Source organism: Oculina patagonica, chromosome 5 (assembly GCF_052425735.1).
Source record: "Oculina patagonica isolate OP01 chromosome 5, crgOcupat, whole genome shotgun sequence".
NCBI lineage: Eukaryota > Metazoa > Cnidaria > Anthozoa > Scleractinia > Oculinidae > Oculina > Oculina patagonica.
Window position 1 is genome coordinate 32,313,081 of NC_135762.1, and position 129,680 is coordinate 32,442,760.

The 129,680-nt window shown below is 37.9% G+C and overlaps 7 protein-coding genes and 2 long non-coding RNA genes across 15 annotated transcripts in view; 4 read left to right on the top strand and 5 right to left on the bottom strand.

Annotated features, from left to right (window-relative positions):
- The first annotated feature begins 1,275 nt into the window (after positions 1 to 1,275).
- Positions 1,276 to 21,311, top strand: LOC144653711 (ERC protein 2-like). Its single transcript, XM_078513772.1, is given in 17 exon segments — positions 1,276 to 2,121; positions 4,119 to 4,322; positions 4,324 to 4,563; positions 5,046 to 5,114; positions 5,588 to 5,638; positions 5,835 to 5,939; positions 6,546 to 6,713; positions 7,412 to 7,579; positions 8,006 to 8,296; positions 8,753 to 8,872; positions 9,733 to 9,950; positions 10,453 to 10,588; positions 11,076 to 11,368; positions 12,400 to 12,541; positions 12,692 to 12,778; positions 17,565 to 17,738; positions 19,494 to 21,311. Coding segments are annotated over 17 exon segments (2,907 nt in total). The 5' UTR covers positions 1,276 to 1,779; the 3' UTR covers positions 19,593 to 21,311.
- Positions 21,312 to 21,649: 338 nt separating this feature from the next.
- On the top strand, positions 21,650 to 62,924 carry LOC144653715 (protein Wnt-5a-like). 6 transcript variants are annotated; one of them, XR_013570812.1, is made up of 7 exons: positions 21,652 to 21,811; positions 33,133 to 33,208; positions 48,231 to 48,337; positions 48,740 to 48,981; positions 51,198 to 51,490; positions 56,401 to 58,192; positions 58,543 to 58,974. XR_013570812.1 is itself a non-coding variant. In XM_078513779.1 (6 exons), exons 1-6 carry the CDS (start codon positions 21,801 to 21,803, stop codon positions 60,371 to 60,373), a joined length of 1,254 nt encoding a protein of 417 aa, XP_078369905.1. In that variant the 5' UTR covers positions 21,650 to 21,800; the 3' UTR covers positions 60,374 to 62,924. The 6 variants fall into 6 exon arrangements, 5 of the variants coding, with proteins under 5 accessions (XP_078369905.1, XP_078369908.1, XP_078369909.1 ...); XM_078513779.1 differs by lacking the exons at positions 56,401 to 58,192; positions 58,543 to 58,974 and adding an exon at positions 59,849 to 62,924 and having other exon boundaries at positions 21,650 to 21,811; XM_078513782.1 differs by lacking the exons at positions 21,652 to 21,811; positions 56,401 to 58,192; positions 58,543 to 58,974 and adding exons at positions 23,424 to 23,575; positions 59,849 to 62,924.
- On the bottom strand, positions 38,704 to 40,181 carry LOC144653698 (F-box/LRR-repeat protein 14-like). The gene has a single exon (XM_078513757.1). It carries the CDS (start codon positions 40,133 to 40,135, stop codon positions 38,942 to 38,944), a length of 1,194 nt encoding a protein of 397 aa, XP_078369883.1. The 5' UTR covers positions 40,136 to 40,181; the 3' UTR covers positions 38,704 to 38,941.
- A 2,989-nt stretch (positions 62,925 to 65,913) lies between the features above and the next one.
- LOC144654928 (uncharacterized) lies at positions 65,914 to 67,101 on the top strand. The gene has a single exon (XM_078515165.1). It carries the CDS (start codon positions 65,925 to 65,927, stop codon positions 66,426 to 66,428), a length of 504 nt encoding a protein of 167 aa, XP_078371291.1. The 5' UTR covers positions 65,914 to 65,924; the 3' UTR covers positions 66,429 to 67,101.
- A 1,172-nt stretch (positions 67,102 to 68,273) lies between these two features.
- Positions 68,274 to 80,211, bottom strand: LOC144653716 (protein Wnt-7b-like). 2 transcript variants are annotated; one of them, XM_078513785.1, is made up of 4 exons: positions 80,093 to 80,211; positions 79,784 to 80,007; positions 77,729 to 78,000; positions 68,274 to 71,042 (listed from the first exon to the last, which is right to left on the bottom strand). In XM_078513785.1, the coding sequence occupies exons 1-4, from the start codon at positions 80,179 to 80,181 to the stop codon at positions 70,563 to 70,565; spliced, it is 1,065 nt and encodes a 354-aa protein (XP_078369911.1). In that variant the 5' UTR covers positions 80,182 to 80,211; the 3' UTR covers positions 68,274 to 70,562. The 2 variants fall into 2 exon arrangements, with proteins under 2 accessions (XP_078369911.1, XP_078369910.1); XM_078513784.1 differs by lacking the exon at positions 68,274 to 71,042 and adding an exon at positions 73,228 to 74,167.
- An 8,701-nt stretch (positions 80,212 to 88,912) lies between these two features.
- On the bottom strand, positions 88,913 to 92,223 carry LOC144654929 (uncharacterized). Its single transcript, XR_013571021.1, has 2 exons — positions 92,064 to 92,223; positions 88,913 to 89,317 (listed from the first exon to the last, which is right to left on the bottom strand). It is a non-coding gene; the product is annotated as an uncharacterized LOC144654929 (long non-coding RNA).
- A 9,480-nt stretch (positions 92,224 to 101,703) lies between these two features.
- Positions 101,704 to 129,680, bottom strand: part of LOC144653721 (uncharacterized) — a 35,271-nt gene continuing 7,294 nt past the window's right edge. Inside the window, exons 2-3 of the long non-coding RNA XR_013570814.1 lie at positions 103,974 to 104,056; positions 101,704 to 102,030 (exon numbers count right to left, since the gene is read on the bottom strand). This is a non-coding gene — a long non-coding RNA (uncharacterized LOC144653721). The remainder of the gene's footprint in view (positions 102,031 to 103,973; positions 104,057 to 129,680) is intronic.
- LOC144653699 (mitochondrial ornithine transporter 1-like) lies at positions 117,929 to 125,031 on the top strand. Its single transcript, XM_078513758.1, has 5 exons — positions 117,929 to 118,873; positions 119,698 to 119,870; positions 121,983 to 122,074; positions 122,467 to 122,536; positions 123,398 to 125,031. Exons 1-5 carry the CDS (start codon positions 118,398 to 118,400, stop codon positions 123,508 to 123,510), a joined length of 924 nt encoding a protein of 307 aa, XP_078369884.1. The 5' UTR covers positions 117,929 to 118,397; the 3' UTR covers positions 123,511 to 125,031.
- LOC144653700 (pyrroline-5-carboxylate reductase 1, mitochondrial-like) lies at positions 127,281 to 128,201 on the bottom strand. Its single transcript, XM_078513759.1, has one exon. It carries the CDS (start codon positions 128,103 to 128,105, stop codon positions 127,284 to 127,286), a length of 822 nt encoding a protein of 273 aa, XP_078369885.1. The 5' UTR covers positions 128,106 to 128,201; the 3' UTR covers positions 127,281 to 127,283.

Below are 129,680 nucleotides of genomic sequence, written 5' to 3' on the forward strand. Positions count from 1 at the left end.
ATTGCCAGCAGTGGTTTCCTTGGGCAAACTTGGGGGGAAACAGATAAGAGGGGCCTGAAGGGGTAAAATGGGAACTGGGATTTGGGCAAATTTTCAATGAGAAAATGAGATTTGGGTCACTGGGACTGGGAATCACAAATAATAACATAAATAACAATGGAACTTGGACTGGGATTTGGGAATTTGAGGGAACAATGGGCTGGGAAATGGGATTTGGGTGAAATTTGAGCTGGGAAAATAGGATTGCAGTCCGTAGCCACGCAAAACTTGACGACTCCCGGGAGACTGAAATACTCTATTATGTTTCATACGGAGCCTCAGAGATTCCCCGAGAGATTCTACCCCGTACGCTTTCAAATGCCAACTTTCCTTCATGGTATCCCTTTCACATGATAGTATAAAACAAAAAAGTGTGCCTAAAATACCCCCTAGGCAGGGTTAACTATGTGTTATTGACACAGCAAGACAATTCCTTCAGAAGCTACCCTCTCGGTTCAAAGTCTAGTTTTGCGAACCTTTAAACACTATAATTTAGACAGTCGCTATCCTTTAAGAGAACGAAATTGGATCATCTTACGGCCTGCTGTTGCCTTTCCGATTCAAAAATAGCAGCTGACCTTTTTTTCGTACAATAAGGCCATCCCCTTTTTTTTTTCGTTTATCGTCGTATGTGTTTTTGATTTGGGTCGTCGGTCGGAATTAAAAAAAAAAATTAAAAAAAAAAAGGGATAAGGAGTCTGGAACAAGAGGCCCGGACCTCAGCATAATGTCCGTGTAGCGGAAACAAGAAGAATGGTACAAAGTAAAATGGCGGCAAGAGGAAGGAAATCGACGTCGTGGTTAAACCAAACAAGAACGCGTAAAGGATGAAACATTTTAAAATATGTGTCATTGCCTCACACCCTGTTTTTTTTTTTTTTTGAAAACGCGAAAATCTGGGCCGGTCGGACGACGCTAAACAGAGAAAAAAAGGGGATGGCCTAATCCCGAATCGACAACGTGACAATTTTATGTCTCCGATAAACAGGCACTATATTTGGCCAGTGGTAGATCAGTCCCAAGTGCCGAAAGTTCGAGGTGATATTTCACTAAAGAAAACTTCAGTTTTCGTGATACTTATTCTATCTAATATCTGCGGCGATAAAAGGATTGAGTAACACGAGAAAACACGAATCGCGCGTTACGTGCATTGGCGTGACGGTAACAAAATACGCAATCCATATATGGGCATAAGTACTCCGCTGGAAATTGTTTGCGTTTATGGATCCGTGGGCACTTATCGCGGTGACGAAAACTCTGTTCTCGGTTACGAACCTGACATATTTGCCATTGATTTCCGTTCCTTGTGAAAGCCAGCACGATTTATCGACACTTTCACTGGAAAAGCCACTTGTTGGGAAGGCACCGGACTTGGTTTATCGAACTGATGCGGTTATGGTCGATTACGGCAGTGAAATGAACCGTCGAAATTGATGGTGGGCTTATATTGGAAGCGATAGTCACGTCTTATTTTAATTTGACAATTGCTTGCTCTAATCGCTGCCTCGGCCCCCTGGATCAGTGGTAAAGCATTAGACACAGGGTGGAAAACTGAGTGGAAACGATTTGTCTTTAATGTTGAAGGCCCGTGCTACATTGTCTGACTTCAACGACCCATGTATGCGGCAGATTTTATAGATATGATTTCACTTGCATGAGATTGCGTTTGTACAGATCTAGAACTGAAGCAGACGAGTATTGACCGGTCAAAAAGGGTTATATATCATCGAATACGCCAAGATGTATTCATTTAACGCCGACTTGAACCATTCTCCGAAGCTAAGTCCTGCCTCAAGCGAGTCTTCAATCGGAGCGTCTTCATCGCCCACTGCAAATTCACCTCGCGAAATCAATCGCGAACCATTGAATGTCGGCGAGAAAACGATGGCTGAAATACAACAAGAAAACGCTCGGCTGAGAAAGGAAATTGATGCCAAAGAAACGAAGTTAAATTCCAGTATGAGAAGCATTAAAATGTTTTGGAGTCCTGAATTGAAGAAAGAGAGAGCTGCGAGGAAATCTGAAGAAGAAAAATACGCAAGGTTAAGAGAGCAATTTAGTGTTGTGTCCGAAGAATCACAGGTGAGGTCGTGTTTATGGCTACGTTGTTATTTTTGTTGTGGGATTCCTGTTTTAGGTACGCAACTAAATTGATTGCTTGTGATAGGATAAAGTGTCAAAATGAGCAAACGGACGTGTGGCTTTGTGATAAACGGAAGTGACTAGCGGTGAAATCAAGTGAAAAATTTAAAGCAGTGGTTGATTATAATAATGAAGCGTCCTGTATAATAAATACATGTAAGCTCATATTATCATCTTGCCGAGTTTTGATCGTATATTGCACCGGAAAACTGATTGATTTATTGGCACTTCAATCCTTTCCCGAATAACATTTATGCAAGAGTGCCGAAATGACAGAGAATAGGCCATTGCTGTGCATTATTTATACATTCAACGGAAAACAATAAAAGTCTTTGAAAACACCGTGTGCAAGGCAATTGTTTCAGTCTTATTCCAGCTGTAGGCATCGACCGTGTCGGACATTGTTGTTCTAAGAGTAGGGAATTGTGTTGAGAACAATGCAAAGTTTTAAAGGTCATTATACGTGTAGTTTATTATTCGGGAGCTTTCTTTTGAAAGATGTACGCTGTTCGTTTGGCGGAGAAACTGATCCGCTATGTTGCAAAACGAGCTCGGCACACGAATCTTCAAAAGAGACATTTTATATTCAACTGTGCTTAATTTTGTCACTTAATTTATAATAATTACCAGTTAGACTGCTCATTGAGTTGCAAACATGGCAATTTAATTGTTCTAATACATAGTGTGACCAATACTGGAAGAGGCAAGTACAAAACAATGGCCTTTTGTCTTCAAATGCTTATTAATTAATTTAATCGAGCAAGAGTGTTTAACTTGCAACTGGATCTATAAGAGAATCACTTTAAGAATCCTTAAAAATTGGCTTATTTTGAGGTGGTAAAGGGATGTTCTAGATCAAGTTTCAGGGAAAACAGGAGAAGTTTTATTCATAAAATAGTAATAGTTAACAATAATATTATTTTGTTTTATTGAACACTGCTCTAAACTGTTCGATTTCCTTATACTGGAGTATTATACCCACCCACTCACCAATTGATCAGCTGCAAAAGGAAAAACTAGTTGTTCTTGTTTAGTGGGCCCAGCAGTTGGATAGTTGTATATGAGCTTATTAATATGCTACAAGTTTTGGTCAACTCTATCAATATGCATACATGTATATTTTTTAACCGAATTCTGCTTAGGCCATCCCAATAAAATGTTTTCGTTTCCCATCGCCCCGTCTATCGTGATGGTGGGTCGGTCGGTCGGGCGAAAAAAAAAAGAATGAACACTTTAAGGGGTCTGGGTTCATTTAAGAAGTCAGGAGATGCAAAACCAGAAGATTTTGTTTTAGTTGATCTCACTGAGAATGTTGGAACAAGCGTTATAATGCCCTTGACACGAAACAGTTTTTGAAAAACTTAGTATACAAGGACATCACATCATACCAATTATTGTTAATAAAACAAGATCTTGTGCTTGTAAATTAAAGTACTTGCTTCTTTGGCTGGTGAATTTGGATTTTTTTTTACATTTCGAAAACAGTGGGTCGGTCGGGCGATGGGAAACGAAACATTTTATTGGGATGGCCTTATCTTTTCTACCTTAATTATACTTACTGGGATCTGTAAAACTCCCAACAAGCAAAATCCAAAATCCAGTCCAAAAATATGGATTAATCTGCAATCTACTGCATTTGTAGGATTAGCAAATAAGTAGAAATTATCAGTAAAACTGTAAATCGTAACAGATTTTTCAGCCAATGCTGCCAATACACAAAGTTAATGTTTTCATCCCCACATGTTCTACCTTGCACCCCAGACTCATCGTCAAACACGCCATCGTCATATTTATTCAGAGAACTATTGGCTTTTTGAACTTTCAGTATGTCACCTTTGCATCAATTGTAATTCCCACCCCCCCCCCCCTGTATATTCCTGCAAACTCACAAGTATTGAGCAAAAATTCACTTGATTGTGTGCTTTCTTTTCTTGTAGCAACGAGCAGAAACAATACGAGATCTACAAGAACGGTTGCGACAACAGCAAGATTCAACAGATCGTCTCTCAACTGGTCGGCCATCCCTCTCATCCTCTGGTTCACTGTCTGGGCATTCACAAGATGGACTTCAGCGAGAGTTAGAAGTCTTAAGAGGAGAAAAAGATCGACAGGACAATGAAACATTTATTCTTCAGAGATCATCTGGAGGAATTAAGTTCAAGACTTGAAGCCCAGCAGCAGGCCATACAGGCCAAAGATGAAACAATAGCGCAGTTAATGGAAATGATACAAAGTAATAAAGGACTTGAATCTAAACAACTTGAGATGCATAAAGAGCAACATAGCACTGACAAAAAGAAGCTGGCAGAGGCTCTGAATCAACTAGCAAAACTACGAGAAGACATTGATGAAAGGGACAGGGCAATTGCATCCCTACAAGAGGTAAAGTATTCAGAGAATTTGCTTAAATAATCAGACAAAACTTGATTTTAAATAGCGTGCTTGATTAACGTAAAGCAGTCAAACTGTTCCCATTGGTTACCATAACAACAAAAATACATATCCAAGATAAGCACCCTCTACCCTTTAAGTGCCCCCACATTGAGTCTTGTTAAATTGTATAAGTTCCCAGTTTTGCAAATAAAGCACCCCAGCGTATTCCAGTAAGTGTCTCCTGTTTCTGTTAGTCCTTTATTGTAGAATTGCAACATTGAAGACAATTTAACATTAATTTTGACATTAATAAGTTATTGTAGACTGATTAGACAAGTAGATTCTAGTCTGTCTATCACATCTTACTGCCTTATCAACGACGTTCAGCACACAGATGAAGGTGCCACTGTTTCAGCATTTTTTAGTCCAACCATAATAACTAAAGGTCGACGTGTTGAGTTTGGTTCTTTACTTTTTATCATTTTTTGTAGGAAATTGACCATGTTAAAATCAACAATGTTAATGACGAATTAAAACAATCTGCCAACCTTCTGGCCAAGGTAAACATGTTATTTATTATTCCTTATGTTGCAAGCATGATTTTGCTGTTGTAGAATGGAACAATTCCCTCTTTATGTGTTAAGATGTTATTTTGAATTACAGTCAAAAGTTGTGCAGGCTATTTAGGCAGAATTTTTGTATGAAGGAAAATGCCTATTCTATGTAGTTCTGCACTTATTTCAGACAGTCTTACATGTAATTTGAAGGAGGATTAGGAATGTTAGTCAAGTTTTTAGGTTTATTTTGTCATTTTTAAAGATTGACACTGAGAGGTACCTGGACAAAATTAGCAATTTCCAAGATTTGGATTTTTTTAGGTTGGCATCTCTGATATGTGCATGTAGTTTCAGGTATATTTACTTAAAAATAAGCAATGTTTTTTGTTGTGGCATTTTTTAACAGCGTGAAGAAACACTGTACATTTGTAGCAATTATTTCTAAAATATTAAGGGGCATCTTTTTGTTTCTAAAGGATAGCCATATAGCAGCATTGGAGACGCAAATTCAACAGCTCGAAGGAGAGGTTTGTACAAATGAGTTTCTAAAAAGATTAGAAAGAAGCAACTTAATTAACGGATGATTTCAGTATTAAGTTCTGAAAGAATACACGCATTGCAAATCTTTGAAAGATCAATCATGTCCTTGGTATTTGATTTTAAGAACATGCAAAGATCTATACAGCACTTAAAATTTATTTGCTCATCACGTTTCACCTTCAGATAGAAAATCTGAAAAAGACATCATCAGAAGATGACAAGAAGAGACTAGAGGACAGAAAACAAGCTGAGGTGTATGAGAGTCACTCAAAATTCATGAAATCCAAGGTAAGAAGGTGCATCTTTGGAGAGGATGATTGGGCAGTCTTGCAAATTTAAACATGTGTCATTTTCATGCCCTTTTTGGTATTCTTTATGTAAACTTGTATCCCATATAATGTAATTTGATTGGGAGATAGATCACATGACCCCCAGCCGCAAGGTCCTTGAGCACAGTGGCCCAGTGGTTAGTGTTTAGAACTCTGAGTGGAACAGTCTGGGTTTGAGCGCTAACTGTAGTCTTTGTGTTGTGTTCTTTGGCAAGACACTTAACTCCCGCCTTGCCCGTCTCCATCCAGGAACTCATGCAATCAGGTACTGGTAATTTTAATGGTAGGGGCTACCATTCAGCCTGGGGGGGGGGGGAGTTGCTTGATGTTACTAAAAACAAACAGTATTGTAGCAGAAATAGTAAGATTATAATTATTTTACTGGTCCTTTTATGTAGCAGTTACTGTCTTGGGGACAGGATCATTGTTCCTGTTATTTGTTGTATCGTTCTCTCAAAGGGTAGTATGCCATTCTTGAGCCGTTAACCGATCCAAACCAAGATACATACTGGCCTGGTGAACTGTTAAGCTTGAATGCAAACGTTACTTTTTCCTTTGTGTTTAGATTGAATCACTTAAAGTGGATCTTGGTAAGAAAGATGCAGCTCTTGCAGCTGCAGATACCAAACTTGAAACTTTACAAGCTCATCAGGCAAACCAACAGGAGCACATTGCTGTCCTTCAAACATCTCTATCAGCTAAGGAACACCACATCAAGAATCTACAGAGTGAGGTAAGTCTGCCTCGTATGTACACTGTTGTAACATTGAACTACTAGTGAGCACAAGACAGCGCTTTTTTACTTAGTCTGTTCCAGGTGCTCGGTTAATGGGGATTGGGACAAAAAATGCTGAGTGGGAAAAAATGCAAGGGGTTTTCTGCTCTTACCTAACTGAATGCCTGGAACAAGGCTATATTTTACCAAAATCAGAGGTAACATAGAGTCGCAAGAATTACAAGCTGCGAAAAGATTTAGGTGTACATTTGAATTATTTGTATATCTTAAACTTGTCCAGTCTGCGAGATTTTGGTTCTTGTTACTATAAATGATATATTTTTAGTTAATTTTAAAGTTCAAATAATTCACATGCAGACATTTCATTTCCAAAATGTTTCACAAGAAATATCTTGCTTAATCTGGAGAACTTGAAGAGAAAATTACCTCTCAATCACAATGGGAAATTAAAATACCGTAATTTAAAGTTAAGAAAATCATGTGATTCTCTTCATTTATTTTAATTGTGAAATTTCACTTCTGACAATTTATAGGAGGCAAAAAGACCAGTTTTACTGTAACTGCGGTTGAAGCTATGTAATTTTCCATATCTGCCAAGTATTTAAATTTCTATTTTACTCCAAGCCTTAGAGGAATTCAAAAGTTTATTCTTTATGGTGCCTTAACCTGTTGAATCTGTTTTTGTTTTATGGCAGCTGGGATCTTTGCGCAGTCGACTAGATGAGAGAGAAGATCTTTTAAAACAGAAGGAGAAGAAACTACTCTCGGTATCTTCAGAACACTCCGAGAATTCATTCGCTGTGGAGAACCTACAGAGTGTACTTAGTACCAAAGAAAGGCAGATTACCAGTCTTAAACAAAAGGTAAGGCAAGGTTAGAAGATAGCAGCAGACTACCATTCTCAGATTCAAGTACCAGACCAGACCAACACTCAGGGTCTTAAAACAACTGAGGAGAATATCTGCAAATGGTAAGATATTCTAGTTTTCTCAGATAAGGACGATAAACCGTAGGCCCCGTCTCCTGCATCTCCCATGTCACAGTCAGCAGGGGAGGTAATCGTAAAGAGTAGGGCACGGAGTTCCTGGTGTTGATGTCTGGTCTTTGCCCATTGTACTGTGCGTAGTGTTGAAATGGTCAAAAATAAAATTATTAACTATAGAGCTTCTCTTCAATTCCGAGGGTAAATAAAGTGATAATGATGATGATGACGGTCATATACTTGCCTATGTGTCTTCTCTAGCTCTGTTACTTAGTGTTTTGCCTTTCTTTTTTTCTTTTTTAACCAGTGTGAATGTCTTGAGAGAGATCTGCAAGAGAAAGATTCCTCCATTTCAACCATCAAAGCTCAACTGATTTCTCTAAAGGCTGAATATGCTGGCTCATCTAGTACCATCTCCAATCTGGAGGCGACAGTCCGAGACAAGGACAGACATATAGAGATGTTACAGGGTCGAAGGCAGCGTGATGGAGCAGAGAGTGAAGAGGAGGTCAACAGGGTCAAACGAGCTCATGACAAGCTGGAAGCGAGGGTGGCCTCTCTGTCCCTGTCTCTGAGAGAGCAACTTGCTGACAAAGATGTATGTGTGGTTACCTCTGCTAGTCCTAAACTTTAAACTTTTCACTCCTGATACAGTCAAACCTCTTGTAAGCAGACACCCTTAGGAGCTGAAAAAGTGTCTGCTTAGAAGAGGTATCTGCTTATGGGAGATTAAAATAACCTTTACCTTAAATTTTTGGCGTGTCGTTTTATTGTATTTTTATTAGGCTTTTTAAATGTAAATAGTTCATGAAAATTCTTTAATGTAATTTAATTAAGATGCAGGGTCCCTATGGAGACCAGCCTTAGAGCTAAATGGGCCACCCAGTGTAAATAAAGTTTTACTTTACTTTATTTTACTTTACTTTATGTCGACATACATGTACTAGCCTAGAAACCAATTCAAAATATTTCCTGATTCTACACAGAAGAGAGAAATAACGTTTATATCGGGTACTAATATCAGTGCGTTATTTTACTTATTTTCCCCCTATAGGAAGATATTGCTAGCCTAGAGCAACAGATTACGTCGTTGAAGACATCGTTACAAGACAAAACCGTTAAACTGGCTTCCTCTCAAGAAACAGTGAAACGGCTCGAGGAACAAATAGAACAGGTTTGTTTGTTATTTGAAAACTGTAGTGTCTGATGTGTAGCTGTGCGAAACATCCTGCACTCAAGAATCACGTTGCAACTCAAACATGTAGTATACAGCCAGAACTGCTGGCCTGCCTCCTATCTCCTTTGCCTGAACTGTCAGGTGCCCCACTCCCTCAACCCAACTCCCGGGCGAGAGTTAAATGACGGGGATGATCGAAGGATTTTTTGGGGGTTGAATTTTTTTTGGGTTTTTTTTTGGGTTGGAATTTTTGGTTTTTTTTTTTGGGTTTTTTTTTTTTTGGTTGGTTTTTTTTTTTAAATAAAAAAAAAAAATTGGCCGGGGGGGGTTTTTTTTTTATATTAATAAAAAAAAAAAATTTTTTTTTTTTTTTTTTTTTTTTTTTGGTTTTTTGGATATTGATTTTTTTTTTTTTTTTTTTTTTTTTTTTTTTTTTGTGTTTGTGGTGGTTTTTTTTTTTTTTTTTTTCTCCCCCCCCCCCCCCGCCCCCCCGGCTACTATTGCCTTTGGTTTACGCAAAAAGCAAAAACAAAATAGGAGATTCGGCACGCAGATTAAACGACTCCCTTCGTCGGAGCAAAAAGGGCTAAAGAAGGGTTTCCGCTGTCAAATTAAGCAAAGAAAATGTATGGAAGGCTTGTGTTAGCGTAAAATGTTGAATGATTCAACACGCGAGTCTTTCAAAGAAAAAGCCATTAAAATGTGTGCCCGTTCAGCTTTCCAAATTAGCCAGGGCGGTTAATTTGAAAACTTTAATCGGCTTCAAATTGATAATAAATAGCTAGTTCAGTACAAACAAAACACAATAAAAAACAAACTAATAAGAAACTTGCCTATTACGTTTTTTGAATCTTCAGAAGAGTAGCAAGGAGGAACATGTGTCATCTGATCTGACCAGTAAAAGACTTGAAATCTCCAAGCTGGAAAAGGACATCAGAAAGCAACAAACAGAGCTTAGAAGCAAAGAGGGCGAGGTGAAGAAACTACAAGAAGAGCTGAAAGAACAGAATTGGAAACTCCAACAGATGGCAGATGATTGTGAAGTTAAAGATCATAAAATTGATGAGCTTGAAAAGTGAGTTAAACCGTTTGTTAGTTTGTTTGTTCGCTAGTTTTTTTTGTTCGTTCGGTTCTCTGTTTGCCCTTTCGGGCGCTCAGTCGCTCGCTCGTTCGTTTATTATTCCTTCGTTCGTTCGTTCGTCTGCCCATTCGGTTGGTAGGTCGTTCGTTCGTTTGTCCATTCGTTTGTTCGTATGTCCTTCGGTCGCTCGCTCGTTCGTATGTTCGTTCGTTCGTTCGTCTGTCCATTCGGTCGGTCGGTCGGTCGGTCGGTCGTTTGTTCATTCGTTCGTTCGTTCGTCCGTCTATCCATTCGGTCGGTCGGTCGGTCACTCGTTCGTTTGTTCATTCATTCGTTCGTCTGTCCATTCGGTCATTCGCTTCAACGGTCGTTATTTGTTTTAGTAAAACCGAGTTGAAACGAAAAGTGAGGAAATTTGAAAATGCCACTTATGTGCATAAAATCTCTTTTGTGAAATTATTTGCCATTTCTCACAGTGTTGATGATTTGTTTTCAGGCAGCTTAGAGAGCAGAGCAAGAAGTTGGTTGGTGTTAAGAGAAATCAACAACTAGAGAGAGAAAGACAAGCGCAGCTATTGAATGAAGTCAAGAAATCGGAGGATCAGAATGATGAGACAACCGAATATTTCCAGGTAATAAGATAACCTGTATAAACTTTTTCGGAAACAATTCGATTTGTAGCCATTTGCCTAAACTGTGCATCTTTCAGACTGACCGTGCGTGACTCCCCCTCCCCCCCCCCATTGATATTCAACAACGATAGAAGGCTAATAAATGAAAGGAACCTGGGAACACAGTGATCAGTTTAAACCAACCGACATTTCACTCTATCACCCCAGAAGCGCAGTGGCCTAATGGTTAGTGCGCCGGACCGGATCGAGCGGTCCGGGTTCGAGCCCTGGCCGGGGTCACTGTGTTGTGTTCTTGGGCAAAACATTTTACTCTCATAGTGCCGGCGAATCAATGCTGGGGGCAATCCTGCAATGGACTAGCATCCCATCCAGGAAGGAGTAGAAATACTCCTAGTTGCTTAATGCTACAGAAACTGGGATAAGCTCCGGCGGTATGGGCCACTTGACTCGACGCACATTTTACCTTTTGCCTTTTATTGTTCAACAGAGTGAGTTACAAAAAAAGGACGAGCGCATTGCAGTCTTGGAAGAGGCCCTCACTGAAAGCGTATCCATCGCCGCTGAACGGGAGGAACTGCTGGCTCAACAGGCTCACAACGCCGAGACAGCGACACATCGTGTGGAGGACATGGAGGCGGAAATTGAAAGAGTCCGAATAGAGACCGCTGTCACTAACACCAAGAACGCGTCATTGGTCCTCGCTTTAAACGAAAACGATATTATCATGTCGTACTACAAGTCTGAAAGACACGGAATGATAGAACAGTTACTAGAAATGAGGTAGCGATTGTTTTTGTTTACTTGCCGCTTGTAAATTTTCTTTGTGTCTAGTTTTAAGCTACAATTTCGTTAATTAAAGGAGCTACATCACGGTGGTTTCGCAGATTTTTGGTGTAAACTGTTCTGACATTAGTGGTAGGCAACTTAACCCGCTGAAAAACATCATCTTTGAGCATCTAAAGGAAGATATAACATAAATTTGTGGATAGAAATCAAGCTACGGCTATAAATATCGATTTTTTTTTTTAAGAACGTGCGGAAACAACTTGAAAAGTTAAGCCTTAACTTTTCAAGTTGCAATCCACTTCCATCCTAGCCATTCGAGCCATCCGCAGCCAAAGACGCTTGTTAACAGTTTCAGGGCTCTAATATAGCAATTTTTAATAAAAATGGACCATTATTTTTAGGTTTCTTACGACACAAATATATATTTTGGCTGTTCAAAAATCTGTGTTAAAATCCGTGACAAAGCCTCTTTAATACATCAATTAACGAACCTGAAACTATTAGTTCAAAGTGTTTCTTCCGACGAGGACACTTTGGGGTGGATTATATGATGTAAATTATCCCAAACTTAGGATTACTGCGCCCTCTTGCGTTACCGTTTGGTGTGGGCTTAAGTTCAATGTTTGTAGATTTCCTGTCTAGCGCTCTTTGAACCAACGCTTATTTACACGATAGTAGGCTTCTAGTACCATAATTATCTATGTTGAACTTGTTGAAACGGTGCTTTATTTTACAGAAGTGCTCTAATCGTGTAATTCACCGTTGTTCAAGGGGCAAGTTCAACAAACGTTAACTCATGTGGACGTAAGTAGTCAGAAGTTCATCTTGCTGTACAGACTCAGCGTTGGGTAGTGAAACGGAACGCTAGACTGAAATCTCAAACTTTTACTCAGACGTTCTCAAAGTCCGATTTATTTTTGGTCAGTTTGCAAGTTTACGTTGCTATAACTAACAGTGCACCTCTTGTTTAGATGTGAAATCTTAAAACCACGTTGATGTATTTTTATTTTATTTATTTTTTTCAGGCAAAATGCGCTACTTGCCACGATATCTGAGAAAGACGCAAACATCGCTTTACTCGAGTTATCCCCCACAGCTGGCAGTGACGCCGAGGTGCGAAAGTTCAAAGCAGAGAAAGACAAGCTTGTTAACGAGCTCAAAGAACAGGTAATTTAACTGAACATTAATGCATCAGGCAGACTACAGAGAGTATAGCCTGGTACAGCCGTCCCCCCGCTCAAAAAAAGCGCGGAGCGGACGGCTGTACACAGGCCAAGAGATTTATTGAAACAAACTTAGTTTGTGTTTTTCTTGCAGACGCAGAAGCGAATGACGCTACTATCAAATGAAGAAAACAAAGAAATTTCTCTCTCGTCGGAACTCTCGCAAGCTTCTACAGAAAAGGTAAATGAATTAACAGCGCGCAGAGAAGAGTATTTTGGTTTTTATTTTGTCTCTGTGCGTGTAATGTTGAGGCGATATCGTGTGGGAAATCGTTGTTTCCCGAGCACGAGCTAACGAACATACTTTTTCGCGTGTTTGGCCGTTGTATTTTGTCACCTTTATTAACGACCTTTGTGTTCGAAAGAAGATTGCGGTTTACTTTCAGATTCTATAAGCGCCGCTTTATGCTTCTTACGAAAGCTATTAATAAGTTTTTTGCACAAATCTGTCTTCTAGCAAATGGCTGGGCTTAAACTGACCTTGTTCTGAACTTATGTATGGACTTGTTCTCTTGCAATTGCTTATCTTAAGAGCATACTTTCTCTTTTTTTATACTGGAACGTTAAATTTTGCTTGGTTAGAAAATACCTCATGTTAACAACAAACAAGAAATAGCTACAAAAGTTTCTTTAGAAAGAAAAGACGGTTTTGATGCGCTCACTGAATCATCTCTTGAGACCGTTTAAAAGGATTAAAAAATCCTAATGAACACGTGACAGCTTGTTATCGTAAAATAATTTTCTCACGCTCTTGCCCAATCAGACCAATCAGAAAGCCTCTGATAAAACCTAGATAGTGTAATCCGGTTTTACACAGCGGTTAGTTCTGGAGATTAGGTCCAGCATGTAGCCGCTTAACCTTGGAAGGATTCTGGCGTAAAGGTCACGCAATGATTGATCTTGTCAAAGTTTTCAATTCTTTCGTACAAGTGACCTGACTGGGGCTTTAGAACTCAACTTAAATCGATGTCAAGAATATTGCCCTTTTTTTTTCTAAATGCACTTCAAAAACGGCGAGATGAAAGATGAATTACGAACGTGCTGACTTGCATTCTTGTAAGTCACTCAAGGTTAAAGGAGCTACATCACGGAGATTTCACAGATTTTTGGTCAAAACTGTTGGGAAATTAGTGGTAGGCAACTAATTCCATAAAAAACATTATCTTTGCAAGCTACGGCTATAAATATCGATTTTTTTAAAGACGCATGGAAACAACTTGAAAACGTTAGCCTAACTTTTTCAAGTTGCAATCCATTTCCATCCGAGCCATCTGCAGCCAAAGATGTTCGTTAATAATTTCAGTACTCTAATATAGCAATTTTTAATAAAAATAGACTATTATTTTTAGGTTTCCTGCGACACAAATGTGAATTTTGGCTGTTCAAAAATCTGGTTAAATCCGTGTTTCGAAAAATTAAAGGTTCGAGGAATCGGAATTTCGCTACAGTAAAAACCCGCGTGTAAGAACCCACTTTTTTCAGAGTTTAGCAAAACAGGTTCTTGTATTATGGGGTACTTATTGACAGTTTAGGCTAAGCAAGTTCTTAATCAGGTTCTTAATTTCTACAGAGTAGACATTGTTGTTGATTATCAGAAAATAGTATAAAATCTGGTCTGTTCTTCATTATAAATATTTATTAATGCACCCATGTTGCCAAAAGTCCAACAACATACTGTATATACCCCAGTAACATCACCTTTCTGGTTTTTGGTAAAAAAATATACAAATTAAATTTATAGTTAAACCCTACATATAAGAACCTGTAGGAATTTGTTTGGCTAAACAGGTTCTTATATTTTGGGGTATTATAAAAGCAAATTTCTGCCAGAAGGTTCTTAAATTCCTAGGTTCTTACACGCGGGTTTTTACTGTATACTAAAGAGAAAGTGATGCTACTGACAGCCTGGGATAGTGTCTTTAAATACTCTCTGACCATTGTATGGGGTTTATTTGTCCAGATTGTGGCGCATTTCCAATAAGAAAACAAGCTAAAGGCATCGGCGCCACTACTTATATTTGATAACAGCTCCGCGCTTACAGCGACGTGTGTGGGAAAACTACACGTCAGTTTTAAATCTGGTGCACTTGGAAGTCATTTAGCACCTATTGTATTGCCGGGATTTTTGTGCTAATCCTGTCTGTTGATAGACTCAGCTCAAATGTTATCACAGTTCTTTTGTTTAAAATGACGAGCGAACTAGGTATCAAGGTCGTTGTACTCACACAGTGACGCAGGTGCCTCGCTTGCATGTCACTTTCCACATAATCCGATTACAGTTGTGATTTCTTATAAGCGCTATTGGTCAGATAAAACTTGCGCTATACATAGGTCAACAACAAACATTAGCGTCGTCTTGATTGTCACTCAGGATACCGCAGTATAGCCCCTTTAATTAATTAGTGAAATTTTCGTTAACAACTGTTTGTTAATGTTTCAGTTATACGTAAAAAGCTCCGCTTACATTACAAGCCCGGTTTCACGTAACAAACAAACGTGGTAACGGCTATTTTTCAGGAAGTTGACCGGACATTTCCTCGTAAATAACGAATTGGGGTATAACGAATTCCCGCTTGTAATTCACGGGCTAAAAGGGATTGAGTGTCTCCGAGAGTTGACGAAAATTGAACTCTTATTAACTGTGATTTGTTCGTGGCTAAACAAGGATGATAGTTGACAAAAATTACTCAATGCGCAAACGAAACCCTCGTGGTCTCTCACTAAAATTTGAATTGATTCATATTCGATAAGCCTTAACTGAGAGTTGACAAAAATCCACGAGAGTTTGCGAGAGCTTCAGGCCGAACGAGACAGAGAGGTCAAACTCTCGGCTACTATTAACCTACTTTGGCTCAGGCTTATCAAACATAGTTTCAATCCAACAGCGGCGTTTATAGTGAAACTCAATCAAAATAAGTCATTTTGTGCGTTGCCACCGATAGCGAAGTACATGTAGACACAGCGGCGATAGACCACCTTACATTTGGTTTGTGGTCAATTGTGGAGATTAGCGATGTTGGTGAAAGAGTGTACTGTTTACCGTGATTATTTATAGTCGTTTTGCTGAAACACGTCCTTGTTTCGAAAGAGAATAGTGTATTTGTCTAATGTTATGAGTTTTATTTTTAATCAGAACCTAAACCGCTTAATCCTTCTTTTAACACGTTCTTTATATCAGGAATTTTCCGTGATATCTGCGTTAAAACTTTTGTACTCTGGGGCTTGTTTATGAAATCTTTATTGCTGAACTGAGCGTGTTTTTCAAATGGCACAAAAAATTCTGAAAAAATACTGCAAAACCAAGTACCGACTTGCGTTGGAAGGTAGAGTAAATCTGATCTCTGGCAAGTTCTTGGATAGTTTGCTTTATTTGTAGAACTTTTGAGGTACAAGTGTACAGTATACGTCAACATGGCGGAGGCATATAATTTGATTTCTTTCCCAAGAAAACATAATTCTGTAGAGTAATCTGGGCGTCGACTATCTGACGGGCTGTTTATAATCCGTCTTCGTTGGTTTTCAGTGTATTTGATACATGTAAAACGTTTTCAACATGGGTGGGAATGTTCTATGACCTGGTTTGAGGGACCAAAACCTTAAATGAACAAAACTCATCCAAACTCTCATGATTTTATGCGAGACTTTTCTGTCGCGAGGTTTGTTCAAGACTGACAATAAATCACAAACGCAGATAGGGAATCTTCGCGAATAGGGGATTTGTCAAGGATTTTACTCCGATTTTAAAAGATTTATCCTTAAATAGTAGAGAAATTGGAACAATAGGTTGTCCTTGAGATCCGGAGAATTAGCATTGACGAAGATTTGGACGGGATATCAAGTTCTCAGTTTCGAGCTGAGAAGAATCACGGAAAACTCGCCCTTTGCAAAGATTGATTCGTTACTCTTTCTCAGGCATCTACGTTCGTTGTGTTGCGTAGAGGTTATGATTGCTTCATTTCAAGCGTCCAAATGTTTGTGTCAAGAGCCTTAATCATTTATCCGTGATGTCAACATTAAAATCTCCTTACGCGTCTCTTGATCTTTATTGCCGTAGCTGTTGGGAGAATTTGAGAATTTGTCAGACTATTTGCTTTTGGAGATAGGCTACTATTTAAATAAAGACCGATTTAGAGTCCATTATGCATTCATCAGTGTTCAACAGGTCGGTTTCTTTGTGAAATCAAACTGATCGGATGAAATCTATGTTGAAGCAGATTTTCGTCAGCCGATAGATTTTAGTCGTGGGGTATATAGTTCGATCTATCTAAGCTCTAACTGCGCGTTTTTGAAGACTATGACTGTTCTTTTTAATGGAGTACATTAACAGAGTGTTAGAAGATTAGTGTGACCATTTAAATAAAAGCTATTAAGTACTACTTTCACGTGGTACTGTTCATGGTTGTGAACAAGGTGGTTTTAACTTTTAGTCTGTGGATGCGACCCTAGTGTGAAACCATCAGAAAGCTATTTAGCAGTTCTCATAACATTGCGCTGTTTATTACGCTGTACAAGATAGTTCTGATGTTTTAGTCGGTGGATTAAACCTTGGGGACCTCGAGAAAGCTATTGAGCAGGACGTTCATGTGGTACTGGTTATTGTGCTGTACAAGGTGGTTCTAACTTTTAAGTCTGGATGAAACTCTAGTGTGAGACCATTCCAATGAAAGCTATTGAGTAGTACTTCCATGTGGTACCGTTTTGTATGCTGTACATGGTGGTTCTAACTTTTAAGTCTGGATGAACCCAAGTGCGTTACTATTCAAATGAAAGCTGTTGAGCAGGTCGTTCATGTGCTACTGTTTGTTATGTTGTGTCATGTAGTTTTAACTTAAACGTTTGTGGATGAAACCCTAACGTGTTACCATTCAAATGAAAGCTTCTGAACAGTACTTTCAGGTTGTACTGTTTATTAAGCTGTACATTCTTCATGTGTTTTAATTTTTGTCTTTGTTATTATTTCTATGTAGATAACAGAGGCTGTAACGCTAATAGAGGACAGTATGGATAAACTACAACATTACGGAGAAGAACTGACGGAGATTTGTGACAAACACTTCCCTGATGTGAAGAAAAGAATTCCCAAGCTTAAACGGCGAGAAATAAACAGCATAGAGAAGCTAAAAAATGCCAGTCAAAAACAGGTGAGGGTTTTCCTTGTGATTGGTCATATTCATGTTAGCTGCATGAGCTGTCCATAGTATGTGACGAGCAAAATGTTAATATTTCTTAGAAATCCATCCAAAACTCAACTCAAATTTATATTGTCCTTAGTTTAGTTAATTTTTTTATGAAGTTAAGCACAAGTTCGTGTTTGCATATTTCACGGTAAGAGGAGTTTGTTGTCTTTTTGTCACGTTGTTTCTGATAAGAAAAGATATAAATTGCCATTCACACGCATGTACGCATTACGGACCTTGCTTTGGTTAGATATCAGTCATGTTACGTCATGAGAATCTCGATGACCAAGTAACCGACCACCGTGGGCTCAGTTAATTATTGGAAATGGCACTTTGACCGAAAATGGTGATTTTTCTCGACTTCTTATCCTTATTTTCTTCTTATCAAGTTCAGAAGTAATTCGCGTTTTGCTTTGCCAGATACATTGTTTAAACTCGAATGTCCACAAAAACACAAACACAAATCAGATTGTAACTAGGTCAAATTAACAGTGCCAAAAACTGAAAAAAGATTTTCTTATCTGTATATAAACAAGCTTACTTTGGTGCGGTAAGCTGTCGTTCTTAGGGTCATATCACTAACAGGCTAGAGCGAGTATCATACTCACCAAGTCTCCAAAAAAAAAAAAGCAGAAGAATCTAACTTCTGGCTACTTCTAGAATAAATCCTTGAAAGATGCCACAGCCATCAAGTTTGTTGTTCGTAATCTCTCTTAATCTTCGTCAGTCGAAACCATCCTTGATTTTTTTGCTATTTTATTTCTCCCGTGTTGTTTTTCTATGTTATAAAATTTTATTTTGAGGTTTAGTTCAATTTAGAAGTCATCAGAAATATGGCTTAAAATATCGTGACAATGCTTCTTTAATTCAACTGAACAGCGATAAGGTGGTGAGGTTCTGAGGGGTTATGTGTGTGCAGTGTATATAACAGAAAACAAAGAGGCTTTCTAGAACCTCTAAATAACTAATTGCCTCTAGCCTTATAACTGCCAGCTAAAAACGCATAAACAACGAAACTCTATCCAAACGAGTTTGGGCACGTAATACGTCAATTTTGTTGCTGTGTTTTTGAACAACGTTAATGCTCTTTGAAAGTAATAAAGAGTCTTTATAAAAGTTAATTGTTTGAAAAGGCCGGAAGAGCTCGGATAGAGCCGCAGACATTTTGCTTGTAACAGATAACGAAGATCGAATGTAAAGAATACACGTTCATTAATTATATCGTGGATTCACACCACGTCAGATTATTTTGTCTTCGAACGTGGTGCAATTTTATCAGTAGTTACATTTTACGGTGTGAACTGTGAAATCGACTTTCAAACTCATTAATAATTCATCAAGTTAAAACAAAGAAAATTTCCGTGGTGTTTGAAACCCTTTTTTTTTTTTTTTCTTTCTTTTTTTTTACCCAAACCCCCCCCCCTTTTCCTCTTACCCCCCCCCTTAAACACGTTTCTACTCAAAAATGTCGTAAAGCCCTTTCCGTTCTTCAGAGCTGATATTCTGCATGATTCTTGGCTTTACTGGATAATTTTTTAGCTCCATTATCTCCCGTACACACATGTTGTTATAATCCTGGCCATTTACAGCCCCTTAACCTTAACCGCGCTGTTTCTCGCAATGTAGCTAATTTTAGCTGCGTGCGCAGTATGCCGAAAGAAAAAGGCTCGTTTGTTGGTGGTATGGCATTAACACTGGGTTATATTTGTTCTCTTGCAGTTGTTATCCGTGTTACAGACTTTGGAAAGCGACATGCAGGTCTTACAGGACAATGTGCACAAGCTACTAGAAGTGATCGAGGATTTCAGCTATACGTGACCTCTGAGCGTAATCTTCTTAGGCTAAGCTTAAGGGAGCCATGATTTCGCTACATGCTGTTAAACGCGTCTCCCAAGATGAACTCAACTTCCACTTGACCACTGTTAACTGATAATTAGTGCTTTTGGAAAAGTCCAGGACTTTCTGTAGTTGTTTCCTCTCAAGGAGGGTCCGTTTACTTTCTCGTGGTGTAAACACCGAGGATTTCTTTTTTAATCCCCTCAAGTCTATTGCCAGTGAAAAAAATCGCCTTCGATCAAAACCTACGATTAGGAAAACTTTGAAAGATAAAGGCTTTGTAAAATATCCCCCAAGGTGATCGATCCTTCCGGTAGATTCTACTCCTTGCCTCTACCCGCGAAATCTACCACACTAAGCTATCCCTCTTCCACCCCTTTCAATTAGCGTTAACGGACCGATAACGTTTTATAGCTGAGCTTTGGCAAAAAGAAGGCTGAATTATGCCAAACCTTTCATTTTGAGTAGATATGAGCAAAAAAAGGAACTTCGTGAAAAAAAGGGCGAGGAATGGTTCAGAATGCCGCACGTTGATTGGTTGAGCGAACTGGACAAAAAAGGTTAACTTGAGGGTTTCCAGAAATTTCTCGAGAACGACTGAAGACATGAGTTTTTTTTCTCTTTTCTTTTCGTGCTGAGAATCATAACTTTATTTTCTGTTCGTATGCTGTCCAATAGTCATAAATTCTAATCTCGGTCTAGACAAGTCCATTTTTAGGAACAGCTAATATTAACTACGATAAGCTTAACACTCTTTTCATTGAGACTGGACGGGACGAAAAGGCTTTTAAAGAGCTGACACCACAGTCTGCAATAGCTAAAAGGTGTTGCTTAGTCCTGGCGCTTCCGTCCTTGAAAACAATCTAATTTGTTGGAAGAACTAGTAGTTAGTGAAACTTCAGCCTTAACAGCAAACGAGTTTGTCGACTTGTGAGAAAAAAAAATAGCCATAACAACGCCATCAGATGCTGTTTTGCTTGTAACGTGAAACTTATGTTTGTTTCAAGAACGAATACCTTTGTTTTTTTGCTATGTTCATAATAATATTAGACATACATTCCTTATTGTGACTAATGTACAGCTAATTTAAACTTCTAAATGTCTGTACAGATTTCTCTTTATCGGAACTAATTTGGCCGCGGAGAAACTTTTCAATTTGGAGTATTACCGCTTGTTTTCAAGACCACTTTTCAAGGACAAGCAGCCAGGGCTGTCACGAAGAATTTTTCATGAAGGAATCTTGTCTTGACATCAACCAATCAAATTACAGTGTCGCCAGCTCGTCAAACCAGCTAATCCTGTTTTGGTTGGCGCGCACACCAAGTATTACCACGTCAAGTTTTTACGTCAAACGACTATCAATTAACTAAGTTTTAGCTGTTATTGACCTGCGGGGTAAAGATTAACTCTCCAATACGGTGTAGCTGAAGAGAAAACAAACATTCAAAGCTTTGGAAACTTATTCTAGAAACAAAGTATTATATAATATATTTTGTAATATAAATATTTCTAAAATTAGTATTTTGATAACTATTATTGGTCGAGAGTTATTTCCATTACCAAGTAATGGTGTAGGAAACTCTCTTTTGAGTGAAACAGAGAACGAACAGGTCTTTTACAAGATGGGCTATTTTAGACTTTTTTAAAGTGACAGTTCTTGGGCATTAATAAATATAATAAAGATTAACCGTTTTAATTTTAGCCTTTTGGGATATGTTATTCGATAGTGTGTCGGATGCTTTGATTTAATGAAGTTAAATTAAATTTGCCATGTCTTAGACAAAATCTCGCGTGGTTTTCTTCCCACAAAACGCTCTCTCGGATGGTTGAGGTTATTTACTTATGCTTCTTAGAGACAGGATTTCTGTTCAAACCTGACCGTTTCTTGTGCAATAAGTGATTTTTGCAAGGTTAAAACAACACAAGCCACCCATCTTGAACACAAACTCGGTTTTATCTTGTCTGTTAAGATCTCAATTACTTAGGGACGAAAATTGAGAAGCTTCGACTGTTGGGGATTAATCCTCAATGGGAGCGATTAACAGAAAACAGGCATAGCGCTGCTGAAATAAGTTTCCTTTGCGCGCACTCGACCCAGTCTGGCTTCGTATTGTTGCTGGTGCAGAGAGCTCGCGGACCACAAATAAGCGGCTAGAGAAACGGGGAACTATTTCACCACAGGTGTACAAAATGGAGAATCGGTAAGGTCCATTGCTTCATAGCTAAGTGTTTTGCAAATAGCGCAGTCTTTATCGCTTGCGTTCGCGGTATAGTTTCATGGCCACCTTCAGTTTCGTTCAATTACTGTAATTATCCTTGTCACATAGCCATTACAATCTGTCTGGGAAAGATACCAGTTTAGTTAAGGTATAGAATGAGTTGTTTCGTGCATGTAGTGAACAACGGTGAAACTGCGAGTTCATTAGCTGGCGGATCTGTTTATATCTTCAAAGTGTGTTTCCGTTGTTGAAAAGACTCACCAAAATCGCTCTCTTTCATTTCAACTTAGATACTTGCAATGTCGTAGGATTTTCTTAAACCAGACTCACTAAGTAACAACATAACCCTGTAACATATAGGCGCTGATTATTGGCTCAACTTGGACTGATCTGCGCCGAGTGCCGAAGGCACGTAAATACCAAACCTTTGGCCTGTACGTTACTGGCTGTAAACTCGATACAAGTAGGGCAAGGTTCACCCAAAACTCGGACTAGACTCAAGCGCCTACATCAACTCGACAATTACACAAAAACGATTTTTAAACACCTAATTTCGAAAATCATTGATTGCATGATGTCTATCGCCAATTGCTTGCTAATCTGTGCATGTGTTAAATAGATGTTAACGTTTTAATAGCAGACGTGAGATCTTTAAAAAGTTGTTATGAACTTCGAGGCGTTGCCTTATGACTAAGAGAGACAACTTTCTGTGGAATGCTGCCGTAAAATGCTTTTCCAAACCTTCTAATCCGATAGCTGTTGGATATGAGATTTCGTAGGCGGTAGTTTGGTGAACTGCTTCTAGTTTTCGAAGCTGAACCAGCTCATACCGTATCAGACTTTTGTGACAGAGATTTTTGTGATTTTGTGAAAAAAGTCCCAACAGATAAACACAGCGCTGACCAATATCCAAGTGGAACAAAAGATCTAAAGTACAGAAATCTCGACGTGACGCATGAAAGCATTTACTAAATGTTTATGTGGTATAATCCTCTTCCTTTGAATAACAGTTTGTTTTCGTTGTTGTTTTAATAGCATAGAAACGACTAGACATGAACCGCGATGTCGGCGCCATGCTAGCAATGTTTACAGTGCGGAAAAATACAGGCTAAATATAGGACCCATCTTGTTGAATCAGTTCTAATTTTGCCTGAACGTTGCAAGGAGATACTACAAGGTAAAAATCTTGATTTTGCAGATTTTGGGAACGAAAAATTTCAAAACTATGATAACAATTTCACTTTGAACTCTTAAAGAGTCGTCACCCTCTTAATATGTAGCCTTATGTCTCTCAAGAGAAAGTGCATATATCCCGGATATCTAGGAAGAGAAAAAATAGCCAACACTTGGATAAGTTCCATAAACTGTCTTCGTTGTTTAGTCTATAAGAAATCAAAAGGGAACTCTCGTTGGCGTCTCAAGATGACTAACATTATTGTAAAGCCACGAAAGCTAATAACACTCGAAAAGATCATTAGTTAATGGCCCTGCAATAAAAACAAATTATAATTAAATAAAACTATTTAGTCTAGAACACTGGCGCAGTGTTAGTAACACATGAGAAAAACCGGGAACGATCTGGCAACACAACGAAACTCAGTGGCAACGTAACATAGATTTGTTCGTGAGATAGTTTGGGATAAGATTTGATTGTCGTGTTGAGGTATCGTGACTTTTTGAGTCTTGAAACGCGCTGAGTTACCCCTGTGTCGACCTCAGCTGGAGGAAAATAAGATCTCGTCCAAGGTATGCTATTTGATAACACCAGTACTTACTACAAGCAAAGGTCTACATGATGATATATAATATACGCACGACAAATTCATCGTTTGTGGCTCGTGCTTTTGTCTGATTTGACCTTTCTTGTCGAAGGATTTATACACGTGTAGTGCTTCCAAACCTAGCACATCAATATAACTTTATTACTGATCGTTCGTAAGCTAATGGAACCTATCGTGATCAAAAGTTATTATCGAGAGATTCTCTTCTAACACTTAACTGTATTTCTTTCAACTCGTGTCGAATTTCAGTCACTTGAAATACTTTAAATATAAAGTGTTTCAGTGTCCTTTTCCGGCCTTCAATTATGACTCGATAGCCTGTTGAATGACTGAACGGAAAACCCTTATAAAGGTCGATAGGGTACATTCCTGTCATGTTACAAGCTTGTGTCTTGCTATGGTGGTACGAGTCAGCTATAACAAGATTCATTTCTATGCATGCCTGCAGAAAATCATCGATTGTTTGCGAAAATAACGCGATTATACCAGGGCCACTGACACGAAATCGAAATACACAAATTATGGCTGCCTCATCGTGCCCATCGCCTATCTCAGCCCAATTTTCCGTTACAAAGATAGCTAAGCGAATTTGTATAAAAGGAATTTAAAATTTTGGAAATCCGACAAATTCTATTGGGGTTATGTAATGTCAAAAATCTCAGTCTTAAATGATAAAGTTCCTGCTATGTTTCACCGTTTCGTGTTTGTCCGACCCCCAACCAAGGTGCTCAGGTCAGAAATCGATCTGTGCACTGTCCAGGGTTTCTGATATATGCCACAGCACCGCAGCTTACAACAGCATCTCTGAAAGGTGCAGACAGAGCATTACGTCAACTCGCACACTACCGTATATCCAATTGTTTTAATCTAATATTGCGGATAAAAAGAAAAATTTATAAAGTGGGCAGATTAAACAGTGCTTTATATGAATGAGTGTTTATAGCCCTTTAAATTCCCACTGTGGGTTAATCCTTAACAAGGAAATCTTTTATACATGTTCGTTGCCGCAAAATACCATGTGTCGTTCCCACGACTTTCTTTCCGACAAGGTCAAATATTTTGTCTTAGCCACGTATGGTTTTAAGCTATTAACGGGATTAACACCCTAAACAAATCGTGTGCGAGGCGTGGCGGCCTAATGTTTCGCACACTGGACAATGGACCTAGCTGTCCGGGTTCGAGCACTGGCTGGGGTCACTGTGTGGTGTTCTTTACTAAGACATTTAATTTTCACAGTGCCTCTCACCAAGGAACATTTAACAAATCAACCGCATTTTTCCATGGTCTGCACTTTGTAGACCATAGAAATGACGTCATGAAATGTTCAAAACCCCAGTGGAACCACGAGCCGTTAGGGGAGTGGTTTCACTGCAAGGTTTTGGGAATTTATGGCGGTATTTCTATGGTCTGTAGGGGTGTAGACTATGGGAAAATGTGTCCGGTTTGTTTCATACAATAACAAATGGAAAATTTACATTAAAAAATCAGTGCGAAATCACGCGGGCATGTGACAGCTCGTATGATGGCATTTTTTTCTACTTGAGGCCCACGAATGTGTGGAAAATTTCGTCCAAAATGTCCCAGCTGACTTTTCACAATTCGTGGGATTCTGTTGTTTGGTAAAGTTGTGACAATTTTTCAATGTGTATGACAGATATTTATTTTAGTATGACAAATATTTTGTATGTTTTTATATCTTGATTCTGATTATGTTGGGGATGCCACGGGCACTTTTTGGATGCTCCCTTCTCGACTCTGTTTCTAATTTCTTATGTAATTTTTCCCTGTGGAGTAAACCGTAATAAAGGAAATTTGCCTTACGTTGCGTTACAAGCTACGTCATTTTCATGGTTTATACTCTTATCGACCATAACTTTTGACCAATTAGCGTGCGAGAATTTTCTCGGTCATTGTATAAAATAAATTGGTACCGGCGAACTGTAGGCAGGGATGTCCATACATAGTCGACAACGTTTTGGCAACTTTTCATATTTCGAGCATTTTTTTTTTTCATTCGAGCAACTTTTCGCATTCTGAGCAATTTCTAGACCGAAGACTTCCAAAGATTACCCGAGTGTTGTTCGAAGGCATACGAACGTATCCGAGCATTTCGAAGATTAACGAAGTTTGCCGAAGACTTCCGAGGAAGATCCGATGATGTTTTAACTTTCGGCTCATTCAGCATTAAACATTGCAACTCGTCAGCAAACATGACATCGTTAATATCTTCGCGATTATTCTCAGTGAAAGAATCCTTGTAATTCAACAAATTTTGGCTTTAGAATGTTATTTAGATACCTTTGTTGCAGTGAAATTGCATGACAATGCTTATATATTTGGAGAAATTTTCTTAATAAAAAATAACGTTTTGGATTTTTTGGAGCAACTTTTGAGCAACATTTTGGGAAATTTCGAGCAACTTTTCGACAGCTCTAGCCAACTAACTGCTCACTGTAATTGTAACTGCTTACTGCTAACCAAAATACTTGGTAGCCTGCAATGGACTAGCATCCTCTGGGAAAGAAGCAATACCTCTAGCGTGGCTTCATTCTATGGATACATTACAAACCAATTGACATAGTTTTTAGTCAGTTTTAACCTTTTTTACCCTGAAACATGTACATCTACAGCCCTAACGGTCATTTTGCAATGCACGCAACAATACCGGGCCCAACGGAAATTTTTCCACCTTAAATTTTCGATAATTTTAGATGGTTCTGAACCCTTCCTACTTGAAAGTGCTGGAAACCGTTATAAGCCGTTATTTCCAATTTATTGCAAAATAAATCACTAAGGTTATCTCCTTGTTTGCTTGTCAATTCCACTTCAGAACACCGTTCTTAGTTTTCACATTTTACAGCAATGACCGTTGCCATGGTTACTGCATGCACTTCTCAAGTGCGTTCGCCGGATTCTCTTGCATAACTAAACGAAGTAGTCCATTTGCTCCCGTTTTCTGCTGGTGATATCGGGCATGTTGAATCGCACCACACATCATTGGTAGTTTTACAGAAACTGTTTGTTTGTATGAAAAACATCGGAACACTATCAGATTATAGAGCAGGCATAAATAAATGGTGATTTGTCAAAACAATGCCGCTGTAGCGTTTTTCACAACCCAGATAGTTATAATTTTGAGAAAATTACATACGCCATGTTTGTTTTCCTATTTGGAGCACAACTCGGCCACAGAACTGTACAATCAGTAAGCAGATTCTACGATCGATATTATTCGCTTTAACTTAAATCCATTTTTGGAATTTCTTTTAAATTATTCAGGTCTGAAAATTGAAAAATGCAATAAAAATATCTGATTTGTGAAAGTAAAGAAACATGTTCATCTGGGACATCATAAATTTCAAAATCCTTAATCTCCTAAACGAAGCACTGAATTGATACCAAAATTTACATATGGGTTTTTGTTCTTTATGTCTGGGATAGAGCAGTTTTCAATTGAGTGTCGTAAAACCAAAACCAAAGTAATTACTTTGGCCAATCACAAAGGACACAGACAATCCAGTAAACCAATCAAAACTCGAAGCAAATACATGTAGCTGGCACAAAGCGCCGGAAAACGTGCGCGAGCGAGTCACGATTGGTTTTGGTTTTACTCCTGATTGGCTGAGAAAGTGGCGCGAGATTTTTAAGCCAATCACTAAGCGTAGTAATGCAAAACCAAAGCAAACGCAATTAACTTTCGACACTCAAGTGAAAACCGCTCTATGTAAAAAGAATAGCTTTGTAGGATAAGTTATTTTTTAACAGTTTAGTTTTTTAATTTTGATGACGTCAGATAAAAACTACCAACACTTGTTGAAATTTTCTTTTTCATGGAATTGTTTATAACACTGAAATGGTTTGAATCTTGCTTGCCTGTATCACCCAGGCGTCCGGCCCGTTATAGGGAGGGGAGGGGGTCAAGGGTTTATACTGGTTTATTTGCTAGATATGTTGTAGTTTCTCAGCTGGAACAGTTATCCGCTGCAAATTCTTGGCAAGTTTAGAAATTTTGTATTTTTTAAGACACAAAATGAATGAATTACCACCTGGACGCAAAAAAACGGGTTCAGCTATTCAAAACACGATTAAATTAATCCAAGGTTAGCATGAATTTTGATTTCAGTTTTGACTTTTCAGTTAGATTTTCTGTTAAAATTATATGTCCTTCAGTTGTCCCATTAACAGATCGCAAACCCATCAAAATAAAAGCCGTGGTACACACTTTTATACAAGAGAAATTAAAATCTTAAATTACTTTATCCTAGATTACGTAACGACATTCGGCTTTAATTCGAACAACTATGGCCTGGTTATTCAGTTATCTCCCAGATTAAACAAATTAATGACTGTCAGATTTTTTCTGGCTGTCCCTGATAGTTGTCGCTATATATCCAGTTTCAATCCTACAACATCTTTCTGCCACAACTGATGCACGCCGACCAAAAATAAATGTTTAACTTTCTGGAAAGCGGCTTAAGTTTTTAAAATAAGTGATTAAGCAAATATGATTGACCCTTGCATTGTCGGTAAAATATCTTTAATCATATAGCAATTACACAAGACTTCTGCAATTAACTTTTTCTAGAACGTTGTGTTTCTATTGTGCTTATCTATTACAGCAATCTTAAGTTAGATTGAAAGTCTTTTTATAGGAGTAAAGAGCAAATATTTAATTTAATTAAGTCCCTGAGGGTCTTTATTCATTGTGTATTTATTTTCAGCATTGTAGCCTTTATATCTTAGGACACCCCTTGGAGAAAACGTAAAACTAAAACTTTAGTGATAAAAAAAAAGATCAAATATTTGCCGTCCCTAATTTACTCAGATAGTTCTCATAGTTTTGTTCCGCTTTCAATATACTAAGGTCCTGTCTATTCTCTCGCTAAGAATAAAAATAAATTCCCACTTACAACTCAAACCACAAGATATTTTTGTCTATAAAAATAGAAATGAAATCAATCTGAAAGACCCCTTGTTAAGTAATGCTACTTTGTGACAAACCAAGCACTCTGTAACAAGCACCAGGAGACATGATCAAGATAAGAATTTCTGCAGGTGGACGTGGATAAAAACTTAGACATTTGTTGCCTCCTTTGTAAGGATGTCGTAATCAATTTAGTCGATCTTTCATCTTTTTAAATTACTGCTTAATTTAAATACATTTGGCCAAAATGGCCGCTCGCCCAACAATAAGTTTAAGTGCTGTAATACGATTTATTTTACATGTTGTAAAGCGATGGTGCATGCAAGTGGAGTACCATTTAACGCTTCAACGATCAAAACGTTTATTTCACTCAGGTAAATTAAACGACAATTGCTTTGTTCTTTGATAACTCCAATTGCACTTTTCCACTAGCATACACAATTAGCAGAAAACTGACCTAGCTGCTGTCAGAAAGATCAAGGTCTGCATATCTATCATTTTTGTTAAATTTTTAATTTTTTAGTTTAGCTTGCCTTTGACGTAAACTTTTGTTTTGACTTCTTTAGAATTATTTTCTTTCGGTATTTCACCGGTATTTGCTCCTTTCATTTCATGATGTCCCGCTGATTTAACTTAACTAAAAATACCAACTTGAATTGAATTGTATCTTAAAATCTTAAATGGTGTCACAAGATCAAATACTTTCCCGGCGCCAGTTCACTAACATTGTTCATCTATCATATTTTTCCGCTTTTTATACACAAAAGGACACTTCTATTCTATTCCAAGTAATATATACAAATGCCATAAATTCCTTACTCATAAATTCCTTCGTCAGTTTATTAGAAAAGGGAAAGCCTTCCAAACTTCAGTTGCAATGCTAACTGTCTCAGTTGTGCATGCGACAAAACAACCCTCCGCATGTACTGGACAAAATAGGCTTAACTTTAATGAAGCTTGATGCCATCAACCTGTAGCCTTTAAGGTAAGGATTGTGCCAATGCTTGATAAAGTTTATCTCATCTTAAATTTATGAAGTATCAAGAATCAAACATAACAACGTCTTTTCGTATTGCTGTCATTTTTCAACAAGACCTGAAGAACTCCTTTCTTGATCATTCCGTGCCTCCACTTACTTTCAGTCATTGAACATTATTTCACTACCTCAAAGGGAACAAAAAATTTCCCTACGTTTTACATGAGTTGTATATTTTCTTCCAACACTGAGTTCTTTAGCTTGCGAATATCACTGATGTTCTTTAAATTTTGGAATACTGTCTCGCAAATGATAACAATGAGTTCTGGTAATTCTTGACAATTTTTTCGCCCTCGCAGTTCAAAGTTCCACATCAACTTTCGACCGAAGCTCGATATCCGACAAAATCATGGAAATACGAGGAGAGTGTCAATGAAGAGTGATAGACTTTCCGAAAAAGTGGTTGCCCTAACTTGACTCTTAAATTGTTTTGGAAATCCGATGGAATAATTGGAATATGATTGTTTTAAAAGAAGTTTCATGCTTTGAAGGTTATCGGGTATCTAACAAAAATACCTTCTGTGACTGATTCAATACATTAAATATTTGTAGTGTTTTCCAGGTTTATATTTCAGGGAAAAATCATTTTCGCCGTGTCGTCACATGCAGTTACCATTTTTCTGTCGATTTCTGGAAGCCCAAACAGTAACCTGCGATGGACTAGCATTCCACCTAGGGGACTAACATTCCATCTAGTTGCTTTTTTTACAGTTCTTTGGGATTGAAAAGGACTTAGCTTTTACTGTACTGATAACAGAAAGTCCAAACATTCAGATAAAACGAGAAAACGAAAATTCCGGCAATGCATAAGACATATAACATAACTTTAGTAAGGTGGTCGTTCACTTAGCAACTTGTGGATTTAACGGTGCATTTTAATAAGCTAAATCGCAGGCATGCCATTAAAATAAATCAAAGTTAAAATATTGTTTAAAAAAGTGATTTAAAAGTTTATAAGTATTACTAAATAAAAACACACATTGAAAGTTTTTTTGCGATTGACGCTGTGTGCTTTTTAGGCTTTTGCACAGCCATGCTTTTATGCCTTCACTAAAATGCTCTTTGCTAAATTCTCCAAATTCTTCATTGAATGTATTCTTTACTCAAAATTAAATGCAAGAAACAGTTCTAGCTTTAATAATTTTATTAAGACATTTCTTACGTTCCTACTCAACGGTTTTCTTCAAGTCGTCGAGGAAATTGACTCATGATAGGCAAGGAAACTTTATATGTCTGAGTACTGTTCGAGGTTACCCCGCCAGTCCAACGATGTCTCCAAAAGCCTTCGTGAACCAGTATAGCGTTCAAATTAAGAGGCTCTGTGTCATATTGCTTAAAAACCAGTGTTCGGGGTAAAAGACTAGTGAAGGTTTTGAAATCATTCTACAGGGATATGATTTTTTCTGCTATACGTACTAGTAGTTCAGCAGGATTTTCGTTCACAGCTTTTACTGTTAATCATATTCCCCTGTTTGCAGTTTATACTAATTCCCAGAGGCTTTTTTTCAAAACCCAACATTTTTGTATGCCCTTGACACCCTTGTTTTTAGTACGTTGGATCAAACTTGTAATAGTAAATTACTAAAATGTAGTTGTGTAATGGACAAAATTTAATTCATTGATTTTTCCAAAGTGTGGACTTTACATAACACTGGTCACATAACACTCGGTTAGCATCTTTTTGTATGATATGAAGTATTTGGGGGGAATTGAAAGAATCTGTGGGTTTTTTTTTTTCCTTTGAGTAACAGCCTACAATCATCGACAAAAGTCGTTGGCCCACCCACCCCCGTCCCCCCCGTTTCAGTGTTGGACAGCACAATGTGCCCTAACACATCGTGCAGTGCATTTCAGTTTGTGAGCAAAAGTAGGCAGCAATTAAAGGCATATGTTTTTTGCATGCTACGCAACATTGCAAAGGGGGAGAGGGGAAGTTACTTAACTTTTTCATTTTTCAAGTAAGAAAAATAGCAACTGCGCCAAGGTTTTGTCAATGATTGTAGCTTTTCGCTACCCCCTTGGGCTGTCAAGAGAGTGGTTCAATTAATGTACATGCACGTTTTAACAACGCACATTCGTGCACTATTAAACTACGTTATCAGTCACAATTGACCGCCAAGTATATAAATTTTTATCATTTTTACCGAATGGTAATGAGGTTATTTATGGTTTTTTTTTTTTCTCACTGACTATGCAATCACCTACATATGTTAAAGTATCACTTTAATTGATAACTAGCGATAAGTGGTCTTCAAGATGACGTCAAGCACCCATTAAAAACCGCGGGAATTTTTATGTGCTGCACGCGTCGCTAGTCACGTCTTTAAACGGTAACGAGTTGGCGCCAAGCCCCATTTGTCGCCCTCTCATTACCGAGTGCCGTCGTTTGATTCCCGCTGTGACGGAAAAGTCGGTAAAAACCGCGATTAAAACGCAATTAATTTCTCGCTTTTTTCAACCACTTAGCTGGTCAGCCACGCGTTTGTAACACTGGCCGAGAAGTTCTTTATCTGATTACTGAAAAACAAATTTACAAATGAAGGTTTAAACTTGTACGAGCTTGTTACGTGAAGTACATCGGTCGGCCTTCTTTGTGGTTTTGACCTCCGACCTCTAGAATTGAGTAAACGAAAGCCGACTAAATGAAAGTAAACTCCTTTTTTTTTGTTTTTTTTTTTTTTTTTTTTTTTTTTTTTTTTTTTTTTTTTTTTTTTTTTTTTTTTTTTTTTTTCCCCCACACCAACAGCCCAAATACAAAGTGATACACACTTAAGATACATCCATTTTTTAAAAGCAATGAAAGGCGTTTAAGACGCATTAGATAGACGTAAATCCGGTGAGCGAGGATAGTGAAAACCGACACAAAAGGACGAAACCATCTGAGTCAAGTTTGTAAAACTTATACAGCTCGTTGTGCCCCTCGCCTTGGAAACGGTTTGTTTGTCAATCGTGTCAATGAACTGGAAAGGCAAACAAAACAAAACAAAACCCTTAACCCTGATCCCGTAATGATCGTCGACTGTTTGTTTTATGTCAGTTGAGCTGGTTGTGTACTTTTCAGTCATCTGAAAAAACAGAAAATTAAACAACTATTTAGTCCTACATAAGGAGGGCACGAGTGCTTCTTTAGCGGATAAAAAAGGTTTCTGGGTGTTACCTTTAAATTGTATGCCCCATTTTTTTCATATCCTGTATCAAAAAATAAATAATAACTACAATAACAGAGGGAAAATGTTTCCTGTACATGTTGTTTTACCAAAGAATTTCAGGAAACCAGTGCAAACTGACATATCTTGAACGGATGTTTTTGGGGGAGCATACGTTAGTTCAAAGCCGACTTCGGAATTCCTGAGAATGAAGCTGTATTTTATTTATATTTCAATCACAAGTGTTGCGGTTAATTTTAATTTAAGATTTGTTTAAATATTTGCGTGTTAGTATAGAGTCCACCAATAACCCGCCATACGCCGGAGGCTATTCAATATAATTTACGTTCAATTAACACAAGGTTTTGAATTGAATCCTGTGCCGTGACGCCTTATAAACACCGATTTCTTTACAGATACGATCAGCCACAGACTTCCGAGAGCAAACACAGCGAGCTCCACACAGGATCAATCCCTCGAAACCATTCAAAGGTAAGTCATATAAGTGATGAGTAGTTTGTGTTTTGTATTGGTGAAGAAGACAGTGAGTTGTCGATCGATAACAGCTTTAACGTCAACGTTTGTTTACCTTTAAGACATAAACAGACAGAAAAATTAAGAATTACGTGTTAGTTTGGAAGATGTAAGAGGCAGGAAAAGTTGTGGTTGATTCAGAGCATTTGTGTATTGAACTGTATTGACTTTGACTCAACTGACATGAAGGTACTAAACTAGCAGCATACACCTTATACTTTCAGTTAAACCAAAACGTCTTGGACGGCTCGAAGTTTATTATGTAATTTTCGATTTGCCTCAGAATGAAAGCCACTGAGATAGAAGGCAACGTTTGGTTTTATTACCTCTGTCGACTGAAACTATGGGCACTCTGAAATAGCCCAATTTATTATCAGGTTTATATATCATATATGACAGGTCAGGAACCATTTGAGCAATGCGTTTGAAGCAATTCCCGCCATTTTGTCGATCTGACACTTAAGAACTTCAGCATAGAAACAGTTCAGTTCACCTTTAAGCTGTCAACTGGTGCAATGCCGTGTGTTCGATTATTACAATGAGTTTCCTTTCTTAAATAAATCGTTTATCACTTATTTTGCAACTGAAGCTCCTCGCGATCAGTCAGGTCTGAATCGATCAGGTGTTCATTTGAGCTGACAAAGCCTGACTCAGTTCGCAGCAAATTCCTTCAGTTCTAAGAACTAAAAATAAATTATTTCACAATTTCCTTTCATTAAAACAATTGCTATCATGATCTTTATAATTCTTTATTCCCCACAGTGGTTAATATAAAATTAAGACTCCCAGCAACATCGGCCAATATTGTGTTCACCAGACAGGCTCACAGAATCATAGAAACTCGTCAACTAGGTGTTTTATTGTTTGAGTTTACCATCAGTTTTCCAGAACTATTATGAAAAGAACTGTACAACAATCGAAATCGAGAATTTATACTTCAAGTCTAGAAATGAAGAATGGAAATATTAAATTCTTTTATTTGTGTGCAGGATTGCAGAGTCTATCATGTGTTAACGTGTATTGTCAACTGATGAATCACTTCACTTGATTGATCTAACGGAAAATTAATCGGCAACTGTTTACGTGTGAGCTGGAAAACATTCCCTTGCAGCCTTTTGTGTAGTGGATGATAAGGGTTTAGCAAAAAGTATGACTTTCCATTGCCCTAAATTTCTTAGTCGTACTCAGAAAGCACTAAACTCAGTAAATTATCTTAAAGACACTGGTTCACAAAGCCCATTTTCCAAGTGATGTACTTGTATAATTAATTAAGGGTCGTTATTCAAATATTCTTTCGAGGAACACTAAAGCAGTATTTTCAGTGATTATTGCTTGTTGATTAGTAGTATATCAGTATTAACGAGCTGTTTTTTGTGAATTGCTCAGATTTTATGAAGCTTAAAATAGCTTCAGTATAGTGCAACGGGCGGAATTGTTAAGTAAAAACCCACGTAATCTGTAATGCCTAAAATAGTTGATATTGTTTCTTAGACAGCTAGGATCTAGACTGAAAAACTTTATATTATTCCTAAAAGTTGATCTAATTAGTAAACGATTACACATTAGACAAACAAAACATTTTAAATCAGCGCCGATAAAAAAAGGTTATTCAGGTCAACTTTTCTAGACTTTCTAGCACCTATATTTGTTTCAATCGATTCTGGTTGAATCAAAATACAAACACGCATTTTTGAAATACTATTCGAAAGAACTTGACTAGTATATTTGGTCCGTTTCCCCTTGGTTATCAGTGACTCTATTTTTATCATCATAGTCAGTTGTTTCTACATATTGGTTTCGATAGTTTAAAAACAAAATTAGCTTATCGTAATTTTTTTCAGGTTTTGGAAAACGTTTATTTCCAACTCAACTGTGTAGATAAGCTCAAGTATTTTATAAGAGTTTGTTCGCATTGATTGTCCGCCAGGCACATAACTCCGTATTTTTTCCTTTGCTCGACACAAATAAAAGCAGTTTAATGCTAGGCCACTGTGTTTTACAGAGAAGGAATATCAGTATTTGTTTGAATGCTCGTTTGATTCTTATGATATGATAATAATATAATGATGATATAATTAAGTACTGCATGACTTCATATTGAAGTTCCAAAGTCTACAATCTTGAATTGTTCAGTAGACTAAATTTAAGTCATGGATTATGTGACAGGCTATTTCTTTCATTTCCTTGGTTTTTCTAGCCGGGGTTCATTGTTATAGCTGTATAAACAAGTCCTGGTCATTTAAGATGGATTAGCTCATTAGTTAGATCACTTATTCGTGCCAATATACTTTTTTGAATGCATTCTAGATGATTCTGTTAAATTAATTGAACCATTATTTCAATTAACAAATTCATCAATCATGGGTTAAGTTGACAGACCCAAATCTTAAAAAAAATGAAAAAGCAAACAAATGTTTCTTAACAACAAAGTGTTGTTTGGTTTCGCGCCAGTTCTTTCATTCTGATGTTACTGTCACTCCTGGGATACTTGTGCGTGACGTGACATATGACGTCGTCACGCTAGAAAACTACCCTGGGATTTCTACGCATGAACAATCCACAACAATTTCTCTTTTTGCACATATATACTCCTTATTTTCTTTGTTGTTTGTTTGTTTTTGTATTTTAAAAGAAAAGCAACGGTTTTGCTCTTTCTACATAACAGAACGTGAACTTGTCAATCAGTTCTGCGAGTGGCCTGATCACAAATTATTTTGGTTTTTCTGTTATTCTTTAAATACAGATTTCGACAGATCGGTTAACAAACACGTAGTTAATGTTTTTGTAGTTTACAGTTATTATTGTCTTGGTTTTGGTAAGTTACACTACGTGATATTTACCTGGGAAAACGATGTTCACAGCACTAAACGTGGCATAATATTGATTTGTGGGCTTCTCGCAAACAACACTGTTATCTCTCGCTGATGGTATTGGAATCGATTTTAAAAAAATCTTCTAAAGTCGAATACTTACATGAAGTGTTTGTAAGTCAAAAACTGGTTTGGCAAGTTACAGAATTAACTGGTCATTGTAGGTGGCTAGCGTAGCCTTTGTAAACTTGGAGGTTTTTACAAGAATAACAAATGTATGGATCGGTACACGTTCGGGATGAAAATCCTGGTTGTTATTAAGAGGAGATCGTAAGTGCAGGTTCAACTGTTGGAAAATAGGACAGAAAAATCTTCAAAGCCCATCCTACAGACTTTCCTCTGCACAATCTTATGCCGAAAAAGAATGCTACAAACTACAGACAAAACTCGCTTAGTCACCGCCCTTAAGTCAAAACGGAACACTATAAGAACTCATCTAAAAATACTGAGGCTTATTTTTAAGTATAATTTAGCTATCTATGTTTTACTGAGTTTATCGGTTTTACCCTTTATATGTATAGTAGCATAAAACATGTATTTTTATCTTTTGAGCAATTTAAGAGATTTACTATTGCTAGATTTACTGGAGAAGGCATTTTGCATAAAAGAAACTCGGAATCTCCTCATGAAAAAAAATTTCCGCAACCTATAAAAAGTGCAGAACTGACAGCCAACATCTCCTTGTTAATAACAACTCTTTCGCACAAAAACTCCACTAAACTTCATTTTAATGCTTTCTTTATTAGATAAACCGTTTTTCCCAATATGGACAACATATATGTCGTTTCGCTAAATCATTGTTGCTGGTCAAGTTTTGGAAGTTTTTTGGAATGCAAGTTAATATTGAAGCATGTACTCTGACAACATCACGAGTACAGCGTCAATTGGATAGTATCTATTACGTAACACTATGACGTAACCAATCTATATCGATGCTATGGAAACAGTCAAACAAAAACGATATTAGGGGAAGGGATATTGATATCCAGTTTGTTGGAGCTTTGTCACGTGTTGCGGACACAAAAATACCTTTGATCTTTAAAGTAAAACTTCCAACCTTGGTACTGTGGGCAAGTTACACCATATGTCTTTTTCGAAACGAGGATTATAGACCAAGCTTTCACATAAAACTGACTAAAATTAACACATGTCGTCCAACAGAGATCACTTTCTGATGGTTTAGCATTTCGATCTCTTTGTGTTTTAAGCATATGTTTAGCAGAATCCAACGACGTTATTAGCAGTTTCGTAAACTTGGAAGGTGCTATTTGCGTACATTTTGGCTATGTGCGATAAGAACATCAATGTAGATGCCTTATATGTTGGGTATACTTCAATTACACTACATTTCTCTTGTTCAACAAGGAGTTAGCTAGCTATTTTACCTCTGTTACTGTTGTGATAGTTGAACTATCTGAGTTAAACTATTTAGAAAAAGTTTCTTTTCTATATTTGTGTTGTAGCAAAACTAAAATCTTCTTTATTTTTGTCGTAGCAAAATTAAAATCTTCTTATTTGTGTTGTGGTACAACTGAAATCTTCAAGTTTGAGATAAGTCAATACACTCTACAGTCAGTGGCAATGTTATAATTGTCATTTTTTCATTCTTGGTTTTATTCAATTTCTAAGATCGTAACTGAATTACCTAAAAATGTTTGATCAACCAAGCTAGAGCCAAAGCTATAAGCTATTTATCTCCGTGTTAAAATGCAGCATATCAACTGTACAATGTCAATGCCTGTTGATCTCATAAAAAAATTCTGCCAAAAGCTTGAGTCTGTCAAAGCTCCATAGTCAGAGAGAGCTTCAATCCTCATAACAAGGATTTTTGAAAAGGTTTTGAAATTGCAAGCTAAATTCACACGCTGGGTCTAAACCTCAGGATCCAGTGAAGCAGTATGAAGGATGAAATTTGATAGAAAGAAATTCGATCTTCAATGTAGAAAGAATTTTTGGCATACAAGGATCTTTTGGATTGTTTGTTGAGAAAAAAACATCGTTTCAATCAATCAAGCACTTTTGTTTCGTGTCATAGTAGAAAGCACATGTTACACTGACCAAATAAATACCTTGCCATTTTAAATTAATCAAAAAACTCTCCAATGCTGTTCAAGAAAACTGATTATCAGATTGTGGGAATTTGATAAGGGATGTGAGTGAACCACTTATACTCAACCGTGGATTATCGAGACCCTCGCATAGGCATCTCCTAGTTCAAAAAGTCACGCCATAATTTCAATAATCGATTTGACTACAATTTCGACTTTAAATTTGTAAATTACAAATATAAGGTGTTAGAATTCACTTTTACTGCAGCGAGATTATGTTAGAATTTAGCCAGCAGAGAAGCTTGGTCAAGCTTGGCTCGTTGATGTTGAAATGAAAGGTTCACTGGCGACAGCTGACGGGGATAACACAGTTGTAAATATATTATTCACAATGGCTAATTATAGAATCGTGAGTTGAAATAAAATTACTTAAGACAATATATTACGATAAATGACTGTAAAAATGTGTTTTTATTCTGGTACTGTGTGTGAAATTCAAATAATTTCGGTCCTAAAGAGAAACTGCCTCCGAATATCGTACTTCCAAAAATTTATTCACAAATTCAGTTCTATGTATGAATGACAGCGGGTATTGTGATATTGAATTTACAAAATACACCAAGAAATCGACTTCAAAAATATTCAATTTCTTTAGCAAAAGGCCTGTGTATTCCGCAAATCTTTGTCAGATATGAATTGCATTTACTCGAATTTACAAACGACATGCGGTGTATAACATTACTGGCAACTGTGTCACAGCTGCGTAGAGTGGGTCACCTTTGCCATAAACCAAGATTGAGTACCTGTAGATGGGGAAGATGCATTAATTTCTCCAAACCAGTCTTTGTAACTCTTGTACAGCCATACAGATCAATGTTCGTTATACTAGTCAAGTTTTCGGCGATAGAAGCTAAGCTTATGTCTGTGATTTGTGTACATTGGCCAATATTCAAGACTCGAAGGTCGTGAAGACTCCTCGCTGCTTTGCAAAGACCATCGTCTGTGATATGACAAGAATTCAAACCCAGATTTTTTAAATGATGTAGTCCATTAGATATATGATTCAACGCAGCATCGCCGACTTTGTCGCAAAAACTTACGTCCAAATAAGTCAAATTAAGGCCTCCTACGGCTAAATGTGCTATGCCTTCGTCGCCAATACCTTCACAAGATCGAAGGTTCAATTCACGCAGGCTCCGAAGAGTGGCCAAGTGAGAGAGCCCACTCTCTGTAACGCCACAGCAAAAGCTTAAATTGATCGACTGTAAGTGGACTAGTCCCTTGGCAATGTTGCTTAGCGCGTTATCAGTGATCTTTTGACAGTCTTGTAAACATAAAGTAGTTAAATTCTTGTTACCGCGAGCGGAACTCGCGTTCAGTCCAGCGAGATGCGCGATGCCGGTGTCTGAAATGTGTCGGCAACTGCGAAGATTCAAGTACTTTAACTTCGGCAGGCCCCAGGCACAAAGTAGAAGTCCAGTGTTCGTTATATTACAACATCCAGCGAGATCCAGCACGTCTAAATTGCTCAAAAACCGAGCGATCCTTCCCAGACTTGTGTCCGTAATTTGTTTACACAAACTTAGATTTAATACTGTCAAAGACGAAAGGTCTTTCACGAACGCATGTCCAATTCCAATGTCCGTCACATTGTAACATCCTTTGAGGTTTAAACTCTCTATGTTCGGTAGATTTTGTATAACGTAGCTCAAGCTCTTTTTGAGACTCAGGATACGAATTTTTCGAATACCACGTTTCGCCAGTGAAGGAAATAGGTATGGATTTGACCTCCTCAAATGTAGCCTTGCTTGAACGCCGCGCCACACCAATCGACTGTAAGCCGCATCCCTCCATTTTGAACAAACTTGTGACACTCTTCCTTTATCCCTTATGTCTAAATAACTAAATATAATGGCCAAAATCTCGGGGAAAAGGCAGTGGATTGTGGCATCGCTCTTCCCTTTCATGTCGTTCGCCCGCGTTCAACAAAGCACCATTGGAAATCGATCAGGCATTTCAATACTCTTGGGACCCTTTGTTTAATTTGACCACGTGATCGCTTCCGCACTCACTGAGTGGCTTTTGTAAACAATAGTTTCAAGACCGCTCGCGGTTTGATCGAAAGTACGGACAAATTTATTTTAGATTCGGAAACAAAAAGGTCTTCGCTTGAATAAACTTTGTTACAAATAAACACAAAACCCTCTCTGGCTAATAAAGTAGCTTTTCTTTTCTTTATTTAACTTTCCCGGCGATAAAAATACATTTTAAAGAGAGTGTTTATGTTATCTTTTTCTTTCCATAGTTTTGTAAAAAAGTTCTAATAATCTTTTGTTTACATCGTTTTGTTCTATTTTACTTGATGACTATTGTAAGGCGATAATTACATTTTTATTTCCTTGCAGAAGACATCGCAAATTCCTTCGGTTTCAATGCCGAAACTTGAAATCGAACTAAACAGTTGCAGTTTATCAAAGAATGAACTATTATTTTTAACGTTTCACAAGAAACGCTCTCGAAACGAACAAAAGCGAATAGCATAATTACCTTCATTAAAGTTATAAATAGACTGTATAATTCTTTTTTACTTGTGGCGGCAGAATTATAAATTCCATAAACTTTGTCTGTGTTTTGAGATTGGTAGGCTCAGTGCTGTCAGCACTTTCGAACAAACAAAACTAAAGATAGTTTTTGTTTTTGTAGGTCGCTGTTTTACATGTAAGAAAATCCGTAACAAATTTATTCCCTTTTAGATTTTTTTAGTCTAGATTCGGGGTTAGAATTAGTCGAGTTAATCAGCTTATATTGTTCTTGTAGGATATTGAAATTGTCCACACATTGATTTTCTTTTCTTCTGTTGCTTCCCAGAGTCAGTCCTAGCCACTAACTTTTCAGTGCGATGACTTACATCAGAATTGGGCAGTCATGTTAATTTAAAAACACGTTTTCTACAAAGATCTTTAGCTAGCACTGTTGAATATTTTTCACTAAAAAACATTAATCTTAACATTATATTTAAGGAATGCCTTAATATTGTTTTAAAACCCAGAGAATTGTTTTATATTGTTACTGTTTCCCTTGAGTCATCAATATCTTTTACGGGGAATAGCACGACATCTTTTATTTCTGAACGCCATTCGCCAACCAAGCTTAAAACCTGTGCGACATTCCCGCAAAACTTAATTCCTCCATTGACCTCTAGCACCTTCTACTGCTTCTAGACAGACCACCTAGAATGAAAAGGCAAAATGCAATTAAAGCAAAGGAAATACTAAAGGGGGGGGGGGGGAATTCGGGTCGTCTTAGTAAATATTTTTGGCTGTAGAATGGAGGCTTATGCCCAATTATAATGCTCTTACTTCTAACAAAAAAATATTCAGCAGACAAGACCATTGTTATGCTGTCCAAATTTCTGTTTTCTTGGATAATGGACAGATTACGTTCATATATATATAAGAACGTCTAATTTTCGAGCTGACGATGTACCGACAAGAATGATCATCTTATTTTTTCAAGATATGAGCTTAACATGTTCTTAATTTAAGTTCTAAAAATTGTACAGTTGTTTATACATGCTTGCACTTTCTTAAACAAGAAAATGTGTATAATTCGATAGAAATTCAATGTCGTTTCTATGTAAGTATGTAAGTAAGCCTTTATTTGAATAGGGTAACTCTATCAGCTTGACAAAATTACATCCAAGTATTCTGACCTATTTAAACTGTATATTTCCTCATTATATTTCAAGTGTTATACATTTTGTTTTGATTTAACTAAAAGGAACAGTTGCGTGGTAACGTAGTTTTGGTTTTCATATCTTGTATGCACCAAAAATTTCAGTCACAGTATCCTGTCCAAATAGAACCCAAAGAGTTTTTAAAAGCAAATTTCCTCCCAGAAAATAAGCCCACCTGAAAGATTCGTTAACCAAATATAAGCCCAAGACTTTTTTCTGATTTTTACAGTATATAAATTATGTCTCATAGCACTTTAATTCGACTGGGTTGAACCCTCGTGCTTTAACTTGTAAAGGGCGCAACTTATCGCCTTATTCGCCGTTTTGAGACAACTTGTCCAAAGAATTAGGCTTGCAGAATTAAACACTCAATTAAACACTCGATATATTTAAATTCAGCTTGGTAGCGAGACCTAGAGGACACAAACGAAATAAATTCTACAAGCATCTTTATCAGGGGGGGGAAAGCAACTTCCCATACATTCTCTTATATGAAATCTGAGCGATGCTCTCACAACTTGCAAAGCAATCATCGGGGTGGTAGTCAGCGGATGTCTCTAAGGCGCATGAGCAGCTCCTTTCTTTGTGAACTTGCCAAAACAATAACAACATGGGACCAGTGAGAGAGTTCGATTTTTTTATATATGTAGTAATAAAAAAGACTTTCTAAGTTTTGTCTTTAAAGCAGCGAAAATTTCCCCGGAAAGGTTTTTGGTGTCAATATGTGGTGTTTGTTATGAAATAAAACCATCACGGGAATGGTAATGAAAACGTGGCGATCGAATATTCCCGCGCTGGTCGGAGCTATTGTTCTTGCTCTATTGTTTCGAGGTTGTTTGTTGACTTGGTCTTTCTTTGTTTTACTTCATTTACAATTCCCATGTGGGCCAGTTGAAAATCGTGGTACAAACATTTGCATTTCAGCACTGAAAAGTAGCACGGCATCACAAAATTCTGCGTTCTTAAAACTACACGACGATGACGAAATTTTCGGATTAACACGCTGCTTTTAGATTTTTAGTTAAGAGAATTGAACCCCTTTATAATAAGTGATTCCACGGCATAGCAGCTTCCACTTCGCGGGAAAAGATTGCCTGTTGCATCATCGTCCAAAAACCGCTGACTACATCGTGAATTGATCGCTTTGCAAGTTGTGAGAGCATCGCTACTCGGTCCCAGACCTCGTTTCTTCCCCCCCCCCCCCCCTGATCTTTATTCTTTCTTTTGTTTGTGTCTTCTAGGCCTCGCTACCAAGCTGAATTTTAATATATCGAAAGAAGCCTATTCCAAACCACTTCAGTTGTGATTATCATATGTTTTGAATTTATAGCACTTAGCATTCATTCAACTCTTCCTGCCCCAGACCGAAAATGAAAACGAAAGATTTTCAAATAATGAGAGGCAGATTTGAGCTTGTTTGTTTAGACAGTATAAATTGTATGTTTTTGTTTTTTTTTTCTGAGTAAGAAATCGAAATCATCTTTCAGTCTATATAAACGAAACAAAGATTTGAGTTTTGTTTATTTTTTGTCTGTTAAGTTTTGATTTGTTTCCGTTTTAAAAAAATGACTACCGTATATAAATAACATGTTTTTTCTGTCTGAGTAATTCGTCGAAGTCTATCAATTGGTAAATTTGCAAATTTTATCATGGCACACGTTCTTGGAATTTCATTTTAAATCGAAAACCAAAAAGGTTTACTTCAATTAAACGAGCTTTAACATTCAGAAAAAGTTTGACATTTTCCTGCTATGATGTAACCTCGACTCTTGAAAAGAATTTCCGTGTAGTAAAGGGAGTACATTCATACTGATCTGCAACAGATGTTCGGCTAATAATTCGTGCTGTTTCAGGCAGCTACAATGTGTAACATTTCTCGGCATGATGTCGGTGCACGATCTATCCTGTATACAATGTGTTTCCAATAACAAATTAGCTATCAGACTATGTACCTTCATTCTTGACATTGGGTGGATTTAAATAATATAATAATATTAAATTATCGTCACAAGGTCTCAAATTTAAAGCAAACAAAGCTTTTGCATGACAATATCCTACAGAACGGTCTTCTTCAGCAAAAAAAGACTGTGTGTTGAAGAAGACCATGATATACGGTCGAAAGCTTTGTCTTGCTTTAATTTCAGGCGTTGTAACGAAATGAGCTATCGTTTTCCTAGGGCGGTTTCGTTTAATTAGGTATATTTTATAAGTAACGTTGTACTTTAATCGTACTCTGTGTTGGTACTAAATGCCATACGACAAAATACACTTTTTTGCCTTTTTGTTAAAAATTGTAGTTCAGAAAACAACGGCCTTGTTGAGTAAAGAAATTATGCAAATGCAATTAAGCATAACCCCTCACCACTATTTTGTACCCGGCGATTTGCGGTTTCACTATGGGTTTGTCGTAATTAAGGGTTTAACGATTAGCTCAGGCTGGCCACACCCTCGGGTGTATTGCCATAGACAATCGTGCAGTCCCGTAGCTTCATTTTTCCCTAATATGAAGTAGGCGAACGTGCAATAAGAAGAACAATGTCTACAGACAAGAGAGAATGTAGTATTTCTAGGAACCGTAAAATATCTAGGCGTCTTACGGTGGTACATTGTGATAGGCGACTCAAAATTTGTTTTTGCTATTTGGTATTCAAAATTTGTTTTTGCTTTATTTATCTGGGCTGCTTACAAGAACGACTGAGAAATTTCAAGCTATCAGCTTTAGATCTTCAGTATAAGATGGCAGTTTTAAGGTCATCTTAAAGAGGCTAAAAAGCAATGCCGGAATAAGATTACTATCACTCAGTTTTGAAAACCACTGCCCACTATTTGACAGTCTCCATGAATAATCGCAAAGGGCATCATCTCCAAGCCTGTAAACAATGAAAACAAATCTAATTTATTGACTGCAGACTTTGAACTTAACAAAACAAGAACCTGATGGAATGTATTGTTTACTTGTTTTCACGAACATCTGACAATAAACATGTCTGATTCGTAAGATGAACAAGTATGACTGGCAATCAATTTTTGTATGACAATCGAGGATAATCAATTGCCTCTGCAGAACGAAACCAGTTTCGATCGGAAACATCTATGCATACAGCCTACGTGATGCCGGAGATAAATGACACACCTGTAAAAGACTACAACCATTTTGCAACCGCTGTGCGCACACAGTTTCAATATATCGCACTTAAATTATATTCGCCTGTTATCCGACCAAGTGCAATGAATCACATTTTCACCTAACGTAGTTAAAACCCTTCTAAAAACAAACCAACAAACCTTTAAATCTTGTTCAGATAATTTTCGCTCGAAATGTGTCACAAATTTCAGGAATGTAAGATATCCTCTTGCCACTTGGTCAAATGGTACTTTAATCCCAGCATTCCATTATGATATGAAATCTTGATGAAATTGTGCTCGCCCAAATAGTCTGCCATTTATTTATCTGGGCTGTCTATGTAATTAATTGAACGCTTCCTAATTGTTGACAGAGTCATATGTTTATAACCTGAAGTGCTTCAATACGGTTCTTCCCTGGTTTTGCCTTAACCTACTTTTTTCTAACGGTCCCTTCACTATTCATCTAGCTTTAAATTCCTGTAACTAAATGCCACTCACCAAGGAATTGGGCAAAATAACGGTTTTGATTGAGAAACAGGCCCTGGTATTTGTCTTCGTCATTTGGTTTCTCTAAGCTTCAAGGAATTCCAAACTTTCATCGATCTATTGTGATAAACTATGAAGGACAGAACTTTCCTTTCAGTTTGTTATTCACCAATTATCTCTTGACCTTTGGGCTAAATTGCGACCTGAACGAAACTGGAGGCGGTTAGCTTGGCAGATGCAAAAGACAACTTTTGTACTGTTTGCGTTCAAAATGACTTGGCAGTCCAGTGTAGTTACGTTTTTTTGCCCTAAAATGCTAAAATGTTATCATAACAATCCTCTCCAAGCCTAAACATCAATATTCAAATAAACAGTGAAACTAAAGTTTATTTTAGCTTTTCTGTGCAAGAGACTATCCACTGACGGTTCCTTGACCCACTAATATTTCAAGTCTCAAACGTTTTCGTATGACGGATTCGATAACGATTGTAAATGTCAAGATAAAAAATACCTCACACATGCTTTTCGTAAGTGAACTGTCATGTCAACTAGACCAGCTAGTACCCTTTAAATAGGCTGACAACTGCAAAGTTGCTGGCTAAATCCGACATCAAAGACTAGGGAAATCGAAAGGAAAGACATTCCAGTGTTTCTGACTACAGGAAGTGAGAGAGGCTAAAAGGAAACCATTTTCGGTAAATGAGTTACTCTTGTAATTGACTACCTGTTAACATTTCAATTGATCGCTTTCTTGATGTCAAAGAAACGTTATATTTTGTAGGATTATCTTGTTATACTTCGGAAAACCCTTCGGCATGCCTATGTTTATCAGAGACAACAAAATGTCTAGAAGCCAGTCAAAAATTCAAGCACATATATGTTTTTTGTTACTGTTGCTTTTTAAAATGTTGGTGATACATGTATTTGGAATTTGATGATGATACTCCCCTGAGAGAACACTTAAACAAGTACCTGCAGGCAGACCGAATAAGGCTAGTCGTCATAAGGATTGCAACTGATCAATGAGGGTGGTCATTGCCTAAAGGCTAGGCGGTTCAGTTAGGGTATTTACCGCGGTATGAAACCGTTATTTGTGAAACGGTATTTAGCCCCCATGCAGTGCGTTATCCATATTAGCATTGACTAGACCGACGCTTGGGATAAAAGTACAAAATTGGTTGAATTTTTTTAAAAAAAATGTCGATTTTCTGACTCTACTTTCTCTCAGTTTCCTCTGATTTATTCCATTTTTGCGCATTGCTAGTCGCGCCAGTCAGCTATTGCGTCAGTGATCCATTTGTTGCTCCACTTGACCTTGATGTTATAAACTTGATTGAGATGAGTTGGCAGTCTTCAAAACATTGCACATTATCCAGAAAAAAGAGGATTTATTTACAAGTAGTGTCAAAAGCGTCCTATCTTCTTAATTCATTAAATGACATTTCGTCTAAAAGAAGTGATCTAGTGTGGAATCTGAGAACTCTTAATTTTATGCTGCGCGCACAAACGAGTGCTGTTTTCCTAGTTAACCATACTCAAGATAACAGTTTGTTTTTCAGCTTATTTTGTATCGTATTACGACCAAATTTGGACGAAAGACAATTAAAAATCAAAACAGACTTAACAAATGTTGAATGAAATAGATTTGGAGTTGCGTGCCCGCACGATCGTTAATTTCTCGGATGCCAAGCAACAATAAGTGAAAAATGTTTCAGCTGTGATTGGCGTTCGATGCATGAGAACCCTTAAAGGCAGCCAACAGAAGATTTAAGCTTTCAACGGTCCCTCTCATCTGACAACAGCCTCAAACTCTCAAAGAATGTCAGACAGTGCGACGGATCTCGACAGTAAGGTCACAAGCGTGGTAGGATATCCTTATTTCTCGTGCACGATACGAAATTTATAGACCATAGTAACCTATAAATCCTATTAGATGAATCACCTCATATTGGAGCGCTAATCTTTTCCTCTCGAGAGTTTTAATCAACATCCACTCGAAGTCAGATGAAAGCCGCTCTTATTTTAGTAGTAATACATGTTCGTGACAAACCGGCTCGTGGAATTAAATAGCAGTATTTGCTTTCACACTGGGCCATTTAGGCGTATTTCCAAAACCATTAAACAAACTATGATACAAGGTTAAGTTTGAAAATTAAGGATTCAGACCTTGCTGTTCAGAGCAGCATGTGTTTCTAAGCCTTGATTATCTTTTCAAAGAATGCTAAACTGAATGTATTTGAGTTATTTGTTAGTTAGAGTGGCATGTGTCGAGTCCATGTTTGCTCAATATTACACTGCATTATCAGAAAGTCAAACAAGCTATTGGTCATTCATTGAAATCCAACTCTTCTCTGTGGTGACATATACGTCGGCTGACGAGGTCACCCTTAAACTGGAAATATTTCCGGTAAAAAAGCCCTCTGGGTTCTAGACGCCAATTTTATTTGAGAACCTCAAAGGAAGAGTCGCAAGAAGCCGTGTCGTGCTCGGTTAATTCCGTACATCTGTAACCAATAACTTCGACGAATTTCTAAATTCAAACAGGGTTGGATTCGGTGGCTTTCAACCAATCAGGATACGCAAAATGGTATTATAAGCAGCTAGTCGGCTTATTTGAGCGCTAACTGCATGTGCTAAAGAGATTAGTTTAAATCAGCAAGCGTGAAGTAATCAAAGTGAGGAACGAATCTTGAGTTAGCTTTTGTCTTTTCTAGACCTTCATCGACTTCGTAATGAGGGTACGGCGAAGAGTCCGCCAAGTGCCCCTTGTGTTCTGCTTAATGATACTCACGTCGTTCTTCCAAGCTGGACAAAGTGTATGGTGAGTAGTAAGCCTCTTGTCACCTCAGTAGCACCTATTTTGTTTTTGTTCAGGATGTCGTTTTCCTTCCTTGAGGGTTTTAAGCTTGCCTTTTGGTTTTCACAAACGCATCTGGAAGAAATCCCAAGAAATGGCTCAGTTCCGTTAAAGTGAGGTGTTAGCTCACTGTTTACTTGATAGTTACGCGGACGTGTCAAGAGCTACACTTCAGCAACGATGGCTAGCCAACCGCATGCTATTGAAATTTCTACTAGATTTTCTCTAAGTTGGCGAATTTTTCCGTTGTCCTGTTGACTGGCGCATCGTTTTCTCGGCGGATCGTTAATGGTTTTATAATTCCTTCAATGGCGATTACTTGCAAATTACTTAACCAAACATATACCTTATTTTGTATCCAAATAGGTCGCTCAGTATTCCACACCAAGTGTACATCGTATCCACGGTGTCCCAGTTTTGCAGGGGGATGGACTTGACTCCAGCACAGACGGAATTTTGCTTTAGAAACCGAGAGCTTATGGCCAGCATAAGAGACGGTGCAAGCCTTGCCATTAAGCAATGTCACTACCAGTTTCAGTATCGACGGTGGAACTGCTCTGTGCCAGAAAGAGACAGTAATACACTGTTTCGTCGTATCACAGGCAAAGGCGAGTATCAGTTAGTAACTCCTTAAAAGCCTTCTCTGGGCCTTACTTGATTATTTAAGCTTCTTAACGCTGGCATTTGCTATCTTTCCTTGAAAACATCTGCTATCGTGATTACTACATTGCATGTTTGTTTTGTGCAAGAAACCTTAATTAAAGCCGTGCCCTTGTTGCTCAGCATAACACACATTAGAGGTAGAACTTAGCACCTTAGCAGGCATTTTCCTGTGCTATTATCCATGATTGTACGGCGATAGCTCTCGTTTCTTCGAAAGGTAAAAACTCGAGTTGGACACAGTGAAATTCTTTGCCGGAACGCGGCGAGGGAGGACAGTAAAGGGAAGCCTTTGGTGGATATCCGGTCGTTTTCATTTAACAGCAAAGGCGATATGTTTTTTTAGTTACTTATTTTCACTCTTTGAGAGGAATTTTACCACTGAAGCAAAATGGTGATAAATTATGACACATTTCATCAATCAGTGTCTTCTTCGAGATCACGCACTCTGTGGCTTTATGGAGCTTAGTATTGTTTTGGTTCTATTTGTTTGTCATAATAATCTCTCCTTGCGATATCGCTTCCCCAGATGCCCATTTTTGGCTCCTCAAGTGGCACACAGGAAAAATTGGCTTAGTTGCATCTTAAAACTAGAAGTTTCTTTGGTTGGTTTCAGAAATAGCACTTCAAAGAATTTCATCTATTTTCTCGAGCGTGCACGAGTCTTGACTGTAAGGGAACCCATTACGAATTATTGAATTATGGCCTTTCATCAATGTGCCTTAGGCACATGACTGAAACGTTTTTCCCTTCAACCAAATATTGCACTGTCTTCTTCTTACAGATCAGTTACTCTTAAAAATCAGGCTGACGTGCATAATTTAAGTCAGAAGTGTTGGAGAATAAGTACATCTGGTTCAATTTTATCAAGAGGGCCAGAACAGCCTTCAATTGATGTCCTATGTCAAGGGTATCACTCGAATCTGTCCACTACACTCCTCCTTGTTATCGTGTTTGAGAGCCTTTTATTGCGATAACTTCTGAAAATTGCTTATTTCCTAAGACATAAAAACGGAAGCAGTGGAGATGACTGAAGTTCCTGAAAACCTACGTCTTCCAAAGTCCTCAGTCTGCCGCCCAGCATGTTCCTCCCAGTCTTTAGTGTTTCCATGTGTGAAGTGTCACTTGGTCATTTCCATTTTTAAGGGGTTACTTCTTTTTTGTGTAATCTGCAGAATAAACCGCAGCGATGAAAATAAAAATAAAGATCTACGTCCAATAATGGTAATTGTTAGACGTAATGTGATGCAAAATGATCTGCGAAATCGGAAACACTTGGACATTGATCGAGCTTTCCTCTAACAAAATTATTAATTTAATGACTCATTTTATAGATGTTTCGGTTAACCTCTTCTGAATTTATTACATTAACGTCAACCATTTTCTATATTAAATTAGCAGAGCTATTTGTTGTTATATTAGGCTACGACGTCTCAAGAAAGGACAAAAAGTTGGCTTCGGAAATTTTTAATTATCTTTTAAATGTTGGTAATTTTTCAACAATGAACAGAAATTTAATTAAATTTACCCTGATGCCTGGAGGGGGGCAGTTTTTAAAATTAATTTACTGATTCACTTTTTTTCCTTGGTTGCCTTGTTTTCTCTCTTTGATGATAAAGAATGTTTAAGAATGTTTATGGAAATTAGTATTTATAGAGACATTAGACGTTTGCAAATGCAAGGCAGGTTAAGGTTATTTGCCCCCATTCTTAAAAATTGACAGTCTTTGCACATCGAATGCTTTGGCAAATATCACATAGAAACGTTAATGTTTCTGAACAACATGACCTAATTGCACACTGGCTTTAATTGCCATATTTCATTGTTTTGCTAACTTTCTGTTTCATACTCTTTTTGTAAAATTCATGGTCTTTTAATGTGCCATAAATTAGGCTGTATAATACTGAAATTCTCCTATATGACTTGAGATTATTCTCTCTGGGATCATGAATTTTGTAAGCCGAGGTCCTTTCTGTTCACCAATCTGTTTGCTTTTAACCAGTGTTTGTTAAATAATGTTATCTCCAGTTTGTATTCGGAGTACTTTGATGTTAACCACAAATGGTAATTTTGTCCCCAGGACCTTTTCAGTCATGAACAAGCTTACTGGAAGTCAATGTCAATAATATCATGACTTTATTATAATACTGTCCACTGATTGCAGGAACCCGAGAGGCGGCTTTTACTTACGCGATAGCATCAGCTGGAGTTGCCCATTCCATAGCCCGAGCATGTGTAGGAGGCAACCTCAGTTTGTGTGGCTGTAGCCGTGAAAGAAGACCAGAAGGCTTAGAGAAAGAATATCAATGGGGTGGATGCGGAGATAATATTGAAGCTGGCGCCAAATACGCTAAGGAATTTTTAAACGCTGGTGAAGAAAGTGTCAGTAAAGAAAAAGACACGAGTAAACTGGAGAGAACTCTGATGAATTTGCACAACAATGAAGTTGGAATACAGGTAAGAAACCGCGATATGGTATTACTTATTAAAGGGACTATGTCAGGATTTTTAGCCAAATTTAGGCATTGGAAATGACCATCAAATTCGGTGAAATACAAAAATAACCTCTTAAAACAGTGAAGGAACATTTCAATAACACAGCAAATACAAAAGAAGGTACGGATGGCCAAAAGTGACGAAAATTGAAACGGATTGCGATTTGGGTTTTGAAATATTTTTGAGCGCAACAGTTTTCAAAGTTAGTCTTGTTTGCTTGTAACTTAACATTATAACGCCCAGGAGACACAATTGGTTGCAATGAAGCCATGGTTTAACTCCTTTGCAAACATTAAGTATTATAGTAAGTATTTGGTAAAACGTAAAAAAAAACTCAACACAGCCGTGACACAGTCCCTTTAACTCGGCTGAACACTATATTTATCCTTGGTGTTGGGACGTTTTAAAGGGTGCCCTTTGTTTTAACTGAGTGAATAAGAAGAATCCTAAACAATTCACACCAACAATTTGTCACACACCATATCATCAATTAATAACATAAAAGTTCTTCAAACGATTCTGCAGAAACTAAAAACGCTGAAATCCTAGAGTCAACGTCACCGCAAAATTGCATGTCCTTTGCATGCTGTCTCCATGGCAAGTCAGTTAAAATAATGATAAATTATTATTATTTAAGGTCGCCTTTATTATATATTGGGGAGGATGATGTCTTGTTTGGATCTCAGGCAGTCGGGTTCTCTGTCACAACAACTTCTTTAAACAGCTGAAAGCAATTGAACTGGGGAATATTATTATTTGTACAATGATTCAATATAGTTTATATTGAAGACCTACTAGAGAAGTTTAAAATCTTAGTTTATTTCTCGCGTGCTAAACAATTTAGCATAAAGAAAACCTGTCACTGCAGCTGAACCCGTGTAATACTAGAGAACACTAAAGCTTTCCAGATTGTGTGATGAACCTTTTAATCCTTTGCATTAATACGACAAAATCTGTTTACCTCCATAAACAACTCCAGGAAAGTCACGGATTATAAAGTGACGAGAAAGAAACCGTAAATGTGCCCAGATTTTCGCCGGGTTCATAGTGTGGCACTTAACTAAGTTGAATTGGCAATGAAGAACTTTCTCGTAAAATTGCACAATGCCACTCGCAGGTACACCAGTTTACGTAAAACAGATTGTGCAATTGATACAATGATTGTCAGTTTCTTCTTCGCAACTCTTTAGATACCGCTTTCAAATTTTTATCATATTTAAAAATTTCAAAAATAGCGGCGGAACTTTTGAACGGACATCTTTTTAGGTAGCCATGATTTCCGCCGCTCTCTTGTGTCTCTATGGATGCGCTGTTGGCGATCTATCCGGAGGCCAAGAAAGGGGGAATGCCAAACGTTTATCTCTTAAACAGTAATTTTTTGACATAAAAACTGGTATAAAGATTAAAACCACTGTTTGAAATGTTCAAAATATAAGAAAAAAGTAGTTGTGTATAAGGAGTGTTCCTACTGCTAACAATATTCACATAAATTTGATAGAGATCACGTCCTACTGGTGAAGTCACGCCCTATTCGACTTTCCCTCTTGAACAAATATTTACTTTATTCCTCTAATTGACAACAAACACTTTCACACTTCGCTAGCCAAATAAAGCCAAATAAACCAACAATACCTTAATTTTATTACGGCACACTTGTTTACACTATGAAAGAACTCATAGCAATTTTAACAGGCAACGTAAATCTTGCAACAAGAGATGATTTTTTACAGCAATTTCTAGTTTTTGCTTTTTCCTTTTCGACACTGGATTCTTCCTTGTACTCGAATTGTCTACATCCTCAAGTGGACTTTCTATGGTAAATGTTTTGATAGCAGCTTAGGTGAAGAATTTCTGCTTGGAGGCTGTTTTGCTTTGGGTTGTTCACATGCAACAGGCTGCCAGTATCATGCAAAAGCGAGGCCGTTTATAATCCAAGTGCAAACATTTACCATTCTTAATGCACCGTACGTGGACGTTTTTTGGAATATTTTTTTCAGTTACTATCTTAAAGACAAACTTGTATACCCCTTGGTAAGCAGAGCAGGGGAAGTATTAGTTATTTTAAGTTTGGTGGTTTGGTGGGCTTTTACTATCTTTAGCTAGAACTTTCACTTCCTTTGTCGATTTTTCCAAGACCTACCCACGATGTCTATGACTAGACGTTCTTCGAGGAGGAAATGCGGTTATTTCTAAAATAAGGAGAGAATTCATAGCAAACGGCAATATTAATGAGGGCAAAATTTCGGCGACGTTAATTAAAGGTTTAGAAACACCTTGGCAAGTGCCTTTGCTGTTAATTCCATTACAATTCATGGAAACATATTTGGTAAAATTGCTCATTTAACCCTTCTCGTCCACCCTATTTAAACTGTCGGCAACACAGTGTGCACATAAATACCGTTTTTGCGGCCTTTTTGTGTCCCACCCGGGCCATTGATAAGTATCTTATTACTCGAGTAGATAAATATCACAGACTATATTATTTGCTTTGAGGGGTTGTCTGTCGTCGGGACAGAATTCTCTCGAGTTAACTGATTTCCGTGACCGGTTTCCATGTATCAAACGTTTAGCGGCCACAGAAAAAAAAAGATTGCGGCTTTTGTTTCCTAAATTATAAAAATATTTGTTTTATCTTACCGACAAAATTACCTTTATGATCGTATGATGTTTTTTTGTAGACGCCGGCATCAAACAATTGGGGTGGAACTCACAAACTCAATGAACACATTATGAACTTTAAAAACCTGCCAATATTTGTATGAACTGGTGTTGCATTGACTCAAAGTAATGTTTAAAATAGTTTATATCAGACAGACTAGGAATATCAAGTTCTAAACGATGGAATATGCATTCAATTTATATCTAAACAAACCTGACTTTTTTACCATCAAGTGTTACGCAATCTTAGGTTTTGCTCTGCTGGTCCTTCAGTCTTACTGAAAATTGGAATCTAGGTTATTAATAGACACTGTATTCAATTTTTTACATGATATATTGAATGGAAAAACATACCAATACCCAAATAGTATGATCGTGCACAACAGAATTCTAGAAGACAGGAACTCATTACTTATAAACGTAGATCACTAACAGAAAGGGGAATGGAAATAGATAAAAAGATGAAAACACACGGCTTGCGACGCCAAGTTCCGTTTCCTTGGAGTTTTAGAAAAAAAATGCTTGGTTGTGGAATCCCTTGAAAACCCAGCCCATTTTCAGTATCTATACATACATTGCACGCCGAGTACATTTTACATTCACGAGAAATATTCTGTTGATACCGCCATTAGCTTGACCACTGTTTTTGAATATGCAAGTTATCTCGCGTGCGCAAAGACACATATAAAGATCACTGGGAAGATAATCGAACCTATCTGAGGTCACGTCTAACTAGAAGTGTACAGGTTGATAATATGATCTTAAACTTTTTTTCGTTATCTTGTTGGTATGTTTAAATAAGCAGTTATTACGTTACTGAGCTTATAAAGTGAGCTATACACATATACATTTCCATTAGATATTCCTGAAAACAAACGTTGCGAACAAACGATTTTGAAAATCCAACATATTCCGAACAAACATTAGAGACTACCATTATAGAAAATCTACAAGATTCTGTTCTAATACAATCTTCTCCTGCATGCTTGCATCGTTGAATTATGGATTATTCCTTAATTTAATTTACTGCCATAATGTAAGCTACATCTCATTTATCAAATCCAGATGTCTAAAGCTTATCTCGGAATTGCCAAGGCGAAGACCAAAACCACAGACCAGAACCGCTTGGCGATGCGTTTTTGATAAACATATGAGCATTAACTTTCACTTTTTTGTGCATTTTTTTCTCGATTGGCGCATTTGGTAGCAAGATATTGCACCAGTTTTGTCCTTTAAGGACCATGTACAAGCAAACATGATCTCCCAATTAAAAGACGTTTATATTAGATGTCTTTGATACCCCTACTACATTTCTCCGATACGTTTGCCAAATTATGACCAATTGTTCGATATCACAAATCACCTTTAACCACTGTTACCATGTGTTTGTTGTGATGTACATCTCGCAACCAGTTGCTTGTAATGCCATTTCGTTTTGCCGACTATGCACCGATTCCTCAGGTATAGTACACAGTCGGGAGTACCAAACCTGTCACTAGCTGTACCCAGGCCAAACACCAATTACCCAAAACGAAGCTCAATCGGGCAATTAATGTAAAAGATAAACCAAATATCTGACATATCGGTTCCCCATAAGGAAACAAATATGTAAGGGATCATGAAAGCCTTTCTTCCCTATTTATTTTCCAATCGTGTTCATCATCATCATCATCATGACCATCATCATCGTCATCATCATATAGAAGGTGGTAGTCTGAACGCCAACGGTCATCGCAGATAATGGCATATCATTTTCATCTCCACAATTCACTGTAAAACTACCAGTGCTGTGTGCATTGTTGTGGACATTTTGCCATCGCTGGCTGTGTCATCATTTAATTTCCAATCTGCCCTTCACCGAATTTGAAGCACATGCTACCATGCACTATTGTCCACAACAATAGTAATCTACATTACCGCATCTGAAGCATTCACAGAGGTCTGAAAGTCATCGCCCAGTACAAGTTGTGGCTCACGGATAGCATTATCATCTTGTCTCATCATCTCCACAACCCTCATATTGGTGTTCCATTGGTGTCCACTTTGTGAAACGTTTATCAAGACCTGAGTTGAAGAGTTGTTAAGTGCCACAACTGGTAACCGTATTACATTTCCTTCACATATCATCAGCGATTCCTACAAATGATCAGTAAAAATCTCTTTTAAAATCCTCTGCCGCAGGAAATAACCGTTGTTGTTTTCCTCACGTTTAGGTCGTTAAGGATAATTTTGTAATCCGGTGCAAGTGTCATGGAGTATCGACTTCTTGTGGAATGAAGACGTGCTGGAAAGAAATTGTCCAGTTTCGTAACATTGGAGACATTCTCTTACAAAAGTATGACGGCGCCAGCAAAGTCAGATACGACAGGAGGACCGGACGGATCCTGAAACTGACCAGATCGGAGAACGGCTTTAAAAGGGCCGGGAAACGTAGAAGTGCCTCAAGCAGACCGGCCACCGGCAACCTGGTATACTTGGAACGCTCACCTAACTATTGCGTGAAAAGCAGAAGAGAAAAAACTCTGGGAACCGAGGGCCGAGAGTGCAAAGCTGATATCGAAGGACATGGCAGTTGTGATATGCTGTGCTGCGGGCGAGGATTCCGTCCAACTGAATTTGTAGTCAGGGAGAAATGCCAGTGCAAGTTTAAATGGTGCTGCTGGGTTGAGTGTAAGGAGTGTGTCAGTACAAAAACAAAGAACATTTGCCGCGGCTAAGAAAGTATACTACAGTTAATGAGAGAAAGCAAGACTTATTTCATTTCCCAAGAGGAAAGAAGCAAGTGTTGACTGAGGAATACACCTGACTTACTTTACATCAGCCTTGTTACCTTGGCAGAGCAAGTTGAACGTACCACCCAATGGAATGACAATCGACAGTTCAAAGACTTTTATTTTGAGACATTTATTGGAGTGAGACAAGAACACTTTTGTATTGTTAAGAGAATCCGGATTACCGGTCTTATATCTACGACCGCTCGATCCATGTTCCAACAAGTGATTCTGAAGAGCTATATAATAAAACCTTCTTATTCTAAAGACCACTGAAAGCTAGAGAGTTAACCTCGAAAATATCTCTTTTACAATAATTCTTGCGAGTTTTCAATTGATTCGAGTAATGTTAGAATGTGGGAGAAGTATTCTTTGAAGAACTTAATTATCACGTAATGTATGAAGATTTCAAGATACATTTCACTGACGATATTTTTGTAGGGCATGAAAGATAGAAAATTTAACCATTTAAAATATAAACAAAATATTCGAATTTTCAATGTACATATATGTATTTTACAGATACTTCTTAGATAATTATTTACGGTACATGTATTTAGACAAATGGAGCCTCGAAGATGAAGTTCTATTCAAATGTTGACATTCATATCTACTAAATGTTATTAATATGAAGAATAAGAGAAAGTTCTTTTTTGCCCCTCACACCAAACCGTAAACATGTTTAAAAGCTAACTGCTAAAAACTGTTGGCTTAACAAAGAGAACCTTCCAGCCTCCAGCTATCTAGTCACAGATTTTCAGTATTCTAAACTTGGTTGAACTTAATATGTTTTGCTCGTGTGAACGGAACGTTAGATCCCTGACCTGACACCAGAAAACAGAGCACTAATTTTAAACGCAGGGTTTAAAAAAGCCATTTACATGAAGTTTTCTTACCATGGGGTCTTTTAACTCAATAAACCTAATAGTTTCTAAAAAACATTTTTTTTGTACAGAACATTTTTCTACCACCTTAAACTAAACAGGGGAGGTACGATGGCCTTATAGTTAACACCCTGAACTCCAGGTTGTGTACCTGGGCAAGACACTTTACTCTCATAGTGCCTCTCTCCACCCAGGTGTATAAATGGGTACTGGCGAAATTATGCTAGGGGGGGTTAGCCCTACGATGGACTAGCATCCCATCCAGGGGGGAGCAGAAATACTCCTAGACGCTTAATACTACGGAAAGCGGGATAAGCTCCGGCCTGGTTGGCCACTAGGCTCGAACGAGGGTCTCAATGGGGTTAACCGTTAGCCGTAAAACGGCCAAAAATTTAGCCGTTAGGCGTAAAAATTGGAAAATTTTAACCGTTAGCCGTAAGATATGTTAACCGTAAAAAATCGGCCAGAAATTATAAATAAACCAAACTAGTTCACTTCATTGTCCCAGAATGGCTCTGAGACCTAAAACATGTTTTTCAATCATGGAAATTAATTTTTAACTTTTTAAAACAATGAAAATTAACTTTTAACTTCGGTTAACCGTTATGGAAATAAATTAACCGTTAGACGTAAAAAAAGCCAAAATTTTAACCGTTAACCGTAAAAGCCACCACCCCATTGAGACCCTCCTCGAACGCAGCTTCTACCTTACCTTAACTTAACAACTGAACGAAACAGGAGCTACAGCCTATCCACAATACAAATAAAAGGAAAATTTGTAAAATAATAAAAGTTAAATAATAAGATTTCAATTTTCCATACAGCCAAAAGGGAGTGGGTCACATTACTTCCAGCCCAGTTTTTAAGTCGAGTAATAGTCAAGTGACTGTTTAGAACGCATAAGTGAAGTTCAACGTGAACTGATTGCGTCGTGCGTTGAGGAGTTAGCTGCATTTGAAATTCTCTTTTGTCGTTTGTTTCTCAAGTGCCCCAGACTAGAAAATTCATAAGCTACCCTAGTGAAAATGAAATACAGTATGTAATTTGCTACCAAACACAATAATGATCATGTTATCATCACGTGATCTCTCGTCATAAAGTGTTGAAAAATAAATGACTTAATCTTGTTGTACTATAGTGTTTCTGTGTGCAAAGTTTGATGCTCTGTTTGTTTATTTGCTGTTCCAGCAAAAAAAATAGTTATTAATCACGGTGGTTTATTGGCTAGTGCGCTGGACTCCGGATCGAGCTGTCCGGGTTCACTGCCTTGTGTTCTTGGGCAAGACACTTTACTCTCATAGTGCCTCTCTCTCTCTCTCCACCTGGCAGATATGTCCAGGATTGAACGCTAATGAGATGCACGTTCCTCATGACAGGCATCACAAAGTATCCTCATTTATAAAAGTTCACCAAAACACACAAATACTGTCAAATGTGAATTAATTTGGAAATGCCAAAAAACACAGTCAAACATGAAGTAATCCTGGACATAAGTGCCACCTGGGAGTATAAATAAGTACTGGCAAATTTTATGCTGGAGGGGGAACCCCGCGATGGACGCATCCCATCTGGGGGGGGGGGGAGGAGTAAAAATACTCCTACATGTTTTATGCTGAGCCTTTTAGCCTGATGGCCTGATAGGCTTAAATGCAAACTTTACCCTTTTCCTTTACAATTCCCCCTTTTTTGTTATTATTTGATATATTTATTTAGGTTTTTACAGAGAGTTTATCAGATATAGAACTGTTCCAATTTGATTTATGATGTCGTTTTATAACAAATGCTATACAATTACATATCCATGTGGCTGTTGCCATACAGACAGACATACAGACCACCTGATGTATCCTACTCCGTTTAAACAGAGCCATTGGAGACCAGAGCTGTCGGTGTGGTCTTTAAAAAGTTTTTAGCTACTTGTCCAGTACCGATACCTTACTTAACTGCCACGCACTCTATCTGCAACGTCTTGATAACTGTTATATTTTTCTTTGCTTCGATCTCAGGTTGTAACAGAGGAAGCCAAAATTTTGTGCAAGTGCCATGGGCTGTCAGGATCGTGCAATATTAAAACGTGTTCAAGACATATTGCGGAATTCCGGGTGATCGGCGAGGTACTGCACCAAAAATACGACAATGCCCTCCGTGTTAAAATGGAGAAGGCTAAGACTGACGACAAGAACGTTCTTCACGTTCTGAAGAAAAGAAAGAATGGTGGATACCGTCGAGATAACGGCAAATTAAGAAGCACCAAACAACAACCAAAAACCAGCGCTTTGGTTTTCTTAAAAGATTCTCCTAACTTCTGTGTCAAGAGCTCCAGGCACGAATTTCCAGGTACTGTTGGACGAATCTGTAGCACTGATTCGTATGGCTCGGACAGCTGTCACGGAGATAATCTGTGCTGTGGTCGTGGATATCGCTCGGAGCGGGTGCAGACAATACACAGATGCAAATGTAAATTTCATTGGTGTTGCGAGATTAGATGCAAGCGGTGCGAGAAAGTGGAGACCAGGAACACGTGTAGGTGAACTGGGTTGAGTCGTGTCACGTGCTGTGAAGCGTTCTCGTCCCCAGAGCCGCTTGTCCTTCTTAGACGGCGGAGCCTGGGGCACGAGGAACAAGTGGGGACACATGAATTGATTGGATAGATCTTAGCAAAGGAAATTTAAATTTAGCAAATCAAACCAACCGTTTTAAAATCGCTTTGTTTTAAAGGATTTTATTGCGGTTGGTTTGATTGGATAGATTTAAATTTTCTTTTTTTTAAATCTGGCCAATTAAATCATGTGTCCTCAGAGCCACTTGTTCCTCGTGTCCCAGGCTCGGCCGGCTAACAGAGACAAGCGGCTCTGGGGATGAGAATGGCTGTGAAGACGTTACAAAAACTTGCAGCATGGTATGAACAATGATAAGAAACTTACAATGCGATGTACAGGCGCGTATTTCTTGTATTTTAAACAGCTGTAGAAAGCTGATGAAGCTGGACCCGTTTAACGAATAGATATATAACAGTATATAGACATTTTATCTTATAAGCAGCTGTAAAAATTACATAGTAAGATGTATGGACCCAGGAGAACCAGAAGTTCATACAATGTGATCGTCTGGGTGAGAGTAATTCTGCAAATAACTGCTGTTGGTGACTGACGTTTCGACAACCTGAGCGGAAGTCATCTTCATAGTCAAGTGAAAAGTTGTTGTTAACAATTGACAGAACGACACGACCAATTATTGTTGACAAACTTTGCAAGAGTCTTACAGCCAATAACATCACGGCAAAACTGACTAATCAGCTTCAACGGACCAGACTTATAACATCATCGACTGAAAACAACTTTTTATTTGACTCTGAAGATGACTTCCGCTCAGGTTGTCCAAACCTCAGTCACCAACAACAGTTATTTCCAGAACTACACTCACCCGGACGATCACACTATACGACCTAGATTCGTGTACAAGTGTGAACAGACTATTTCGGTACATTGTGCCAACCTTGCTTTACGATTTTGCACGAATATGCTTAACAACACGAAGGCTACAATTTTTGGTTCACCTCTCACCTTTGTGCACGTTTTTCACAATTTTTATTGCTCCAGACTAATTAGGCCGCAAAAGGCGTATTAGTTCTGTTAGTTGCCTGAAATGAGTTTCTTTGGAGAACTAAATTAGTGTCGCTGATGGAATTGACGTATCACTGTATTCAGTTCTGATCCAAAAAATAGTCCATAGACCTTGTTAAGGTTTTGGACGCCATCTTGACGGGCAGGCAACGCCGTTAGAATTTACAGTGTTTGTATGGGAATCCGATGGCAAATAGAACCTTCAAAGTTGCTAAATAAAGTTGTTCAGAATTCAATTTTTAAAAAAATTATCTGCCATCGGATTCCCATACAAACACTGTAAATTCTGAAACAGCGTTGCCAACCGGTCAAGATGGCCATTAGCAAGTTCTTCACACCGGATATTCAACTCTTATAAAATATATAGTCGCTTAACTTTTTGTGTAGTGATTTCTGATTAAAATTAGAATGAATTGCTGAGACCAAAGTCTTATTTTTCTTTATGGTAACAACTCATTATCAAACAGTTATTTGATGAGAATAAATGAAATTATCAACTGAACTAAGGGAATTGTCTTGATATAAAACAAAATGCTCAGAACTAAAATTACAATGTAAAAGAAATGTACAGATAATCAGATAGAAGAATTGATATAAGATTGGATCAAAGGCAGTTCATTCTAATTCTAATTTGTAAAGTTGTTAGATTTTAGTTTGACTCTAAACGTATTTATTGTTTGTTATTTTTACGGATTCTGTTGGAACTATTTAAACTGCTTTCGTTGTAAACTACTTTTTGGTTATTGCCAAAAAATTAAAATCTCTTTCGGAAAAGGAAACCTTTCTACGACCAACGAACGAAAGAGTTCGTATCAGTTATTGAACCTGAAAATGTTTTTATTAGTTCATGATGATAAAAATTCAGAACACACACAAAAAAACGAAGAAAAACACGCATGCTAAGTGAAATATTGTTGACCTTGTTGGTCTAGTTTATTTGTGATTTTTAATATGTTTAACTCGTTCAGCCTTGATCTCTTCCCCCAATTTCTTTTTAAGGTGTCTATCCAATTTATATGGTTTAAGTTATGAGAGTTTAATTACATATCAAGACAAAGATATAGTGTATGTGAGAATAGTGGATGTTTCTTTTTGTAGATACTATGTAACACTTATTTAGCATGAAATCTTGACTCCTTGATTGCTGTTCAGTTGTGTTCTACACTGCTTGTATCACTGAGATCAAACACTGAAACTGAGTAACACTCCACTACAAGTTTCACATAGAAATAAATATAGAGAAGAAGTTTTCAGTTTTATCTACAATTAGGTCTATTTAACTACCAAGCAAGTCTACATTTTCTTAGATTCCAGATTTTTTAACAGTAAATTTTGAGTAGGCCATAGAATATTATGAAGTCCAGATTTGAGACTAATTTAGTATTCATGTAAATTTTATGATTAATATTCTATAGATTTTATTTCACCTTGAGTGAAATACATGTCGTTGTTTACCAATGGAAGTTGTTGCGTCCTTTTAAACTATATAAATATCGTCATTTATTACACGACTAAGATAGCTTAGAGGGCAAATAACTCAGTACAATCAGCCAATCAATTTCTTCATTCCTGGTCCAATATTTTCTGAGTGTTGGACTGGGCAAAGTTTCCTTCATTGTTGTAACATAATTTTCCCTTAAAAAATATAATGTTGGGAATATTCCACAGTGCTACTATTAAATGTCTGTTTTCATACGTTTTTCCTTTTCTTTAAATTTGTCAGGACTGGATTTTGTAAGGAAAAAGCATTTTTATCTTCGAAATTTATCTAGCGTATTGCTTTCCAACGCAATGTAACGTATGATTTGTAACAGGCACGTTTTAAATCACTGTAAACTTTCATAACCGTCACACTGACGATGACGGATGTACCGTCGAAACATGTTTGTGAAAATTAAAAAAATCGTATTATTTTTGAAAATTTATACATTTTTGCTGCTGTCTCGACCATTTGGAGCAATAATCTACGACATCGCAGCCAAGTATGATGGAAGGATCAGCTCTTCTGACCTCCGCAAATTCGAGAAGATTTTGATAAAGACACGAAAGTCGGAACTGGATTTAGCGTTCCTGCGAAACTGCAAGTCGCTCAATGTTTACCCGAAGTTTCTTTGTTTTCACCTACCTTCAAACACCGCCCGGCAAGACGTATTGGCAATTAAAAAACATCTTTTGAAAAGCGCCATCAACAGACGATTTAAGGAGCATCATAAGCTACTTTGCAAAAGAAACAACTTGATGACCAGAATCTCCAGCGTCCTAAACAGTCTGGACAGCTACATTTTACGTAAGGCTGTTGCCCATAGTGTAGCTAAAGCGGCAAATCAGTTGAAGCTAAAAAACCTCACAAGGAATTCTGTTCTACCTTTCACATCAAGCGAAGTTGATGTGCAACTGATGACACGCAACTTTATATATCCTTCAAGACTGATTGCTGTGTTGACCTTGAAGAAGCAAAGTTGCGTGTTGAACGCTGTGTTAAAGAAATAGATCGTTGGATGTATAACAACTTATTGAAACTTAACCAGGACAAAACTGAACTAGTCGTCATTAGCTCCAAATTTCGACATTGCCCTGATCTTAAACATATTCGGGTTGGAGATGAGTACATTGCCCCTAAGTCTTCTGCACGCAACCTAGGAGTCATCATTGACAATTGCCTTTGTATGGAACAAAATGTGAAAAAGATATGCAATGAGGCAAATTACCATCTCAGGAACATATCAAAGATTCGCAAATATCTCACTCAGGACTCTGCGGAAATTCTCATTCACGCTTTTATTGGTTCCAAGCTCGACTATTGCAACTCAATTCTGTATGGTATTCCGAAAAAGTTAATTTGTAAATTACAGCGTGTTCAGAATACAGCTGCTCGCATTGTCACGTTAACAAGGAAATATGATTCTATTACCCCAATAATGTTTAAGCTACATTGGCTACCCGTACAATTCCGTATTATTTTTAAACTACTGTTAATAGTCTACAAAGCACTCAACGACAAAACACCATCCTATGTTTCTAGTATGCTAAGTTTTAGAAAGTTCTCTCGGTCACTACGTTCCAGTGGCCAAGAACTGCTAACTGAGCCCATGGCTAAACTCAAGACCTACGGAGACCCGGGCGTTCAGCACTGCTGCGCCAAGGCTGTGGAACAACCTGCCACTAAGCATCCGAAAATCGGCATCAGAAGACATTTTTAAGAAGAACCTAAAAACTTATCTTTTTAAAGAAGCCTATGACATTTAATTTTTATTTCTTATACACGTTTACTTTAAGTCCAGTTAAATAATCATGATATTTTTAGTTTTTAAATTTTTAACTTTTAAAACTTCACTCTCTGCATATATAGATATTTGAGCTCAATAGATTAATTTAGTTAGGTATTTTTATATTTTATTTTTATTTTTTAGCATAGTGATTGTAAAGCGCTATGAAAGATTAGCTAAATAGCGCTATAGAAATGATATTATTATTATTATTATTATTATTATTATTATTATTATTATTATTATTATTATTATTATTATTATTATTATTATTAAGTTGTTACATTTTTATCTTGATTTGAAACTTTAACATCTTCTTCCCTTGTCCTTTAAGAGTTCCCACAGAGTCGTGTAATAAGTCTGTTATTAACTAAAATTTGTTCGGGACCGTATTGGAAGAATATCGCCGATCTTCGGTCTTTTTAAATTCACTGGACCCAATAATCACGTGACTTCTAGCTAGTCCACGTTCCTCAAGGGGAATGTGGACTCTGGGAACGGGATTGGTGATCATAATTTCGTAGGACTCCGCTATCTCGAACAGTTTGTGGTTTCCCTTGAGCAAATTTTAACTTGCTATGTCGAACTGTGATAACTATTCCTTATTCATGTTACTATTTGAATGCATTTTCTATATCTTTCAAGATTTACATGCAAACAATCGCTCACTAGTCCTCACTCACTCCGACTTTTCCCGCCCATAACTCGCTCAACTTTCCCCGAATTTTTTTCCCTGCATTAGTCGAACCCCGCATTCACTGATCATGAGTTGCCGACGCGCTTTCAAAACGCACATCCCGTTAGAACTGTTTGTTAAATGGGTATACGACATATATATAGATACTAACTACGAGATAGTCATCAATTCAATTGACTATTTCGTTATGACATGACTCGTTTTCGCCGAAAAACCATTAACGATACGAAGTTGTCCTAAAAAGAACGCAAGTCATTCAAACTCTGAAAAATGTTTTTGTTTCTTAGATCTCCAGAATTGAAGGAGGCTTTTGTCAGAATAACAAAATTCAATCAAATAAGAAAATTATATTCAATTGGTTTGGTATTGTGTCTTCAGTTCAAATTAGCTGTTCATTTACCCGCTGTGAACTCGTGCGCTACCTGTTGTTTTGTAACTTCTGAGTCGTTCCACATAAATGTTTAATCACCTAATCCTCTTGAAGTTCATTTATTGAATGGAAACTCTCGGGGTTAGTAAAATGGAGCGTTTCGTCTGTCTCATCGTTTTGATAACTCTCTGCAATGCAAACCACAGCCTAGAAAAATTACCAGAAGGGACTGTAATAGCAAACAAGAGCCTCGCCGCTAAGATTGAAAACGGAACGATCGAAGATGGTGCGTCGAAAGTGAACGCTTCTCACAGATCTCTACCAGCTTTGTTAATGTTGTCTGTTGAAATTATTAAGAACGGAAATCGCTCCAACAGCACGGAGAAAACACGTGATGGCTCAGAGATTTTCGTTGTGGATGGCAGTTCACCGGAGGAAATTTCGTTCTTCGAACCTCCCAAAGCCTCGCCGTATTTTCCACGTTTTAGTGAAATCTCGATGCGGACCTTGTATTTAATCGTTTGCATGTGCTTGCTAATTCTGCTGCTAATGATCGTCAAACTGCTGGTCTCGAGAAGAGAGCGTAAAAAGGATTATGATATGGTCACTAAAGGAGAATTTGACGCTTAAAACTGAGTCAAATGGATCAGGAATCAAAAGCATAAAGGAATTGCACATTACAATGGAAAGAAGGATTTTCGCATAACCGGAAAATCCGGTTTGCAAGCTGGTTGCCAGGGAACTCTTCTTCTTCGTAAACTGGATCGCTGGGTTTGTTTTGTCCTTCACAAAGATCGCTTTACGTCGAGGAGTCATTTTACCAAAGAAAAACTATATTAGTGTAACTTAGCATTGACATATAATAATAGTATCAATATATGTTATTGATAAAAACGCGAATGAACGAAGAATTTTGTAAAAAGGTCAGTGTGGTGGGTCGGTGGTAGTGTCAGTAAATGTCCACCAATTCGCCATGTTTTAGCCAGTTTTTGATAAATCTTTTCTAAGTAATAGTCACAATGGCTTAAATAACTTAATAAATGTTTGTATTAAAACATATGGGGCAAGTTGGTATCCTGTTTAATTGACCTTATTCAAAGCGATCATTTACTATTAGAAATACGCTAGGGTGCGGTAATTATCCTCCGCTATAGACTAACTTTTCTCTGGTTTTCCGATGCCCGGTGCCGTTTCATAAATTAACTTCATGGTTGTATTTTTCTTCGAAAGGCTTTTTCTTGGATTTTCTTTCGTAGCGTGTGGCTGTGGAGGCCGGGAGGCTTTTAAATATCCCCGTTGAAAATAATTCAAACTGTATAAAATGATCCTTTTCAACATTAGCGACCCTATACTGTAGTTGATTTCTGAACTATGGGTAAAAATGAGATATTTGTTATTGTCACCTTTGAAAGACTCTTGAAAGTCATAACAACACGATCAGAATTGCGTAAAATCCCTTTATAGACCTCTTCTTTCTTTTCAAGGATTTTTGTGGAGAAGGGAGAGGAGGGCTGATTCGAAGTCATGCCGTTCGCTGTCACACATACTGACTGCTTTATATTCACTTCGTGTTAACAATGAAACTCCACACAAAAGTAACAATAAAAAACAATTGTGGTGGGCGAATATTTCAAAAACATAGTTTAAATCTCAAAACAATCGTCTGCCTGTCGATAAATTGCTTTGCCTACCATCTCAGAGTCTTAGACCGGGGATAAATTCGAGTGCGTGTGGGAGAGCTTTAAATAGCTATTTCTTAAAAGGGTGATGACCTGAGCCGAGAGTATCCGTACAAGTGTTTGTCGGGGGACATAATAAGCAAATATCCCGGGCCGGAAAGCTTAGAAGAACATTGAATGCGATGGTAGCTTAAGGAAAGTCGAGAGGAGATAACGGACCAGTCAGAGAAGTGAAAATGTGAAATAAAAGGAACGACATTCCGGGAAGAAGTACTTCTTTCGCGAGAGACGTCTGTTTATTGCTCTGTAAGACAGCTACAGAGATGACTTCTGATCCGTTATCTTCATCCTCGATTTAGAATAAACTAACCTAAACGTCTTCCCGCAAATTGACCTACACTTCATTTTTTAGCCCTGAGCAATATCAATTGGTCAGATGTCTACAATCGGATTAGATCATTTCAATCCCGTCCCCAGAGCCCGTCGTTTCATTAGTTTTTATTTTTTTTTTTTTGGTCAAAAGCAAAAACGCGGACTCTGGCCAAAAACTATTTGAACATCTGTGATTCGTGGACTTCTAGTCGTTTATGCTCAAATCTGATTGGTTGTCAATCAAAATAAGCAATCTGCACATGCTCATAAAATCAGACTTGGCCAGAGTCCACGCTCTTGGTGCTGACCAAACGAAAAGCGGACTCACTGCTGTCCTCCCTCCCCTCCCCTGTAGTCGTTTTCTAAGACCTGTTATCCTGTTCGGATTCAAGACTAGGTAAATACAATATAAGGCGTAGAAAGATGTTATAACATTGTACAAAGTTGCTGTATTCTATTTCTTTCGTATTATTTCCTTATTTTACAAAAAAAAAATGAATATTTACACTGTATAATCAATATATCGAACAAATGTTTTTCATTGAGTCTGTGCATGTGGTCATGTAACCTTTGGGACAACAAATATTTATCGTCCAAATTAAACCACATAATAGCAATATTTAAACATAAAAAAATTCAGCTGTCAAAAACTTGTCCTCTATTAGTGTTTTTGGTTGAAGTACATTGTTCATGCGCTTTCTTTTATCACTTTTCTTTCAGGTTAAAGGAGCTACGTTACGGAGATTTCGCAGATTTTTGGTCTAAACTGTTCTGAAATTAGTGGTAGGCAACTAAACCCATGAAAAACATTATCTTTGAACATCTAAAGGAAGATAGAACCTTTTTTGCGGATAGAAATCAAACTACGTCTTAAAATATCGATTTTTTTTTAGACGTGTGGAGACAACTTTAAAAGTTGGGCCTTTTCAAGTTGAAATCCATTTCCATCCTAGCCATCCGCAGCCAAAGACGCTTGTTAACAATTTCAGTGCTCTGATATTTAAACTGTTAATAAAAAGGACCATTATTTTTAGGTTTTCTTTTTTTTTTTTGAAGACGCGGAAACAACTTGAAAAGTTTAGCGTCAATTTTTCAAGTTGTAATCCATTTCCATCCTAGCCATCCGCAGCCAGTGCTCTGACATTTCAACTGTTAATAAAAAGGGACCATTATTTTTAGGTTTTCTACGACACAAATATAAATTTTGGCTGTTTAAAAATCTGGTAAAATCCGTAACAAAGCCCCTTTAAACCGTTTATTTAAAAACTTGTCCAGGAACCAACCATAACACTTGTCTCATTTGGGTAATGATCAACTGAAAATAATAACTTAATGATATTATAAATATGATTCAAAAATTTCCCTAAGATATCTGATAAACGTTCTATATCAACGTGTTCATAAAGATAAATAATGTATTAATTAATTAAAAGCTAACCAAATGGAAGAAACTGACAAAATTGGCCATGAATAAATGACATTTTGAGTGAAAAGCCCAAGTGTCATAGCAACGTGTTAATTTCTTCATTTGGTTAACTTACTCCGGTTTGATCACAAAACTACAAAATTCAATAAGTTAAAATATTTTTTGCTTCTAGAAATAACTGGCCTTTTTGCATCCCTTCGGGTAAAATAAAGTTGTTGGCTTAGCCCTGCGGCAAATCTGCAGTGCTGGAAAACGGTAGCTTATTTCTTATATCTATAGCATAAGGCATATAAATCAACAAATTCTATAGTATTTTACATAGCTCTATTAAAGACTAGCAGAAGCGTTAAATTAGCAAGCTGCTCTAAGCTTGTTCACGCGCATTATCTTTATTCTTACTTCGTAAACTGTGCCAGTCCACCTTCATAATAAAGCCTTATATTCCAATATTCGAATATTAATTTTCCTAAGTTTTTGCCATACATCTTTTAAATGTTAATTCTGAGATTTTAGTGGATCATCAAGACAATTAACTGTATTTAACAATTTTCTTAATTTGTACTTTCTGATTTTGTAACAAGATCACTCTTGTGCATCAGAGGCGATTTTAGGCTTTTATCCCTTCACTCTCTCGGGTCCGGTTCATTTTTAAACATACTGAGCCTGCAATTACTTGAAAAGCGTGAACTATGCGTGCGCAAACCAATTACATGTACAGCTCTAACAGTCCTAAAGGCGCGTCTCTCCCCAAAGTGAGTTAATGTCGCATGGGAATTATTCCTCTTTTATTAGTTTTCCATGCGTTTTTGGAGAACCCCTGAATATTTCACTAGATCTCATAGATATTGCTTATTTTGTATCACCGGTGCGGTTTCAAATAGTTTAAAACAAAGATCTCTTGTTCTTTGACTGTTAAAAAAAAGAAATACCAACATTGCAAAAGTGCAGGTTTAGTCCATATTCTATTGAATTTAAGTGATAAATAATACGATTTACCTAGTTTTACCAATCTTAACTTTACAGTTCTTATCAACAGATTACGCTGTCAAAGGATCAGAATTTCGCTTTGATTTGTCCAATGATTTGCCCATGCTCTCGTTATAAGGAGCCAAAAGATTAGTGTTTAATGGAACGTCAGACCCTCAGGGACTGCGTAATTGTTTACATGAAAAGAACTATACAAGTTAAGGTCAGAAAATCTTGAGTAAAAATCAATGACCATTCTCATCTGCATTGCATACAAGTCTCGAGAGGAGCTTGGGCAGGCGGGATCATTGCACAGCGGTCTCATTTACATCTGAACTCTTCCATGCGCTCTTTGCATTTCCGGCATTTGACATAACAGCACCAGTGAAACTTACAGTTACAATCCCATCTTCTGACGATTTCATGAGTGTTGTATCCCCGTCCACAGCACAGAAAATCGCATCCATCAGTATCCGTCGACGTTCTGTTACACTGGCGTTCCATTGTCCCTGGGAGTCTCCTCAGTTTATCTTCGTCGCAATAATTCGGCGATTTGTCGAAGTGAACCAGATCTTTTGGTGGAGGCTTTTCGCCATCGGTTGACTTGATGAGATAAGCATCCCGTTTGCCGTCTCGAGAAGGGTATTTGACAGTTTGTACATCAACAGATTTTCCGTAGCGTCTTTTTAATTGAAGGCCCACTTTCTTAAAGGAAGGAAGAGCCTGCCAGCAGGTTCTTGTAGCGCATGATGCCGAGGTGCCGTGACAGCGACACTGAATTTCCAGACCCTCCTTGAGCGCCTAGTGAGAAAAGGGTCCCCAAGCAAAGAATGGTTGGTAACAAGTTACATTTTGGCAAGTTACCACGTTTTGTTCCACACTCCCTAAGCGTCCCATAGAGCAAAGAATAAGTCAGCCTTTTATGGCCGCTAAGGGACAACCCGATACCGTTAACACTTTCATTCCAGTATAAGCTCATTTCGATTCAAATGAAATGATGAAATAAATCCGGAACTAAAATTCAACACCGTTTTTCTACCCCGTTTCCAAGAGAGGCCCTGTTGGGGGGCTGAATAATTTATAATCCTGGGTAAATTTTGGAAATAATCCGTATTCCAATTTTGTAAAACATCGCAAAAATAAATATACCTAAAGATAATATGCGATAATAATCTGCAATCTTAAAATGTAACACAAATAATCCATTATTTTTAAATTTAGTGACCAATAATCCATATCACTTCTTTGAAAATCCCTAATAGCGGAGCTCCAGCACGCGATGCGCGCCAGCGGAGCACCATGGGTAAGGAATTTTGGTAAAACCATCAGGCCCAAAAAAATTGGTTATCGCGTGAGCGTAAATTAAGTTAACCTCAGCTTGTATTTTTGATATTGGACATCCATGTTATGGTCAATTAACCACTGTCAAAACAAGGTATCCGCTGACCGGTATCACATGACCATTGAGAAAAAACTAATTTTCCTCCGACGAAGGGATTAGGGACCAAAATTTTACTCTTCGACATTATAGCAATCTGGAACTTTCCTTTAACGAATACTATTGGGGAAAGTTTTCCCTTTTTTCGCACAGTTTCAAAAACGTCCTCTGACAAATTTTACACTGCAATTTGGAAAAGTCGAGTGTGTCATTTCAATCTTGATAAAAAATTATATAAATATATATAAAAAACTTTCCCTTGTACTGGAATGAAAGGGCCACGGATAAATCACTATCCAGTGGATAAGTGTTAACAAAACAAACTACACTATCCACTGGATAGTGATGTCGCAGGCGGATTGCGTTATCCACTCTTTGATCTGAAAATGCACGGAGACACTTCAAAGAGCTTTTTCTTGTTTCGTTTTTTTTTTAATAATTGTGTTGTCTTACACCACACCTCGCACTCGCTTAGCGTTAATTACATTGCTGTTCCCTTCTGTCAGTCTCGACTTTTATGCGGTGCTAGCGGCGAATCAGCTACAATGGAACCTCGATTTGAAGAACCTCTATACAACGAAGTCCTCTGTATAACGAACGATTTTTCACACCAGTAATGGCAAAATATATGGAAACGAACCCCGATATAACAAAACCTCTTTATAGCGAACATATCATATTTTTTCCAGTCTCTTGACCCTTCATTATATCGAGGTTCCACTGCACTGTCCCATAATAAATATATTTTGTAACATCTATACCATTGTGATGTTACTGTTGCTGTTCGCAACACTACAATTCGCAGGAGAAACATTAACTCGAACAGACAATATGGAACCTCGAACTTCAATTTACAATGCTGCAGCATTGTTTTCGAACCCTGAAGAAAATGAAGTAATGTATTTCACTACCAAGTCAAATTTCTCACCCTTGAGACTCCTTATTAAGATGAAACCGTTGTAATTTTTACGGTTGGTTCCAGCCATGCACAGTATTTAATTAAAACAGTTGTCCCCTTTTGACCCTATATAGAGAGCATCGCACTAAGAGCTACAAAAAATGAAAAGGGAAAACTGAAACGTTAACGCTGTTTTAACGTCGGTTTTTGGAGCAGGTCGGGTAAAAAAAAAAAACAGCGTGCACTCGAAATTTAAACAATAACTGGTTTTTAGGACAGGTTAGTTTCACGACCCTTCTCCTGATTGGACAAAAATACCTTTGTTCTGATAAGTTGGGGTCCATTACATAAGTGAACCAATCAAAATTGAGCTTAGCAAAGGCAAAGCCAAGAGCGAGTTTAGATATACCATAAGCTAAGATTCCAAACAAACAAAGTAAATATAAGAAAACATCTCAAATGACACAAACTGTCATTTACACTGGCCTCGCCCCTCTCCCCTGTAGATTTGTGACGTTCTTGCGCGCGAGAGGTGTGGTATAAGAATCTAGCCAATCGGATATCGTTTTTATTTCATTTGCGGTGTAACATGCGCCATAATCAGCAGTTGACTGGGTTGATACCTTAAAAAAATGTCACGTTTTCAGTCAGAGATTTACATCTATTTTATTTTATATTACGATGCCTAAGTTCTTTGGAGAAATTTATACGTATTTTTCACAGTTCCTCCAACAAAGTTGTGCGTGACCTCTAGTTGAAGTACTTGTGTCACCTTATTATTTTTTCGTCCAATCAAGAACTCCATTACCTTTAATAAAATCTCTTGCGCTCAGCGCTCTTTAAAGTGAACTGTTCTGTTAGTTTTACGTGCATTTTATGACAATTTTTTATCTCTAACGTCTGATTAGAATACATTATGAAGTTGATATCTCTGTGGATGTTCTGTTGTACATGTGACAATGTTATGCATTAAGCTGGACTCTCTGTCTTTAACTTTTACATTTTTATCCAGGCATTCAACGTTTGAGGTTTTGCGCCTGTATAATCTATAAGTTCCTCATTTTAAAGTGATTCGGCGCTACACACTCAGTGTTCCACTCATGTTATTTACTTGCAGGTGTGCTTGATAACAATTTCAACGCACTCCTGACATTTGACCTCACAGCACCAGTGAAATTTACACTTGCATTGCGACATCTCTGTAAAGTTGTGTGTGTCGTGTCCTCGCCCGCAGCACATGTAGTCACAGCTACCCGGCCCATCCGAAGTTTTGTTGCAGACACGATCTTGCGTCCCAGGTATTCCAAAGCGCGCGTCCCGTGCACAGTAATCGTCCGATTTATTCAAATACACCAAGGTAGAGCGTTCTGGCCGTGTTTTGTTGTCAGATGCCAGCACAAGGAACTCTGGCTTTGGGCCAGCAGCGGACGGCGCCATTTTAGGCTTTACCTTGGACGCTATGTGGTAGTACTCCTTTAAGCTTTTGCCGATCTGACGAATTGAAGGCAGCGCCTTCCAGCAAGTGCGGGTTGCACAGGATGCTGAGATTCCATGACATTTACATTCGAAAACCAAATTCTCTTTAACAACCTAAAGTAAGCGAGAAAAATGTCCCAGTTTTAGGTGGAAATTTAGGTTGCGCTCTTGCTTCGAGACACAGGGGACATGAAACTGAGGCGAATTTCTTACTGAACTTCGCGACTTTGAACTCAGTTAACTGAATCAGATCACCAATACCATTTTTTATGTTCTGTCTGCTTCAAATGTGATCCATTTTTTAAAAGCACGATCATTTTTTACATAAAAGCATGTCCTGTTTGTTAAAGAAAGTTGAACAAAATTCGGAATCACGTGACTTTCTCGCTAAACGTTCTTATACCACACCTCCCCCCTCAGTCAACTGACTCGCATTCAGCAGTGAGGTTGCAAGAAGGAAAGACCTCATGCAGTAAGCGGCAGGCCACAGCGCGTAGCTTTCACTCAGTATTGGTGAAAAACATGCCTAGCAAGAAACATATGCTATTAAGACAAATACACACATAGCTTTTTCCCCTTGCTGGTTTCAAAGCTTAGTATTTTTTATTATTTTACCCAGTCACAGATAAGGTTTTTATTTGTAGTTATAGCTTTTTCTGTCATAAATTAACTTTGCGCATGTTTATGATTTATCATTTTAAACATTTTATTTTTGCCCACTGCAACTAAAAGGAGGGGTTCGCATTTGGCTTTCTACCCCACTGGCCACTTAGTGTTTTCACCAAGACAAAGCTGCCTTTCTTCCCTCCTCTCCACCCTCTTCTATGTTTTTTTTTTTTAACCACAGAATCATGCGTCGGGTATTGAAGCAACGTTCTGACACACCATGAAAGGGCCCGAAGGGGAAATGAAAAAATTTGAATGATTTTACAATTTTTTCTAAACCCGCGTCTGTCTCAACTATTTTTATCTAGGAATGTCGAGTGCGTGCGTGGTGGGGTTCTTCTGTTTGCCCAAACTGCTCACGCGGATTGACACTTGTTTATCATCCTGAGTTTGCATTACATCTTTCCTTTAAGGTTCACTGTCAGTGTCGTCCCAGACAGTCATTCCTAATAAAAATCATGGCCCACTGCTGATAAATTGTCTCATACATACTCATTGTTAGAAGCCTTGCCAAAACTGTAAAGCTCGCGAGCAAGTTTTACTTGACTGTCCTGTATTGAAGACAGCAAACAGCCAATGAACGTGCGATAATTTTTACAGTTGCTGCGAAGGTTTATTTCAGTTCCTAAACTCAAATTTCAGATTTACAATCCAGACAAAAAACTTTTCAATAAGTGAATTAAAAATCAGAAGAGGGGATATGTAATATTTTTAACTCTATGGCTTTAGTAATGAACGTTTTTTAAACTTCAAGCCTCGGGAAAAAACCCTTGTACGTGACGGCATTCACACGAAGGCTATCAGTACTGGTTAGTGAAGCTGTTTGTTTTTACACTACTCTGCAAAATAAAATTTGTACTTATTTTTAGATAGAACTTGGAAACGTTTAGGAGTAAGTGGGTTAAAGCAACAAAAATGTGATTTTATTTTCAGGAAACTGCTATATCTTGTAGTCTAACTTCATTTTTTCTTCTTTTTTTTTGTTAACGTGCGATGAATAATATTTATGGCATGTATCAATAAGTTTTGATTAAGTTGCACTAAGAAACATTGTGTAACATGCTTTCCAATATTTAAGGGATGCGTCTTTCTCATTTAAAAGTAGACTTCGATGCTTAAGGTATAGGTTCTAACCTTTTAAAAGCTGTGCTAAAATATTAATTCTGCTATGAAAGTATTCCTAATATCGAAGGTATATTTTACTTGGGGCGTAGAGATTAAATCCTTTTGTCTATATTGCCCAGAATAACCTCAAAAAACACTAAACTTAACTTTAAGCGTGGGAAAGTAAATCGTTTTATTCCAAAAATATCTCTTCAGTATATTAAAAAAATTGTTATGAAAATAAAAGATGATCCGTCAATGTTTGTTTCCAAGTTCCCAGCTGTTCAAGAATCCGCAGTTAATATTAATCTCTGCAGGCGGGCGTACACAGCTAGGCAGGTTTTAATTACCAAGAATTCAACTAAACAATTCTTTTCATAATCGTAACGTGAGGTTTTTTTATTTCACAAAAGGTAAAATTGCTCCCCCTTTGAGAACGCACTGTTAGTAGCCAGTATCAATTTCAGTGCAATTCCGCCTAATTCGCTTTTTTACCGTACCTTAAAACGGTGGTAAAACCCTTCAGCGTTGCAATGACGCTCTCAACGCACGGTGTTTGAACGCTTTCTATGGGCAAAGTGTGGTTTTCGGAAAGGTGCTTTATTACGTACCTTTGTAGCAGCTAGTGACCCAACATTCCCCTCACAGTATGAACTCACTCTACTCAGAGAGTAAGCAAAGAATTCCAACGCGTGTTTCACACAAAAACAGTCGTTTTAAACACAGTGTTAGCTTTGTTCAAAGAAGCTTGCAAACACATTAACTCAATTAAAACGACCACAAAACACCTGTACGTGAGCTAAAAGAAAACGGATTGCCACTAGCAGAGAGAACCTGCTGCAATAAGGCTGTAGCACTTACTTTAAAGGTTTAATTAGTTTGCTCAGACTTGCATCGAGCACGGCATTGGTGCTTGGTGTTACGATTACGGACAGTTGAAATGGCAACCGTTACCCTCAAAGATAGTACAAGTAGCTTGAACACGAAGAGAGATTGCTTTAAGTAGAAAAGTTGTACCCAGTTTAGATTTATGTTCAAGCAAGTTGGGTGAGCGAGGCGGAGGCATGGTATAAGGTGTTTCATGTATAAAATTGTTGAATGTTTCCAAATCAAAGCTCTTCCAAGATTCACCAAACTTACGAAGGTGAAAATAACGTAACATTTAATTCTCTTTTAGCTGGTTCGTTTGCTGTTTGAATACCGGTCATTTCAATCGAACAGAGCCCTTTGTTCCCATTGTTTAGTTTTAATCTTTTTCTATTGCTTGTCAACAAACCCCGAAGACAAGAGACAGACAAGAATATTTATACCTGTAAAAATCACTGCCGTCAATGCGAGCTGGACAGAGCAGAAGACACATACCCAGCCATGAGAACAATTCTAATTCAAATACGATTCTTACTTTAGCTATTTATCTACTTATCTGACTTGTCATTTGTATAATTAAAAGGGCATGCATTATTTGATACAAACATCAACATTTTGAGCCAAAAGTTTTAATTTCCTACAATGTGGTTTTGCGGTTATCTTATAATAAGGCTCAATACTTTTTCAATACACATTTTATCTTGCTTATCAGAAAATATTTCTTGCGTTTTCACCTGATCCAAACCTAATCAAATTCCAATCCAAGCGAAAACTCGTCATATGTGTTGAGATATCAGTAAATTGTACATACAGCCCTGAGCGATGCACCAATTTAATAAACTTTTGCCGCGAAACTAGCTAGTGGAACGCGAATCCTTTCATATGCAAATTCCACGGGCCGAAACACGGCAAAACCATCTTCGTGTGACCAAGACAATCCGACCGAGCCAATCCGTAATTGTTTAGCCCTCATTATCATTAAGTAATTAGAAAAAGCAATTATCTCATTAAATTCTGACGAGCTGATAGGCCTCCTACCTGTCTGCCTGCCCGGCTGTTATGCTTGTTCATGAGGAAGATGGCATCTTCTTTTGATCGCCGAGCGTTCACGAACCGATCTGAAAGATCGATTCCGTAGCTTACGTCGACACTACAGCCTCCCCACATCCAACCCTTATTGCTCTTCTGTCCCCACTTTCTCCTGTCACAGTTACATTCGCTAAGGTTCCCCATGCTGCACGCTTTAGTTATCGTGTATACGACTCCAGCAGAAATGATCGCTTGAGTGTAAGCTGCTTCCTTCGTTCCAGCTGCGAGGAAAAACTGGGATTAGCGAGAAAAACTGATAACGGAAAAACTGGGATTAGCGAACATTTTGTAAAACTGTAATAAAATAACATGATTTAGAAAAATTAAAAGTACGTTAAGTCATTTTATTTCATGTCATTTTGAAGTTCTGTTGCGCTGTTCTTTCGGGATAAGATTGTATATATGGGCAGAATTGTCCTTTCATAGCAAACTTCTTACGTTAAGATTGCTCTAGCTTTGGTTTTTTGTCATATCTCGAACTGAGATCGCAGCAATAACGAAAAGCTTCTTTTTTTCTGCAGTTGTTTTCGAATAGTAAAAGCTTTTGATTGCCAATTTAGTTTTACGAACACATGTAGGTATATTTTTATAACATAATCAAAATCCAGACCGAACTCATACCCAAAGTGTACGCTAAAAATAAAGTTTTTATCAACTGATCGAGACAAAATAACTGTATTTTATTAAAAAAGAGATTAAAATAATAAGAAACTCATTAATTTTCAATGAAGGTACCAAAAATAGTTTTTTTCAAATACAAAGTTGCAGTTTTAATTTGACGTTTGCGTAATACGTGCCCTAGCATATATGAAGTACTAATTTCTATGTTACAACTGTACGAGTTTCGTTAATTATTTTGCGACAAAATGCAGAATTATCTCTCTCGTTGTTGTAATTTTATTAAAATCACTCCCGTCAAATGTATCGCTGCAGATTGCTTTAAAGGTCGCGAAAACGTTTCCTTTTCACTCAGGTGTATCCAAATGATGATAAGATCAAAGATAGGGCTCGAATTTATCAGCATATCACTAACTCGAGCAATGTAAGGTTCATGTTGACAGTTAAGTCTTAGTTGGGAATACCAGTTTGAACTTATCACACACGTACAATACCGTTTCTAAAAGAACAGAGCGTGTTCCTAACAACCACGCATAAAAGTGTCATAATTAACTATTCGTCACACGTATGGAACGGGGCCGATAATCGACTATCGACATGCACTTTTTGTTTAGTTTGAATACTAGTAGCCTCATTAAGGGCCCTCATGATCCCGGTGACCGGGGCCCAGCCGAGACCGGCTCACCCATCTGTAAAATGGAGTGAGAGAGGGCGCCCGGACCGACCGGCGCAACCGAGACCACAGGAAGAATATTTTCCCTGAACGCCCAGCCCGGCGCGGGACGCCGAGAAATGCTTCCCCGAGGGCGGTCCAAATGTTTGCCTACTTCCACCAGAAAATGGCATAAAAAGTACATGGGTCAAAAAGCACGAAGAGCGGAGCAAGTGTCGCCGCCCCGCCCCGCACCGGGAAAATCATGAACAGAGGCAAAATCCGTCCTGGTCTGAGACAGCTCGTTAACCGGGCTCTGTGAAGAGGCCCTAAGGCATTCTTTAGTCTTCGTTTAATCTCGCCTCAAAAGAAAGTTTAAACGCTTTTTCGGAAGAATATGCACAGAAGATTATGGTAATTTATTGGCGATGTTAAATTATACCCAAATCATTCGTGTCAGTAAGTTTGTCAACTTTGACAAGTGTTAATCGCACGCCAGTTTTCCGGCACTTGAAACACGTCAAAAGTCTTTTTACATAAGTGGATTCATAAGTGGACTCTGCGCTTAATAGGAAGCTATTTACTTCAAACAAACAAATAAACACTTAACAGAAGTTCAACCAAAAGTGGGCTGCCAAATTAGGCAGTGGAAAATTGCTTAATAGTTAGGAGGATAGCGAAATCTCATTAAGAGAACGTTAAGAGCAATATCTAAGCATGGTAATCCTACTTACGAACTGCCCTGTCGTCGAAGACTGATGTCTGGCCGAGCAGTGTGCAGTTCCATCTATTTTTACGAAACTGAAATTTGCATTCTTCGGCGCCCATGCGATACCCCTCTCGAATGCAGTTGATGACTTTTGGGTACTCTTCGCAGATGGCAATCTGTTTAGGTGACAGGCCAGGAATTCTGCTGCAGATCAAACTCGGCCCAAGAGTAGCAACTGACGAAACAACGCTGTCAGAATGTCAAGAGATAAAAGGCTGATTGAATAATTGTGATTCAACAAAGCACAAGAATTAGAAAATGGATTCTCACTTACAATAGCTTCGAATTGGCCTCCATGAGGTTATGGGCAAACACTGTTGCAAGTAAAAGAGTTATAAGTGTTAACGCATGTTGGTTCTCCATTTTAGCCAGCTCAACCTCTTTCTTTTTATCAAGCCGATGACACAGATTCACGATTATAAATCCTTTGATCGTCAAAATGTTTGGTTTATCTCGTTTCTGATTGGTTAACCGGAATTAATCAACTTTTTTTAATTTACTTGTGGAACAATTGGTCGGAATGTGCCTTCTTAGATATTGTTTCTTATATAGGCAGGAAAACTGTCGTTGCCGAAAATGTGATAAGTGTCCAATTTGAAGCATTTATTTTTTTAGTGGTTTAACTCAAATATTTCGCCTTGAACGCCGAGCAGAAGGCTTAACGAAGCGAACGAATTTTTGTGCCGATAGGGGTCTGTCCAATTCTTATTAAAAAGCCAACGATAAGACGATATGACGACTTAATTGGAGATTATTAGAGATGCCAAATTTTATTAAACAGTGATTCAGTAGGCATTTGAGGCATTTCAGAGGTAGTTCAAAAACAAACATCTAGCTCGTTATTGATTGTTTGAATTGAAGTTTTCTCTTTGATGTGCCGAAAATCGTGCAAAGGCGTACAAACCCTTTAAGCCTTCACTGAAGCAACACGACAGTTGAACGTGTAACCGGCTCCGTTATCCTGACGGATTCCTGTCCGCTCCTTTAATAGGATGTACGGCGGAAACGAACGACTTTATTGGTCTCGCCTTTGACAAATACGGTGTCTATACGAAAAGTGAAGCCCTGAATAGATTTTCAAGGTTAGTCTTTCAATCCTCCGGCAGCAACTTTATTAAACTTTTATTCTTTCGGCCAAGAGCTTACAGACGCTAAAACTATTTATTTGACAATGCTCTTGCAACCGTCATAAGACAACCACAACCGGAATTTCCGAGAAAGGACCGTTAACCACCTCTTAAGTTCCTTGCTAAAATCAAAGTTAACAGTTTTTTTAATTAATCAACTCTACCTGTCTAAGAAAACATGTCGCAACGACTGCTGTATTATAAAAATCAATTCTTCATTCTTGAAAGTGATACACATCACACGCGAACACCGCCGTACTGAACTTTTACTACTCATTTTAATCATAATAGTTTTCCCTCCTTTTCTTAAACTTCTCGATTCAACTAAAAAAAAAAAACACCAAAACCTCAACGAAAGCCCAGTCACAAAATCGTCCAAAACTGTTCATTAAAGTAAGAGTAAATTCATCTCGATACATGAAATTAACTCAATGGTCATGAATATGCCAACAAAGGGAGGTAGAGTTTTCCTTGCTGTCAAAAAAGACGCTTCAGGGTTTGTCAATTTGCTCGCGAAAATTACAGTCATAGTTCGATTTCACACACTTATGGCAACCATGTAAACGCATTTTAAATTTATTCTATGTCTCACTTTTTCCCCTTTAATACGAAAACTGAACAACTTTACAAGAAACATGAATTGTATAAACGAGCCTTATCCATCAGTAAGCACACACAACTTAAAAGTTGAACTGGTCAAAAGGCAACATTGATTTTTTCTTATCAAATCTTTCATTAATTATGTTTGTGCCTGTTGCCTTTGAATACAACGAGAACAAAAAACCTGGGAAAATGTCACTGATAATCGAAGAAAAAGCTTTAAATTGAAACTAGCTGATTAAGTTGTTAATAAGAGTTTTATGCTTTTTTCTCTTCAGGGATAACGGAATTCATTTCTACATCAACTAGGCAAGCTTTATGGAAAATCAATATGGTTGCCTATTAATCGTTGACCTGACGGTTTGCATATAAATCACTATGACAGATCATCAGAGCATAGAGAGCTCTTTGAAAATCTTGGGTTATTAAAAACTCAAGAAAGCATGGGCAGTTTCATGATCTGAATGTCAAGGGTGTTACGCTCCATAGAGCAATTTGATTGGATCTTGTGCCTTCGCCTGAAATAGCAGTGTTTCTGTCAACGCTGCCAAGCCTTAAAACTTTGCTGATCTTCAATAGTATAAAAGGCATTTTAAGCTAAATATTGTCAATGAATTGGCGTTAATTAAACATGCTTTATTTCGCTTTAAGCCGTTTTTTGGTTATGATGACGTTATTTATAACCACTGCCCTTGTAAACAAGAACTTCAATAAAAATCATTTGGAAGGTTATCGGACAGTTTATTGATGTTGTTAATTTTGCGTTCAACAAAATCATCATCTGGCACAATGATTAATAACATTATCATCATGATCTATTTACAATTGTACGTTATAAGCTGCTTTACTATTAGTAAAAACGTTTATAAGAAGCTTAACCACTTGAGCAAAGTGACTTGATTCAATAAAACACTTGATACTTCCTTAATTCTGCTTCAATTGTTGAGTCACTAAACAAGCGGATCTAAACTGTTCTCAGAAAAACAGTTGTTAGATGATATCGTAATGTACATTTAATTTTTCTTTACTTTTTTTCGTTCAAATAATTTTCACTAGGCGTTGGAAATCATAGAAAGCTCCAAAGTGCAATAAGGTTTGGATAACTCATTACATAAACCAAATTTTGGTTTAGAACTTTATTTCCCTTGTGGACTTAACTATTTAAATTTAGCGTTGGGGTTTACAATTGTAAACAAGATTTTATGGTCTTTTTTGCTGACACTTGGGGACAATGCCTGTTTTAAAGAGAGTCGCCGCCAAGCACGTATCTATTACTAACTATAGCTCAGACCACCCACTATCATTCTATAATGTTATCTGGCAGGCCTTAACTCTGTCATAACATTACGTGTATAGCAAAACTGATGAATCTAAAAAAAAAAGACGAAAAAAATAACATAGCGTTGTTGATAAATGGCGAAATCAGGCTCAGAAACTTAACGGTTTTGCCTAGCGTGATCATCCATGTTTAAAATTTAAAAGTGATGAAATAAAAAATTAAGGCGGGTATTCTGCGATAACCATCAACCTCATTTTCCTCTCAAACAGGGAGTTAACTCATTTGCGGCGGGCGAGCGGTGCGCGTACGGGTTAATTTGGCAAACTACTCGCCGAACACCTTCTTTCACGTTGAGTAACAAAGAAAAGTTGCAAAGAACCCGGCGTGGTAAAGACGAATGTTCTTATCTATCCGCCTGGCCGTGTAACCACACACAGAAAGCCGAAAATAAATTAGAAAAGACTTAGTTATATAACATGATCAACCGCTGTGAAATTACGCCGCAAGAAATGACTCAAGTCACGATAGTCTAACTGCAGGTGAATTCTGGGTACAGAAATGCGTCAACGGAATTCGGGCCACCACTGTGTTCTGAAAGTTTTCTGGTTTAAATTTTCCAACATCTTTAAAACAGAAGAACAAGGTTTTATCATGAAGTTGTTAAACAAAAGGGGCTTTATTGACTCTTGAAATCAACAATGGTTAATTGAGCATATAACTTTGATTAATTTGTCTAGTTTGTCAATTCGTTGAATAAGATAAATCACGAGATAGTTACATGTGTGTATAAAATAGATCAACAATTAAATTTCCCTTAATATTATATTCCGCGACTGTGTGTCTTTTCGTCTGAGAGGAATGTTGCACATTGTATTGAATACTTACAAAGTGGTTAACACATGTAAAACAGTTCAATATAATCATACTTTTCGTCAAAAATATATCAGAAGAAAATACTTATTTTCTCTTTATCTATATCAAGAGAAAATAGCGAGATATAGCGACCATAAAGCGACCATAAAGAGAAACTCCCGTCACAGCTAAGTTAACTATGTCTTACTAAAACACAACACTTTATTTATGCTATCAAGTTCCTATTAACAGCCTCTTTCCCTACAAATTATAGTGATGGAATTCATATCCAGTATTTCTTAGCCTTGTTAAGCTTGAATTCTCCAAGGCTATAAATACATCTTAAACGGCATTCGCAGTGATTTTTAGCATTCCAAGTATTTCATAGGAAACATAGCTTTGAAATAACTTAACTGCTAAACTCGGCGTGCGACATTTGTAATAATTGTTACTTTTTCCTTTTTGTGATGAGAGTTTAAAATTACGCTTAGAATGTAAACAAGAGGCAATAAGATCATTCTAGAAAATAGCAAAAATGCCAGATCTTAGAGAACCTATAGTGCACACGAGGGATTGATAGATGTGTTATAATGTGTCAATCTATCTTTCCCTGCTATAATGTTTTACTCGCCAAATTACTTCTTCTTCCTCTATAACTGATCCAAATTTTTCGATCGCCCTTCACACCTGATTGCGAGGGCGCATGAAACATTAACTGGTTTTACTGTTTGTTGCGACTTTTCTTTTAAGAAAAGGGTGTAGGCAACTCTGCTGGCAGTTTTAAGATAAAATCTAGCTGGTGTAGAAATGAGAATGTTTTGCCGGATTGAATGAAAGTCATAAAAATAACAATTGGTCAATACTAAGAGCTTTACGTAAACTAGTTAAACTCTACAGAACGTGAACGTTAAGCAACAAATAATATTTCTAAAAGAAATGAGAGAATAAACGTTCGACTAAGAGGCGGAGGATCTATAAGTATATCGGTTAAGGCTGCTTAAGGCTATAATTTTAATTAATAATTGTTACTTTTTTTCTTTTTGTGACAAGAGTTTAAAATTACGCTTAGAATGTAAACAAGGGGCAATCAGATCATTCTAGAAAATCGCAAAAATGCCAGGTCTTTGAAAACCTGCAGCACGCGAGAGATTGAAAAATGCGTTGTCATTAGTATTCAATTTGTCACTCCCTGCAATAATGTCCCCTGCCTCGCCAAATTACTCCTCCTTCCTCTGTAACCGATTGAAAATTTATCGATCGCCCGTCACACCTGATTGAGAGGTCGCATGAAATATTTACTGAGTTTACTGAAATGCAGTTAACTTATTTTCTTACGTAATTAGTGCGCTGGCAGTTTTGTTGTGACATTTTGGAGATGCATGTAGTTTTGAGACCCAGTAGCAATTGTACCTAACAATGGACATTTCCTTCTTTTTTTTTTTTGCTTAGTGCCAGAGCCTGTTTAATTTAGCGTTAACCTCACCAAGTGGTCAAACAGGTTTTGCTGCTTTTTTTGAAGGAGGGGGGGGGGGAATTTCGTTGTACTCGCAGCGGTTTATAGCAGTACTTTGGTCATATAGTTTTTTGCTTCCGCCAGGACTCGTTTCTATTTAATGAACTGGTATATTGAAGTCTCGACAGCTAATGAATTGAGCTCAATTAACTATACCTCTTTGTACCCATAATTATAGATTCCGCTTTTTATCAATATATAGCAGTAACTTTCTGTCTACTACGATTTGTTCTGAGACGAGCAACAGTACAAGAACATCTCTCTCTTCATATTGAAAACAGCAAAAGAAACACCAAACAGCAAAGTTTATATTGCCTATGGAGTCCATCAAAATGATAAAGCAACCGACACTTGAAATTTCACACTGTCAGCACGTTTTGACATTAATTGACACGTGACGATGGCAGCAAACTTTCACGTTATGAAACTGAATAAAACGAAACTCGGGACATCTTGTGATAAGCAGATCGAGCCCGGAACAGTGCTGATAATACAGGTCATTTTAACGAAAAAAAAGAATAAAATTGTTATACTTGCCATTTGATTCCGCCAAAGCAAATCAAAGCTTCCGTTAAATGCCCCTCTCTACCCCCTCTAGGGAGCTTCAAAGTGACAAAACAATTCAAGCGGAGCAATTCAAGAGCCCACGTACAGCAGGTGAAAAATAAAGCACCACTGCGAAATACGTTAAATTATACAGTTTCGATTGCTGGAAATAGCGCTGTGCTTGGATAACATCTTCATAATCATCTGTTTTAAACGAACAAATTAAAATTCGACCCCTGGCATGAAAAACGTGCTGCTCCTATCGACAATATTCATTAAATTAAAATATCAATACCTTTTGGATCCGTTGCCATGGCGCATCGGTAAATAACGGCGAAATACACGTGTATGGGAGCAGATAACGGTTATTTGCTTCATTAAACCTTATAGTTCGCTATGCTCTATACACATTAATGACTTTTTGCAAAGACTACCGATGCAGATTTCTACTTTGTTACCAAATACCGACAGCGAGTGAATAAGACCACAGAACGCGCAGAACACGTACTGAGGGACTTTCAAACCAAGGATATCTTTCTTCAGCGGATTATAATTTATTCTGATTATTTCGGAGAGAAGTGTGGTTAAAGGGTGGTAAACTAAACGGCTTCTTTTAGCTTTTAAATTAGGCAGCACTTTATCACGTGTTAATTTCACTGAGCAAAATTCGAAACACGTACTTACCTATTTAATATCCAACATGACGTAATGGCCGTGACAAGTTTGAAGTTTAGTCTCGAGAAGAGAGTCATCCTTTATTGATCTCGACATATAATTTCTTTTTATTTAAATTCACCTTCTAGTAAATTTAGTTGGGAGAATGTCATTATTCATCAGGTATGTCTTACTTTGTATTCGTATTTGCGTGAGAAATTAACTTGAATATGGTAGGGCGAAATTGTTCAAGACTTCAAATACTAACTCGACGATCAATCGGCGATGTTGCCACTTAGCCATTTCCGCCCTCATTTGGATGAAGTGAGCCGCACTCCGATTTGTCAAACATGCATAATTTCATAATTTCATGGGTATTAAACTATAACTAACCGCACCGGATTTTAGTTATGTATGGTAAAATGCGAGTGTTTCCGGTCGTGAAAGCATTCTCGTACCTCGAGTCTTCGTCCCTTCTGCGCAGGATTGAAGTCAAAGGGAAGGAAGACCCTGGGTACGAGGATGGTCGTTAAAGCTAACAACCTTCAAGGCTCGGTTACCAGCCGCTGTTAAAAAAAATGAGCCCGCACACCTTCTTTTCGTCGGAGGAAGATCGGGGTCGGACTCGAGAGAGCGGCGGAAATCGAGCCTACTTCGGAAACCTGAACCATTCTTTTCAATTTTACTAAAACAAAACTTGAAATTAAGGATGAAGTTTTCAATATAGACGTTAAAGAAGAAATTCCGGTTTTTTTTTACCATTTCACGAATAACGTTTAGTTTCGTAGTCCTTGCCATACAGTATTGTGCAAAAGTAATGCAAACGAATTTCGACGAATTTCCTGGCTTTCGGAGCTTTTCGAAGAAATTTCGCGCGACGCGATATTTCTTCGAAATTCAGCGAATTATCGTGACACCTATTGTTTGGAACGGCGCGAAATGTCGAAGTGATAGTTCGCTCACCTCGACAAATCGTTGCGATCTTCGCGCGATAGTTTGCTCACCTCGACAATTCGCTGCGATCTTCGCGCGATACTTCGCCACCTCGACAATTCGCTTCGATCTTTCGCGCGACATTTCGCTCAACTCGACAATTCGCTGCGATCTCGCGCGATACTCGCCACCTCGATAATTCGCTGCGAATATCGCGCGTTCAACAATTCGCTGCGAACATTCAAGCAACGTAAGTGCTATTATTGTACATTTAGCGAACAAAAAATCCGCCCTGCCTATTTTTAGGTAAAAGAGTGGTATACAACTCTGTTAGCAATCTCCAAAAAAAACCAAGTTGGTGTAGATATAAGGACGTTGTAATTGAATGAAAGTAATAATGACCAATACCAACTGTAATGAGCTTTAGAAAACAAGAGCGTAATCTCTCCAGAACGTTCTGTAATAAAACACTGAAAGAAATAAGTGAAGAGGCGTTTTCTTTATTGTTCGACTGAGAGGCGAAGGATCTATAAATATGTCGGTTATGGCTGCTTCAGGCCATAACAGGAGTGGCTATGATATCACCCACGCACTGGGCCCTCCCAGTCCAATTCATTTGACTGTCCAAGTCATCATAAAGTTGACAGAGTTGACACAAGGTCATTACTTTGTTTTTCTCTGAATTAGTTTAGGCCGGATAGTAGGCCTTTATTTCAACAGGATAACTCTATCAGCTTTACAATTTAAACTGTCATCAATAGAGGCCCTAGTAAAAAATAAAAATTAAAAAGTCGCAAAAAGCCTTAAAAATTTTAAAATATATGAGGATACTACGATTTGAGCTAAAATTATGTTACAATATATAACATGACTTAGTCACTTTGGATAGTACCTTAAAAATAAAATCTAGTGTAACTGTAGTCAGGGGATGACATAGTTTGTTAGTGGTTTGACGCTGACTGGTTGAAAAATTAAATAACATCAAAAAACATGCAGTCGCGTCAAACCCTAACAATTAGAATAAAATTTTTTTTTTCTGATGGAGTTAGCATTTTTATAGTAATAGCAATTTGCATATTGACAATGTATCTCGCAGGAAATTTAACCACGCCAAACGGTTTTTTTTTTCTTTTTTACTGTGTCGCCACTTCACACAAGTACTACAAGCGCAAAAAATGCTAAGTGATTAAAAAACTTGGGTACTTTCAATGAAAGTAAAAATTCTTTCAGTTGCAAAAAAATTAAAATGTAGTTGTATTCAGCGTTGCATAGTCTAGGACATGTTTTGTTAAGCACAACCATCATGATTTCCTGTAAGGTTGACTGATTTCGCATTTGCATCAGTATCTCAAGGGTGATGTGTTAACCTAAAAAGTAAACACTGCAGATGTGTCTTTTTTTCCCGCGCATTCTGATGACGTAGCTTTGCAGAGATCCTTGTAGCCGTATCTGATTGGCTGCTTCGTGCGCGCAAAAATTCAAAACCTATTTGATAAGGTTAGTCCTGGGCTCGAATCATGAGCAAGTTTACTTTCAGTTTATCTGTATTACAGTTTCATATATCTGTTATGAAAAAATACAATCCATGAGCAGGGATTATGCTTTACTTTAATATTTGTTCATGACATAGTCTACACAGTCTCCAATTGTAAATGGAGAAAACACTAAAAAATACTTTTGCGATACTTATGTTTACATCTTATACTATAGTTCACAAGCACAAGTCTTGCATTAACTCGTGACGACTTGTTGGTTGGTTGTCAATCTCAAAGCCTTATAAGTGTCGTCGGGTTATTCTTAACAATCTGCTCTGCATTGATTCCACTGAGGCGAGCACACCGAGCAGGGGGGGTATCCCGGTTGACCACACGCTCCAATACAAAGATCGTAGTCAATGTCGCAGTCATTCAAACAGGAATAATACGACGGAAGAGCAAAGGATGACATGCTGATGCAGGCAACCAGAAGGAACGTGGAAATTATAGCAATCTTCATCTGAGAAAAAAAAGAGCAAAAATGTAAATATGCAGTTATTTTTCTGTATAGAGATTTTTCAAAAATTGTCGCAACGCTAAAACTGCAGTAAGTGAGGCTTGTTGGATTCTTCAATAATAATAGTAATAATGGGGATGATGACGATGACGATGATGATGATGATGATGATGATGACGATGATGATGATGATGATGATGATGATGATGATGATAATGATAATGATAATGATTTGTTGGTAGCGCTTCCATAGAATAGCTCTTCGTTTTAAGTCCATACTAGCTGAGGAAAAAACTTTCAAGTTGTGTTCCAGGCAATCAGGGCAAACATTCAGTGAATTGGCTTATTGCTTTGAGTTCTCACTGTTTTTTTTAGTTACATGCATGAGTATGTTGGGACTGATTAGCTTTGATAACTTAAGTTTTGTAGGACGTCTCGATGTCGATTGGCTATAAGAAACTGCAAACTGGGACTCACAGTAACTCTTACTTCACTCTATGTACAGACAGAACTTTGCTGCGTGTGACGGCAATATGACGTAGAATGATTTTCGTCAATTGCAAAATTGAACTGTTCTTCTTATTTCAAGTGTGAAAACTCATATATTCATGTGTGCATGATCGTCCTTGAACGCACACTTTAGGACTGCGTTATGGATAACCTCTGATGTTTCCATTTGTAAACTTTTTGTCATAACAATGTATTATCTTGACTTGTATATAATACTTATTTAACAGAAATAAAAAACAACTATTCATCGATGTGGCGGTGGCTTGTGGTGGAATATTCCCCCCTAGCCCCCACTGAGGTGAATAGTTGTTTTATTATATACTAAGACAATGAGATGATATAGCTCAAAAGGATGATTTTTGACTAGTTTATTCCTGTCAAAGATAACAATTTTCTCACGCGCGTTGCTCGGCCGACGTGAATAGCAAAGGATATTCGAAGTTTGAGTAGCCAATCAGCGTGCGCCGAAACGCTTTCCACTGTTTGAGTATATACTAATAAAGAATATAAAATACGTTTTCGTATCCTAATCAGTCGACCACAAACAATGGTCATATTTTTAAAGATATAAGTTCTTATATATAAACTCCAATTCAGTTCGCGTCCGTCGCAGTGAAACTGTACCACGCAATTTTTTTAAGTAATGCAGATTTGGATTTGAACGGAATAAGTGGCGGGTTTACGGATTTGGCCACAAAAAACATGGATATTCACCCCCTCCACGATGTAAAAAGCCTTGAAAAATAAAACATTTAGCAATAAATGCTTATTAACAGCTAATCTGGCGAGGAAAGAATTTGGAATTTTACGCATGTTCAAAAGAAATCTGCGTCTTTAAAGCTTTCTGATGTCTTTACAAAGGGGCGAAATTTCGGAAAATAATTAACAATCTGTCAAAGTCGGGGGGCTCTGTTCTGCTTTTGTGAATTTATTGTAAAGAATTATTAAACTGTTTTGACATCTTTAAGATTTGCAATTATTTTTTCCTGAAAGTTATTGAATGAAAATAGCTAACAATTTAAACTGACTAAATCACTTGAAAACCTAATCTTCGTTAAGTACAATTTTCGCTACATGTTGCAATTAGGCCAATTCAAAGGCCGTTTCCTATTTAATTACTGCGTTTACCGTTAATAATTTTAAGTCAATAACGATTAATTGGAATTGGCGGCAATGAAAGTATTTTAGCACTGAAAAAGCTTCAAGTGTGGCAATTAAAGAAAGATTTCCTTTCTTAACGTCTGCTATCCTTTATTGTCACTTTTCTACTTTTTTCTAATCTCTTAAAGTTCAAAATTTCTTTTTCTGGCAACATTATCAATATCATTGTCTTGTTAAATTTCCTTGAAATGTGTGCTACTAAATTAAAATTTACACATCTACAATTTATTTACTATATTCAGCTGCTTTTTGATAACAGAGAATTTCTATCTTTTTAAACCTATCTCTCAAATTTAAGGAAAAGTCCTTTGAAATTTTTAGAAATATGATGTATTTGATACATTTAATTTTGTCATTATTTTTGTACATTTGTTTTTAGAGAGAGATGAAAATGTTAAATTATCTAAGAGTTAACTACATGCGCTGAAAAGAAATCTTCGCTGAATTATTTTAAGAAAAAATAGCAAGACCACATTAATTCGGTAAACGTCTTGCTCATTTCAGATCAATTCAGTTCTTAAAAAGTCGTAGCAGAAGAAGAAGCGCATTCACCAGAGATTAAATTTTCTGTACTTTTCTAATAGATTCAAAGTGGCAATTTATGAAAATAAAAAAAACCTGATAAAAAAAGACGTCTTGATTGAATAACAAATTCTTACTAGAACTACACAAAATGTGTGGAAAACTGTTAAGGAACTAACTCTATCTCTGGTCCAGAAAAGAGCTTCAGGACATTTTTTTTATCTTCGTTTATAATAGTTCACTTTTGCCACCATCAATTTTCACGCAATAAAAATTTTCCAACTTTTTCTCGATTGCCAATTTTTTTGTACTCTCCGGGGTAAATAACAATAGTGCTCTCTTGAAATCTTATTTTTTCTACGTCCTATAAAGCATTTGATCAGTGCAGTGGGATCTATGAACCTAGTATATCAATGAACTAAACTTTTAAAAGATAGTTATGACACTCAGAAAGTGCAATACCCTCAAAAAGAAGTCATCTTATAGTTTTATAATATTGAGTCTTTTCTGTCTCATTTTTTATTTTGAATCCCTAATTTTAATTTTTTTAACTTACCTTAAGTTGTTTTGTGTCGATATATTTTCTAGCAAAACCTCCTCGTGAAGTCCTCAGCCTTTCTCAGCAAGCATTCAAAGTAATTTTGTGGACGTAGTCAGTGATTGATAGTATATTTATACCTTCACAGCCGGAAAAACGAAAGTCGATTGCTCATTACGTTTAACGAATCATAAGAACACATTGACAGTCACTTCCAGCGTGCTTTATTTTGTCTGTACGTGATAATTTATTCTCGTTTTCTCATTATTGTGAAATGAAATGCTAAATACATTAGCGCACTTTGTAGCGGCTTTTACTGTTCAGAGGCAATCCATTAAAAATAAATCAAAACTTCGCACTTCTTTAAGATTTCCATTTTAATCAAGGTGCTTTGACGCGCGTTGATGTCTTCTGAGGAGCAATTAACAGCTACCCGAACAATACTTATTTATTTTCCATCCAACAAAAATTGTCACTTAAAAAGATGAAACTCGAAAAGCTCTTGAGGTTGAAGACAGCTCTTTTGTGTTACAGTAGCAATTGAAGTAGGCGTCGCAAAACAAAATCTAATGGTAATTACATTTTCTTTTCATCTGTTCCTCAGCGCAAACTTCCGCGGGTGAAAATCACCTTTCAAGATTATCATGTTTTTTTCTTTGCGCTATTTGCTTTTAGTTAAAATCATCTAAAATCCTTCAAAATCGTCCTGCTACTCTTCAGATCTCAAATCTCCGCGTAGTTGCTCTTTTTCCATTAAAACACTGATTTGATGAATTGCAACTGTAATATATTTTAATAGTAACACACTGAAAACATTCTGAGTCAGTTTAATAAAGTAGAAATGGGAAGGTCAGATATATAATCTTTCTCGTTAGGTTACAAAGTGGTTTTCCTCTCCATTTACTTTAACTTTGTAAAAGAACGCGCGCGACAAAATCCACAAAACATAAAAAGGTTCTTAATCAAGCTTCCGCGGAAGAAACTTTTAAACAGCTACACCATGTTCCCAAGCAAAATTACATCAAACAGATGAGTTCCTATTGTAAAATATTCTAATAACAACAAACTGAAAACATTCTGAATCAGTTTAATAAAGTAGAAATGGGAAGGTCAGATATTTAATATTTCTCGGTTAGGTTACAAAGTGCTTTTTTCTCTCCATTAACTTTGACTTTGTAAAAGTACGCGCGGCGCAACAAAATCCACAGTAACATTAAAAGGTTCTTAATCAAGTTTCCGCGGTAGGAAACATTTAAACAACTGTACTATGTTCCCAAGAAAAAATTAATTAAAACTATGTTTATTTTCAGAAGGAAAAGAAAGCCTTGAAAAGAAAAGGCGGCTATTCGGCGCTCTCTCCTTATAAGATTTTCAGTACTGCCTTATTTCCTCTCGGAAAACAAGCAATTATCAGTGTAAATGCCCTCTTAATTTTGCCTTTGGCATTAAGGAAGCAATATTTCCCTTATTTCACCTATTTCTGACATATCTAAATACACACACATCAAATCTAATTTATTTTCATTTTAGTTATTAAGTAGTGGGATTGGTAACGGATTCTGTCTGTAGAAAATGTATACGATGAAAAATAAAAAGTTCGCGAGAGAAAAGTTGTGATCATGTGTCATTGTAATATAAACTACAACCAGATAGAAAGAAAATTAAAAACAGAAAAAAGGAATTAATGCAGCTTTAGATGGAGAGATGTTTTCAGTTCTTACTAAAAACCAATAATTACAGCGCTCGGATAGTGCTAGCATGTTAATAGAAAGCGTTTAAATGAAAGCTAAGATATAAAATTTAAAAATCCACAAGCAGATATAAAATATTCAGTCGCATTTTGATAATCACAAGATTAGGATAATTTCTTCGGTGGGTTACAATAAGTTCTGTCAGACTAAAATAAAAAAATGTGGTTTTATTATTTTATTATTTTTTCGCGCTATTAGCGGCTCACCACAACATTACTCGAAGAATTCTCTCTAACTTTTTGGTGAACAGTTCACATAGCTGTGTAAGCGTCCTCTCCCCTGTTTGGGGGGGAGAGAAAAAAAGGAAAAAAACAATTATTGAGTACCATAAATATAACTAGAAAGCGTAGTAAGCAAGTTAGCTATTGCTTCTTAAAGTTTTATCTGAACTTACCTCATATGCCATGAATTCTATTTATATTTAGGCGGAAATTGCAAGTTAAAACACTTGGATTAAAATTTTACAAGATATAAACGGAAGCCTTCCTACGTTCAGGGTATGAAACATTCAACAGCGACGAAATTCCTGTCAATAATTGTTTATCAAATAGCTATTTATTGCAACTTTTTTCTTTTACTTAAAAGATCTTCCTCGCTTTGACTCTGTGATTTTGCTCAAGATAATTGGCAATTCAGTTTTAAGTATTTACATAGTGGGATAACGAAGGCATTAATTTCCAAGAAACATGTATTGTTTTGTGGGCTGTGGGTGAGAGAGAACACTGTTTTAACATTAGGGCAGTTTTGTGTAGGAAAATCTAGGGGTTGTGGATGATTTCTCTCTAGATTATATTGCGCACTCGACATCTACACATAGCAACTACGCATCAAACAGAAGTCAACATTAGTGATTAGAGATGTACCGACTTGTTAGATGCGAACAGAATTCACTGCAAGGCGGGGAGTGAGACACAAACTTAACATCACATTGTTAAGTTTTACTCGACTTAAGTTTGTGAAAAATCTCTTTGAAACATGATTTCTCCAGCAACAGAGTGTTTTTAACGTTGATAAGGTTTTCATTCCATTTCATTTTCATTAATTATTATTGGATTATTATTTTTATCGTTTATTAACAACAGGGTACGGCTTAAATAGGGTATTGGGTGTAAGAGAAGGAAATCGTTTCTATATTCTACAACATGTGCGGATCATACATTACTTGTTCTCTACTTCAGTGCGATCAGAAACCATTGCTAAAATATTTAAGTTCAAACGCAGAAGCTGAGGACATGTAGACTTGACCTGTAGACTACAGCTAACATGCACGCGTGGTCATTGAGAAAATACTGCACTGAAGGCTCGTGGGTGGTGTGCACTACACAAACTACGTCATTTATAAATGACAAATTATTAACACGTCCATACGTCACACCAGTGGAAATCTTGGATTGCACAATCTTAGAGATGAATTCAGATTGATTGTGTAAATTTACTCACACGAGAAAGGATATGTCTCTGCGACATGTATGTTGCTCAAATGCTTGATTTTCAGGTTCGTGATAAAACCCCTATAAAGGGCGCGCGGAAGAGAGAGTTCAGGGACTGGACTAGATGAGCTCTCGCAGAAAAGAATGTTAACAAAACAAATTATGCAACCTTTGAACTCACATTCACGTCCCTTAAGGTCTCCGCACACGTGGGGAAAAGACGCAGGGACATGTCGCAGCAACATGTAGCAGCGACAAAATTATGTGTTGTTCACACTGAGGGGACGTGTAGCAGGGACGTGTAGCGGGGACATATAGCAGCAACAAAATCAAAATGTGTTCACACACAAGTAACTGTAGCGGGGACATGCCCCAGGGACATGTCGCAGCGACACGTCCCCTCGTGTGTGCGGATAATTTTTGGCACGTGCAACACGAATTCCTGCAACATTTCAAATGTTGCAGGAATTCGTGTTACACGAAGTTCAAACGAGTTGGATTCCTGCAACATGTCGCAGGGACAAAACAGCTTCAAAGTTCGTGTTGCGCGTGCCAAAAATAATCAGCACACACGAGGGGACGTGTGGCTGCGACATGTCCCTGAAACATGTCCCCGCTACATTTTCTTGCGTGTGTACACATTGTGAGTTTGTTTCTGTTACATGTCCCCGCTTCACGTCCCCTCAGTGTGAACAACACATGATTTTGTCGCTGCTACATGTCGCTGCGACGTGTCCCTGCGTCTTGTCCCCACGTGTGCGGAGGCCTTTAGGGATTCTAAGATCACGTATTCCAAAGAAGCTCTTACGAAACCAAACATGTTAACACAGACAAGAAACAAGTCATTTAGGCTACGTTTACACGGGACCGCTCCGGAACCGTTCCGAACCGGACCGGACCGGATCGGCTTCTGTTTACACGGGACCGTTCTGGAACCGGTCCGGAACGGATCCAAAACTGGACCTGCAAAATAGCAGGTCCAGTTTTGGATCCGTTCCGGACCGGTTCCAGAACGGTCCCGTGTAAACAGAAGCCGATCCGGTCCGGTCCGGTTCGGAACGGTTCCGGAGCGGTCCCGTGTAAACATAGCCTTATACAATTCCGCAGCTTTCGTATGTAAATTGCAGTCCCTTGAGGTTTCCGAGAGGGTTGTTTTCAACAAGAGGCTACCAAATAAAACGTTCTTTCACACGGAAAGGTAAAACAAATTATTGCACATCATTACCTGCCAGCAAAGTCTCTTCTTTTATTATTAGTGCAAAGGAAGGGAAGAGACCTTCATTCTCTTCTTCGGAGGGGTAAAGGAAGGTGCGCGAGTTGTTGTTCTGAGTCTCACGTGCAACCATATTGGCACGTGCAGGCAAGACTTGCATGTGTTTTAATCTCACATGCTTACACATTAGGTTAAATGTAAAACAAACCACTGCACATCAGTTACCCTGCAGGAAGTAAAGCCTCTTCTTGTGTTATGCGTAACAGTGTTAGTAATAAGGGTTTGTATTGGAGTGTCATTGATCGGTGCAGAAAGAACGAAAGAGATCTTTTTAAAAAGAAAGTTGTTTATCTCGATTTTGTGTTGTTGTACTCGTTGCCTGTGTGGTTACTAGACTGATTTTGAGTGATTTTGGAGTATTTTTCCCGGGGTATTTTTTTTTTTTTTTTTCACGTGAAAATGAAAACTCCTATTGGCACGTGCAAGCAAGCAAGCACTTGCAAGTGTAGATATACATTAAAACAACCTTCTCACATGCACACATTTCTAGCTGCAAAAATATGTTTGTTTTAAAAATTTTTATTTTTTGTTTTTTTTTTTCTTTTTTTTTTGTGTAGCGTTATGCATAACAGGAGGCCAGGCCTTTGTTACGAGCTTGAGTGATGAAGGTTCGTTTATCAATACAACGAGAATGAGTTTCCAGGCAAATAAGAAAGCTACGTTTCTGTTGCCTTATAGTACTCTCGGCTACCTCTGCAGCCCCTGACAAAAATAATGTTCAGTGGCAGCTTTGTCGGCTTCCTCGTCAAGCTTGCCGAGTCTCGTGCATGCGACTGCTCACGAGTTACAACGCGTTTCAAAGACAAGTCAGTTACATAACAAATTGCCTGAAGATTACATAACAGAGATATCGCCTCTGGCTATATTAAGAATGTTGGTTCATGTCTTTCTGAGGTCAGTCGATGCTGTTGCTAGCTTCAAGAAGTTGTATTGTAGTGATCATGGATTTGCAGAAAGCATTATGTAAAAAAGTTCTTTTCTGTCCAGTTGCGTCGGTGTACTCCCTTTCGACTTCAGCAGCCGATGATGAAGACAGCAAAATTCTTGCTGGTTGCTTCAAGTTCAGCAATGAGGTCGGGCCTGGGTGGATAGGGTACAGGCCAAACAAAATCACAGTCATCACCTCAAACGACATGTTTACTCCGACGCGAAAAAACTACGACATTGTCCACGCAAAGAAGCAGATGATACGAGTGAAGAAACACGAGGACATCTCGACGCTGGAGGCTCTCTTGGAAAAGCCAGTCCTAATGTGTGTCACTCGACGGCAATACTGCGGTACCCCTGTCAATGTATCGCCGACTGATACAGAAAATCTTTGCAAACAGACCGTAAGCGGTTTTGATATTGACTTTGCAGTCATATTTCCACCAGCTCTGTTAAAGGCAGTTTTGAAAGACACATTAGAACTTATCCGCCTGTACCTCACAAAGAAGCAAAAATTCTGCCTTATGATCGACCTGAAGCAGGTTTTGAAAGAGTTTATACCCCAGGAGCTTCAAGATGCCGACTCCCTAGAATACGTCTCATGGCACAACACGGCGTTCTGGATAACGAACCACTGCAAGCCGCATCGGCATTCACTCATGTACATCAACAGCGTACTATTCTGGACTGCTTTGTTTCCTGTTGCGTTTTTTGCAGCTCTTCCGTATCGCGCTGGGCGCCGCCTTCTCTGCAAAGACGGACGTCTTGCTTTGAGAAACCCAATGAAATTTAAAGTCACTGGTGCTGATGATAAAGTTGTAGTATGTGTCTGGTCAAGTGACCCTCCTCCCCCCGGAGAATATAAAAAATACATTAACCGATACGCAATGAACACGGCACGATTAAACTGGCTTGCGCCGTTTTTGCGCTCATCTGACATGATCAAGTTTGATTTCGGCGAGGAAAATGAAGAGGAATATTGAATATTGAACCTAATATAGTTTAGATATTAAAAATTTATTTTATTAACCAGCAGTAAAAACCGACATAGAACATTTGGTGGACAGTTTTTTTCAGATAAAGTTTTTATTAAATATTGCGGAATACCAGATTTTTCCGGATTAACATCTTTAGAGATGGTTAGTAAAGATTGTGAGTGCATTTCTAAGCTTGCGTTTCAAATGTGTGATACAAAATTAAAAAAATTACCATACTGAACGTGACTTCGCTGTTTTGATGGGACAATAACAGATTGGGTAATAACTGAATGGAATTAATGAGATCGTCATAAACTTCTAAGCAAGTTTTTCAACATTTAAATTAATTTCAAATGCTAGACATAGATGACCTTTTATAAAGGGTAAATACACTTGATTTCTTGACTTAGCTTACCATGTAAGGACGCGTTAATATTTCAGTACGCGTTGTTTTATCTAACTGAAAAGTATACTGAAATGCTATTAGTTACGAAATTTACACGTTGTTTATAAAACAAAGAACTTGCGTCATAACTTTTGTTCAAGACAAAATTTCTTGCATATGATTAGACAGTGTCAGTCAGTGTATGAGCCCATCTGGGACGTTAATTGTATTGAGAACAAAGCGCTGAATCCGATGAAACAAAGACCATGACGAACTTTCTTTGTATTGGTAAAAAAAAACTCACGGAATCAAAAAAAATTCTGCGACGCATTTGATGGTACATGTATCTAGATTGTGAAATGGCTTTCTTCGTCGCCAAGTCAGTAAGTTTAGCTGCGCGAAAAATCATCTTTGTCGTTGGTCAAAGATTTAAATTAGATAAAGGAGCTTGAAAGGCCACCTTTGAATCACCTTTGACAACCTTTGACGCGCGCCAAAGGTCATCTTTGATTACGTCTTTGCATGCGGGCTTCAGGTGGTAAAGGCCGTTTTGACGCCCATCTTTGACGCATTTCAAAGGTGATATTTGTCGCGCCTTTGCTTTTTATCAAAGGTGTGGATGAAGGTGCGTTAAAGGCCACACTTGATCACCTTTGACGCGCATCAAAGGTCATCTTTGACTACAACTTTGCATGCGGTTTCAAGATGGTAAAGGCCATTTTTACCACACCTTTAACGCCCATCTTTGACGCGTGTAAAAATGATATGTTATTTGACGCGTCTTAACCTTTTTTTACCTTTTATCAAAGATGTGTCAAAGGTAGGTCAAGGGTAGGTCTGCGGTTTGGGTGAAAGGTTTGGCACATGCTATTTCGCTTTTTCTTTGCCTGTTAAACCAAGCCCTCTCTCGCTTTATTCTCGTTGCTCTTTGCTGCTTTTATTGCCTTTTTTTCGGGTACTTTCTTGCTCATTTTGTCGCTGCACTTTGCTCCCTTTTTTCGCGTGTATTCTCTTGATATTTCTTGCACTCTTTCTCTTGGTAGTTCGCTTGAGTCCTGTCTCCTCGAAATTGAATTTACAATACTCTATTTTGTCGACATTCATTTGTAAACACCCGCCTTATGACGGACTACGAACTATATACTAAAAAAAATGGGTCAACGTACACTGACTGTGACGTATTTCGTATACAGTCAACTCTCACCTTGCGAACACCTTTCTATTACGGACACCCCGTTATTAAGGCAGGAGTTAAAGTCCAGGGCCCAGTTGTTCAAAGGGTGGATAACACTATCCACCGGATAAACCGCTATCCAGTGGATAAGTCTTAACAAAACAAACTACGCTATCCACCGGATAGTGATTTATCCGGTGGATAGCGCTATCCACCCTTCGAACAACTGGGGCCAGGCGATTAAAGAAATACTGAAAATGGGTGGAAAATAACTCTTGCTACTGCAGACTTTCTCTTTTACGGACACTAAATGGTTGTCCCGAAGGTGTCCGTTATAAAGGGAGTTGACTGTAAATACCTGATTAACATCATCAGAGGCAGGAGATGTTAGCCAACTCTATTAAGCCAGCTGCCGGTAGGAGGAGGGTTTATTCTCTAGGGTGGGGGAAGGATAGTTTCATACAGATCCGTTGTAACGTTCGTAAATCTCAATGCCAGGTTCTTACTAATTTTCCTCCCTTCCAGAGGGATAGAAGAAAGGGCCTTGAGAACGAGTCAGTTGAACGCTTGCTGGTATTGCTGGTTATTGAATAAAAACAAGAGAGAAGAATTCATCATCTATTCCCAGTAGGTGTCTTTTCGATTGACCAACATTACCGAAATTTTTTTATGACGCAGTTGACAAAAATGTGTAATAAAAATCTAAGAACTCGTTGGAGTATTGCCTATAAACGTTAAAACGATAGTTTTAAGATAAACTGTAAAATGATGTTTCGAACAAAAATCTTTAGCCTTTATCAGCTGATGGAATTAAAATATCACGATGAGCCGAATATGGTCCTATATTATGCAGATAGGAGAAGCAGGAACTCAACTTTTAAATATCAGCAGGAGCGAATTCCCTTGTTTAAATTCCTGAGATATCTTCATTTATTTCATTGCAACTCACTCATTTTCCTTTATTTTTTTCTCGCTCAAAACGTTTCTCTGTAGAAGACAAAGTAAAAACGTTTTGAATCGCCGCTCATTTTTTCTTTCCACTCTTTTCTTTTCCCATATCTTTCAGGGTGTAGTTGTTGAAAATACTGAAGCTATAATGAGCTACGTTTTGAAAATTCAGCTCTATTTTATTCTCATGCTTAACAAATGGTAAACGTCCCAGCGTGCACTATTGAGTTGTAGATGCACGCGGGAGGTTGCTAAGCACTCAAGAAGCGTTCTTGAGTGCTTAGTAAACCTCCCAAGTGCATCTGTAACTCAATAGTGCACGCTGGGACGTTTACCATTTGTCTTATAGCACAACTTTTAGGCGATTTACAGTTTCTTCGAGGTAAAAGTGTGCGCGCTTATTTAAACAATTGCGTGTAGTGCTCGCGTAAACGCTGATGAAAACCTAAAAGAAAAAAAATAAACAAACAAACTTTTGAATTATTTCAAACTTGCATTATACCTCAAAGTCGGTTTTTCTTATGTTTACCTTTTCAAATTCACAGGAAAATCGAGAAACATGTAAAAATTCGTGAAGTAGTGGCACTTTCTTGTGCCATGTCGCATCAGATCAGCGCGCGCGCTCAGGTCGAACGCATACGTCCGCGTGCACCTATGGGCAAATAGTAGACGCTAAATTTACCAATCAGAACGCGCACTTTACTTTAGTTGTGCTATAAAATTTTATAGTTCTTTTTACCTTACTCCAGTTACTACAACTACAAAAACTATGAACACAAACACAATTAGCAGGTGTTTTTCTACGGTACAGCTTGTTATACTGTGACTTTATTACTACAAGTTGGTTTCTACAAGCATCAGGCAAAACTCTCTAGTATTTGCTCATATAACAGTCGGCTTTTTCGGTTTTTGCTTCTGACATTCACTTACATCCGTTCAGACAATTACTAAACGCATTGTCACACACGTGGTCGGGTACCGTGCCTGCCCCGGAACACAGATCCTGAAGAACATAACAGTTTCCGTTACAGTTTGCTTTGCCCATGTTGTATCCCTCAGTCTCCTCAACAATGCACACAGTCAGCAACAGCACAAGGCAGCTCATCAACAAAAGCTTCATCTGCACAAAGGAGAAAAGAGGAAATGTTCAGAACAATAAAATAACCTTCTAATATAGAGCGGAAATCTGTTGAAGTATGCTTAGTTTAGACAAAGGTATTGAAAAAAGTTTAAACTAATTTTGATTTTTTTTTACAAATCTGAGCTCCGGGCGTTGATCGCTTGAACACCCGAGGACTGTTGTAGACGAAAAAGTTATGAAATACAACTGATTAATATGTGACCGTACAGTCGTTATATTTCGAAAAATAATGTGTCCAGATCTTTATATATTGATCTTTATTTCAATGAAATACATATCAATAGTTATTAAATAGATTTAGCCAAGCCTAAAAGCGGAGCTCCCCGGTTATTTACTTTGCCCTTTACGTAAATCCGAATTTACTGACCGATACTAAACAAATATAGCACTTGAGCCTGCAATCCAATGTAAACCATTACCTTGTTAAAAATTAAAAAAAACATTCGATCTCGATGAGTTCTATATGAGCCCGCGATACGGTTATGTGATACTGGTCAGCGGATACCTTGTTTTGACATCTATCAATTGACCATGACATGGATGTCCAAATATCAAAGATGTAAGCTGACGTTGACCATAACCTTAAACCTATTCTGAAGTATATGGGACGGAGCATGGCCGTCATGTTGGGGCGACGTCGGAGGGCACACGCGCCCGCGAGCCTTGCCACTAGCCATGATGACCATAAAAAACCAAAAGCATGGGTCTGTTAATCTTTTATGGGTATGGGGGTCTGCTCGGCGGCCCTTCGGGTCGCTGGGAGCTCCGCTACGATACTAACATATGGAAAAGCTAGATACAGCTATAAGAAATTTTTATAACCATGGTGTCATTGACATTTATGGTGAAGACTAAATTATAAACTAAGAGTTAATTGCTAAATTATGTTTAAAAGTTAAAACAAAAGCTTTATAGATTCTTTCGCAGTCGGGAAGGAACATATATCCAGATACTTTTCGTTAAGTTTTGTTCTCCGAGGGAGAAATTACTACGAAGATTTTCAAAGATCACTCAACGATCCCGAAGATTCCGAAACTTGATCCGAAGGTTTCCGAAGTGACCCGAAAACTTACAGCAATGACCTGAAGACTTGCAAAGGTTCGGATCACGGTCTAATTAAATATTTCCGACAACCGCCCGTAGATTGCCGGAAAAGTGAGTAAGAATTCAATTTTTCCGATGCTATATCACAAAGCTATTTGTGATATAGCTTCAGCTACTTTGTTCACTGAGCTTATTTTAGCTTAGATTTTTTAATTGTATATTTTCTTTCTTCGATTTATGTATTTTCTTCGCTGTTTTAATTTAATTGTTGTGTGATTTTTTTGTAAAAATGCCAAAAATCTGAATCTGAAACAGTGCTTTCTGCAAGCGACCAACTACTAACACACCAAAACAACAATCGAATTACAGCGAAATCCGTGAAAATTGACTCCTCATCTGTTTGAGTTGTTTTTGTTTTGTTTGTAAAGTGAAGGCAAGTGTGAACGTTCCCACGGTAGACAAAATATCAATCTTGGCAATAAAGGAAACCCCGCTTAATTTAGCCGGCAAGTATCCGGTCTAAACCAAATCACTCTATCCTTTAAATTTAAAAACGAGAAAAAGAACAAGACTCCGTTCGTTTTTTAAGCAGTCTGTATGAAACAAATAAAATCTCGCCGAAATACTATTCACTTTGGAAACTCATTATGGTGTAGTATTTTCGAAAATAAAATCAATCTTTCTCATCTACCGTCCGTCGCAGTGAAACTATACCACACAAAATTTTCAAGAAATGCGGACTCGGATTTGAACGAAAATAGTGGCGGATTTACCGATTTAGCCAAAAAAATAGCACGGATCGGCGGATTTGCGTATCCTATTCATCCCTCAGCTCCCATATGGCTTTAAACGAAACAATAGTTAATATTGACCCCTACCTTGAATTGCAGTTAGTCAGTTGATCCGATATTTCAAGCTTGGAGGGAGGTCTTCCTGGTTTTCTTCAGAGCTCTCTTCTTCACTGAGTGAGCTGATTATCGACTGTGCTTAATATAAGCCTTCCTCGCCAATTATCGTAGTACGAAGCGGAAATTTGGGTTTAATCAGTCAACATCGTCCGCAATACTCGGCAAATTAGCTGGGAGAGAAATGTTTGCCCCTTAGTTTAGCTCAAGATTACAAATTTTAAGTTCATTTTTTGAAGTACCGAAAAAAAGATAAAGCTTAATCGGCAAAAAGTTATTATTATTGCAAAAAAGAAATATTATTTTTTGGCTAAAGTATTTTTTTAGTAATTAAATCAACTTTTATTTTTTATAAGTTATAAGTAAAATTGTCTCAGAATAGCTACTCACCGTGTTTAAATGTTTGTTTTACTGTGCTATTATTGACTATGCGTTTGAAGCCAAGTTTGACATTAACTAGTGTTTTTCTTAAAAGAAAGAAAGTCTTGGCAATTAAACTAAGAGATGTCAAACATTCTTACATTTGGAGTGGATCAGCGCAAACTTATTTTTGTGAAACAATACAATGAAAAGTTTTTGGGGACCAGTTTCTAGAATGCTACTGTGAAAATTTTGTTTTTAGTGCTCTGTTAATGTGATATTGTGAGTACGAAAAGAACATTACAATTCACAATTTACGAGTTAACAAATTAAGTACACTTTCTTACTTCCTGAGATTTGAATTCAATTATAGTTGATCTTGGTGATGTCGTAGCCATGTTAGAGATTCTCATTTCACTGATTTTCAATTAGTACCAAGAAGAAGAATATTGTGTTATAAAATTAAGAGTGTAATGCGGAAATGAACGCAGCATTTATCCACTTTGTAGGTAACAGCCAAGTTTTAAAGTTATAATTATGAAATTTTATTAAGTTTTTATGAAACATCTGAAAAAAGTTACAAGATTTTATCGAATTCTTTTGAATATCTTTGAAATTAAAAACTTTGTTACAGCTTTTATTAGTTCCCTATTTAAAGTTTGTTCCAAAGCAGTCAACCTTCTGATAAGGAAATTAGATGTCGACAATTTGCTGTGAGATGATCTAATTATAAGCTAAAACAATCCAAGGAAAAGATTGTGTAATCGTGAAAAAACATTTACACCTGTATCGTAACAAAAAAATTTAATTGTTTTCCGAAAACAAGAACTAGACATGTTTGTTGCTTTAAATAACTGAAGAGTGATTTTTTTATAGTTATTCCAAGTTTATTGCATCTTTTCCAAAATATGTAATATGATATATAATTGTCCTTCTCTTCGAAAGACTTGTAAACTTGAATAAAGGGGATATTATTTATAAGTCTTATAATGTTGTTTTGGATCAGAACGTAAATGATTGCTGGTTTGTCGAATGTTGACATAGTTTAATGAAAAGCTAAAGTTTTTTTCAGTGAAATGTAACCTCGAACTTTCTTAGTTAGGGAAATAATAATTGCTGTTTTTGCGGCAACTGAAAGAGATCAAAACGTCGTCGAGTACAGAAAAGGCCAACTACGATTTTCAAAAAGGCTAACACCTCGAAAAATTCGGGTAATAACTGATAAGATTTCGTTCGCAACATATTTCTTTGACTTGACTGATATCCAACTAAAAAGCCGAGCAGATCGAACTGTTTTAGTTTAATGACAAAAAGTGAAAACGACACTCCCAGACTTTTCGGCTTGAATTCTCTCAGCCGGCAGTGTATGGTTTCTGACCACCATTTTGTGTTTGGATATTCTCTTTTTTACTGAGACGGATGACCTTTCATGTATGTACACTAAAATGTACAGATCGTAACAATACTGGCCCAAGAAGAGCTAAACACTCACGTGGAAAGTAGATGAAACTTAAACAGTGAATATATTCGGTATCTTTTGCTAAGATTTATATTCAATTTTTAAGCGTTACATCGATCGCTGATATTTACTCCCCTCCTTGTATAGTTTTAAAATGTTCAGGCAGACTGATAATTTAGTTCTACCTTAAAACCGAGGATGTTGCTATGTGCTTTACAAACTGGAGATACAGACCAAAATAGGGGAATATTTTTTCGAACGAAACCAAATGCATGTGTGATCTGACACTCTCACTGAGCACAAACAAAAGAGGAATTAAAACGTTCCCAAGCACAGAAGGATGGGCAGAAAGTATCTGGTATCTCCGTGATGGTTTTTACAGACCATTGTTTTTTGTTTGATTGTTGAGCGAAGGACTAGTTTCAACGCTGTGGTATGCCATTTTTATATTAAAACCAATAAGTCTCGGGACTTTCTGGGTATTAGCATTTCGGCTTTCTTTTTATGTAGGTAAAGGATGAAAACTGCAGCAACAACGATCCGAATGAACGGCCGAGTGAATAGCCTAACATGTGCATAAGCACATGAAAGGTGGTCTGAACAAATAGACCGAGCAGACGAAGATCGAAAGTGCGGTTAGCCATCCACAAGACTGACTGACTTATAGCTATGTTCGTTTAAGTAACAGACGCAATCTTCACAGACTGCAAACTGAATGAGCGGAAGTCTGAACATCCAAACAGGTGCATAAGCACCTTTTACTGATTCACAGTTCCAGTTCCTATTCAATTGAGAGCTCTTTCACACAATTGAGCAAGGCTCTAGCTTATTTTAAAACGACAATAGTTGCACGCTGTTACAAGGCTGGCAACGGGTAATCCCGAGCTTCGGATCCCGAGCGTGCAGGTGAAACGGGAATGATAGACTCGTGCAACCAGTCAAAACACAGCGATTCACTTCATCGGAGTGCCATAGTTTACCACGAAACAGAAAAAGATAAAAAAGATACATGCTTAAGAAGTTTACTATAACGATAGAAATTAGTAAATTTCATTCCGACTAAAACTTCCGAAAATTTCACGACCTCATTCCGTCCAAAGTTTAAATGTCTATATGACTTCTTTACAATTGGATACATCTTCAATAGGCTAACGGTAGACGTACTAACTTTTAAAACAGTCCACATATATTTTTGCGTAACATGCGTGGTCTCCGTCAGACTCCATCTCGAAGCTAGACAGAAGTCAATCAGGAGCAGTTAGTCAAAGCGAGACGAAGACAGACGAAGTGAAACGCTGCTTTCGTTGGGCGGGTTTTGTGGCGCGGCCAATACTTTTTCGCGCGACCCAGGCCGGCAACCAAGACTGTTAACAGCCCTGTATATTTTTCTTGGATCGTTGAATCGCCAAAGAGCTGGACGCCAGCGCAAAGCGCTAGACGCTTTTTCTTTCGCTTGTTTCCCCCTTTCCGCCTCTTGTGTTTCGTTTTCTTTTGTGTTAAAAAGGGAGGCTGTGAACAGTGTATAGGTAGCCAGAATATGAGGTCTGGATCCGCCACTGCACTCTAACATAAAATTATGCCAGTCTCGGTTATTGTTATACGATATTAATTCTATGTTTGTATGAAACAGCTTTTAACAAAATTGTGATAATAAATCTACATCGATATTCATCATAGCATGAAGCGACTGAGATAAATATTCCTAGCCGGTTATGCAGTTGCAGGGATGTTTATCCATCGCCAGCTTCCCTTCAGTAAGACGTCACTTAGTCACGGTTCCAGACAAATACAAACACTACCGAGCTTTTATCCTGGCATGAGCGGACCTCTCCTAAGTGGACACATTTTCTGGTCCTAATAGTGTTCGTTTATGGGAGTTTTAACTATAAATTGCAAAGCAATGGTTGTTCCATCGATTGTCGTTCTAGGCTTCTTCAAAGTCAAAGGAAACAATATTACAGTCCTGAACAAACGGTTTCAGCTCAGCAACTGTTGTTGCACGGACAGAGAAACGTTTGGCGTGTTTTTTGTAAGCGCCAGGGGGTGGTCTTTCCGCGAACCACATGTACACTGCGACGGGGTCTTTAGCTTCGGCTGTGAACTTCAGCGGAGCTTTCAAGTCGACGCAAGAATCGTCGCAGAAACTCCGACGTCGACTAAAAAATAGCGATTACATGATTTTGATAGAAATATGTTCTAACTTGAGGGGAGGGGTACGTTTACGTATCTCCCCGAGCCCTTCCCAAAATCGATTATGATATCAAAGGCGAAAGGTCTCCGTTTCATCTTACTTCCGGCTTACACCAAGAGCATCATGGGTTTTTCAATTCTTCTCGCTCCTTATTGCTCCTGTCGTCAAAAGTCAACACAGTCAGTTGGAGGATTTAGATAAGGACTGCCCTAAGTTATAGTGCTGCAGAAAAACAAACTATGCGACTTCAACAAGTCGAGCTGAGTGACTTGAACACTGGCGATCAAATTGCTGTCCGTGGAGATATTAAAGAGCTAAGTTCCTGGCTTCTTTTTGTCACGGTTCACACTGGCGGTGCGTACAGTATGTTGCCCTATTACCGGACACTTTTTGCACTAACCGAAATATCTAACCTCAAAACAGCACTTACGAGCTGAAACTTGCCCACAATGTAGCTTCCACTGCTGGTAAGTAGGTCGTGGAGTTTTAACTTCTAAATCTCTTTGGCTTCTTTGTAATCACGGAAAGAGTTGGTCAAATTCGGTGCCCTAATTCCGGACGAGTTGCCCTAATTACGGACGATCGTTACGAGGAAAATACTCCCTTTTTCTCGGAAATATTATTCCCGATCATAGCAAAATATAAGTAATTAGGGCTAAATAAAGAATTATTTTTTTTAAAAATTGTCTTTCAGGCAAAATTTAAGGCATTTTTCTTTTAATTTTAGCGAGGTAATCGTCAGGCCATTGACATAAACAATGTTCAGTGAATGTTTCGGCCACTTGAAACGAAGTTCGCCAAGGAAGATTAATCAATACCAAAACAGGTATTGAAGCTTAAATACAGCACAGACAGTTACAAAAATGCTTGTTTTTCAAAACCTATTCCATAAAATTGTTTTCAAATAGGTAAACAAGTTTGCTGTAGGTATGTGTCCGGAATTAGGCACACCTCATCAAAAATTTAACTTAACTCTTTGGTGACGGTGCTCGGAAATTAAGAGCGAAAACCGAAAATTTATTATATGCTGATAAACCTAGTCCTTTTACCTTTACTTTAATATATATATAAATATAATCTATCGCGCACTTTGCGAGAGCAGAGCGCTTTATTGAAACGATGTAGTTTGACGCGCTGTAAAAATCGCATTTAAGAAGAAAATTTTTTTATCTACCTCCACGAAAACTAGAATTTTCCCGTCTAAACGGAGCGCAGCTCGGCCAAGAAAAAAGCAAACGAAAGCAGACTAATCGCTAAGTCTTCTGAACGTTTTGTTTAACTTAATTTTACTGTTACGACGATATACGAAATTGTTAAGTCGAAGTGTCCGGAAATAGGGGTGTCCGGGAAATAGGGCAACATACTGTACCTTCACCATGGTATTTTCGACAAAGAAAAAATGAGTGTTATTGAATTTCACGGGGAAACCAAGGAAAATGCCAAGCCAAAACGTCGCCCCTTCCTGCAGTTTTTCCGTGGGCATAGTAAGCTTTACTGTGTAGTATACGAAGAGGGCAAGTGCTTTACCGTGGATGAAACAATGCGGCGGGCGAATGAAGCAGTAGAAAATGGAGACTCTTGGCCATCGTATAGTTTAATTTGATCTTGAATAACTGCGAGACGTTTGCCACTTTTCTGAAGACTGGTTGCGCATTATCACGACAAGCTCTCTTAGCGTTGATAGCCGCCTGGAAATTGCTTAAGGACCCAGTTCCTGTAGTATTAGCGGCCGGTTCATTGGGAGCCAGCGGAGCCAGCGGAGTCAGCGGAACCGACGAATAAAGAAGCCTGCATCTCTTGACACCTAAACCGTTATCTTAACTTAGAAAAAAGGGTTTGTCTGAATTTTTATTTAATGTTTATAGAATGACTGAAAGTTGTAATATGCAAGCTCTTGTGTTTTCTTTAACGACTCAGTTTCAATGCACGGACAAGAAAATACACTTATTAGATTCGGTATTTCTCTTTCATAATACTGAATAAATAACCAGTTGAATGGTGTATGTCGTAACCCTTGGTAAATAATTTATCATTTTAGTCTCAAAAAAGTATTCACCTATTTTTCTGCTTCTGTAATCAGTTAAAGCCTAGTTGCACCAAAAGGTGCACCTGTAGTCTTCGGATACAGCCGCCTCGCAGGCTAGTGCACCTGTCGTGCCAATGTGTATAATTCTGTCAATTCTTTCAAAATTTTGATTGCGTTTTTAGTTGTTGAAAAAATACGAAACAATTCCGAACTTTCTAATACCGTTAGTACAAATAAAGAAACTTTGTAACTGAATTGCAGACTGCAAATAAATCGTGTTGAAAACTAGTCCTGTGTAAAGATTCGGATATACTGGTGTCCCGTTGTTGTAGATCCAGCTCCGCAACATACGAGCGAGTTGAAAACCTAAATGGTAATTGTCGCCAAGCGAGTCGATAAGCTAATTGTCTGACAACCCCCCAAGTCAAAACCGTGCATGTTATCAAAGCAATCTATTATTTAAGTTACAAGAGTTTGTATGGGAGTATATCAAATATATTCTTAGAGTTAGAAGATTTGTCTATACAACCTGCTGGGTATAAAATTTTATCATTCACCAGTACAGTTTATATTTTCTCGTTCACCACAGCGGGTCAGATATTTTTAAACTTTTGACTCCGCTTTAGCTGTTGTAAGAATAAATAACAATCTCGATTTTTTTAGTAGAACTGTTAGTATAAACAAAGCGACTGTAACAAATTGCAATTGCAGAAGAATAAACCGTGTTGAAGGCCAGTCACGATGATAATGATGATGATGAGGATGATGATGATTATGATGAGTTCTGTGAAAAATAATATTTTTTCTGTTAAAATTCTAGTGATTGGAGATCTAGTGCCGCAATTAATCTCCTTCGCAGCCGTTATTTGGGATGTCACGCAACGCTCCACCCAATAAGCACCACATAAGAAAGCATTGCATGTCGTTTCTTTAGAAGATTTTGATAAAACATATGTTACCTTAGGGGGTACGTTTAGGTACCCCGCGAGCCCTTTCTACTAGAGCCAAAATCGATTATGCTCTCAACCGTTTATATTGGCCTCGCTTTCATGTTACTTCCGGCTTACACTCAAAGTATCATAGGTCTTTCAAACCTTCTCTCTCCCAGTTGCCCTTGTCGTCTTTGTCATTGAAAGTCAACACAGTCAGTTAGAGAATTTTAATCGATCGAATTACCTCAAATCAGTGCAGCAGAGAAACTAAATATGCAACTTGAAGACGTCGAGCTGAGTGACTTGAACAATGGCGATCAAATTGCTGTCCGCGGAAATGTTAAAAATCTAAGTCCCTGGCTTCTTCTTGTCACGGCTCATACTCACGGTACCTACCTGCACCATGGTATTTTCATAAAAGAAACATGGAGCGTTGTTGAATTTCAAGGGGAAACCAAGGAAAACGCCAGGCCAAAAATTCGCCCCTTCCGGCAGTTTTTCAATGGTAATGTCGATGGTAAGATTTACCGTGTAGTATACAAAGAGGGCGAGTGCTTACCGGTGGATGAAACAATACGGCGGGCGAAAGAAGCAGTAGAAAAAGGAAACACTTGGCCATCGTACAATTTGATCCTGAATAATTGCGAGACTTTTGCCACTCTTTTGAAGACTGGCGAAGCAGTATCGCTACAGGCTCTGATGGGATCAAATTGCTGTCCGTGGAGATGTTGACAATTTGAGTCGCTGCCTTCGTCTTGTCACGGCTCAAACTGGCGGAGCCTACCTTCACCATGGTATTTACGTCAAAGAAAAAATGAGTGTTATTGAATTTCACGGGGAAAACAAGGAAGACGCCAGACTAATTGAACGCGACCTTACAGAATTTTTCAGTGGGCATAAAAACCTTTACCGTGTAGTATACGAAGAGGGCGATTGCTTACTGGTGGAAGAAACAATGCAGTGGGCGAATATAGCATTGGCAATGGGAAACACTTGGCCACTGTATGATGTGGTTTTGAACAATTGCGAGACGTTTGCCTTTTTACTGAAGACAGGAAAAGAAGTATCACTACAGGTTCTAAATGCGTGGTTAGAAACTTTGGAATTGCTTTAGACCGCAGCAACCGTAATAGCCCATTCATCGGGATCCAGTAAAGGACATAAAGAAGCCTGCATCTCTTGACTGATCTAAAAGGGCTTAATGACTAGCAGTTATCTGAACTTGGAGAAATGCATTTGTCTGAATTTTTGCATAATGTTTATATGTTAACTGAAAGTTCTAATATACAAGCTGGCGCGTTTTGTTTCATGACTTAATAGTTTTCATGCATGAACCAGGAAATACACCATTAGATTCGCTGTCTGTCTTTCATAATACTGAATAAATAACCAGTTCAATAGTGTACGTCCTAATCCTTGGTAAATAATGTTACATTACAGTCTCCGTAAAACGCATTCACCTATTTTTGTGCTTCTATGATTCAACGCCTAGTTGCACCTTCTGGTTTACTGTTTTGACCCTCTAACAAAAGGTGCACCTGTCTCAATTGTGTGTAATTCAATTCTTTCAACATTTTGATTATGTTGTTAGCTGTTGAAAGAATATGAAACAATCCCTTTCTAGTACCATTAGTACAAATAAAGAAACTTTGTAACTGAATTGCAGACTGCAAATAAATCGTGTTGAAAACTAGTCCTGTGTAAAGATTCGGATATACTGGTGTCCCGTTGTTGTAGATCCAGCTCCGCAACATACGAGCGAGTTGAAAACCTAAATGGTAATTGTCGCCAAGCGAGTCGATAAGCTAATTGTCTGACAACCCCCCAAGTCAAAACCGTGCATGTTATCAAAGCAATCTATTATTTAAGTTACAAGAGTTTGTATGGGAGTATATCAAATATATTCTTAGAGTTAGAAGATTTGTCTATACCTGCTGGGTATAAATTTTATCATTCACCAGTACAGTTTATATTTTCTCGTTCACCACAGCGGGTCAGATATTTTTAAACTTTTGACTCCGCGTTAGCTGTTGTAAGAATAAATAACAATCTCGAATTTTTTAGTAGGACTGTTAGTATAAGCAAAGCGACTGTAACAAATTGCAATTGCAGAAGAATAAACCGTGTTGAAGGCCAGTCATGATGATGATGATGATGATGATGATGATGATGATGAGTTCTGTAAAAAATAATATTTTTCTGTAAAAAGTCTAGTAGTTGGAGATCAGTAAAGCGGCAATCTGAGGTCTCTAGTCGAGTCGAAAAGCTATTGCTTATTATTAATTGTCCGGCCAAGCAAGTCGAAATGCTAATTGTCCGACAGCCCCCCGCCATGTCCATGATGTACACGTTACCAAAGCTATCTATTATTAAAGTATGGTAGTGTATCGAATATATTATAGGAGTTAGAAATTCAAAATATTTGTCAATAAGACTGGTCGGCTTAAAATTTTATAGTATCAATTCAGTTTTAATTTTCTCAGTCAGCTTCTTCACTGTTCATCGCAGAATTACCTCGAGGTGCCGCGGGATTGGACACCATCTCTAACAAGAAGAACAGAAGAAGAACAAAGAGACACTTTCCATCACTCTTATTGTTATTTCTTCACTTCAAGCTTAGTTGCTATCTGATCCATCGAGTTTTGTTTACATGTATCGATTGGGATATGTATTTCGATGTCAAAGACTAGTCTAGGCCCAGTGTGGAAAAGTGTGTGTATATGGGAAGGGGGGTGTTACAGCAAAACACTGATGTTTCCCGACGACGGCGGCAATAGTTGTGCACAGCTACGGTGTTACGGTGAACGGGCAGCAGGCTAATGGCAGCGGGTAATCCCGAGCTTTGGATCCCGAGTGGCCAGGGTTCACCGAAAAATAAATTATCAAAAAACAGCGATTTGAACTGAGCAGAAGTCTACGGAGTTCTGTATTAGTCAACTTCGAGAAAACGATCAAGAATATCATCGGATTAAAAAGTTTACAATACCAATAGAAAACAGCAACATTTCAGACGTTTCCATTCCGAAAAAAAAAGACACTTCCGAAGATTTTTAAAACAGTCCATTTAGCGCGACTTACGCGACCATCTTCATAAAACTCTATCCTCGGAGATACAAAAAAGCCGTTGTTCGGGGCGATACGAAGCGAATTCGTCGGCCCGAGATTGCTGCTCGGCTTACTTCGTCTTGGCCCTAACTGCTCCTGGGTCTCCGAGGATGTCAAAGGGTCTTTCACTCGTCATTTCTTTTCAATAAAATTTTAAAGAGAGACTGATCTAGTAGTAACCCTAACAAGAGCCCGTACAAACACTGAGAAAATCAATCGCAAACACACAGATCTTTTGTGTTTGCTTGTTCCTCAGTGTTTGTATGCACTGTATGTACTTAGTTACGCATTGCACCAGTGAAACAGGGTTTTCAGTAATCGGGCTGTCGTCTACTATTGGCTTCACATCAGCTGTCACATGCATGGTCGCACGAAAAATTACGCCCTATTTTTCGTGCCATGCACGTAAAGAGAATAAAAGAGAGCGGGGAAATTACCCTTTTCGCAGTTTACACTCTAAGCGCCCTAACATAATGATTGTTTTTATCACTAATATATTGTAATTCATGTAGGTTCGAACGTTTAACCAAAAACTACATCACTTCTTGAGAGCTGAGTTGGCAAAACTCAAACAAAACCTCGCGGTTAACTTCAAAGAATGATTGTTATAATATGATATACAATATGGTATATTGTATTGTACAATAGCTATTGTTTTCCAGCACATCCCGGCATTGCATTATGTCCTCTACATCAGTTCATTCAGTTTATACCTGTAGTAAATACATTGAATAAACTTGACCTTGACAATTTGTCGTGTCCCTAATTACTGCGTTAGTAAACCGCAAAATGAAGACTAAAAATGATCGTATATAGTGATTATAGCCTGAAGCGACTGGGAATATTTCTGCTATTCAGTGACAGAGATGCTAGTCCATCGCCAGCTTCCCTTCAGTAAAACCTTACTTATGGTCATGGTCCCAGGCAAATACAAACAATACCAAGTTTTTATCCTGGCATAAGCAGACCTCTCCTAAGTGGATACATTTTCTGCTCCTCAGTGATAGTGTTCGTTTATGGGAGCTTTAAGAACTGTTAATTGCAAAGCAATGGTTGATCCATCGATTGTGGTTCTAGGCCTCTTCAAAGTCAAAGGAGACAATATTACAGTCCTGAACAAACGGTTTCAGTTCAGCAACTGTTGTCGCACGGACAGAAAAACGTTTGGCGTGTTTTTTGTAAGCGCCCGGGAGCGGTCTTTCCGCGAACCACATGTACACTGCAACGGGGTCTTTAGCTTCGGCTGTGAACTTCAGCGGAGCTTTCAAGTGGACGCAAGAATCGTCGCAGAAAATCCGACGGCTTAGTCTGTATGGTAGCGCTACAAATACAGCGAATGGAAAAAGAACTACCCAGAAGAGAAAGCCGTTCACATACATCAAAGACTGATGTGGTTTGCAGTGATTTGTCAGCCAAAACGCTGTGTTATGCCATGAAACAAACTCCAACGATCCTGGGTCTTGAAGCTCTGTTGGCGTTAATTCCTGCATCATTTGTCCCACATCCACCCTAAAGCAAAACTTTTTCCGTTCAGTGACCTTTTTCCTAATTTTTTTAAAACTTTCGCCAATTTTCTCAGTCAAAACACCAGGTGGAAATATCAAAGCGAAGTCAATATCAAATCCGTTCATAGAACGTAGCTCTCTTTGCTCGGGGTTGAGAGATAACAAGTTCTTCTCGGACTCCGAGCGCAGTGTGTTGGCATTAGGACAATGGTGTCGCCTTGTCACACACATCAACACTGGTTTTTCCAAAATGTCACTCAACTGGTTGAAATCGGCTTCATTCTTCACCGAAATCATTTGCTTTTTCGCATCCACAATGGCATTAACTTGGCCCATTGAGCAAAAGCTGTCGTTGCACGATAAAACCGTGATTTTCTGTGGGTCGTACTCAATCCAACCGGGTTTAACCTCTGTGTCGAAATAAAAACAGCCTTTAAACATTGTGCTTTCTTCGTCCCGTTTGATTAAAAAGCGACGAAGACATGTAAGAGGACAAAAAAGAACTGCTTTATGCATTGTGTGATACTAAAACTAGACACGTTCAAGTGTTGCGTGTGCCTCCGGCATCTTAAAACACAAGTACCACTAAAGTAGCCCTGACAAACTACTTCGACACTTCGGCGAAAAACAACATTATGCCAGATTAAAGTCCAACCAATTAGAATAAAACGTCAAAAAACCTTTTGTTTGATCCACAGTGCTTGTTTTAACAAACAAGTTCTCCTTTGTTCAGCAGGATTTTACGTTCAATTAGTGCTATAATAATGTTATTAACGTGCTTAGCGTATAAGAACGGCTTTTTATACCACTACAGTCAAGGCTCTTATATGCGACCACTTAAGATTCAAGTCAAGGCGGTCGCTTATGGGAGGTAGATCTGACCATTTTTTCAAAACTTTAATCCATACCCAAATGGATGCATAAATCCTGTTTTGGACCACTGATTGAATTGATCTAGTCATGCACGAATACCCGCACAAAACACATTAAATCAATTTTAAAGGACGTTCGGCTGTACGAGATACCTCGCGTGTTGTGATTGGTTCCTTGCCTGTCATCCATCAGGCGGGCGGACCCACATACATAATGTGTCTTGGGCTCACCATCGGGTCTTGTCGGGGACCAAAACAAAGAGAACACCTTTTTTTAGTCAAACTTCACCAGACCACCCCCTTTCTTATGACGCTGTCGGGTCCAGTTTTTACTTTACTTTACTTCCATTTACTTTAATTATTATTACTTTACTGTTAATTTTTTCACTTTACGTAACGTTACGTTACTTTCCTTTACTGTACTTTACTTTTAATTAATTAATTACTTTATTTATTATTTATTTATTACATTTCTTTATACTTTTAAATTGATAAAAGGATTTTATCATCCTGAGATTACAGGGTAGGCTGTTCCAGAGAGTTGCACCACTGTAACTAAAGCTATTTTTCATATAGTTAGTTCGTGGATGAGGTACAACCAGTTTGTTTTCGGAATCCTTTATAGAATAGTGCATTCCGTTACGCTTTTTAAATCTTTACAAACTATGTTGACAGGGTAGTCTGTTCCGGAGTCTCTCATATTGGCATCAGCGATCATAGCCTCTTTTAATATTTATGTCTATCGTCAACTATCCCCCGATTTCTCATCAAAGGGGCATTCTACCATATCTTACAGAAATTTTCAAAATTTTAATCGTGAAGAATTTCGCAACGATATCTATCAAAAAGACTGGAGCTGTGATTCTGATGATCCAAATATTTTGTGGACTTACTGGAAAGCAAAATTTCTTGGCATTGTTAACAGTCATGCTCCATTCAGAACTAAACGTATAAGATCACACAAGGCACCCTGGATTAACCCTGATTTGAAGAAGGGTATGCTTTATTTTACTTTACTTTACTTTACTTTACTTTATTACTTTACTTTATTAGTTTACTTTATTAGTTTGACAATCAAAAGTTAACATTTGCAATATTAATTTTCTTATTCTGCCATGTTGCAAATGCCGTTTTCTGGAGCAGAATTATGAACAACAACAACAACAACCATAAAAATAAGAAACACACTCCGGGCTGCGGTGACAAACATGACCATTTTATTTTGCCAAAAAAATAAATAGAAAATATAATAGCATAAAATAAATTAACTAAAATAGGCCACGGTTATTAGCTATTAAGTGACTAGAAGAATGTCAAAAATCTCCAAATAATGCGCTTTTTCAAATATCTCCAGGTGCCAGTGGGTCTGTTCTCTTTACAGTTCTTTACATGCGTATCTTCATGCGTTCGTTGGCGGGAATTCGAATATGAGCCTGCTAACTTGCAGCGGTTGAGGCTATGAGTGTTCTTTGTGGTCATTCATCTTTCTCAACTTTACGGAGTACTGTACGTACGCGCGAAACTCGTGGGTATTTCGTAATGTTTTTGCATATTTAAGCCATTCAAGATATTGGAACCAGGTTGTTCAGAGTAGGAGTTTAAGGGACTCCCTGTGGTTGAGGTGTTCTTGTACTTTTGTGGCGACAAGAAGCCTTGCTTTGTCACAAGATTCCTCACAGAGTCTTCGAATTCGTTCTTCTTTCGTAAAAAGTTATTTCTACTCATGGCGCTGGGTCAGTGGATTTAATACTTCAAAGATTGCGAAATCTTCATAGTACCTTTATCAGGTGTATATTTTACAAAAGACTTACGTCTGGACATTATTCAGTCGTCGAGTTTTCGTCGACGTGTACGTATACACATTTCGTTTCAAGGTATTAGTTTCAGCTCAGAACCCTAGGCCTCTGACTTTTAAAACGAGATTGCAGTATTAAAGTACAAGGAAAAATGGCAGATTCTTCTTCAGTTAGCGTGGATCTAAGCGTTATGAAACGGATGGTCAAAGATTTCACTGCTGGAGCGATCGGGGGAACTGCGTGTGTGTTTGCTGGACAACCTTTTGACACTATAAAAGTCAAGATGCAGACTTTTCCTACACTTTTCAAAACTGCGTTTGATTGTGGCGTAAAAACGATTAAACAAGAAGGATTTAAGGGACTGTACGCTGGCACAATTCCTTCGTTAGCTGCAAACATTGCGGAAAACTCTATTCTGTTCTTATTCTATGGTCAATGTTTATCAGTTGTGAAAAAGATTGTGGGGAAGCAAGATGAAAAGGAGTTGAGTATATTGAACAGAGCTTTTGCTGGAAGTGGAGCCGCTGTTTTCTCCTCGTTTGCTTTATGTCCCACGGAATTAGTTAAATGCAGACTTCAAGCTCAACACCAAATGAATATTATGGCTGGGAAGACTGGAATTAAGAGGTACTTACTCATATTTTACTGCTATTTTGATCAGGTTTCAGGTTTCCAGTGGTTGTCGTAAATTTTATGCACATATCATTGGCTCCTGCTGGGGACACTCCCCCCCCCCACACACACCTGCCCCCCCCCCCCCACTTCAAGGCCCACCAGGAAGATTGTAAAAAGGATAAACAATCTGTATGATATTCCTTAGGGGGATTTTTATGAAGTGTAGTCCCTAGATTCTTTAGTCATAAATGACTGCCCAGTGCTTCCCCTTCAAATTTCTTGAATTCCCCCCCCCCAGGGGCAAAGATTCTAATAAAATATTATACAATTCCCCTGTTTTCCCTACTATATATGGGCAGCAGGTCAACACCACAGGAAAGCCAGTGATTTATTATTATTATTATTATTATTATTATTATTATTATTATTATTATTATTATTAATATATAAACCACAGTTTGTTTATACATTTATCTATCAAGAATGTATAAAACAAAAAACCAAATTTGTTAATCAAGTTGCGCCACTTAAAATGTGTGTGAAAGAAAAAAAGAGTGAACCATTCGGAGCTCAAAGCCAGGATTTAGCAGAAAATAAAATTTTAAAAATCTATGCTAATTAAGATCAGATATCCAAACCACTGCCATCATTGGTTATGATTTCTTTTATTTTAGCTTAATGAATGAGATTGAGAATGCTGGATCAATATTCCAACACAATAACCAGAACACTACGTACTGTACCTCACTTTACAAGTCCAAAAGTCTGAACGCATTTTTATTTAGAATTACAGATATGAAATTAATATGACCTTCTCTGTGTATCATTATCTTCAGTGGTGTAATGCAAGTGACAATGCAGATTATCCGTGAGGATGGCTTTTTGGGTCTTTTTCGGGGATTGACGCCAACATTGGTTCGTGAGGTACCAGGATACTTCTTCTTCTTTGGAGGCTATGAGCTGAGCCGATACCTACTTACACCAAAGGGAAAAACTGTTGATGAGATTGGTAAGATTCTTTGTGTTTTATCCTTGACATTTCTCCATGTTTTAGATGGAATAGAAGTTGGTGGAAGACGTACCAGATTATTTAGTGTGCATTCTCTTAAGGATGGTTTTTACTAGCAATAGAGTGGTAGTCGTAGTTTCAATCAGAGTCGTAAGGGTGCTTATGAATTGATGAAAATTGGAAATCAGAGTCATAAGTGGTGTCGTAAGCTCAGCAGAATCAAAGTTGAAAGAATCAGAATGTTTCCATTTTTTCCCGACCAATTCCAGAACATGACTCCATCGCTTATGATTCAGCGAAAACTAGATTGTTAGGGTCATAAGCAGAAGCCATAGAACAAACCAATCATAATGCTAGCTCTCAGGCTTTTTTAGTACTTCCTGTATGCTTGCAACTCCACAATTTAGTTTTGACAGGATCAAGCAACAGATTCATAAGTGGAATCTGCAAACTCTGCTTACAGTTCTGTTGGCTTGATTTTCACTCGATGGTAATGCTTTAAGTGTCTGATTATGACTCAGACTCTAAGTCTGTCACTAGTCGGGCTAGGAAAAACCAGCCTTTAACAACCTTTCCAAGTTAAGACCATTTTAGTTGCCGGCTGGCGACTAAAATTGAGAAGAAGGATTGAAAGTGTGAGCTTAAATTAGTGACTAAATTTTTCACTGGCGACCAAACTTAAGCAGTCGGTGGCCAAATGGCCACTAAGGAAATCAAAGTCTCTTCGAGATGTCGACGTTTTTGCATGAAGTATGTTTCGAAGGTTTATCCTGTGCATTGTTCTTCGAACTTATCATTACAGTTTCTTTGTAGTTTAGTTTAACAATTTCCTATCTTCGCGGAGGAAATGCAGCCATATAATTTTGTCAAAAATGGCTCGTCCGCGCCGGGTATTTATACACATATTCCTTAACATTACACAAATAAACAGTGCAAATTTCACCGAGATCTGACAATTCTATACTTTAAAATTGCAAGGACCTTTCGAGGCAGTCGATTACGGCAGCGAAATTAGCAAATGAAACAGCAAAATATGCGTTCGACGCTTTGTTTTTGCGACGCCATATTTGAATTGTTATAGCCGGATAGACCGCTGTTCAATGTGTTCAAGGCCGTATCGTTACGATTGCTCAACGAAAAAGCACGAAAAAGAATACGGATATTTCCGACTACTGTCGGAGAAAACATTGCGCATATAATTGGGGCGTAAACAAATCGTTACACTCAAGCTGCGTTTTGTCTAGGCTCTGCGAGGGTCGGATATCAAGACCCAGGATTAAAAAAAAGCCATATATACAGTGAATGCTTTCAAATTATATTTGAAGATGAAATACGAAAGAATTTTGCTGTCTTTGACTGAAATTCCACTCGAACTGCGTAGATACGATCGCATGTTGTAAAGCCGATTCATGCAACATTGCTGTCATTCCCTGTCAACGCGAGGTCACGTCCCTAACGACCTAGGCTGATGACGAAATAGAGTTGCGCTTGCATGTAGCGACCAAATTTGGCCTAATTTTTAACCGCTCCTAAGCTAAAAGAAGCCCCATCTCTTGTATTTGTTTTAACTTCAATAATATCTTTGAAAAGAGCGAGTTTTTTGGTATGGTTTATTTTTGACATTTGTAATTTTTAAACGATGTGAGTGCTAGTGCTTATTTATTCGTGTTTTAGTTACGCAATCCATTGTTTGTGCGACGCTTTTTATAGATCGCCTTTCAGACACACGTGTGTTGAGATAAGAAAGCTGACATGCCACTTTTAAAATTGTTATATAACGTTTGTAAATGTGACAAGTCACGTTTTTTTCACGAGATCGCAAGTGATCACCCACAGCGGAAAGTAATCCTTTGAGAAATTAAAACAGTCCCTTGATAAATTAAAAAAGTCCCTTGAGAGTTTACAAATATGTGGTTCCAAATTTTGTCCACATAACCCCTATTCTACGTTTTTAGCTTGTAAACAAGCAAAAACGTCGAAAAAAAAAACTTGGAGGGTTGTTTAACCAAACCAGTCGACTTGAACCAATTTGATAAGAATTGTTTTCATGTAATTCCTCTCTAGGCCTACCTGTGCAACAGAGAGTAATTTCAGTGTACATTGCTTTTGCAGGTGCTGTGCGGCTTATTTTCTCTGGTGGAATGGCAGGTGTTTCTCTCTGGGTTGCTATATTTCCTGCAGATGTTATCAAGTCTCGTATTCAGGTACTGTAACTTCACATTTATATTGTCCTTAATACTTCACTTGGGAGGCGTGGTGGCCTAATGGGAAGTGCGCTGGACCCTGTATCAAGCGGTCTGGGTTCTAGCTTTGGCTGAGGCACTGCATTGTGTTCTTGGGCACGACACTTCACTCTTATAGGCGCCTCTCTCTACAAACCAGATATTCAGTCACTTTCTGCTACGGAAACCAGGATAAGCTCTGGCCTGATGGGCCACTGGGCTCAAATGCAGATTTTATCGTAATACTACATATGAAGCCTTCAATTTCCTACTTTGCACTTGTTTGGTGATAGTTTCTACACTTCCTCTCCTTTGCACCTCAATCCTATTTAAATTCCCATTGACCAGAACTACTTCTTTCTCTCTCTTAACAGATATTGACTCAGGGCTCTGATAGAGTTCCAGGTTTTTTTGAAACTGGCATTATGATTGCTCGGAAAGAAGGTAACTTGTGGAATTGAATTTTGGTGCATAATTATAATGTTAAGTTGAAGGCACTTTTGAACACGAACTATGCCATACCACAAGAAGCAAACACTGCTTTAAGTATTAAAACATAAGGTTGGCCTAGTATTTTTCTTCACTGCCATTTATTTAATAATTCTTTTTTGTCAACCAAACAAGACAATTTATGCTGTTAAGGCTCTATTAAGCCCCTGTGGGGCGTTTTTCTAAGACCTTTTGAGAAGGGGGAGCTTAATTAAGAGTGAGTCAAGTCATATTTAGAGATGGAGGGCAGGGGGGGGGGGGTTATTTCAAAACATATATTTGTTAGGGTACATATACAAGAACAAATGTGGACTTGGCAAGAGGGGGCAAGGGGGGGCATCAAGGGGGAGGGGGGTAAGAGGAGGGGAGCATAAAGGAGAGGGGGCTCTTAGTACAAAATTTAACTTCTAGTGGATTATCTTACAGTCATTTAATTTTGTGGGGTGCTTTCTGGCACTTGCATACCAAAAGGATCTTGAGCCATCACCAGGGGCGGATCCAGGATTTCAAAAGGGGGGGTGGATGGCAGACCATATTTATTGAGGGGTGGTAGAGAAAATGCCCTTACTAAAAAAATAGGAAACTTTTGCGCGAAAAGTGGCGGCAGACGGCGAAACGTGGCGTAACAACAACCAGACATGAGCGAGAGCTAATTTTTCTTTCTTTCTTTTTTTTTCTATTTCAAAAAAAGTGACATTTCGAATTTTTTTTTACTGAGAAATGGGGGGGGGGTGGATATCCACCCTATCCACCCCCTGTATCCGCCCCTGATCACATACCTGCTTCTCTGAGTTTGGACAATTTTTTTCTCAACAGGGCCAAGGGCTTTATACAAAGGTCTGGGACCAACAGTGGTACGATGCTTTCCAGCATGCGGAGCATTGTTTGTGGCTTACGAAGGAACACAGAAACTTTTTAGCGATATTTAGATCACACCACACACTACTAACAGTGGTTTCCTTACGACTGCCACAAGGCCACAACTTAACTATTTCAAAGATCACAGTTTACTTTATGCAGCAGCAATCGAAAAAGAAACTGTACAAAAAAGTGTAAAAACAGAAAAAGAAACATGTGCAATCGGTGCCAAAAATGTGAAAATATAATGTACCGGTAAGCTAAGTTCTCATTTTTCCAGCCAATAATAAATTATTGTTCCTGACTGGTTATAAGAAAAAGGGATGTATACTCCTATTCGTAAGAGCATTACAGTGCAATATTTTTAGAGACTTAAATAAGTTCAACAAATACAAAACCGAAGTGGACTTGTGAAGTACTTTGATAGTCAATTTAAAACCACTGTTTGGTGATTGATCTTTTTAAATTATTGCAAATTGTCATTTTTGTCTTTACTGTCCATTTAACCCCTTTCTTAGTGCACCTGGCATTTGTAAAACAAACTAAATTAATGTGTCAACATGAGGTTGTAAACAACATGGTTTAAGGTTTGAACAGTACAAGCTACAAGGAGAATATTTTGGAAGAAATCGCTTTGGCATAACCACAGCATTACAAGAAATACTTTTAAAATGAATACACTTTAAACTTTGCTTCAAATTTTATTTTTGTTTGAAGTGGTAGTGAGATTTATTTATTATTTTTATTTAATTAAATGCCCACAATGTTATTTGGGTCTTCAATCTCAATACTGGTATACCGTAAAATTCCGGTTATAAGCCCCCCTGGTTATAGGCCCATCAACCTGGAAACAAAAAAATACATCCGGTCATAAGCCCCCCTCTACCGGATGATAGTACTGAACAGGGCAAAATGTTGCTAAGTTGTGCGTTTTTAACTTATTTCGAATTATTTAAACGTATTTCGATCAACACTCCCGAGACTCGTTTCGAAACGTTTCTTTTCCTTCCGCTTATAAGCCCTCCCGAATATAAGCCCCTCCGCTTATAAGCCCACCCAAAAACCCTTACGAAGTTGTATAAGCCCAGGGCTTATAACCGGAATTCTACGGTTTACAAATAATAATATAAAGTTCACATAAAATATGAGCACTATGGACTATATAATTTCTATGTAAATATAGTAATACAGTGTGTATGGAATTGTACATGTATATTGTGTGGTATTCAATATTGCAGGTAATAGTCCAAGTAAAACAATGCTACACATAAAATTATGTCAGTTTTTTTTAGCATTATTTATATTTTAGTTTCTTTAAGGTATGAACTTCTCAAAAGTCAAAAGTTATTATTATAAGGAAATCATAAAATTATATTGTTTTAGAAAATTGAATGGTAAGATTTATAGTGCCGTGTCTAAAATAATGTATATGCCTCAGTTTCTTTTTAACTGTTTGTGAAGAATGTTTACAAATTGTGTGTGCTATGGATAGGTAATTTAATGGAGTGTACAATATGCCCTATCTGGGACAAAATAATTAATTTGAATACAATCTGGTTGCATTAATAATAAATATTATAGTCTCACAACTAGTGCATGTATCATGATTCTTAGTACCAGTAAATGTTTGTAGACCACTAGCCTGCAAACAGGCTCACACTTGGGAATTTGCTGGACTTCTCCCCCAGCCTTCTCTGTCTCACTTCACTCATCGACTCATTCTCACAGCTTTACACCTTGAAAACGTATATTTCCTCCTACCCATCCCTGCATAGAAAAATATACAAAAGCAACATACCCCCAACCCAACTTCTTTATTTTACTTGTGATCAGAGTGGTGGGTGACAGTATTGATAAAGAATTATTAGCAATTGGTAGTGAAAAGTGTTTAGGTGTTAACTCAGCTCAATCAGTTTCCTTTTTCACTACTGTCAATCATCTGAGCGGACCTCAAGAAAAAAGGTCACATCTGTTAGTTGTGATTGGTAGATTTTCCTCTATTATGTTTGTTTCTGTTTTTTTTTTTCAAAGTTGTCGGCTGTCACGATTATTATTACAATTGATGGCAGCAAAAAATGCAATCGGGTTTTGAACTTCTGAGTTCACATGCTGTTGAAAGGCAAATTTATTTTTTATTAGCAAATTGTGTGGTATTATCAGTAATGAGTGTGAATATTTCAGTTACCACATCCCACATCAGGTTTCTGAGAACTGGGCCCAGAGGTGATTAATGAGCCTGGAAAATATCCTTCAGCCAATCATATCATTTGTCACACAACACCACTATCATCTACCATAATAAATATATAACGCTTTAATATCTTTTAAAGCTATGGTAAATAGACTAAATATTTTACTACAACATTTCTTATGAGAGTGACAAATTTGCTTAGACCAAACTTAGCCATGATTGGACCGTTTACAAATATAAACAGTCTCAGTGTTGTGGCTTTGTTAACCCATCTAATAATATTCCTCGTAGGTAACATTATTTTACTGCCAAGCAACTTTTAAAACAACTTTTAAATAAACACAAATTAGCTAGCAGGGCTAAAAAGGGAAAGAGTGCATGAATGTCCTGATCAGAGTTTGACCATAGCCGGCACTGTGCTTTATTTGATCATGTAAAAATAGTACTTTTCATAGGATGCTTGTAGATCATAAACTGCTACCCTAATGCCTTTTATAAATTTCACAAGGGTTAGAATTTTGATATGGAAAATATATTGAAAATATATGTCATGTTATATGTCTTTTCAGAGTGTGATCAATCATGTACGTAAATATACTATTTTTCTCGGGGTTAAATTTTGTGTTCTGACAAGATTTGCCAATTGCAAAATAATAAATGAAAATATAACCTCCATGAAAATAAAAGGCATAGTGGGGTATTCATGTAAATGTATCTCTATAAAAGATAATCTTTGTTTTTATAATATCATGAAATGCATCCTTTAAATAATTTTACTAGTACGAAGTCCTCCAAAATATTAATTTTAATACTTTCAGCAATCAGACACAAAGAACAACTTAAAAGGTGTCCAAACTTTAACAGCTATGGTTACTTCTCCAACAGACAGCTGAAAACATCAAGATATTTTCTTGATATACTAGCCTCTTAATCCTGAGAGGTAATAAAATATCAAAAAGAAATGAAATAACTATACTGATATCTTTGAAACTAAAAGGTTCAATTACCTAGATGACTAGCAAGTCAAATCTTCCATTTATTTCTGTTAAATAACCCTCAAATTTTCTTACTCTCATGAGGCCCTGCCAGGGTAAATTCCAACAAGCGACATGGCCCATAAAGTAACGACAGCATACTAATAAAATCGTGACAAACGACACCACTTTTGGAAAAACTTAAATTTCGACAAGGACAAGCAATTTTCCTTCAATTTAATTACCGACAGCGACATAAAGAGCGATAAAACAGCGACACAGCACAATTTAAAATTTAGACAAGCGACACGGGAACCCCCCTGGCAGGGCCTCTCTCAGGGCATAATGTGCTAATATTTTTGTTATTTTAAACACTGGATATGTTTTTTACGTATAAGTTATAAGACAAAGAAGCTTGCTTGTGTAAAATAAATAAAGCTATTGTTCTGGCTGACAGTCCACCTGAAAGTCGATATGGTAATTTTTCGCTTGGCACGGGAATTGGCGCCAAGTCTGACGTAACCTTGGTTTCGAACAGGAATCCACGTGGCAAAATATGAGTCGAAAAATTCAAACAAAATATAATTTTCACGATCAATATAAGTACAATAGATCTCTTTTCAAGAACACATTAAACTCGAATAAGGGTTGTTCCATAAACTCTGTTCTTTAATGATTTTCACCGTGTGCCGTTTTTCCCGAGTTCCTTCGCCCGTTCTGTAGCGGCGTTTACAGCCTTCATCAAAGCCCCTCGAAAACCACACTCCTCAAGAGCATTTATCCCCGCAATTGTTGACCCCCCCGCGGAACAGACAGCATCTTTAAGTTCCCCGGGATGTTGTCCACTTTCTAAAACCATTTTAGCCGCTCCAGCACATGTTTTCGCCGCTAATTTCATGGCTTCTTGGCGGTTTAAGCCAGCTCTAACAGCGCCGTCCGCTAGTGCTTCGATTGCTAGGTACAGGTAAGCAGGTCCCCCACCGGTTAAAGCCGTCATCACATCCATTAATTCCTCTTCAACATCAAAGCAGTACCCCACAGAAGACATCAGCTGATGAACAAACGTGTAATCTTCATCGCGAGCGAATTTTCCGAATGTTACAGCCGTGACACCTTCACGAAATTGCACGGGAGTGTTAAGCATCATTCTCACGACACGACTTCTTCCCGGTAAATAATTTTGAAGATAATCCAAAGTGACTCCAGCCGCTATCGACGCCATCATATGATTTCTTGTTGCCACAGGCGAAATTTCCTTTAAAACCTCAGGGAAAACTTTGGCTTTTATAGCGAGGAAAACGAAATTACTTTCCTTCATAACGGCTTTATTATCGTTGGTCGTGTTGCACCCCAGTTTGTTAAACTCACTCAAGTCTCTTTCTGAAGGAGCGCTGGCGAAAATTTCATTTGCTTTGATTATTCCCGCGGATAAAAATCCTTTAGCAAGTACTTGTGCTGCCTTTCCTCCGCCAATAAATCCTAACGACGAAATCAAACTCATGGCTGGCGGGCAAAAGATCAGTAAAGATCACAAATCTATCGATCGTAAACTTGAACGTGTTCTTGCTTCGCGAAGACAAAGAAGTTTGTGGAATGATTCGTCCAATGAAAAACTCGCGCATTTTATTCGACAGCCAATCAAATCGAAAATAAAGAACAAAAGAAGAATACTGTGCGCGTTTTGTTACATTTTGTCACGCAAAAATTGACTTATCTTGTACAGATCAGTTTTTTAGGAACCAAGAATCTCACTTTTCTTGATTAAAAGTAAATTCTTTTCAGGGGTTAGGCAAGGAATTTATTTCAAGTGGTCTGATTTCACTCAGAGGCATTATATTGGCCGCGTGCACACGATACCCCCACATAATTGGTATGAAAATAATTGCATCATCTTTCAAAAAAACAAAGGCGAGGGTTAGAAGCTTCTCAGGGACCAATATAATAAATTAGCTCCTTCATTCCAACAGAGATGTGATAGAATTTATTTTAGAAATTATTTGAAAAGATATTCTTGGACATAATTGCTTTAAAACCGGTTATCGACATTACGTGTAGAACGGTTCGAGATTAACGACTGAAAAAGAAGAAAGGGGTCTTTGTCTTTTGAATGCACGATTTATCAATGACAGGAGCCAATACAGACAACTGGTTTTAAATTTCCTGTAGACAATGCAGCACTTTTCAAATTTACCTTTATTGATTGCGTTTTGTGCCATAACAATAGAATCTTGCGATGCCTTCCCTCGTCTTTTGGAGTGGCGATGACGTCAACATAGGATACCGGAGAGTGCGGAGACGCGAAATACTTACGCATCCAAAACTAGGCACTGTTTTACTATATTCAATGTAGTCTCCCTTTCTATTCATTCTAAACATGGACGGGCTCATGAGAACAGCCACAGAAGGAAAAAAAGTCGGTTGGCGCTTACTTTGACTTCAAAGGCGACATTTATGAAATCTGGATGGAGGTGGCATCGATCTCCAGCGGGGGGTGGGGAGAGGGAGGGGTGGGTCAAGAAAAGATACATTGATATCCGAGAGAAAACCTTACTTTTACATATTTAGCGAAACAGATCTTGACATTGCCAAGACAAAATGTATACAAGCAAGCAACAGTACTATTCCAAACAGCAGGCCAACCACAGCTGTGATAACAAAGAAGAGGAGGAAGTTGAACACACCTGCGCACGGCACGTCTCAACCATATAAGGTAACGTTAACAAATTGAGCTGGTCTGTGGGAATTAAAGGGAAGTGAACACTTGGATCACCAAGGCTAATCAGTTATTCAAGATCTGTAAATCCAGGAACATCAGCTTTAAAACCTCACGCGGTGTTTTCAAAATTGCGACACTTGGTGTGTGGGTTTATATATGGTCTATAAAAAGTGCGCGATTGTTTAAAAAAACATCGCAGTGGAATCCTCATACCCGTGGTTGGAAACTTTTTAATGCCTTTTGCACCAAAAAAGTGTGTCAGATCGCCCACACATTTAATTTGTAAAAACAATCAACCACCGCAAAGACGGAATTATTTCTGACTCAGTATCACTAGGTGAGAGTACGCGTGGTGGTTTA

Excerpts from the sequence above, each read along its gene's own strand:
- LOC144653715 (XM_078513779.1), top strand. Across the intron at positions 33,209-48,230 it reads TCCCTCGAAACCATTCAAAG|ACCTTCATCGACTTCGTAAT; the intron begins GTAAGTCATATA and ends TGTCTTTTCTAG. Across the intron at positions 51,491-59,848 it reads ACAATGAAGTTGGAATACAG|GTTGTAACAGAGGAAGCCAA; the intron begins GTAAGAAACCGC and ends CTTCGATCTCAG.
- LOC144653698 (XM_078513757.1), bottom strand. The coding sequence starts at position 40,135 with ATGAAAGGGAAGAGCGATGCCACAATCCACTGCCTTTTCCCCGAGATT.
- LOC144654928 (XM_078515165.1), top strand. The coding sequence starts at position 65,925 with ATGGAAACTCTCGGGGTTAGTAAAATGGAGCGTTTCGTCTGTCTCATC.
- LOC144653716 (XM_078513784.1), bottom strand. The coding sequence starts at position 80,181 with ATGGAGAACCAACATGCGTTAACACTTATAACTCTTTTACTTGCAACA. Across the intron at positions 78,001-79,783 it reads CTTCGACGACAGGGCAGTTC|CTGGAACGAAGGAAGCAGCT; the intron begins GTAAGTAGGATT and ends TTTTCCTCGCAG. Across the intron at positions 74,168-77,728 it reads ACAGCCGGGCAGGCAGACAG|GTTGTTAAAGAGAATTTGGT; the intron begins GTAGGAGGCCTA and ends CGCTTACTTTAG.
- LOC144653699 (XM_078513758.1), top strand. The coding sequence starts at position 118,398 with ATGGCAGATTCTTCTTCAGTTAGCGTGGATCTAAGCGTTATGAAACGG. Across the intron at positions 118,874-119,697 it reads GGGAAGACTGGAATTAAGAG|TGGTGTAATGCAAGTGACAA; the intron begins GTACTTACTCAT and ends CATTATCTTCAG. Across the intron at positions 119,871-121,982 it reads AAAAACTGTTGATGAGATTG|GTGCTGTGCGGCTTATTTTC; the intron begins GTAAGATTCTTT and ends TTGCTTTTGCAG.
- LOC144653700 (XM_078513759.1), bottom strand. The coding sequence starts at position 128,105 with ATGAGTTTGATTTCGTCGTTAGGATTTATTGGCGGAGGAAAGGCAGCA.